This window comes from Calypte anna, chromosome 4 (genome assembly GCF_003957555.1).
Source record: "Calypte anna isolate BGI_N300 chromosome 4, bCalAnn1_v1.p, whole genome shotgun sequence".
Classification (NCBI taxonomy): Eukaryota; Metazoa; Chordata; class Aves; order Apodiformes; family Trochilidae; genus Calypte; species Calypte anna.
This window is the reverse complement of record NC_044247.1, coordinates 16,001,654-16,109,821: the sequence shown is the minus strand read 5'-3', so window position 1 is coordinate 16,109,821 and position 108,168 is coordinate 16,001,654. Positions and strand designations below refer to the sequence as shown.

Genomic DNA, 108,168 nt, shown 5'->3' with positions numbered 1-108,168 from the left:
AGTCAGAGGGAAGCTGTTCTGGTGAGGGAAAAGGCAGAAAATGGATTTCATTGGGTTCAGTCTGTCAATGGATTTCATTGGGTTCTGTAAATGAGTTACAAGACTTTCTCAGTTATCCAATAGATTTAGACACCAATGTGTCAAAGTGTCTTGGGAAACAAAGAGATGATACGAACTCCAAGCCCTGAGATGGCTGGAAGATTGAATTCAAGAGCCAGTCGCTGATCTGGGTGTCTCTTTATGGTGTGCTGACAGGAATGGATGGTCTGGCAGGATATTGGGATGGTCACAGCTGAGGCGGGCTGTTAGGTTTGTCCCATGCCAGCAGGGCTCAGACCGGGGGTCCCGAGGTGCCCCTCCAATGGTCGTCACCACCCCAGGAGGGAGGGTCACCCCTCAGCCTCCCTGCACCCAGCACCAGGACAGGCCCTGAGGGGTGCAGGGGAGTGTGGGTGTCTGGGGTGGGAATTTGTGTGTGTGAGTACATGGGAAGGTGTGGATGTCAGGGGGGGTCCTGGGGTGTCTGAGTGTGAGGGTGACTGAGTGGGAGTCTGACTGTGTGAGTGTGAGTGTGTGTGAGAGGCGGCTGTATCCCTGTGAGTGTGTGAGGGGTGGTTGTGTATCCCGATGTGTTTGTGTGTCTCTGAAGGGCGGCTGTATCCCTGTGAGTGTGTGAGGGGTGGCTGTATCTCTCTGTGTGTGAGGGGTGGCTGTACCCCAGTGTGTGTGCCTGTATCTGTGAGAGGTGTCTGTGCCTGTGAGGGGTGTCTGTATCCCTGTGTGCGTCTGAGAGACGGCTGCCTCCCTGTCTGTGCGTCTGTGTATCTGTGAGGGCTGGTTGTATCCCTGTGTGTGTATGTGTGTGTGTGTGAGGGGCGGGTGTACCCATGCGTGCGAGGGGTGGTGGGTGCCCATGAGGGAGTGTGAGGGGCGCTGCGTGTTCCAGGGCGCGACGCTTCTCTTCGGCTCGGGCCCGGCTGCCTCCGAGGGGCGGTCGGAGGCGGCGGGGGCGGCAGGGAGCACCACCCAGACCCAGCTTTTTTGGAGGCTGGTCGCAGCCCTGCCCGGCGCCTGCCCGCTGCCGGGGCGATGCTGCTCCCTCCCTGCCTTCCTTGCCGGCGGCCCCGCGGCTCCCCGCCGCCGGCCGCGGCGTAGCCCGCCCGCCTCGGGCGCACCGGCTGGGCAGCGCGGGCGGAGCGGCAATGGGGGCTCCTGCCTGCCGCGGCGCTCGGCGCGGAGCGGATTACAAATGAGCGGCTCGGCCCGGCATCCCGGGCCCCCCGGCACCCCGGCATGTAGAGCCTGACGGAGCGGCACGGAGGTGAGCCACCCCCCGGGGCCGAAAGGAGGACGGGGCAGGCGGGCGGGCGGGCGCGCACCTTGCGCGGGGAGCAGTCCCTCTGGGCCGTGAGGCGAGGCGGGCGGGAAGACGGGGTTCAGATACCCCCCTGCCCCCGGTCCCTTCTTGGCGCTGCTCGAACTTGGAGCCGAGGCTGTTAAATGCCCCGCGTCTTAGGGCACCGCACACCAGGCGTCTGTGACCGGGACCGGTCCTTTCCATTACCCCCCTCAGGCACCAGCACCCGCTCGCCCCGGCTGGGAGGGTTTTTCCCGCCGAAGTTGGCGGCTGCGGTGCCTCAGGGCCGGGGCTGCGCTTCCTTCCCCTCCGGAGTTAGCGGCACCGCCGGGACCGGCAGCCTGAGGGGACGGTGCTGGGTTTGAGCTGTCCTTGTGCTAAAAGACAGCAGATACGGCGCGGAGTGCATCGGCCACCTGCGTCCTCACACGTACGGTTAAACACAGATGGGAATTGTTAATAATTAGGGCATCTTTTGACCTGGTTGTGAGTCGTCTCGCTGACCTGTGAGCCCTCAAAATGGGAAAGGTAACAGCGGTACCTGAGGGGTTTGTGTTGGGCTGCGATGCTCGCAGAAGAAATGCCTCGTTTTATCTTTCCCTCAGCCCACTGGTTATGGGGCATCTTGCAGTTTATAGCTTCTCAAATAATGCAAGCTAAAAAAAAAAAAAAAAAAATCAGTGCTGATCTTCAAGACTCTGTGTAAGTTCATTTGTTTACTATGGAGCCATGAGTTCAGTGGTCTCTTTGGTATAAAATCGTTCTGCTTGTGTGATATTTTTGGTGGCATTGACAACAGATTTGTTAGTCATGATTATGAATATGGTAATGCAAAAAAAGTCTCCCATGCTCTGGGTAACATGGTGGAACACTCACATATGAAGTCTCACATTCTCGCTGCTGCTGCAAAGGGAGCAAAGGTGCTTTGAACTTCCAGTCCATTTGATCACTTCCACTTAACTTTTCCACTGTATTAGGAAAAAAAAATACTTTTGTCTTCTGCTGGTCAAATGCAAACCCTAAGTTTTGTGCCAGGTGCACCTCCTTGCAAGCAGGATTATGTAATCCGGCACCCTGTGCAGAATCCAAGATGAGGGGAAAGGAAGGATTTTTTTGGAAAGAGGATGGTCAAGGGGGGTACAGTGCCTGTGTGTGTCTGTGTCTGTCTGTGCCCGTGTGAGAGGAATTGAGGAGGATTATTTATTTCTCTTCTGTGGACATCCTGCCTGACCCTGGGCAAGTCTCAGTCTTTTTCAGTGTTGCTTGTCTTCTCTGTAGAATATGGCTTATCCTGTGTTACTGCTTCTCAAGGCTGTGTCAAGCTGATCAGAAGCCCTTGAAAACACTTTTCAGCCAGAGAGGTACTGTGTAAATGCAAATTAGCATATTGCTGTTTTAAAAATGCTTTTCAGAAGTTAAAGCGGTATCTTTAGGCAGTCCACTGAAACTGCAGCCAAATGTCTTTTCACGTATCTCCAAAGCAAACTATAGGAACTATTTTCTTGAATAATACTTCACTCTAAAGAGATCTAGTGTCATTTCTCACAAAAAAAGAAAAAAAAATGTATCACATTTGGGTGTTATCAGGCATGCCATTCCTTGTTCTGTACATGAATATTTATCCCCAGTTTCTCCGCATGCAACTTGGCAGTAATTATCAGCTGAAGAAACACTTCAGCCATAGACCCGTTTAAGATGTAAGTGGTAGATGAAGCCATGAAGAGCTTATCCTGACCGTAACATCCTGGATGTCCACCATGATCCTGCTGGTCTGTGTGGTGTGGCTTTGCTGTTTGTTCCACCTGGTTGTACTTTTATTCTGAGACACAGCAATGATCAAGACGCTATCAGATAGGAGCAAGACTTCCCAGGCAAGAGCTATGTCTCAGATGCTGCTGCAGGGCACATTTCTAGTCTTCAAAGTATAGAAAAAGGTCCAGGAGATGGCTTTTTTGTTTGTTTGTTGTTTTTTTTTTAACCTGTGAAGAGAAATTAGATGGGCAAGGACTTGAGTTTGAGAATGATTTCTGATCAGCTTTAAATTATCTTGCAAGTACATGGAACATAACAGAATTCCTTATTTTATTACTGGGATGCCAGGAGAATTCTTTATGCTTTGATGTGCATTGCTGTCATTCTAGCATACTGAAAGCTCATTGGGTTTGTAATAGATTTTTTAAAAGGTATTGTTATTTTTCTTGACCACCTTCTACTTTGCTAGAACCTCTGAATAGCTACTAATCAGAATTTCATTTAGGTGATGCAAGATACAAAATTCTTTGCTTAGCTTGTCTTTTGTGAAGATTTATTGCCAGACAACCTTAAAGAATTCTTCGAATGTCAGTTCTGAAGTCTTCTTATCTTGTGGGTTTAATAGGCAAGGTACTGTCAGCTGACTTCTCAGTCTTCCTAATAATGCAATTAAGTTGTTTTTTGAGAGAGAGAGTTCTTGAAAACATACCTCAGAGGGGAAAATTTCACAAAAGCTATGTACAAATAATTTTTTTCCACAACAGATGGAGGAGCTTGATAATCACCACTCACAGGTGGCTAAAATTAGTTTGAAAGAAATAAAGATTTTTTTTTTCCCTACAAGTACAGTAGTATAATTTGTAAGCAATGAGCCAAATCCTACTGATTGTTACACTGGTGTAAATATAGAGTAATTATTTTGCCTGGAGTTTCTCTTTCTTCATGAAGTGAAGTAGAACACAGGGGATTATGATGCTGTTGAATTTTGACATGTTCATAGCAAAGGACAGTATTTTTTCAAAGCTAGTGACAGGTTATGGCCCAGAATTTAGCCCTCTGTTCTCATCTCCACCACGGCACAATATTCACTCCCTGAGACTCCAATTCAAAATTTGCTGTAATATGATTGTGGGTAGAGGGTTGCTGGATGACTCAGATGAATGTATCTCAGAGTAAACAAACATGTAAATCATTTCTGGCTGGAGAGAGAGAATGGAAAACACGAGAGAGCAGAGAAAAGCCAACCTCAAGGATGAGATGTTTGTAATGACATGATCAGCAAGAACCTGAAGTTCAGCAGGATTCAACCATCAAAAACTCCTGTCTTTTATTTTTAGTAATCAGAGGAAGTGAAGTGTCTAAATGCTGTAATACAAGCAGGCAGAGTTTTCCAGTTGCTTGGGCTGACACAAAAATGAGCAGGCTCGTGTCAAAAGCTTCACACTCAAGTGGCCCATGATGAGGGCTGGGAACCAGGTGTACTGCCTGTCTCAGAGAGGCAGGGTGCTGCTAAGTGACTGGTTGGTGGCCTCTGCAGTGTCCACCTGGGAGTAAATACAAGCTGGCCAGTGATGCCTGAAAGTTTCTGAACCTAAAATCCAGGATATCGGAGTCGTGTTGGTATAAGTAACTGCAGAAGGATCCAGGCTGAGCTTCTGGTTCAGTTAAGAAGTATCAGAGCAAGTCAGTGGCTCTGAAACAACTGTAGGTTTTTTCTTAGGTAGGTGAGTCTCTAGCACAAAATCAGAGCAAGGCAAAGGCTGTTGTCATTTGTTTTTCCTGCCAAGGGAGAGGACCAGTAAGCACAAATCATTGCAGCAGAGCATCTTGCCAGTCAGATCCTCCTTTGAGTGCCCAGGCCCAGTGCACTTAAAAGGCATAGAAAGATGGAGCTGCCTCTGTGTGTGGGAGACTGCAGACACTGGAAAGCTGGGGCAGAATTTTTATCTCTTTCAGCTGTCTGAGCTCTTATGCTTCAGTGTGTTTTCAGGGTAAGTTAGGTTAAGTTCCCTCTTGGGGAAGCAAGAAATGTGCTGGCATCCAGGGTTGAAATGAGGAGAGCTGGGGCTGCTGCAGTGATCTGTTTCCCAGAGCTCTAACTCCCTGCTGGCTAACCTGCCTCCTGTTTGGGCCACTTACACCATCAGAGTAAAGAGAGGATGCTGTGTTGTTGTGTGGAGTTGATGAATATAAAACCCGTGCTTTTCCTGAGCTTTCCTGCCTTGGAAAGCCATGGGAGGTCCTTAGGGTGAAATGTGGGTGTAGGTATGGCATCCTTGTGGTGTTTTCTGTGAGATGATGGCTGTGAAAGGAAGGATATAGAGGGAAAAACTTTGTTTCTCTTTGAGTAGCAGGTAGACCTCAGTCCTCATTTCTCCATTTTTTGTTTCCTTTGGAGTATTTCAGGTTTTGTGTAGTGTTGGTCGCAGTGGCTGTGACAGGAGACTTGACTTAGGCAGCAGGACAGCCTTTGCTAGAGGGAATTACAGGTGTTTCTGTTAGATTGTTAGACACACACTGTTATTTGTTCCAAGCTCAGTCTCTTCATTCAGGCCAGGAAGCTGTTTTGTCCTCATTACCTTCTCTCAAGCCTCCCTCCCTCTTCACGTGCAGTGAACATGTTCCAGTGAAAACTGAAGCAGTTTCCTGGCCCCTCTCACGTGTCCTGCATCCCTTTTGCATCCCCAGACAGGAATCTGGATCAGTGTTTGGGAAAGACTGACTTAAGCACCTGAATAGAGTTAGATATGTTTCCTGTCATGTCTGCTAATTAAGTTGTAATGCTGATTACCACAGGATGCTGTAGAGGGCAAAAGCATAAAGGGGGTGAAGAAGATAAGGTGAGTTCACAACGAACAGAGAGGGGATGGGAGACACAATGGTCTGGGCGCAGCCTCTGGGTCTCTCTGCACTGTGAATTGCTGCATGCAGGGAGAGTGCAGGAGGGGACAGTCACTGCAGATGCAGTGGGCACAGACTGCTGCCCACTTCCAGAGATAACATCCTGGGACAGAAGGACTGTGGGTCTAATCTGTTCCTCTGTTCTACCAGCACCAACACACAGAGCTTGCTAAAACAGCAGTGCACCTTCTTTTTCTCAGCAAAATAAAGAGGGAAGAACAGTACTTATGGAATAGTGTTAATTGGGCATTTTGGTTCCAGAATGGTGACCAGAATAGAGATTTCATCTTGCTCACACAGGCATTAATGGATTAACATATAAAGCTGCAATAATTTCATTGTGTTAAACCTTACTGGCAAATCACTGTGAGAGGATGAAGCCATTTGGGGCTCAGGGCTGTGGCTGGGACAAGAAGATGAAATAATTCCACTCTTTCATTCAGTCTTTGTATCCTGTTGGTTCTGGTTTGTGCTGTTATATGAAATGGAGGTGCTGACCTCTCACTTAGCCTGAAGCTGCAGTTAATGGAAATATCTGTATTATGTGGATTGGGGTATCTGAAAGTTGCCAGGTGGAAAGGCCTCCAGGTTCCTAAAATTGCCCTAATGCCCTAAAATTGTTTTTAATGGGAAAAAGAGGAATAGAGATTCCCAGGATGGCAGAACCTGACCTCTGACTCTTCACCCAAGGTTGTTAGATGCAGGGACATGGTCACTGGATAAATGGACAGGGGGCTGTGAGACAGGTCCCTAAGGTACAGCTAGTGAGGCTGTTTCACAGGGAATCACCTGCTGCAGGAGAGGAGAGGTTACACTGGTGGAGGAAGCAAAGCTTAATCTAGGAAAGAGGAAGCAGGCAGGAGAGCACAGAAAATGTTGGAACAAAAGATGTGATGTCCCTGCAGTGTATATAAGGCTACAGTGAAAATCCTTCACCTAGATCTGGCTGTATAACACCATCAGGGGATTCTCATTTGGGAAGAGCAGACCGAGACTCCAAAGAATCCTGAAAGTTTGCTTCTCCAACAATATAGTTTTTCTTCAGCAAGAGAGAAAACCAACCTCCCTCTTGGCAAAGTCCATGAGGACCAGATCTGGAGCTGCCCCTGCCCAAGGACTCCACAGGAGCTGCTGGAAGGAACAGGGCTGCCCTGCCAGAGCCCTCTTCTCCAGCAGCTCCTGGTTTCCCCAGAGAGAGCAGCTCCCATAGGCTGACCCCCATTGCCAGCTGAATAGATACAACATGGCCACATCTCTGTGCCTGACACTGAGTGCCAGAGATGCCAGGGGAACAAGCCAAGCCCAGACCAGGAGGATCAGAAAAGGCTTTCTCAGACTCGAGGTCTAAAAGAAGTGTCTACCTTAAAATGCACATCTGTGTTTAAGCCCAGAGCTCTGTGTTTATGGAGTGTTAGGGCAAACCTTCTGACATTTGTCTGGGGGTTTCTATTGATCTTGAAACCACGCCAAGTTCCAAGTGATACCTTTCCAGCTCTCCTTACTCCTTCACCACACACAGAGACTGCTGAGCACACATGCAGGCTGCTCAGGTGACACCAGGAGCTGGTGATGAGGAGCAGTGTCTTAACAGTCCTGCAAGCATCCACACAAAATGGCTTCACTGCCACTTTATATCCTGCAGTTTTCCCTGCACCCTGTCTGTAACCTAATCAAACAGGCTGAGCAGCTGGTGAGTGGGAGCCCTGCCTGTCAAAGACATGGGTATGAATATCAGCAGTCAGCAAGCCATCACATTAGCTATTGGCACGAAATGTAATCAGGGAGGGTAGACACCCCTCCCAAAAATAAATCCATTGCTGGCCACAGAACCCCTGGTTGACTGAAATAGTTTGGGATAAGAAAGAAGTTGAAGAGTCACTTGGCTGAAAGTAATATATGCAGAATGCTGCAATGGATGAAAGGAAGTGGTGCTTCTTCATACAAGGGGTTTTGACTGATCTCCAGTCAAAAATAGTTCATCTGCACTGGCCATACATCTGTGGTCTGGATCAGGTAGCACAAATACTACCAGATCTTTTTGGCTTGTCTTCTGATTTTGCCAAAGAGTTGAATGTCCTCATGAACAAGACGAGATGGAAAATAGGGGGGTTCTTCCTATAAAAATCTTACAGATTCCCAGAATGTCACTCCAGCCTACAACAGTTGCCAAGCCCCAAAAGTCTGTAAATCATTTATGCAAAATGGAGCATCTAGAGAAGCCAAGAGCCTGGTTCTTAAATCACTCATCAGAGGGCAGGGGAAAGAAAAGGAAAAGAAAGACTGGATTCAGGCCACCAGCACAAGGGTGAGGCTGACCCGAAGTCTTTTTGGTCTTTCATAAGATCAGATTTGTCACAGCTGTTAGCTCTGTTTGGTCCCTGCTCAGAGACATTTCCAGTCCAAGGCTAAGCTGAATTCTCAGAGTTCCCAATTCTTGCCTGGCTGAAGAGAAATTTGGGCTCTAATCAACCTGTCCTCAACCTGGGACTGGCTGGGGGCTGAGTTGCCGCTAAAATCTGGAAACGCTCTCTGGACGTATAAGGTGAGACCAGGAGCAACAGTGGGAAATGGAAGAATTCCCACCAACTTTACTGAGCTTTGGGCTTGAAGAGCAATGTTTTATTGCAGTTGTTTTCACTGTCCTCTGAACAGCTTATTTGTATTCTTTTTTAAGCCCCGAGACCTGATGGCACCAAAATTTAGGGTGAAGGATTTGGGGTGTAATGAAGGAGCAGGGTCTGCCACGACCTTCCTCTGCATGTCTGCATTAATTTTTCTCTCTTACAAGAATGAACTGAAAAACAAAACTCCCTGCCTGTGGCATTGCCCCATGCAGAGCAGGACAGCTGGGGGCTGGTGTGTGTGTGTGTTCACTTTTTTAGGATCAGAGCCTTTCTTTTTTTCCTCGAGCTGCATGCAGAGCTTCCCCTCAGCCACCGGAGGTGTGGATGTGGAGCAGGTGTCCTGCCTTCACCAGCATGGCAGGTGACTTGGGAAGGTGACTTCTTCAGCAGCATCTTTCTCTCTCGCAGAATGGGGGTTTGCTCAGCCCAGGAGTTTGGGTTTGTGTGTAGCAGTCTGTGTGTGTGTGCTGACTCTGCATGGAGCTACGTACAGCCGGCTCAAAGCCGAGTGCCTTGTTTTGCACTGAGGTGAAGGCAGCTGAGGAGTAGCTGCAAACAGACTGCATATCACAGACATGTGATTCCTTCAGTCCTGCTACATAGCTCCCTTCATGGCAGTGCTCTTTTAGAGTCCTCTGATCTGGTTATTCTGCTTGGCTGAAGTCCCTTGGCCACCAAGCCAAGCACTGGAGCTGCAGTGCTGGGAGAGGATCCTATGCCTGAGGTTTCCTACATTTGAACCAGGATAAGACCACAAGCACCTGTGAAATCTCCACTGCTGTCAGATTATTCACAGCAACTACATTATTAGATTTTAGTTTTGTTTATGGACATTTCAGAACCTTACCTACAAATAGCTCTGGTATTCCTGGATGGCTAAACACATTTTTCCTGACAATGGTTTGTAAACTGGTTTCTCTTTCTTGATGCCTGTAGGAAAATTTGGGCAGACACTGATGCTAGAGCCTGGGAGCCTGCTCTGTTCAGTTGCCAAATGTTCAAACACTGTCCAGCTGGGTGCTTTTGCACACATTGCAGCGTGGAGTTTCCTCCCATCTCAAGTGATAACCACCACGGGTGGGCACGTCCTGGGGTGTGCAGCACTGTGCAGTCACAAAGCACTGATGTCCAGTCTGTAGTGTGGTCCTGTGCTTAAATGTTGAGGTGTTACAAAGAGAATGCAGAGTTCAAAAGAAATCAAATGAGGCTTTTAGTTCTTGTTCATTTCTGGAAAATCTGCAGAGTATGTTAAATGGCATTAATACTGTGCCCATATTGCAGTTGCTGTTTAAATTGGCTTTATATGGGTTAAGCCTCTTAGCGTGGAGTTAGGATAGATTAGCAGCACCATCATCCATTTTACAGGGAAGGAAAGAGAAACACAGCAGCATGCTCATGATCATGCAGGATGGGAGCAGTCAAAGCCAGGTCTTTTCCTTCCTTGATGCCATGCCACACAAAGCTGTCACTGAGTTCAGCTGCTTGATTCAGAAGCAGAAGAGCAGTGTGCTTGTAGTAATGCAGTTACAAGAGGGATACCAACATATTGTGTAGGTCTTGTGATGGATGGATTCCTGTTTTAATCATCTTGCATAGCTCCAACATACACAATATGCCTTTGTGAGTACTAAATGGGGAATGAAGTCATAAAGAATTGAGACTTTGGGCAGGGGGGCATAAGTGATTATGAAGCATTCTTAGATGGAGGAGCTTGTAGAGAAGCTTCTGTAGAAGTTTTCAGAAGTGGGCAGGTTGAAGCTGTGTTCCTGTCTTGCATGCCTGGTGGGGAATAGATCAAACTGTGGGGCAGTCTTTTTTTTTTTTTTTTCTCCATTTTTTTTCCCAAAAGAGGGGTAAATTACTCAATTTTAATCTGAAAATACAAGAAGTTGAAGGATATGGGCAGGTCTTCTCTTCAGAGGAAGTATTTTATAGAGAAGATCATTTATAAATATCATGGATAACTGATGCTATTCAAAAGTACTGGCTTGTTTCCAAATGAACCAATGCATAAGTAGACCTACTCTTTTCTCATTTAAATGCATTCTTTTTTTGTCTTGGTTTGGATCCAGAGGCCTGATCTACTGTTTTTTATCCAACACTCCTGTTGAATCCATGTGGATCAGTTACCATTATTGAGAGCATCAGGTTGGTCCTAAAGAGAACCTCTCACACCTGAAAAATGAACCTTGGAAAGAGCCTCTTCAGACTGCTGAATTTTCTAGTCTAGATGGACCACTTCTGTGCATTGGGGGTGCTGGAGACACAGAGGGGTGTTTGAAAATGAAAAAATCATTTAATTTGACAGTCTGTTTTCATAGATGTTTGGAGAACAACTCCAATTAACAGGAGTGCCCGAGTCCATGGGAACTGATGAAAACTACAAAATAATGGACTGTTCATGGTGGAAACCCAGTTCTCTGTTCCCATTAGACCAGCCTAGTCTGTGTTAGTAGCACTGCTGGCAGGGGCTTTCGTTCTGGGCAGCTGAGGAGACCTTATGGGGCAGGAAAGCATGGATTTAACCCTTAGGAAATACTGGAAACCAACTGCATGGAACTGTTCCAAGAAAGAATCTTATTTGTGTGTGTTACAGCCCAGGAACATACCCTGACCATGACTTGAACATCATCCTCTCTCCTGCATGTCAGTATAATCTTGCTGAGCACCCTCCAATGTTTCCTATAAGCAAGACACTGAAATTCCTGCATACAGATACATGGTCCTGCAAATCTGTGCTTTATTTGGCCCTAAGGCTCCCTTGCCACACACATCCAAACCCAGCAAAGCAGCAGTGATGCATGGTTAGAGAACCTGCACCTCCTAAACTGGTGCTTCTTCTCTTCTCTTTTTTTGGGGGTGCTGAGCAGGGAAGACAGAGCCCAAAAGTGAGTGTGACAATAGCCTGACTCCAACCTTAGGAGGATTTGGGGCTGCAGACTGAAGAAGTTCAGTAACAGCATGAGATAGACCACATCAGTGGTACATGAAAGGAGAAGCAAAACCTGGAGATACTTTGATGTGCTACCAAAGCTTTGCAGTACCTTCCCTGCTGAGTTAGAGGGGAGTTTTCATGTGGGGAGTCCAGAAAATGGCATCAGCCCCAGGTAAGGAAGCAGGAAGGAGTCCTGAAGAGTGGCTACTCTTTTCAGCTTTACCTTTGCAAGTAGGAATTGTGTCACTGAAGTCATCAAGAAAGGTGAATCTGCATGAGCAAAATGAAATTCAGAGTGGGTAAGATGCATTGGGCTGGAGTAATGAAAAGGAAGAGCACAGTAAATTGATAACTAACACTGGAAAGGAGAATAGGAAGGAAGTTGAAGGAGTGCTCGAAGTATTTTCTTGCACTAAGATGACATATAAATATAGAGAGATTTAATTAGGAGAAGGTTACTTGAAATCTCAAAGCCAGCTATCAGCTTCTCACTTTCTCACAATATTTTGTTAGAGCCTACTATAAAAAAAGGCATTTAATTAAAACAGATTTATTCATCCAATCACGCAGGCGTTACAGTGAGACTCTCTTTCTGGAACGTGGGTCTTTTTTGTTCAGCTGAAGGGAAATGAATAGTAGGATGGAAAAGGTATCTCCCCTTATATAGCAGGCAGTACTCATCCCCTGTACCTTAGCATTGGGTTGTCCTCTGTCTTTGCCCCGAGCCTGGCAGGCTGCTAACACACCATGAGCTTTTGTCCAGCATTTTATGTGTGTGAAAGGAGGATTTTCCCAGAGATGTTTTCACTTGCAATGCTGTAGTTGCTTCCATTGCTTACTGAGCCTCCATTGTGTGCCCTAAGGATTTGCAGTCCTATGCTAATGCAATACAGAAAGTAGAGTCACCTTGACTTCACATTTATCAGCTTATGCAAGTGCTAACCTTTTACTGCACTGCAACAGAAATGTCATTCCCATGCAGCCTGGAGATGACAAACAAAACAGCTTCATTGTCAATAAGGGGTTTGGGAGGCTGGCTGGCTCCCTGGCTGGTGCAGTGGCTTTGGGAGGGCAGCTCTTGTCAAACACCATGCAGAACAGAGTGAGCAGTCTTGGTTGTCTTGTGTTTTTCTTTGTTTGTTTTTGGTTTTGTTTTGTTTTTGATCCAGGGAGGGCTGCTGTGTGTTTGCTTATTTGTTTCTTGGAGTGGTCTCACCTTTTTCAGGCTTTAAAGAGGGCATACTTGAGATGTGCTGAATGTTCCATGTGGCATTATCTGGAGTGGTATAAGCAGCTCAAACTGGGGGATCCGTGGCAGGAGTGCAGCATCCCTAGAGCTATCACTGCCCCATGTTTTCTTTTATAAAATGTTGGAAGTCCCCAGAATGAAACTGGGGAAGCATATTTGCCTTTGACTTTTTCAACCTGAAATGTCAGCCAAGTAACATTTCTGGAACCAGGGTAGCCAGGCAGGAGGCAACAGTCACCCTAGAGCAGCGTGGAGCATCCTGCTGAGGATTTACAAGGAGACTCAGTAGCTTGCCTGAAACATATGGGAGTTGTTGGAGGATTCCAGTCTCTTTCACCCAGACCTTTGACTCCTTCAGCTCCCCTTGAAGGCAGTGCATGGAGTCTTGGCTAAGTCAGCAGAGGTTTGGGGTTGGTGTTAGTATGAGCATGATGTGTTGGGCAGGTTTGTTGCCTTCAGAAGGTTTCTCACTGAGGGGGACACCTGACATAGCACATGCAGAGTGAGCTTTGAGTGCTGCTGTCATTAAAAGTACTACAAAAAACCTCAAAACCCAAATAAAGGGAAACCAGGCAATAATCCTCATGGGGAAAAAAAGAAACTCTTTCAAGGCCCAGATATACCCTTAGCAAAATATTTTGATTTTGCCAAGGAAAGAAAGTCATCCATGACTGGGCAAGGATGGACTGTTCTGTGACATCCTAGGAATAAAAGAAAATCCAAAGTACTAGGAAAAAGAAAGACTTGAGGCTGAAAAGCACCTGCAACTTGGAATCCCTCCAGTTTGCAAATGCTGAGTAAATGCCACTTGGAGCCTCAAGGCCTGGCTGTGGGGAAAGGTGCAGGGACTCTGGTGCCTTCCTTCCCACTGCAAGAGCTGATGGGCTGGAGGCAAGTAGGCATCATGGGGATAAAGAGAACACCAGTGACAGGGCCAGCACAGGGTGGGGTGCACAAGAGTGAGCTGGGGGTGATTGGGTCAGCAGCAAGCATTACCTTTAATTATTTTAAGGTAGAGCATGGAGCAAAAGCTGTAGTCACCATAATAATATGGGCAGAGCCCTGGGCTTCCAGCTCTCCTCTCCCTCATCATGCATCCTCCCCATGGAAATACAGAGGCAACTAGTAGGAAAAAAAACCCCATACCAACAACCAAACAATCTGTGTGTTCAAGTAACTACTTTCTAACACACAGAGAAGTGCTTGGATTCATCCAGAGGGGACACTTACTGAGCTGGCATGAAATGAATTAATTGTAGAAGATAGTGTGATTGTCTTTTAGGAGACATTCCTGAGTGCATAGGATTGAGCAGAGACATTTAAGAGATGTATCAACTCTCACTCCAGCTGAAAACACCCCTCTTGCAGCATGAGAGGCTGACAAAGGAGGAGGTGAGTCTCTTCCACAAGGAACTGTAGGGCTGAGTGGCAGCAGCAGCATCCCTTGCTCTTTGAGGGGAGAAGAGTAGTACTTGTGCTCAGGTGGACAAAGCCAAATAGGTAAATAATTAAATTTGCCACTACCTAACATCAAGGAACCCTTTGTGGGAATGGCTGTTGCCCTACAGTTTTCCATGCCTGTGTGTTAGCTGTGTGAAAGCTGGAGAGCTGTATGTGGCTGCTTGGCTCAGGTTCTGCAGGCTGCTGTTCAGGGTGGAGATGCTGCACAGAACTGTGTTTGTGGTTGACAGGAGTGCTTTCTGGTAGTAAGTTCTGCACTGCTGTGTTTTGATCAGAAATCAGTAAGGTTGGACTTGAACTGTAGCTCTGAAAATAGCTCTGGAAGGAAGGAGCCAGACCTGCTGGGCCAAAGGTATGCAAAGAAGAAAGCAAATAGCAAGCAACTGGGTTGGTGCAGTTTTGACAAAATGGAATTGTCTTCACTGACAGCAAAATCAAGCCCAAAAAGAGACTGCAAGGGCTCCTCAGAGTGCTGGAGGGCATGGGGAGGTCTGTGCTGAATCTGCCTTCCCACCTGAGAGCTGTGTCTTGCAAAGGTTTCTGATGGGGAGAGGATGAAAATCTCAGAGAAGCAGGGACTGAAGAAGTTGAGGAAAGGCAGTGAAGCCACAAATACAATCAGATTAACCCAAAAGATACTTCTGGTCCATTGTGGCACTCCAGAACACAAGCACTAGGAAATGTAAGCTCAAGAATTTGGCCTTAGTTCATCAGTGTAAGTAATACATTGTTTTATGTATTTATCATGCATCTACTAGCTGAAGCCAGCTACTAAATACAAAAGCTTCATCATAGTAACAGAAACGAACCTGAAAAATGAGAAGGTCTTGAGAAGATTGTGGACCTGAATGTTTTGGTAAAGCCAAACTAAGTCCTATATGTAATTAAGTCATTAGGAACACAGGGTTATCCCAGAGAGTCAAAGAATTAATTTTAGCTGTATGGCAACAAACCCCCAAGCAAAATCAGGCTCAGGATTGTAATCTAGGACATATCCCATCTGGGGATAGCTCAGAATTTGAGGAAAATCCCCATTTTCCATCGCAGTGATGCATGGAACAGATCATGTCTCCCATCAATACTCTTTTTGCAGTCATTTTTTTTGCTGTTCTGTTATGAAAACTTGATTGTGGGTAATAAAATTTAATGGCCAGTGTTCCAAGAATGCTAACAGCTAATTAGATGAACAAAAAAACATGTAAATTGTAATTTTTACTAACCATAGAGCTTGAAATTATAGAACTGTCTGTGGTCGTTTGGCCATGCCTGTTGAAAGTGTGAGTGAAAAAAATCCCCAGGTCTTCATTTAATCTCTTTATACAATCTGGATTTTGCCTTTTGGGTCTGTTTTTCAATCAGACACTTTATCTGCTTTATGTGGCTGGGAGGAACAGCACTGACAGGATCTTGCAAATGAGAGCTGTGCAGAGAGAGAAAGTTATCAAAGCTGGGAAGAAGGCAAAAAATAAATCCCAGGAACAGAAGATATTCCTGTTGCAGCTACCAAGACCTGGGCCTCTGGGTGTCCTTACCTGTAGCCACCTGTGATGCCACATGCATTAAATCCAAATGAGAGAAGCAATGAGAAGTGTGGATATAACAAAGCTCCCCTGAAGCCTTCCACACGTAGTTGAGTGGCTGAGGTGTGAGATGGAGTGGAGCGAGGTTCTTCTTCTTCTCTTCTTGGTCAAGAGTTGGTAGTGTCTCTTGATTTTCTTTCCTTAGAAAATGGGGGTGCAGGGACCCCGTAACCAGACAGATTTGCAGGAGGAGGGTTCTTAGGCCCAGGGCCTTAAAGAAAAAGGAAAGAAACTTGAAAGTAGTGCAGGTCTGGTAACAGAGATGCTGTTTGCATTTCTTTCTATAGCCACAGTTGTGACTGTGCTTAAATAAGGTTGTCTAGTGTGTAACATGTTTTTGCAGCTGATTTTAAGCTCTGCATGGCAGTAGTAGAGGTGTCTCAGAGTTGAGAAGCTCTAGCAGGCCTTGGCTGTGAGTAAGGAAATGCATTTCTCCTCTGCCAAAAGTGGTGTTAAAGCTGTGTCTGTTTTAGCTGGTGGAGTCAAACGCATCTTCTCCTGCTCCATGTGAACAGGAGTGTGTGATATCTGGCTGGAGTGATTTAACAGAATTACAAAACTGTCTTCATGAAGAATACCCAGTGATGGTTCTGCACTGTATTGACTGATAACACTCTTTTATGAATAGCAGAGCAAACAATCCTTAAAAGTGTGTGTGGGAGTCAGTGTACAAAATGCCCTGACCTGCCTGGTACCAGAGCAGAGCACAAAGACATCCCTTGCTGCATGGACCATGCTGAGTCTTTTTTTTCCAGGCAGAAAAGGGCTTACAGAGGAGGTGGTACCATGCCCTGCAGAGAAGGTTTGGCATGCCTCAAATCAAGCAGTCTTGGTATTGCCATGTCCATGGGCTCCAAAGCCCCATTTCTCCCTGCTGTGCCCCATACCTTAGATCTACAAACTTTGGCTTAATGAGATTTTTAAACTTAGATAATCTGGGACACTTTTGGTCTGGTTTGAACATCAATGAAGTTCACTTGGTGAGTCACACTCTATTTCACACCCTAGAGGCTAGATTTTTTTCTTTTCCCCCCAGAAGAAGACATTCTCATGCAATTATTGAACTCCCAAAGCTCAGGGCTGAAAATAAACCCCAGCAAATGTGTCTAGACTCCCAAGGAAGTGACAAGCATGGCATGACTGTCATCTAGAGTAGTCTAGCCATGCAGGCTGTAAACAGTTATGGAGAGCACACAGCCCTGGGGAAAAGTGCTCTCCTGGAGTGAAACAGCTCCTCAGTACCCAGCTGAGAGGGATGCTGCTCACAGGGCCTTCTCAAGACCTGCTCAGCCCTGGCTGCTGGTGGGGTTTATCAGCCTCAGTCTTAGTGCTAAACCAGTTCCTTTCCCTCACTTTACAGATAGTGCATCACTGCTCCATTGGCAGAGATCAGTATCTTGTAAGCCATCTGTAGTGTAAGAAACAATGCTGTCTTGTCAGGGAGATGGTGAGAATGATATCCTACATGTTGTGTATCTGTGATTTAGCAGCTCTGCACAGACATCCAGGAAAATCAGGCACAGAAAAAGCACAGCGAAAGGTACATCAGGATGCACATATAGGAAGAAATCCCAAGAAGGCAATAACAAAGACATCCTGCAGGTAGATGTTGTTCAGTTAAATTAAGCAATTCCTCACCCTTCTCTTTTGCAGCCATCAGTGCTCACTATTCCTTTCATGTGCAATAAATCACAATTTTTGATGTATGTCTGCCATGATCTGACCTGTATGTTTTGTAGAAGCTACTGCCTTGGAGGGACCACACACTGTCTCATGCCTCATTCCTTTGCCTGACAGAGATGTCTGAGAGATGCCCAAAGGACAGGAGGGGGACAGGGGTCTGTGGCACCCCAGTAACTCCTGGCAGATTTCCAGACACCAGGGCTAGCTGGAAGCTAAGAGAGGCAAAGAGCCCTTCCAGAGCCTTGGGGGGGAGAGATCAACATCAAGAGAGGAAGAGAAAACTAGGAGAGACAGCCGTGGTAATTAACACTTCAGGGGTGAGTTTTATTAACCCACAAGATCATCCCCTCAGCAGAGATCAGACAGGGGAAAGTGAGAAGATGTATCAGAAGAGACTTGAAAGGAACGAGGAGGGAGGAAGGGAGGACAAGGACATCAACTTGGGAGGGAAAAAAATAATGCCCTGGACAGTGAAGACAGACCCAGGGGCAAGGTATTTCTTAACTGTTTTCTTTTGAAAGTTTGCAAAACATTAATATTTGAAATAGTTTATTCTTCATTAGCATAATTAAGAATACACACGTCTAAACTCCCTGCAAACAGAATTAACAAATTAGCAGGTGCAGGAGTTGGGAAGCGAGAGGTTTGGGAAAACAGAGCTTGCAAATGTCGGCATTAAGTAGAGCAGTGAAATCGTGCCAAGCCCTATTTATGGATTTGTGCATTTCCTTTGCAGAGGCCACTCCTGCAGGCAGGGGGATACAGCTCAATTTAAACACGAGCCCCCTGCAGTTAGGCTGCTGCTGAGCCTAAAACTGAGAGCATACCAAATAAATCTCTTTTGAAGAAAAACTGAGGAGCCTCACCTCAGCTGTCTCTTGAAAGCTGAGATATCTTGAATGAACACTTAGCTGAACAGGGAAGCAAACTGCAAAATTAAACCCAAGAGAAAATTTTAGAACAGTATCTTGAAGAAATAAAAAAAAAAAAAAAAAAGAATGATTAAGTTAGACTGTAGAAAGAACTTGTGAAGGAAGAAGAAAAAGCATCCTATGCCCATGGGAGAAATTCCCCTTAGACCACTGACTGATTTCCGAGACAGCATCCTGCAAATTTTTTCAGTGTGGGACAGAGTAGCCCTGTAGAATATTTAAAATAAGTTGTTTCCCTAGTAAAGAAGGACATTTTTTTATCATCAGCCTTTCAAGGGATAGAACTGCTGCCCCCCCATCAAGGCATGGACTCCAGGAGAAGGGAAGTTAGTGAGACTGGAAAGGGGTGCCAGAGGCTTTTGCTTGCTGTCCTTTAAAAAGTACTTTTATATCTGTGGCAGCTGAAAAGCCATATAAGAGATGGGTCTTATTATTGCTGGTAGCCAAAGGGCACAATCTAAGTATGAAAAGATTAAAAAAATAACATGGTTATTCCTAAAAATCTCTGACCCAAATCTCTGACTTTATAAGAACAATCTAGTAGTTGAATAGGCAAGTTTTATACTGGAGAGATTATTCAGGAGCCCTACTGGGGCATTAACAGAAGCAGATCTATGTATCCTATGCATTTCTTTACTTGCCAGCAGTAGAACAGTGTTAGTCCTTTTCCATTCTGCTTTATGTCTGTGCAGCATTTTTTGGTATCAGAGTCGCATGCTCAGTACTGTTGAGAACATTTTTCCATTTTAAATAAATATGGTTTTATCTCCTCCAACCTTTCTGTAGGTTTTCAAAAACTGTCCAGCTTGCAGTTCTAGGATCTTTCCTGAGCTATCTTAATGAAGTAGGATTTGGCTTTACTTCTTAATTTTATCTGCAGATTACTCTGCTTATTATCATTGTCAGGGGATGCTCCCTCCCATTTTCTTTCTATGATGATTTCTCTTTTTATTTTTTTTTTTTTTCCTTTTTTTTTTTTTTCCTTTTTTTTTTTTTTTCCTGTATGCCATTTCTGCCTCCCCATAAAATAATCTGCTTTACTGCACAGCTGAGGCAGTCATTTTGTCAGGAGACTTTCTCAAGAGAAGTGGCAGTGAAGGATGGTAGGACCAGGCCTGTCTGGTGCAAAATCACGACTGAGATAAATTGTGAGTGCACAACCATTGCAATCTGTAATGCTTCACCTCCATCATTTTAAAACGGTGCATTCATCAAGAACTTTTGCTTGTACAAATCTGTCTTTTTCTCAGCCACCATCCAGGTGACTCAGGCTGCAGGATTTGGTGGTGAGATGTGCCTCAACCACCTGAGCTGCATTCAAACCCATCACCTGCTCAAAGTTCTTCAAATATTTTCATTTTTCAGAATTTCCTTCCCCTCTCTGGAAGCCACTCAGAAATTCTTCTTTCTCCTGTGAAGGTTTTAGAAACAACAGATGCCTGAGAGCTTCTTCCCTTTCCACAGAGGATGGGCACACAATCAGCACTGCCAGGCACTGGCCCTCCCCTGGGAGCAGGGCCGGGGTTCCCGAGCTCTCTTTTTGGTCTTCTCAGTTGACTGCGAAATGCAAATGATGTGCTCAGTGCCCTCGGGGCACAGATTTCTCGTGTTCCTGTCCCCAGTGCTCTGTAGCTGCAGGGAATTTGGCTCCTGATCACTCCGTTTTTGCCACAGTTTGGAAACACCCAGGGAAACAATATTCATAGCTCTTGCACTTTTTCGTCTCCTAAGTGCTGCAGTGAGCTGTTGTTTAAAGCAGCCATTCTTTGTGATTGGGAAACATTTACGTGAAGAACGTGATTTTTTTTTTTTTTTCTTCTCATCCTTCCAAGAGCCTCCAGGCTGGTTTGAGTGACAAAATTAAGAACAAAACCAAAATGGAGCCAGATCTGGAGTGAGTACTCTACAGTAACTCTGGAGACTGTCAGGGTAGGGGGCTGCAGGTGATGGCTCTTGGGGCCTGACTCCAGTTTTAGATAGAACAGTTCCAGCTGAGCTTGTTTAGAAATGGTAACTGATAACCACTAATAAATCCACTCAATACTGGGCCAAGAAACAGAGCCTCAACAGCTGTCACTGTTACTTGCTTATAGCTTGCTGCAATTGCCCTTTCCTCATCCCAACAACTGTGCCACAATCTTGGGATTTTCCTTTTCTGTCTGGGTGGGTTATTTGCAGTTTCAGCCAGGCTGAGGCAGGTCCAACCCTCCCTCCTGCCATCAGCTCTCCTTCAGACAGTCTTCACAGATTATCTTGTTGATTGAAGAAATGATTACAACGCTTGTTTTGCAGAGTGAGAACAGGGGAAAAAAAAAAAAAGCAACAAACCTCTCCTCACTGGCAACAGCAGCCAGAGAGGACAAGCAGCAGGCACAGAACCAGTGGACAAGGAGCAGGGAGCTGATAATGATGCCATGGCAAGTTAGTGCTGCATTAGCAGATAAGGCAACAGGGCAGCTTGCTTGACAGTGTTTCTCAGTTTGGTTGACATCTCTTTTTTATTATTATTTGGTGGAAAATGAATAGATAGCCCATCTCAAAAGAGTAGGGGACAGAGCAGTGATGTCAGGCAGATAGAAGCAGCTTTTCTGTGCTGTCTGCATTTGCAAAGATACATACTATGAATATATTACAGGGCTTTTTTTTTTTTTTTAAGCTCCTCACAATGGTTTTTGTTTATTCACACCTGCAGGATGGGTGTGTGAAGAGAAGTAGAATTGCAAACTGTAAATACTTCATAGTAAGAGTAGCTAAAAGTATATGCTGCAGCCCTTCCATCACAGGAAGTAATATGAGGCATTTCAGTAGCTCAGACTGATTTTTGTGGAGGTAATACTGAAATATTTCAGGGATAGGTCAATACTTCCCCCCATTTGCCTCCCACATTGGAGCTTTGCCATGGGCTCTATACCAGAGGATCTTTCTGTCATCCTTTGTGTTGACTTGCTGGAAGCTGTGTGTTGCTTTCAGGACAGATGAAACCAAATCTGGGCTACCTAGACCCTGGGAAAACCACACTGACAGAGCTGGAGACCCAGAAGGATGTTGCCTGTGAACCCAGGAGTAGATGTCCTGTTTATTTTTGTCCAGAGCACCTGAAGTCAAACATCCCAGCAAATTTCCTGGCATACAAACACTGTGCATGTGTGCACAGAGCAAATTCACTCAGATAAATTCAGGCAAGCTTGGTATTTGTTTTAGCTGTCATCTCCCTAGAAAAGTTCTGTTTGGTGTTTGAATTCACTTGCAGAGGCTGAGCAGCCTCATCCCAGGTTGCTCACAGGCTGTAATGGGTTCTGAGTTAAGCCCCTAGGTCTAGGATTGAACAGATTCACATGAAACACTGCAACAAAGCTATAATGAAGGTTATAACACAAACCAGGGGCTGATTTTTACCCCTAAATGATGTCAGTACCTCCTGGTCAGGCAAGAGGCCTCAAAAGTCATGTGTGGTGGAGGGGCAGGTAGCAGAACTATGCTGGGCTGAGCCAGACAAGGACAAATCTTTTCCCATCATGGCAGAGCAGGTTCATCCAGAGGAGTGTTTTCCCATGCACAGTTAAAACTCAGAGCATTAACACACCTGGATGAATTAAGCAGCCTTCCCACAAAATGTAGTGAATCTGTATCTATTGAAATGTTCTTACACTTTTTGTTTTAAAATACAGCTAAAATAGAAATTTAAGAAGGTTCCCATTGAGGAAGAACAAGTCACAGATGTACAAAATTTAAATCTCTGGACAACACCTTTTTGAAATACCTTTCTGCTGAAGAGGACATCAAGTTCAGTAGGTGAAGAAGGAGTACAGAGTATCACTAGGAGCAAAACAGAGAATAACAACTTCTCAGGGTTGCTACAGGTGATCATTGCTAGCAGTGAATCAGCAAGTACAGAATAAAATCCATAGCTGGCTTGCAGAAGAGAACAAGGAGCATCAAATGTTTCATCCTTTTTAAATGGTTAGGCTTATGATGTTCTTTTCTATGGTCAGGTCAGTCCAGATGTGAGGAGGGCTTGTGAGCTGACAAATGTGTCAGTTTTGTTTCCAACTACAGCAGTTAGAGACAGCAAAAATCTTTTCCCTGCAAATTTTCCTTACTCGGGACTGCAGACGAGTGTGGTTATAATGGAACTTTGCACCTCTCCAAAATGACATCTTCCTTTTCCATCCTTAATGCCAGCCTTGGCTACCAGCTGGCTTGGATTCTGCAGAGACATGGTGAGGTGGAGCTTTGCATCCAGAGACCCCCCTGAGAAACCCATGGGATGTATCAGGCCAGTAGAGCTCAGCCTGACACCAGGCCAGTTTCATGGTGTTCTTCTCTCCTGGTTCTCTGCTGCAGTCAGCACTACAGCATGGGAGAGCCTTTCAGCTCCTCACCAAGACAACATGATTCATGTCTGCTGCATGCTGGCTTCCAGGCACTCCCCATGTCTTGAAGCATATGTGCTAGAGTCCTGGAGTGCCATGCTATGTAATGACACTTTCTGAATTCCTCTGAAATCCATCCATAGCTGTGCTTCTCGACTTGGAAGGCAAGTCAAACCAAGTGCTTCGCACATCGAGTGGAAAGTGGTGAATTTTGCAATGCTCCTGGCTTCCTGGGCAGGTTGGTGCTACAGAGTCATCCTGGCTCTCAGTAAGACTGTGTCCTGCAGAGAGAGCTTATTCATCTAGCAGAGAATTCAGCTGTGCCAGGATTCCCATCCTCCAGCGTTAGGCGGTCTCGTACATGTCCTGAGCTGACATGACTGAGACTACAGCCTGACTGAGAAGTGAGTTGGAATCCTAAGTTCTAGTTAGGACCACTGATTGCTCAGAGGAATAAGCTCTTTCTGAGGCCCAACAGCAAACTACGTGTATGATATTTTTTGTAATAATACCTTACTATATACACACACATACATATACACACACAGCCATATGCAGTTGGTCATGACTCATCAATTGATCTTGCAGCAGAAGAGAATTATACCCAAGAGATGGCCTTTCCAAATCAAACATATATATCTTAGATAATTGTCAGCCTCTCCAGGAAGTTAAGAATTGCAGCTGGGACTTGAGTCAAATTATGACATTTTGAGTTACTGGCAAAATTTTTCTTTTGCCTTCTGTAGATTTATAATCTGAAGTTTGAGGTTGTCTTTCTGTAGATGTATAATCTAAAGTTTGATGCTGTCATCTTTTACAAACACTTCTCAGATGAGGTTACATGCAGTACCCCAGTGACTGTGTATTCTTAATTACTCCTGAAGTGATGATGAGTGATAAATGTTCTAAGAATTTTTCTCTGCATCTTCTCAGGACGGATCCTCCAATGTGAATCACAAATGACTGCAGCCTTGCATTTTTATCACCCACTCTTATTAGTGCTCTCCTTTTTTACTCATCATGGGCAGCAAAACCAGATTACTCATCTTCAATTTTATTAGCTGTCGGTTTCTCATTCTCATGTTGTACTGCAAGCCTGCAAGTTTTGGAAAGCACTTATTCCAGGGGAATGATTTACCTTATACAATTTATGAGCTGAATGTAAACTTCCTGAAGCCATGGGACCTTTACAGAAGGGAATTTACACAGCCATATATACAGAAGGTCATTGCAATTTTATCATTTTAAAATCCTTCTGAGGTTGTACATTTATTCAGCAGTGGCTGTTTTTGCATTTAAAAGCATCAGGAAAAAATTCTGCTTCTTCAGAGCAAAAAGGTGGAGACTGATGCAGAGACATCCTAAGAAGTGGTGAGACTTAGGGTTGCAATCTGATCTCCGTGAAAAAAGCAATTTTCTGGAGCAAGAGAGGCTCTTTGCAGAAGAGCAGGAATTGCAGAATCTTGCAAAGTCAGTTTTATTTCCTCAAACTGTGGGAGGTATAAGCTCAGTCAGGCATTGTTAGTAAATAAGATCTAGAGCACTTAAAAGAAGGATCCAATCACAAATTCAGTTGGTCCATGAACTACATGTAATATTATTTACCTAAGTGGCCCTTCTGGACTATTTAATAACTTGGGTTTATAACCTTTTTAAAAAAGATCAATATTACTGAGCACACAGCTTCTGAGCATGATGAAAAGACTCAGCCTTTTTTTGCAGTTATGGGCCACTGTTCCCAGACCTGAAATCCAGATTAGAAATACAACATGAGGAAAACACCGTTCCTGAAATACTAAGAATTAAAAAAAAAAAAAAAAAAAGCCTTGGAGAGAAGGTTGGAAGGAAGCAGTGAAGCAGTCAAGCGTTGTGCAAGAGATCAGTTCTGTTATTGGGGTGATACAACTGGAAAACACAGGTTTCCAGCACACAAACCCTTCTGCAGACTGGAGAGAGCAGTGGCAGTGATGTCTGAAGCCACACACATGGTTTTGCCAATGCCTCAGAATGATTCTCCAGTGGCAGAGAACACCCATCTGCCCTCTCTGCAGCTTGGCAGATGGGGTGGTTTTGTTGTCTACTCCAAGGTGTCACACTGAGTCCCATCAAGTGGGAAAGAAATGTCCCTCTTGCCTGCTGGGCTGGGGTGCAGGATCTGCTGTTTGGTTTGCTCCTCAGGTGCTTGTTTCAGCTGGGAGCACTGAGCTCTGACAGCCAAATTCAGTGTCCCTACCAATCTCAGCTGCTTCCATGACACAGGATGCTCAGCAGCAGTGCTGCTTTCCCACCTCTTCATCAGCATTGTGAGAAGCTGAATGATGATAAAAGCAAATCAAAGCCAGGAAGAGATGGTTTTATAACGGGCCAAGTGACAGCAGGGATGTAAACTGGCACTGGTTCACACCCTTTCAGTTCCATTCCTCTCTCTTTGTTCTGGTCATTGTGATTCCCCTGAGACAGTGGCACGAGGAGTGTGTTGTGTGTGTGAAGTTGGAAGTGAGGGATGGGGTTCAAATGCTTGCAGATCCTAAAAACATTTGTAGTGAAAACTAATGAAATGTTTAGGAGCAGAAGGTAGTGCTGCTGGGTGACCTTTGCCTGTCTCTCCATTAACCACCTCTCTAACCAGGGGATGCCATTCAGTGCTGCTTTTCTTTCTCCTGGCCATCTCCTCACTGCCTTGCACATCACTCTAACCTATGTGCAGTTTTCGTGATGCTTTGTCTCCAAGATGACACATAAGAAAAGAGAGTTAGTTTTCCTTTCCTAGGGCCCAGTCCAGCAGCAGGAGATCCCAGCTAACCCAGATGTGGCTGTTGTAATGCCATTTCACTCTCCAGAATGAAGAAAAGTGACCTTGTTGATGCAGGGGATATAGATAGGCCTGAACTAAGTGTTGGAAGATGCAGAGAAATTTTTTTTGCAGGGTTGGAAAAAACATTTTGTGTTATTAGACAAAGTAATGTGGCTGGAAACCTTCCTTCCCCAAACCAGACAAGCTGTTCCTGCCAGTTATGGCTGCTTTTCAGGGGGTAAGGCTCTCATTTCTGTGCCAGGCAACACAGAAGTGCTGTCAGGCTGAAATGGCTTGAAGTTTTGGTCTAATAGTTCAGGGAGAAGGGTGACCCACCTGGAGAGAGTTGTCAGAGTTCAAATTGTGTGGTAAGTTCTCTTCCCCTGGTGTCATATTTTTATGTCATTCTTTGGGTTTTTCTACACCTGTTTGTGCTTTAGGTATCACCAGTGTGTTACCCAGTCACCCGATATTGTCAGATGTGTTTGCAATCTGGCATTGGCTGGAAAAAAATTCCTTGCCCTAAATATTAACCCAAATAGGAGAAAATGCCTCTCTGGGAAGAGAATTCATATAGAAATTGTGTGTTTTCAGGCACAGATTCCAAAATTTTACAGTGACTGGTTTTGTTTCCTCTGCCTTTCAAGTGCTTCAGTTGCCTACCCCTTTTCTTACCTGGATGTTCATCAATATTTTTGTCATGTTTTCACTGTTAAGTGTGTGATGATGTGCAGATGGATAGGATGAGAAGAATTCAGGGCAAATAATTCATTTTGTGAGTCTATCTTGTTTGCTTTTTTGTTGCAGCTTCTTATGTGCTTGAAGTATTAACAAAATGCTTTCTGGAAGATGAGGTCTCACTGTGAAGTTAAGATCTCTGAAGCTTTCTTTTCTTCCCACAAAACTGTTGGAAAGGAAAGGGATCCAATTCTGGCATGATGCTTCATAAGGTGACATTTGTTATAACTCATTGCAAATGTTACTCACCATCTACAAAACATTCAATTAAACTAAAGAGCAATGAAAAATATCCAGTCCCACTTTAGCAGCTGCAGTTGTCACCAGAATCCCTCAGGTCTTTTAGAGCTAATAGATTTCCCCCTGGAGACCTCCAAATGGGCACCCAAGGACAAAATTTCCCTTCCCATTTGGGCTTCTCTTTACTTTCCCAAAGATCTCTTTGGTCCTTCCTTGTTACCAGACCTGGTCTGCATCCTTCTGTGTCTTGTCAATATTTCAGGAATTGGCTGGACCCCTCAGGGGTGACATTTTTGGAAAATAATATTTGAAAAGAATATGAATGTTTGGAAAATGACCTGTGATCCTTAGTCCTTTTGAAATTCACAGCAGTTGGTTATACATGTAGTTAATTGAGACGTGAACTCCTAAATCACACGAAGTTGTTCCTGAGTTCTAAAAGCTTTAGGGGAGTAATGTTTCTTTAGAAAATGAGCCAATAAATTTACAAAGGTTTCTTAATCAGATCCTAGGCCCTTCTGCCTCCAACACCTTTGTGTGTGTCTCCAGGTTTGAAGCATATGAGCTGTAACCTGGGAAATGTAACAAACAAAAACTTTTATTTCTAGGAAACCAGGATACTAAGAGAGGGGGTTTTTTGTTTTTGTTTTTTTCTCCTAAGAGATGCCAAAACTCATTGTTACAGATCTCTGGCTCCTCAGGAAATTCACAGATGTAGCTTTGCTGTATGCTCCAACCACCCACTGTTCTGCAGTGTCACCTGGGCTGGAGCTCAGATCCACCCACACCAGCAGTACCGGGCCCAGTACCCTGGAGCTGGAGGCAAAATGTGGATGGGCTCTGCCCAACACTTCAGCACCTGAACCACAAGATCCTCTGTCTTATTATTTTTGTATAAAGCCTCCTCTTTCCCCTGGATAGGGCACTAAATTGGAACAAAACTCTGGGTAATTTGCTGCAGGAAAACACTGAGCCTTGGGCAAGGAAATGGAGTAAGTCATCCAATTAGAGCTGCTGGTGTCTCCTGGTCCTGATCTGCTGTGGTTTATGGATGCCAAACAGAGGTAGATAGCCATAGCTCCTTTTTTCCTTACAGTGAATACCTGTCCAGCTGATTTTCCTATGGCTTCAGTCACTTGCAGTGACTGAAGGAGCAGTCATTCATCCAGTTTGCTGCACTTATTCCAGGGCAGGATTCACTTCTCATTTTCCTCGGCCACAAACAGCAGCACTGCCTCTGGACAGCAAGGGTGGTGGCTTAAGACAGGCATCAGCCTGTCTTAAGGTCCTATGTGTAAGTGAGGAGAGTGAGAAAATACTTAAAAACATGAAAGCTCTAAAAATAAAAGCATGACCCAGTCAAAGAGTAAACGTTAGAGAAAAATGAAAACTTGTTCTATGAGATGGAAGCAGAGAAGCATCAGCAAAAATAATCACAATAAATCTTACTACTGCAAACAGGAGGGTGTAAACCAGCAGTTCCCATCACTGAAAGGTCAGAGATGCTGAGGACCTGGCTCAGTGGGTAAAAAGGAAGGGAATGAAAAAAAAAAACCCATCAAGTGGGAAATAACAGCAAAGATGAGAAATCCACCTATTTACACATGCGATAGATTATCCACATCATGCTTCTGACCAGATAAAAGAAATCAATGGCATAAGTGTTTAAAACACTTAAAAATCTATCAAGAGGGTGTCATTCTCTGTACCTCTGCTGAGCAGCAGTGTAACCTTTATTTTTTCAGACAGCCTTTTAATGTGGGGTTGCTCAGGAGGCTGTGTTACAGTCACTGTGCTGAGAATCAAACATCTTAAAAAGCGACCGAAAGCTTTTCCCTGCGGCAGTTTGTCCCCCGGGAGGGACAGATAGGGACTGCTTGTCTGTTTTGTCACTGAGGTGTGCTTCTTCTTCTTCCTCCTCCTCCCCAGGTTGCCTGGTCACTATGAACAATGGCCCAGCTATACTACAAAAAGGTCAACTTCTCCCCGTACAGAGATCGGATCCCACTGCAGATCGTGCGGGCGGAGGCAGAGCTCTCAGCAGAGGAGAAGGCATACCTGAGTGCTGTGGAGAAGGGGGACTATGCCACTGTCAAACATGCCTTGCAAGAGGCAGAGATCTACTACAACATCAACATTAACTGTATGGATCCTCTTGGTCGCAGTGCCCTTTTAATAGCCATAGAGAATGAAAACCTGGAGATCATGGAGCTGCTCCTGAGCCACAGCGTGTACGTGGGGGATGCTCTGCTCTACGCAATACGGAAAGAGGTGGTGGGAGCTGTGGAGCTGCTGCTGAATTACAGGAAGCCAAGTGGTGAAAAACAGGTGAGTTGAGTGTTCCAGTTCAGTTTCAAGCTGTTGTCCTGTGTTAGGGACTGCAGAAAGATGTGCTGTGCAGGAGCCATAGTGTAGCTGTGCAAAGTCCTCAGTGTGGATCATTTAAAGCGATGGAGTCAATGTGGGCAGTCCTGTTTGGATCCTAACTTACCACTCTGAGCAAGCACTGCAGTACTCAGTGTTTTCCATTTCACTCAGTCTTCTTTTCAGTCCTACAGTGCTTGTGGACATAGCAATTCATAGGTTGGTTTATGGATGTAAAGGATTTTGGGGCTGTCTGAATTGCATTACAGTCTGTAAATCCAAACTAGTGTCATGCTCTTGTGCTGATATGAAGTGGAATAGCTTTTCATAAGGAAATCCTGAAAATACACAAGTTTATAAATGACTGTAAGCAAGCATACAGTCTGCTAGATTCAGTACTTAGCCAGAGTGCAGATGTATCATCTTGATCTCCATCTCCAGAGAGCTCTGGTTCAGAAATGCTGAGGCAGGGCATAACATTACAGCATGAGCTAAGCTGCTGTATATCTGACAGTGAACACCTACAACTTGTAGGAAGGATCCTTTGTTACAAAGCCATCAGAGGGTTACATACAAATCTTTGTGAAAGTCTGAATCCTGTCACTGCAACTGACATGCATCACACTGTCCCTAACTTTTTTTTTTCTTGCTTCTTTTCATTTGCAAATACTACTGCCAATAACTAGAGCAGTGTATAGACATTACTGACCACTCAGGTGTTTTGCATGTTCACTGCTTAGAAAAGAACATAGAAAACTTGGATGATCCTTATCCATCAGGCCTCATTTTGAAGTCTACTTGAACACTTCCTCTACGTTGAAAGAAGAAAATTCTTTCTACCAGTCATTCATCCTAGAAAATATTTTCAATGGATAGACCCCCTTAATACACAGATTTTCACTAGTAATTTTATGTAGCCAAAGCAAAAAATATGGATGGACTTTGACAACGTTCATAGCATATATCATCCATAATGGGTGGTTTTAGCACTGAAGAGATGAATCTGTTCTGTCAGACATAAAAATGGAATTGATAACATTAGGTTTTAGTCTGACAAAATGTAAGAAGCAAAATACAGACCATTCCTGGAGAATGAGCTGGTTTTTTCTTGGTGTTTGGGAAAGTCTGAACATCCTTTAGGCCAACAGGACAGAAAGTAGAATAGAAGAGAACTTTTTTTCAGTAGCATGAGGAACTACCAGTAATTATTGCAGATTAATGACAAGTTTCTCCTGAAATGTCATGGAAAGCACGTGATGGGAGTCATGTGGATTTCTGCAAGATCTCTTGAATACCAAAACTTGTTCACTCAAATTCACAGCCTTGCAGACTTAACTGGACAGAGTTCCCTGAAAAAAAGGTCAGTTTATTGCCACTGAATTTCAGGTCCAACATCTCTAGCTCAGTGATATTTGGTAGTGGATCTGTTTCATTTTTCATTGTCTCTGTGCCAGCGTGCAGCTCTCCTTCTGTAGCCAGGTTTGTATCTGCTGTGAAGTTTACAACTTGAAGGAGGACATGTGTGTGGGAGAAGAGATGCAGTGCCAATTTCAGCTTTATTTACAAGGTTTGTTACAAGAGCAGATTTCACCAGCATGTTTTAGACTAGTACTGACTTGATGCAAAATCCTATGTACAAACCATGATTAACTTCTCTGGCTGTGGTTCAGGTTATTCTGTAGGCTGCAGGAAGTATTTCTCAGCAAGAGGGCTGTGGGACTGGACTTCATCTCAGCAGTTTAGCTGCTTGTTCATGCAGCAATGATTATTAACATTTATTTCATGTATGGTGATATAATATCAATTGGAAAGAAGTGCTTATTTAAGCAAATTTGGTTAGATTCTGAACCAAGTTCCTGATGCTAATTCCACACCAGAACTGATACACTCTTTCTCAGGAAGTCCTTTGGGAATCCCATACCTAATTGCTTTCACAAAAAGCACTTGATAAATCTGATTAGCACAGCTTTGTCCTGATCAGCTGCTTCCATGTTCTAAGACATAGAGAACACCTGCTTTTTTGGTAGAGCCATAACAAAAATTCACACTTCATAGAACAGTTTCTGTCTGGCTGAGAAATTTGTAAGGCAGTGTTGCAGCACTTACAGGTGAGCTTTAGGATAATGTATTCATTAAATGTGCACAAGGTTCAGTTTGCCTGAACAAACCTGAGTGAAAGCAGCTTCCTCTTTGTCTGTGCTGTGCCCTGACCAGAAGTCCAGCAGCAGCATCTTCTCTCTCAATACACCACCTTCATCCATCTGAGCCTGGGCACTGTGAAAACCTCCTGGTTCTCATTTTCCTGCTGCCTGCCTCTGATTTGACTCTGTACCAAAGTCTTGTTTCTCTGGCTGCCAGGCATGAAGAGCTGTTCCTATTTGTGTCTGTTCACGTCAGCTCAGTTAATTGTTGTCTTTGCATCTCAGAAGCAGCTGCCTAGCATCACTCAGGATGAGCCATTTGCTGAGCATGTCTCTGCTCCTTCCCACAACCTTATCATCCAGCCACAGCCCTGACTGAAAATGTTAGAGGTTGCTTTATGCCAGAATCTTTTGGGATCCCAATGACTGGATCAAGTTAGCAAAAGATAACCCCAAAACAAAGTGGAAACCTGACCTGCACAGCAGCTTCTGTCCCTTGTGAAAGAGTCTCTAAAAGGTGATGTGTCCTGGGTGCTCCACACTTGAGAGGAAGAGCTCTGCTTTTCCCATCCATAGTGACCTTTCCAGAGAGCAGAAGTAAATAAACTTTCAAACAGAAGTGACCTTTGGTGTGTTCCTTATGTAAGGAGGCTCGGGGTCTCGTTCATGATGTAAGGGACAGGGAGGCACAGATGAAGGGAGCAGGCAGCAGAGATGTTTGTGTCCTGTTATTAAGTGAGCACAGGCAGTCATTATTCTGCAAACCTTTGCCAGACTGCTGCTAAAGTGCCATTTACTGAAAATACCCTGACAATGGCAGGGGTAAATCATAGGCAGTAACTATAACAACACTGCAGCCCTGAGCATAAGGGGGGGGGGTCTCAGGAGAGGAAGAAATTGCTCTGTTTACATGTGAAGCACATGAGAGCCAGGAGCATGAACCACTTCTCTCTAAAGGCTGCTACAAAGCACATGATAGATGAGTGTGCAGAACAGTGATGTGTTCAAGTTGATCTGGTTCCTTTTAGGTTTATCTCCAAACAAGGCTTGTGGGCTTTTTTAAGAACTTAAAATTTCCCCTGCAATCTATTCTTCCCGGTCTTGACATCTTCCAACCATGCTTTTGTGCACTGCTCTGGGAGTCTCTTGCTAAAAAGCTGAGGTTCTCAGAAAGCTTCACCAGTCACAGCCAGGGTAGCTCTGTCAGTGTGTGAAGTGTTGTCCGGAATGGGATGGGAGATGCCTTGGTGCAGAGGAAGTGGAGCCCCAGGCTGGGACACTGCAGTGTAGGTGGGAGCTTTGCTGACCTCAGCGGGATGTGCTCTGGACTTGGCACAGTACTAAGAGCTGAATTATCAGGGAAATAAAGGAAAATTTAATTACCTACTCAAAATAGATTTAAGTAACAAAAGAGCTTTCCTCGTTCTGTAGTTTTTCCAAGTTCACTTGTTATTTTCAAATGTTACATAATTTACTCCAACTAATCCTCCAAGCTTTTTTTAAAAAACATAATTCACTTGGGCTGGTCACTTTATATTGCTGATTGCTCACTTTGATCACAGGACAGTTTGTTTTTTTCCCTCAATAGATGACAGACATTTGAGAAGCAAGAATATTTGTTTGCAAATATTAAGAGGAAGGGACAAAACTAACATTGATGGCATCTGGATGGTATGCAGGCATTGCCTTTCCTGCAGAGATTTTTAGTCAGGAAAGAAAAAGTGGGCATGATCTGATGCTCTGATAGTGATTGTTTGCTTTTCAGGACAGTGAAGAGGCTGATACTGTACTGCATAGTGTCAGGAGAGAAGGCTACACGTGTGGCAGACTGCTTGGCATGGCAGTCCATGCTCAGGGCTGCCACATGATGCCTGTCATGTTATTTAAGTAAGACAACAAACCAGTGAATAATCATCAAAGAGGAGGGCTAGGTTAGAATTAGTAACAAGCAGCACTCCCAGATGCTTATTGCCTTTAGGTTTATTGAGTCAGGAGGCTCATCTCTGCTGGGGTTAAACTGCAAAATCATCTGTGCACAGGACGGGTCCAATACACACAATGACAGAACAACATTTTGTTCTGTTCTGTGGGTACACACCAAGACCAGAGATCTGGCTGGGGTCCTACAGGATTGCACTTAACAGGGAACTTGCCATTATTTATTTTTTTGATCCATTACTACCCCAGGAGCAAGGTTTTGTATATAAGAAGCCCGTTGAACAAAATCTCTTACTGGATAAGGTTTCCTGCGTACCAAACTATTCAGTCTTTAAGCATATTTTTTCCTACAAGTCATAGCAGATTTATTTTCTTTTACTGTACAAACATCAGTCCAGTGGGTTATGTTTTCAGCCAGGCTGGAGCCTGCTCCTCAGCTGCATTAGTGGAAAGCAGGACATGTATATTTGACAGCTCACATTTTCCTACATATTCACTTCACTTTCTATTTATCATTAGTAACAGTTGTGCCTTCCTGAAGTGGTTTCTGCAGCACAGCAGACACAGTTTGTGCTGACTGCTGAGCCTTCATCCTGTTCTTTAAGAAGCTGTAGTCAGTCAGCTGAACTCCTCCACCTTCACAGTGTACCCAGAAGCACCTTTACAGGGAGCTGTTTTCTTCACAGCAATCAAGAGCTGACATCAAATGTTTACAAAGGGATGGTACCAGCATCTCTCTGGTATCTGCCAAAATTAGTGATTTGCTTATGGCAGATGGCTCCAAATTAATCTGATTCACAGATGGGACTACAAATGCAATTCCTCAATAGTGAGAATAAAAAGAGAAGGGATCTCTGTATTTATGGCTGTGATTGTTTTTTTAAATGGTCCAAAGGCCTTCATGAGAACTGATGAGGTACCTGTCCATATATCTTCCAAAAGGAGCTTTAAAAGCTTTATAGAAAGAAACCCTGGAAGGATGTGCTTGTGAAGAGGAAACTAGAGAGAAAAAAGGGAAGTTTTCAGTCTTAGTTGCTAATCCTCAGGCACTGCTGCTGAAAGGTTGCTGCACTCAATAGCATTAACAAATATAAAATTTCACCTCAAAAATCCTCTTTCAGATGAGCTGAGTGAGAATCTGCTTTAGTCTTTATGTAAATATTATAGATGAGCTTTTAACTTTATTTTACGAACTTTTATGGATGAGTCTTTTGTGAGCCAGAAATTATTTGTTGCATTAAACCATTTATTCTTGCCCAAATCCAGTAACTTTCTTGATACAATGAGGTTTAGCTTCCTTTTTCCTCCTCACACTTTGTTCTGTATGCAGTCTGGTACAAAGTTGAGCTCTTACCACCAAACAGCCCTTGATTTCTGCACACTTGCTGGTACTTATTAGATGTTCAAGCTCATTGCTAGCATTTCCAGCCCTGTGCTCTCACTGCCAGGACTTTTTGGGGAAGTCAGATGTCTCAGGACATACAAGCCAGATTCTGCAGGCAATTAGAGGGGAGTCTTAGAAGCAGCTGATGGACCTCAAGCCCTGGCTGCAGTGGTTCCTGTGGATCTGTCTCAGCTGTAGGTAAAGCCCACAGAGGTACCTTGCAGCAGGTCCAGAGGAACTGGGGTTTGTAGCTGTGAGAATTGTTATTCTGTCTCCTTCAGCAAAAGGTTTATTTTTCCTCTGGAGCTGAAGGAGAGATTTGTAGACTTGCCAGCTGAAATGCTAAGCCTTGCAGCAAGCACTACCTCCTCACTTACAAGTTAAGGATTGGTGTGGAGAGATCACTCACAATGCAGGCTGTCCAAACTCTTGCTGATGTGGTGATTGTAGGTGTTATCTTTTTTCTGGAATATCAGGGATGAGGTGGTGCCAGCAAACTTCACACAGAGGTGTGAAGTACAACAGAGTGATCAAAGCAAGCTCAAAGAGCAAGGCTCTGCACAGCCCTTCTGCAGTGTTAACCATGGCATAGCAGCAGTATTGGTGTTCTTCCTGGAGTTAAACAAGTTCAGCTGACTCAGGAAGGTGCTGCTGAAACCAGGGCATCTGGAACAAGGACAGGCATGACCTGTTCTTACTGAGTTCTTGCTATTGAGCACTGTGACAGAGAGGGTAACAGGCTGGTGGGTCTGACAGTACAGGTGCTGTGTCCTTTGGTAGGAGTCAAAGCATTCATTTCCATGTTGGAATGAGAGGTTCAAAGTGACAAGGGAAGGCTGAACCTGGTTAGATACACTCAGAGCAAGAGCAGGCTCTGAAGAAGAGAAGCAGCTGAGAAAACCTGGTCACAAGTTCTCAGGATGAGAATATTTGAAAGGCACAACAAGGAAGAAAGAGTGTGTCTGAAAACAGAAAACTGCTCCAAAGGCTCTGCTAGCATCCAAGCTTTTCATTATTTTTATTGATGCAGTAATAATTCACAGCTATAGTTAACATGCCTTTGACACTGGTGGCTGCCTTCAAAATGAATTCCATCTAATTAAACTAAACAACAGAGAAATCAAAGACCACTTCAGTTAATGATTGCATTTAACCAGGAGCTTCTCCCCCAACCCCTTTCCCCAAATAAGCTGAAATCTATGAAAAGGAGGCATGAGGCAAAACCTGGGTGATATCTCATAGACCTAATGAGTAGGATCAGGGTGAGGGCTGCTCTGCCAGCTACCAGACGTCTGACAGAGGCAAATAAGTCCCTGGCTCCTTCTCCTTGGGCCAACAGAAATTCTGTTCTTAGTTCCGAGGAGAGGTGGTGGGGCTCAGGCCAAGAATTGCATCACAGCATGCACAAACATGTCATGCTTGTAATTTAACATATAAATAGGTGGAGAAGTCAGGAACGTGCTGTTCCATGAAGTGCTTCCCCAGGAATGATCATCATTCATTTGTGGGAGGGATCTGAGCTCTTGCCTGTGTTCAGTGCATTTTCAGGCTGGAGTGATGGGCACATGGGATCCAGCTGGGTGGACTGCCAGTAACCAAATTTTGTAAGGGGGGGATGTGAAATCCTGTTTGTGTTCCTTTTGGTGACTCTATGGTGTCTCTTAAGGTGTTAAGTTTCAAAAAAAAAAAGCATAATTGATTTCATTACCTACCCATCCCCATGAATGGGCACAACAGCTGCAATGCATTTTCCGAGGGAAATTTCTTTGTGTGGGGAGATTGAACATAACAAATCAGACTCCTCTGAAACAAAGCTTTGGGATACATTAAAAAGTGTAGGAGTCCCCTAATCCTTTTCTGGGCTGCTGAAAAAAAACCACAACCCAAAGCCTGTCGTTGGGTTTGCAAAGTAGAATGGCAGCTTCCCAGCTTTGTCCCTGTGGTGGGCAGTCTGGTGGTGAAAACAGGGCAGGGAGGTGGATCCAAAAGGCACTGCCCAAGATCAAGGTGCTCCCTGCTCCCCTCTGCATTGTTACAGGAAGAAAAGGCTGTAATCCAAGGTCTGTGCTCTGACATTGCCTTGGGAAAACTCTTTGGGAAGCTGCCCAAGCCTGGGAGAAGCTCAGGATCACTCACATGCATCATTGGTACTTAACTCATGGGAGTGCAGAGGGCTTGTGTGCCCCACTTAGACACTCTTCAGGCAGACAGATGATGAGTTAGAGACAGCCTCTGAAGCATGAGGAGCAGATCATTAGAGAGATGTTTTGAGCTATTCAGGATTAGAAATAAAGGAAGTCACTGGCTAAGTGATAATAAAAGAAAGATGACAGCCACACTCATTTTACTCATGTGAGACGCTGCCACCTGTCTATATTGTCAGTTCTTCACTACTGCAAACTCTGGGGCCTTAACCAAGCAGACACTGAGGCTTCTGAAATGTGTTAAGAACGATGCCAAAAGCACAACTTAGTAGTCAAAAAGGGGAGAAACCACAGCCTCCTGCTTTGTGAGCACCAAGATAGGTTTTGTGCAACATCTCCCAGCACTGGGCTGGCACCAGCTGCAGTCATGCTCCTCTCTGTGATGGTGTCTGAGCATCCAATCTGATTATTTTCTTTTTTGTTTGTTTTGAAGGAATGTGATTGAATAGGAACACAACTCCACCTCTCCCAAGCAAAAAGCCCTCCCTCTTCAGACCCTGTTAGCAATGTATTGCCTCACCTAAACTTAATGAAGCATCTCTCACCCGCACGCAGTCATAAATTACAGGAAATGGGGACATTTTGTGTACAAAGATGACATAAAAGGCTATAGATAGCATGATTATTAGCCTATATTAGCACATCTTGTCCTTGTTGCCACTAAGAATAGAAAATACAGATACCAGATAAACTGAATCAAAAAGATGGACAGCTCTTCCCTCCCAGAATAAATCCTGGAAGTCATTAGAAAAACAATAGCCATAATTTAAAAAAGATTACCTTGAAGACAGAGCCTGAAATTTCCAGCTAACCACAAGCTTTATTTCAACAGGACTGGGGGCTGGGGAAAGCTTCTCCATAAAATGAAAAAGTATCTAAGGTTCAGTGATAGTTAAGGAATTTATAGGAACGGATTAAGCTCTTTAACAAGAGCACATTTCCAAACTTAAAAGCAACACTAATAATTGGTAGGGCTTAGTCTTTATTTTTACCCAATGAGCAGCTCCTATCACAGATTAACTCTGAAAATGGTAGTGAGGGTGGAAAAATGTCCCAACAGCATTTTAGGTTTGCAGAGGGGGAAAACCCCCAACTTCAGGCATACATAAACTCATCTGCCTGTCCACACTGGAGGAGACAATTGTGTCACTGGTGTCAGCAACACAGGACTGACACCTGAGCTGGTATCAGAAGGTCTCAGGGTACAGATCCAGCAAGCAGCCAGGGGATGTGCATTTTGGCAAGGCTTTGGTAGATCCATAGCGTGCTGTGAGCCAGGTTCTGATGTCATTTGTGCCACTCTTGCAGCTTTCTTAATATCTAATCTGTAACAAGCCCAAATTTTTGTGTGACTGGACAAGTCTGATCAGTCAGTTTAGCCCCAGGCTGTGTAAGCATGTGATAAAACCATGATGTGATAAACCCAAGATGACCACTTGATAGCTGGTCATATCAGAGAGGTGATGTGACAGGACATGCCAGTTGTGACTGCAGGGAGCTTCCCAACCATTCTGACAGATGAGAAGTCATAACCAGGAGAGGGTGCAATTGCTTATGGTACAACACTGGTCTGACATCTCCAGACACCACCAGGCACTCTCACCCCTCTTCCTGCTGCATTCATAGGTCTTAGCTAAAGCAAGGCACAGGAATTCAGGGCAAAGCAGACCTCTAGAGTGCACTTCATTTAAATACAGGCAGTTCAAAAACAAGCTAAAACAGCATCCCCCTGTGACCTGGAGAACAAACTCCACAGTGACTGCTCTCTTGCTTCATTTCATCATCAAATGTCTCATCTTATTTCCTCCACCCACATCAGAAAGGGAGCCAGGCTGAGAGGAGAGGGTGCTCTGTCTGCAATAAGCTGCCATAGGCCATTTAAATGCGTATCTGCAAACCCCTTTCCTTCTGAAGGCTTCGCTCCCAATTCTTTTTTTAATCTCCAACAAAAGAAGTTATTATGTAGCAGCAGCCACAAATGGTGACATCTTTTGACAGTCTTTCTGGCTGTGCTGCATTTCCTCAACACATGGCTGAGCACAACAAGCTCTGATGCAGTTCTGCCACTGTCAAACACAGCAGGCTTCAGGTTAGCTCTGAAAACTAATCCCTTGGGTCTACCTCTATTTTTAAATACAGATAAGAAGCCAAAATAAAACTTGGTGGAATCTAGAGCAGATACATCTATTTTGTCTTTGTTTATTGGTTACAGAGAAAAAGGCTTGGTTATAGAGGTATCAAATCTAATTTTCTACATTATTTCAGTAGTAATGCATTATATCATGCAATTTTTTTCTTCAAAGATACCTATTTCAGTGCTAACACATGCCATCTGGTAACCTTGCATCAGCATTTGGCTTTCTAAAAGGCACTAAAAGGTACTAATTTTCACTGTTTTGCAGTATCAATCTGATGGGCAGAGACATTATTTGCCTTTACAGGCATGTAAGTCCCTAAGCAGATTTTAGACCAGAAGGAGCCTTTCCTTCAGCTGGATGCTCTGGGACAGCTGCATTGAAATCTCTGGGATACTTCAGTAACAGCAGAGCTTGCCCAAAGGTACATCAATAACCAGGTGTGCTTATACCAGAGTTACCAGTTTGTTCATAACCTGTACAAAAGCCCTTAAAGCACAATTTTTCCTTCTCCATTTCTGTTGTTCATTCAGTTTCATTAACCAAATTACATCTTTCATTCAATGAACTGCTCAGAGAATAACCAACCTCCCTATTAATATCTCTACTGTCATCACACTCATACAAGATGTCTCAAGGAATCTCTGATTAAGATACTCAGTTACTGAAATCCCTTGAAAAGAATTTTTAAATTTATAGAAGCATGGAACAATTTTTTCTAGCAAAAGCAAACAAGTGCCCACTTGAGAGAGATTGTTTATGGGGTTAGGCAAGGAGCAGGATTCAATTGGTCAAGCCAGTCACAATATGGAATTTTTTTCAAGACCCTTGCACTGGTAAGGTGGCTGATGTGCAGAGTAGCAACACTGACTGTCCCTCATGCACTATTTATAGAGCTGCAGCAAAAAGTACCACAGGACTGTGACTCTGAACAAAAATCAGTCACTACTAAAGCAGCTCCTGACCACCAAGCCTCACACTAAATTATTGTAGGACAAAATCATCTTTGTAAAGTGACAGAAATGGGCTATGCCCTTTGCCACACAGCAAAAAAACCTAGAACTAGGAAATCTTTGCTCAGTGAGTTGCCCAGGCTTCCATTTCTGCAAGTGTCACATCTGAGATTTTCCAGTGAAGTTGCAGGAGTTTGTTTTGTTGAGTAAAACGTTGTTTTGGCAAATCAAAACTCTTTTCTAACATAGAGTTGTATCAAAAGGTTATACAAGCTGAAAATACTGCACGTTAATATATTAATATGGTTATACTTGCAATTTATTACACTGATCCAGGTGAGGTGCTGGTTTATGGAAGAGAGATAGCTTGGCAATGGGGCAGTTCCACCTGTAACTGGTAAAAATATGTTATTTTCAAGAAAAAGTGGTGGCATTCTCAGTGCCAGACAGGAGGCGTATGCAGACTGCCTCTGGCCCTAGAAGGTTACAGTAAGAGGTTAGCAAAATTAAGCAGGTAAAGGATTTTGTATTTAGACTTTTCTTCACTTTCTTGAGTGTCTCTTTTCAGTTCAGGACTGAAGCCCTGCAGGGTGATCTGGGGAGACTGCAGCTGTGAGACCCAGGAGAGACCTGAACATGAAAGGAGACTTAATGTCTGGTAGGGTTCCCAGACCATAAGCAGGAGAACTGTCAGTACAGAGGAGCAGAAGAATATAAGAGTGAGACAGAAACAGAAAACCACCCCCAAATAGTCATTAGAGCCAAACTCCTTTCTGCAGAGCTGCACTTGACTGGCAGGTTCCTTTGCTGCAGAACAGCTCCTTTCACCTACTTGTCCTTTTTTCTCTGCATAAAGATACTGTAGAAACACCATAGCTTGCTTGGAAATCTTGCAGTGCTTAAACCTGGATATTATCTTCCATGGTCCAAAAAGGCAAAAGATGCATTAGTGTTGGTTTTTCAGTTTGGTTGAGGAGCATGGTTTGGGGCTGAATCTCCTTAACGCCCCTGTCTGCTGCACTTCAGTCCCCATTGCTGCGCAGCCTTGGAGCACTTGAGCAGGGGTTGATTTTATGCATTACTAAACCAGAGCATGAGCTCCAGGGGCTCTGATAAACCAGACTAGATGAAGTCTAATGTAAAACTCCTGGGAGACCTGCAAGAAAACCACTGGGTCTTCCGTGCCAGGTTTTTTTTGCTCTGTAGCCCTGCTCTCCTTCAGGTGCACTAGTTAGTAACATAAGCAGAGATTCCTGCTCTTTCTATCCAGAGCTTCTTCCCAGCAGTGCACTATTTACTGAAAAACTTGTTTTGCCATTCAGAGCAGAGCTTAGCTGCACTAAGGAGTGTTCTTTTTTGTGAGCTAATCCTCCAGTTCCTTCTTCTTTAAAAAAAAAAAATCAAGCTTTTTTCTGCCCCCTGCCTCCTTTTTAAATAGCAGAGATTTTTCATTCACTGCAGTATCATTCGAGAAGCAGCAGCACAGTGCTAAGAAGCCTCCCTCTGTAAGGACTGGGTCTAGAAAGATGGTAACAAGCATTCAGTCACTTCTTGTTAATGGTAGCCTTAATTTCTTAAGTTAATTTCTTGCCAAGATGAAATACAAGCAAGGCACGTGCTCCTATGCAAGTGGTGACAATAAGGTTCTGAAGGACTCGGCTTAACAGCTTGTGTCAGGTGATGAGGTTAATGGAAAAGAATTTGTTATTCAGGTCACTTAATGAAAATAACTTTGGAAGAGCTTAGCAGAGCCCTTGGGGTGGAATAATTTATTCCTCTTCTGCTTCCATCACTGTAAATTAACCCAAGATATAGAAGAAGCTGATCTAAAACAGAAACTCAACCTGTCAAAGCGATGCAGGAGGAACATCAGCAATTACAGCGCGTTGTTGTCATCTCTGCTGCCCCTCCAGTGCTCCTCTGTAGAGCACAGCCTTCACAGCAAAGGCTTGCTGTGCACAGCCCCATCTCTAAAACAAGGCTGTTTACCAAGATGTAGGTTATCACAACACTGTACAAGGAGACAACAAAAATACTCATCACAACACAGAATCTTGAGGCAACGCAGGGTCCTCGGGTCGGTCAGGCAGAGCAGAGAGAAGCCACAGCAGCCACCATTTGCATGCTTCCTGCTCTCTGTTTTGCTGGTTTGTTTTGCTGCTCAGCTATAACCAGAAATAAGCTTTAGCTCCTGTGATGTGAGGCCTTATGCTGATCCCCAGGGAGCCTCTGTCTTTGCAGCACCATTTCTCTCTTTCCTTAGCCCTTAATGAAAGCTCTGCCCAAGAAAACAGTGTCAACATACCACCTGCCTGAGTCCTAGCAAAGTAATGCTCCATTTCTGGAGCTTGTGATACAAGCCAGAGTAAGGGATACCCTCACTTTGATCCCAAACCTTGAGACAACCATTTTGACAATCCCAGATCTAGATCCTAGATCCAGATTAGAAACCCTCTGGAGCAGACAAGATGAGCCCTGTCCCCACCTGTAACATTACTACCTTGTCTGCAAGTGTTCATTTCATATTCTGAGCAACATGAATGCCTCATCTGTGTAAAGCTGAAAATCCTTTTCACACCCCAGGTACAATAACTTCCATACAGAAAAACAAGATTAAACTTGACAGCAATTGGAGTGATAGAGGGGGAAAGCGTTCTTCCTTTGAGGCAGAGACTCTGAATACAGCAGTGACTGACTGAAAAAGGAGGAGAAGAAAGATCAATGCAGTTTCTGAAGCAGCAGGGCTTAAAAAGAAAAAAAAGCCTCTAAGAAAGAAAAAAGAAAAACAAGCACCTTTCTCCTGACATTTAACAAACTACCTCGACAAGCTAAGCAAAGGAAAAGAAAGTCAATGATCTTACAAAGAGAGCTGAGTTTGGCTGTTTGTTAATAGATACCTTAAAATACATTCACCCAACCTTGCTAAGAGGCACCAAGCCCTCCATGACCCTCTGCAGATCCTCAGGACCATTCCCTCTGCTTCCCAAGAGCTGTATTTATAGGCTCCCTCCCAGCTGCCTCTGTAGGGCCTATCCTTGTTGGCAAACCCTGGTTCCACCTCTGGGGGTGCAGGCTGGAGGGGTTTAACTCCCTGTGTGCCACATGCAGGGTATCAGGCTTGTATAATTCCCCAAAATCCCTCCAGCCAGCCAGTGAGCCCTGCTCCAGTATTGACCCTCCATCTCCAGGTGGTGCCAACCTTTGGGAGAGTGTTGTGTGTTGAGCAAGCTGCAGGTGGGTCCTGTAGAGGTTTATTCATCAACTATAACCCAGGAATTGAGCTCTTGAGGTCTGTTAAGGCATTTAACTCCCAAGGAACTCAGCTCCAGTGCTTGGAGGGGTCTCACAACCACCCTCAGGTCTGTCCTGCAGAAGGATTTCTATCTAACCCATTACCTCACACTACTTTATCACTGCTTTACTTTGGGCTTTTTGCAGACTGAGTAATGTTTCCTGTCATTAGGACCCGGTGCCAATAGTTTTCTCCGAAACACCCCTGACATTTGCAAGGGGAAGCAGGCCCACTGTTCACCAAAACCAGCAATCACCCCTGGAGCAGCAGGATGGCAGCTGCCAGGGCAGGAGTGGTGGGCACAGAGAGTGCAGTGTGCCTGAGTCATGATTAACACACAACAAAGAGAGCTGCCCGCCCTGCAGATGGAAACACACTGTGTGCTTGGGATGTAAGAGCATTTTGGTCTAATTTTGCACTCTGCATATAGTAATAAGACACACCAGGGTGTGCATTAAGCTCATCTTTTGAGAAGTGCAACAGTAGCCGAATAATGCACACCCTGGAGTGTCTTATTTGTAGTGGACGATGGCTCATTAATTTTACATTTAATTTTTTTTGAAAGCCATTAAAAAAAAAAAAGCAAAAAACAAACCAGAAAACAAATCTATTCTGAGGGCAGTTATGTAATGTATCCTTCCACTCAAAAGTATTTTCAAATAAAAACAAGCTTTACTCAACTGCTGACCAGCGTTTGGTTTGGTTTGGTTTGGTTTGGTTTGTGTAGGGTGTACTATAAGCAGGTTCTTGACCTGCTAATGCAGATCTACAATTCACGTAATGATAGTTATGGAATTTATCCAGTGCTCACTCTTCTCTAGACTTTCTTTTCTTTTTCTGTACTCACACGGCCCTTCTTGTGGCCTTTTTTTCCTACAAAAGTTTGCCTTTTGCTGTATGAACCAATACCCACTTTAGAATAAAGCGTTCAGTTGGGGATGTGACTGACTTTTACACCAGACTGATGACAGAATGGTCAGAGGCAAGTGGCTCCAGAGGCAAAGAGGGATAATTTGGGGGGAAATGGTTTTGCTAGAAGAGCAATTTGTGTGCAGGGATGGATACAGCAGGATTTAAAGAACAGAGGGTGTGATAAAAACTCCGTTTTGTTATGCCATCACTTCAAAAGCAGGAAGGAGGGACATGTGAATTCTGCTGTTCCACATGAAATATGACCATGGTTTGTCCCTTCATGTAGGTTCCAACGTTGATGATGGACACCCAGTTTTCAGAATTCACTCCAGACATCACCCCGATAATGCTGGCGGCTCATACCAACAACTATGAAATCATCAAACTGCTTGTCCAAAGACGGGTTACAATTCCACGCCCACACCAGATCAGGTGCAACTGTGTGGAATGTGTCTCCAGTTCAGAGGTGGACAGCCTGAGGCATTCCAGGTCAAGGCTGAACATCTACAAAGCCTTAGCCAGCCCTTCCTTGATTGCCTTATCAAGTGAGGACCCCATCTTGACGGCTTTCCGGCTGGGCTGGGAGCTGAAGGAGCTCAGCAAAGTGGAAAATGAGTTCAAGGCAGAGTATGAAGAGCTCTCACAGCAGTGCAAACGTTTTGCTAAGGACCTTCTGGACCAAGCACGGAGTTCCCGGGAACTGGAGATCATTCTCAATCACAGAGATGATCAAAGTGAAGAACTGGATCCCCAGAAATGTCATGATTTGGCAAAGCTAAAGGTAGCAATAAAGTATCACCAGAAAGAGGTAAGAGTCATCTGAATGGGAAGGTGTGTGAAGGCTTTGTGTGGGGGGTAAAATGATTAATTTCTGTTGTCTCTGGTTTTGTTCAGGGTTGGAATGAGTGGAGAAGCATGTGCAGATGGGTTGGTCACCAAGCAGGAGGTTCAGTGCCCTTTGGTGGCAATGTGAATCTGATGATATTTGAGGGCAACAGGACTGGGATTTGCTGCACTGGGTTGTGGCTTCTAAAGCACCAATACTTCCAGTTTCAAAGATGCTTGAACCACATTGCATTGCAACTCATTCCCCTGCATAAAACAGAGCTCAGAGATCTCCAGGCTTGTTAGCTCTGAAAGCTTTTCCCATCAGCTGCTTTAGCACAGGAATAGAAAGCTAGAAGGTGTTGCTTGGCTCAGGAAGGTCTTGACTGCAGGAAATAATATAATACACAATTTACTTTCTCCAGCCATCAAACACCCATTCAACACTAACTCATCAGGGTCAGAGAAACAGCAGCAGCAAAAGAAAGCAGGAGGGATCAATAGCACTCTCCCTGTCCCAGGGCTCCACATTATCACAGTCTGGTTAGATGAAAATGCTCATGTGATGCTAGCAAAGTATATCATGTCATGTGAGTATTTCTTCACACCTGAGACACCTCAGGTCATTTCTTGCTCCTTGATTCATCCATGCTTTAGGAAAAGAGAAGCAGTTTGCAGAATATCACAGTCCTGCCCATAGTATCCAAAAGGAAGGACTCACTTCAGGTGAAGGGCACAGAGCCTTTGAGAAGCCCTGCAAATCCAGAGATTTATAAGTTGATTCAGTAAAGGCCATGAACCCAAGGAGAATGCTGACAACAGTTTCATTAGTTGGCTCTGGATTTTCTTTCTCTTTCCAAACCTGGACAGAATTTAGTACATTACATATACTGTTGGCCAATCATGTTCTGGGTTATCTGAAGGAGGAATTTAGCTTGCTTGAGGAACTGAATTGCAATGTCTCTTATATTTTTCTGTGTCTAGAGGGTGACAGGAGTGGTGGAGTAGCCACATTACTCTGTTCCCTGTCTGCACCATATTTGATGCTTTGTTTTTTCCACTGACCCAGATGAGGACAACCTAAAAGGACACATTCCACCTCCCTTAATGGCTGCTGACAGTGTCATCTGAGATACAGGAGTCCAGAACTGAAAGGTGCAGATTTTCCTTTCTGCCCCGTGGTCTGTTCCACCTCTGGGGTATCAGCCCCATGATGCAATAAGCTGGAGCCTCAAACTTCTGGGATCAGGCACATGGCCCCTTACTGCTCTTGCTGGGCTACTCCACTGCCTTCATGCCAGGTTGTGGTTTTTATATGGCAGAGTTAGGTAACACCCAAAGTGAACTTTAGGGACATGAACAAGTAGTGAAGAATTAATCTGGAGAAGAGTACATCAGGTCAAATATTCTTGAATCTAAGAAACTCTCCTTCTGTGGGTTTTTTTACTGGCCTGATCACCACAGGCTCAGCACCCACATCCCCCCCTCAGGATGCTGCTGGCACTGCTGACTTCAGTGGCTGGGCAGAGCTCAGATGGTGCAATCCAGCATCAACCCATGGCTGCCCTTAGCTTGAGTTCACATCCAGAGACTGCAAAGCTGAAGGAGTTAATTTGAAATATAGTGCTAACAGTCCTGAAGCTCTTCTATTTTAAAGTAACAATTTTTTAATCTTTGCTTGCTTGCTTGCCAGTTTTTCTCTCTCTCTTTTTTTTTTTTTTGAGGCATATTTGACTGAATTCCAAGCATATGAACCAGTTCCATGTTTTGTGACATACTCATGACAGCTCCAGCATATAAATGATAGCAAATATCCTCCCTGCTGCCAGCTAAAGTCAGTGCTGTTTCCAGGTAGAATATGGGTGGGCAGGGATGGAATGAATGAGCTTGGGGAAACAGCTCTACTGAACCCCCTCATCCTACCTGGTTCTGCACAGATACCTGATGCCTCCTGAAGGACAGTGTTTATGTGCAACAAAATGCTGCGGGGATTTTCTTATCCAGGTAACTAGGCCAAAACATGACACCAAGCAAGATTCAAATGTCACTGCCAGCTTCTGAAAACAAACAAAAAAAAGAGTAGGAATGTTTGTCAGGGAGACACTGAGAAATGGCTTTTAATCATTAATGAACATCAGACTTGAGAAAATTTTTGTGGGGACAGGAAGGAAAAGAGGAATACATTTGGTTTCATGAAAGTTCTGCAGAGAGAAAGAGCAGGCTTTTTAAAAGTAGATCATCTTGTTCTGCAGAAGCTTTTTATGTCTTAACATTAAATGGGTTGGATGGAGAAGCTTTTTACATCTTCATGTTGATAAAGTTACAAGTCAAATCTCTAGTAGCCTAAGATGAAAATCCAAAGTGGATCTTAGTTATTTTCTGTAAATTGTTACCACAGTTATTAATTTTTTATATTCAGCATAAAGAGTCACAGAATCATAGAATTTTCAGGGTTGGAAGGTACCTTTATTTATTTCCAACCCCCCTGCCATGTTCAGGGTCACCTCCCACCAGCTCAGGTTGCTCAGAGCCCCATCCAGCCTGGACTTCAAAACTTCCAGGGATGGGGCTTCCACCACCCCTCTGGGCAGCCTGTGCCAGGGTCTCACCACCCTCATGGGCAACAACTTCTTCCTAACATCCAATCTAAATCTCCCCCCCTCCACTTTGAATCCATTCCCCCACTCCTAGAATGTGTAAGCCAAAATTTTAGACTAAACTGCTAGATAAACTTCCTGCATTTATGTTTTCTTTTGTAATGAAATAAACCTCAAATTTTTCACCCCCAAATGTAAAAAGATTCCATTCAGGTTAACCCTGCAGGTAAATTCAAGGTTCTTTCTAGAGAAATTAAGAGGGAATTGGTAAAGAGAGCATTGCTTTAGGGTGTCAGGGTGGCCCTTCTTGTGGGGAGTAGATCTCAAAGTTACTTTTTCTTTGTACCAGCATAAGTGATCTAGAAATTCAAGAATCCTCTTCACCAGACACATAATTGGGTGTTTTTTTCTCCAAGACATTTCTGATGAACCCACCATCCCTTTTTTTTACCCTTCCTCATTGTACTCCCATAATGAGGAGCAGGTTCTGGTTTGTCCCTGCTACAGAGAAGTAACAGCCTCAGATTTCTAGTGCAGGTCAATGATCTTCAGTGTGGAACAAACAGGACTGGAAGGAATCTTGATGGGAAAAGCTAGACAGCTGTGGGCAGTTCTTGCTCCAAAAGCTTGTTAAAGCTGGTTAGGCTGCTAAATACACAAGTAAGTAGTACAGAGAATAATCTGGTTAACTGCCTGAATCCTGTTGGAGATAGACACTCATCTTCCTGAGACATTCTGAAATGCCACTGCTGAATGAGCTGCATTGGCACCTATCTGCTGGAGAAAAATCTCATCTTGCATGTCCAGTTTTATCAAAAAATTGGCAACCATCCCTGCCACAGACACCAACCCCTGTTCTCTGCACTGAGCCCAGTAAATATACTCATGGTATACACAGCTTCATCTTTTGAGCTGTCCTGAGAGTCTCAGCCTTCACCCTTTCAACTGGAGGAGGGCTGGATGAGCAAGGGGAAACACCTCAGTCCTACCTCCCAGCCTCATCACAAAGGCTCCACCTCACCCTGTGTCCCCAGGTAAATCCCCTCCCAGTGTATTTCTGCCTCAGGTGGTTTTGTCTTTACAAGGGTAGAAAAATCTCCCTTTTTTTTTTTTTTTTTTTTTTTTTAAGCTTGTTTTGGTTTTTTGTTCCAACAAAAAAGCCTGGGGGCACAAGTTTTGATTTCTCCCAAACATTACACATGTAAAGCATGTTACAAACTGACAAATGTCTTGCTCATGAGGGGGAAAACCTTTTTCCTTTGGAGGCGGGCCAAGACTATGGAAAAGAAATTTCTTGCTTTTCAAGTTTGTTTTTAATAAGCCCGTATATCCTAGAAGGTAAATTACTGTTTATGCAGAAGGAAAAAAAATTCAATTATACAGGAAAGATTCAAATGTTCCCTAAGGTAGCTTTGTACTATATTTTACAGTAGCAAATGTTAAAACCATACTGTGCAATGTTCACAAACTCCCTCTCCATCTCATCTGAAGTGCAGAACAGTTGTGTCCTCAGTTTACAAAAGGGCCCTGGTGATTTCTTCAGTGGATGGGAAGGATTTAACAGTTGTGATTGCAGTTTGCATGGCAGTCACAAAAAAATACTGGGAAACAATGAGGGCAGCTCCAGTACACTGCAAAATATGTGAGTTTGATCCAGCACAGACTTACCAGCTTTCTCCAAGTCCACTTTCAGAGGAATTATTTTTGTAGGATCACAAGAATTCATGGTCTAAGGGACAAGCAGGCTTTTCAGAAATGCTCTGCAGTACATGGCATTTGTCTCCATATTATTACTTTTCAAGTTCTTCATGACTAATTCTGGAAGGAGAAAGGTGCTGAAAACTTTCTACAAAAAGGCAGAGCTCAGCTGTTGAGAATCAGTTTTCCCCTGTGCTCTTCTGGCACCAGGTTAGCTCTGAATTTGTTAATTTGCTTGCATTTGGGGGCTGACCTGCTGGAGAGCAGTGTAGGTGAAAGAGACCTGGGGGTCCTGGTAGACGAGAGGATGACCATGAGCCAGCAATGTGCCCTTGTGGCCAAGAAGGCCAATGGCATCCTGGGGTGCATTAGAAAGGGGGTGGTTAGTAGGTCAAGAGAGGTTCTCCTCCCCCTCTATTCTGCATTGGTGAGGCCACACCTGGAGTATTGTGTCCAGTTCTGGGCCCCTCAGTTCAAGAAGGACAGGGAAGTTCTTGAAAGAGTCCAGCGCAGAGCTACTAAGATGATGAAGGGAGTGGAACATCTCCCTTATGAGGAAAGGCTGAGGGAGCTGGGTCTCTTTAGTTTGGAGAAAAGGAGACTGAGGGGTGACCTCATCAATGTGTTCAAATATGTAAGGGGTGAGTGTCAGGGAGATGGAGTTAGGCTCTTCTCAGTGGTGACCAGTGATAGGACAAGGGGTAATGGGTGTAAATTGGAGCACAGGAGGTTCAAGTTGAATATTCAAGGGAATTTTTTTCCTGTAAGGGTGACAGAGCCCTGGAACAGGCTGCCCAGGGGGGTCGTGGAGTCTCCTTCACTGGAGACATTCAAAACCCGCCTGGACACGTTCCTATGCGAAGTGCTCTAGGTGGCCCTGCTCTGGCAGGGGGGGTTGGACTAGATGATCTTTCGAGGTCCCTTCCAACCCCTAGGATTCTGTGATTCTATGATTCTATGTCTATGAAAAGATTGGGGAAAGTATTCTGTTAGGATCTTGTAAAGCACAGCTGGGAGCACAGTGCATCATCACTGTAGCAGAGGTGTGTGCAGCTACAACGTTTGTGTCCTGTAAGGTTTTTTTGACATTGCCAAACTCCTGTAAAGCAGCTGTAGTGAATCAGGTCTGAAAGGGCAGATTCTTCCTTGTGTCCAACATTCTGCTAAGCCACAAGAATAGCAAATACTCATTCAGCCTCCACCTGCTTCCCTGCCCTCCATCACAGGCCACTCACATCTTCAGAATGAAGGGAAGCATCCCAGGGATGGGTTTTCTGCTTTTTCCTGGGACTGGTGGTGGCAGGTGGCTGTGCAGGTTTAGACTGTAAGTCTGTATGAAGCACAGAGAGTGCAAGCCACTCAGAAAATAATGTAATTTATCTGTGACTTTATTGCTTAACACTTCCACTGAATTAGATCAAGTGAATGCATGAAATTCCCTCTCAGAAGCCTTAGCCTTAGTTTCTTATCACTGTATTCTGAATTAATTATGGGAAAGAGGTAGAACTGTTTGCTTTTCTAATTTAAAAGCAGTGCTCTGTGCTGTTTTCTCTTTATCATGAAGCTTCAGAAGTTTTAGGTCTTTTTTTTCTGAGACATTTACATATATATCTCCTGAGTTACAGTACTGGAGAGGATAAACAATCATTCCTCCCATGCCAGGTATTTTTTAGCTGCATCTTGACCCTCATCAACTGTGTGGCTGCAGTTAGAAGGACAGGGAGTGGGCATAAACCTGGCAAATTTCTAAGGGCACATCAGTTAGTGTATAAAGAGGGCTTTAAAAAATACCAGAGATTTATGAAAAATGAAGAGTGAGGTTTGTGAAAATCAGAGTTCATCTACTGTACCTTGTTTACCTGTTTTGGAAGCTGTTCAGGTACCTTGGTGCGTAGCCACAGATCCTTCTTTGCTTGCCCACAGTCCTAAAGTCTTCTCCTGTGGTTTTGTCTGTTTTCTTGCCACACTACCTGGAGGTGTAATGGTACAGGGCTGAATATTTTTATTGTGCTGTTTAAAGGCACCATAAAAAGTCAGCTTTTTGGTGAGCCTGCACAGTTCAGAAGATTAATAAACAGGCTTTTACTCTCAAGTTTCTAGAGTAAAATCATACCATGTCATGAAAAAATAGAAGTAGAAGGTTTTTTTTCTTTCTATTGACTTGGAACGTCTGTATCCTGTATGGTATTAGATGGTGAGGATTATGTGGTTACCCTATTTCTGTGCTCCACCACAAACCTGAATGTAAATTTAGGGAATTTCTAAAGGGCCCAAATGTCACCTTTTCTTTCCCAGCAGCATTAATTCACTCAGTACTGGATGCAGCAGAGTTACCATGGGATGTGTGAGCAGTGGTTGGTGCTTTCCTCTCAGACTGCAGCCCAGCAGGCAGATGACCACATTACAAACCCTTCCCTGCAAGCAGCACTTGTGCTCAGCATCTCAGCAGCAAGACCTTGGGGTGACAGCTGGGGACACTTGTCTGCACTTGCACCCTTAAAAGAATCCTTCCTGCTGCTGGTTGTGGGGCAGATCTTGGAGCCCCTGCTCTGTGAGTTTGTGCAGTTGCCAGATGTGTTTCTTCAGTTTTGGACATGACATGGAAATTTAACCCCTAAAGTTGCCAGGATGTTACAAAAATTAGAATAAGTGGTCTTTAAGTGTGACTTATCTCCAAACTTGGAAAAACAAGAAGAAAGAGCCAGAGAACTGATGCTTCATCAGTTTGACAAAGTGGACTGGAATGTTTATTTGTGGAAACAGGATTATTTGGTATATTATTCACGTAGCACCAAAATGTTTTAACTTGATGAAGGTTAGCCACATATTGCTGCTGTCACAGAAAGAACTGCAGAAGACTTATCTTTTGACAGCAAAATAATCACTGACTAATCTGGCCATGCACAAATTTGAAACAACAACCTAAGACCAGTGTGTCAGTCAAGGACAAGGACTCTGGGTTAGTGTCATGTGCAGCAGGCAGTAAATGCCTGGATCATTCTTCAAGGCATTTTCAGTGCCTCATGAGTCCAACTTAAATGATCTCAGGCACAAAGACAGGAAATATGTTGAAATCTGATGGGATTGCTGCTTATGTAAGAATATTCAAGAATGATTTATTGAGTTTGTCAGGTCCCTTAACTTCATGTATGCCATCAGTCTTCTTTCCAGCAAGAGAAGAGGCTTGGGAAGCCAGAGTGGAAGTACAGGACATGACTGATGGCTTTCTGCAAATAACAGAAACTGGAAAGAAGTGATCCCCTTTATACTGGATAAGCCAAGTGTTCAGTGTTACCACATCTGGTGGTCTAGAGTGCCTTTCAGAATCAGCTTCATGCCAGCAGAGAAGAGTAGATCCATGCTTCACTTTGAGTCTTACCCTGAAATAACAATCTCTGTGGAAAAAATAGTGCTGTGGATTATCCCTGTTGGATACAGAAGTGGTCGTTGTTTTATTCATCTGATTTCTGTAAATTTCAGCTTCGTGTTTGTTGCTTTGTAAGCAATGTTAGGAAAATCTCTAGAGGACAGAACTGAGATTCTAATCCCTTCACACCTCTTATGTGTACATCAGATCCAGCACCATCCAGATGAGCCATTCATGTGTCCATGGTTGAGAACACAGTTATCTCATAGGAAAAAAGGAAAGTGAGATGGATAGCTTAATAACAACCACTGCCAAACTGGGATCCTGTGCAGAGTGGCATTTAAAAGCTCTGACTGCAGGTTTTGTGTTCTTATTCTTTATCTACAACCCCCAGCTGGCTAAGCAAACATCCTTCAGCAAAGAGCATGTCCACCCCTCCATGCCATGCTGGTACAAGAAGCAGAGGTAGAGCTTCCAAAGAATGTGACCAGTGGTTATGGTATGCTGGTCTGTTCTTTCCTGGATGTTGGAGTCAATCTACTCATTCAGGAGAAGGTAAGGTAGAAAGAAAAACCAAAATTAAATAGTTCCAGCATAGATATTTCTCAGGTCGAAAAGGAAGCAAATGTAAAGTATTTTTAGAACCTTTTGTCACCACTAATAGGGTAAAGCAGGTATGTATTTTAAAATACTTTTGAATGACTTTTAAAATTCTTATGTTTGCTTGAATTATCACTTGTTTAATGTAAATGTTAGCAATTCACTGGGGAGAATAAACCCAGTCTTTTACTTAAAAGTCAATACCTTCTCCACTTCACCTAAAGCCTGTGAGAGCTTCAACTATTCCATTCCAAGATCTGTAACTCTTCAGGTGCTGCCCACAAGAGGCCTTTGGAAACTCTGCAGGGTTTGTCTTGCAACACTTTTTATCCTGAGTGTTTGTTCAGTGCTTCTGTAGGATGTGTCTGATACCCTTCTCCAGCTCTTGGTTGGTGTGGTGTGAATTAACTGAGCATCTCTCTTGGGTCAGTGGTTCCTGTTCAGCACTCACTGGTACCACCACACTCTACCTTTGGAAACCCAGCCAGGCCTACTTAAGCTTTGCAGCAGAACTGTATCCTGAAGTGTTAGCTGAAATACTTCCTCCAGGAATTGATTCCCCAGCTGTCCTCTGCTCTCTGCTAAAATAAATGCTGAAAAGTTTTGCTTAGGGCTGGACTCCTGCTCAGGGTGTGACCCAGAAGAACCACATTCTGGTGGGGTGTTTGCCAGCAGAGCTTGGCCTCCAGAAGCACCTTCCAGCAGCTTGCCCTTCCTCAGCTGTAGAGTGTGTGTCTGCACTTAAATCTTACTGACCCAGGCCATGGACACAAACCTAGAGCTAAACACAGGATGGATTTAATTTCAAGCTTAAATATTTTGTTAATTCCTTCTTCCATGGGGAGGTACTGAGGATTTGAAAGCCTCTGCTTTTATTCTAGAATATGTAGGGCCTCTTTTATTTTAATATTTGAACTAATCCAACATACATTTGTGAAAACTGTGATTTTTACTGGAACTGCTGCAGGCTGTAAGAGTCTTTCCTTTTGCCAGCATTCACATCACTGATGAACTTCCAGTTGCTGCTGCTTAAGCTGAATTCATGCCTGCTACCATCAAGACATGATGGAAAGGAGACCTTTAGTTAAGATTCATGTGTCATCATCCTTTAAAATACTTTAAGAGCAGTTGAGACAAAATTTGGTATCATTTGAGGCCATGTGTTCATCTGTGCAGGTTCTGGAATTTGGTTTATTTACCAGCAGAGAGACCAATTTGGGTACCACCTGCTTTTCTTGAAGGACTCTTCCAGCACTGCTAGGAATCTTCTCAGTGGCAGAAAGAGCTGCCATATGGATCTGCATCAGTGCAGCAGGCATGTGAGTAGCAGGTGTGGTTTGGGTAGGATATTCATCCTAGATTTTCCTGAGAAGACAAAACGTGTGATTTGTTGGAAGTGGTTGATGAGGAAGGTAGCATTGTAGTCCCTTTTCCCAGAGTTACACAGTCTCCCCTCCAACTTCTTTGTTTCAGTTCTTCCTTTTTTTCCCCTCCTGTTGCAGAAAGTAGTAATTAACAGGATGAACAACCATTAGGTGTTTACCCTCTGCAGCTCACACTTCAGCAGCAGAATGTAAATAACTTTGCAGCCACTAGCAGGGTTGAACTTTAAAAAGAAATGCGTGACAAAAGAGGATTTTCTTACTGCCCACTGGAATTCTGCTTTAAGAACAAGCAAACTGATACCACAACCACCTTGCCTTTCTTCCTCAGAAGCTCCCGTCCTTGGCTGGCAGTGAAGACACAGTGCACTCTTTCTTGCCCTGGAAGTATGGTCTGTGTGCTGCTTAGTTTTTCTGGAGTATCTGCAGGATTTGGGAATCCAGGAAGAAAATGGAATTTAAAAGTACCACTGCAAGGTGGGACAGGGCTTTCTAGTGGCATTGAGAGAAAGATTCAGAGGAAATCCACCTTCTCAGAGCTAGCAAAGATACATCCTTGCACTGCTCCATCAGACACTGCAGTTGCCTGATTGTCACACAGACTGCAAAATCTAGCAAGGTTTCTGTGAAAATCTGCTTTTACAAAGCTAAAATAGCTTTAATTGTAGAGGGCAGCAGCATATGCTAACACCCTGCAACACAGTAACCTTGCAGATACTCAGCTGCTGAGTGATCCAGTGCTGGGGCTGAGCTCTAACCTATGGAAATGAGTGTCAGGCAGGGGAACGAAAGTTAATTTCATGGCTCCCATGGCACATTTGGCTCTCAGTGGTAACCTCACTGGGAGCTGATGTAGCTGACTGATAAAACTCAGTCCTGCTTATTAACACAGGGCTCTGCAGTTATAAATTAGTGCTTATTCATCTATGAAGAGCATTCACCATCCGCAGCGAGAGGACAGAAAAGAACTCCAACAAATTCCAAACAGAAGAGCCTGTTGGCAGCCTTCATGATAATCAGAATAAATGCAGAAGAGTTCCTGTGCTCAGCCCCTGTGATGTCTATCGGGGAGCTATTTCACTTGCCAGCCCATCTGTGTCTGATCCTGAATTACTTCTGACCATGGGAGATAAGGGATTTCCCCGTAGATAAAGGGAGAGGGCTGGGGCATCATTTCTGTGTTTGATATTTGTATTAATGGCACAGCAAGCAGAATGCATTTAATTCCCAAGCTGTAGAATTTAGGTGACATAAAAATATCAGTAAAGATTAAATATTAGGAAAAGATACTTCATTCAGCAGCTGCTTTTTTTTTTTTTTCCCCCCTGAAAAATTTTCCCCTTGGTAGAGCATCAGATGACAATGAGTGTGATAAACATTGAAAATTAAATTCTCTAATAGCACAATCCAGCTGCAAGCCAAATGTTACACAAAAATTCTGGCAAGACTGAAAGAAGAAAAAGAGAACATAAAAGACTTTGTACTGCAGTAGTTTCCCCCCCCATCAGAGTGCTTCCCAACTAGGACTGAAGTTGCTGAGCTCACTTCTTGGGAAGGCAAAGATATTTATCCCTGTTTTCTGAAGCCAGGAGAATGAGCAGCTTGTCCACAGTGGTGATGTCCTCACGAGGAGGTACTCATCTCCTACTCATTAAGTGAACTCCATCTTCACCTAGGGACAGGTTCTGCTCAACAGGCAATGGAAAAGGAGCTTCTTGCTCTTCAGATTTCCTCCTCCAGGAATACATCTCCAGGCTTTGTCCAGAGGTAGGGACAACCATGGGAGAAGTGATGCCAGCACAGCACTGCCACAGGCTTTGTAGCATTGAATGTTTAGATCATGTGTTGGCCAAACTGAGTCCAAATGCCACCTTTAGGAAGCATTTCTTGTCACTGGGCTGTCAGAACCTTCTCCATCATGTCTCTGGGATGATGGGTCCATTTGTAATGGAGATTGGAGGCTATGATAGTGCAGCAATCCTTGGAAAAAAAAAAATCTCAATACTGTGCTTGTTCTGTATTGGAGAAACACAGTGTTTGCAAGTCATATGCTCATCTTCTTACACAAATAGAGAGCTTCTGGTACAGTACATCTGTCTCTGATTCTGGACCATCTACAAAACTGGGACAATATGCAGTTTATTAAATAATCATGATCTCTCCTTTTCACTGTGCAGAAACTTTTAACTGATACCAAGTCCTGTCACATACAGTATGTTTGTGTGAAATGATCAAAGACTCAGGATATGCACATGCTCTGTTTCTATCCATGGCAAATGAAAGGCTTTGCAAAAAGATAAAAAAACACATTTGGGACTCTACTTATGTGGAAATTGAGCTTCTATTCAGGAAACACCTTGGCATAAGTAGTATTGGGGAAGTCAGCTTGCTTTGCCTGATCTCAGTTCTGTTTGCACAGTAGAAATAAAATTGTTCCCTTAACTTCATGAAGAAATTTGGAATTATGGAAGATAACAAAAGTTCCATGATATTATTACCATTCCAGGCAACTTCACACCTAGGAGGGCTAAAGCTGAGCTTTTTCTTGGTTTGCTATTTGATGTGCATTGATTTAGCAGTATGAATCCTAGACAATCTCTATGAGTTGAGCATTCAGTGATGCAGTCTGGTCAATGAATTCAATGGTTTAGTTGAGGTAACAACACCCAGAAACAAAAATGAGGCTGACATTCACAGGACTCCTTAGGGAAATAGCTCATTGCTGTATTTTTTCAAAATAACCCACACTTACTGAAAAGCAATTGGTACTTTGGGCAGAACAGTGAGGGCTTGGTTGAATTCTCTGTCATAATTCAGAATTCCACTGTTCCTGCACAATGGAAATTTTGTGAAGTGCTTAGCTTTACCTTTAGTAAAGACAGCACTTGATGGTTTGTGACATTAAGGAGACTTTCTTTGTGCTTAGATTTCCCTTAGGCCATATTCAGTGAGGCTGGGATGGGCTTGATTGGAAAATTTAATGGCTTTTTCCATTTGCATTCCCTTTTGCCAAGCTGGTCTTTAAAGCTGCTCTTTCATGATGTGTGAATTTATCTTCATTTGAAGAACTAACATCAGATACAACACAGAAAGCAGATTTTAGAAATGAGCTATTAGGCAGAGAAGAGGCACTTTTAAGATGCTTGCAAGTTGCACAGCAACCAGAGGAACATACAGTCATTTGATTTCTCAAATGACTCTGACTTGGACTCAAGGGAAAAACAGTTTCATTCTCCCCCTAGAGCTTTCTATCATATGTGATAAAGAGAAAATGTGCTTATATATTTTCACCCTCAAAAAAAAAAAGCAAAAAGCTGTACCTTGTCTCAAGGAAACAGCAGCATCTATTACCATGTGAATTGCCACAGAACACATCCAGTCACAAGCCCCTGTTTGTGATCTTAAATGAGAAACTACAGCAGGGTAACTTTCTGTTCCTGCCAGCTTTTAGCCATGAGATGCTGACCCTTCTGAAATCAGAGATTAAAATCCAACCAACCAACCAACAATCGATGCTCGATGGGGTGGTTTTTTTTCTGTTTCTGTAGAATTGTTTGTTAGGGTTTTTTTTTCATCCCTGTCCCCAAGCCTGGAGTTTTACAATAACATTTTTTGATAGTTACAGGCAGCAGGTCTTTGGTTTTTCTGGAGATCAGCACTCTATCAACTGTCATCCAGTTTCTGCTGCATCCATGTGCAGGTTGATTCCAAATCAAAAATGCTTTCAATTTTCTGATGCCCTCTGGAGCACTGTGTCACTCATATGTTAGATGCAGCAGTTGTGTTTATTACATTAGTAAAACAAACATTCAGCTTCATAAATTGCAGATATTCCTTTTGGAGATCTTATTTTCAATACTAATTTTTCTTAGTTCATGGATTTGAACTTCCCAGTCTAAAAATGGTCTGATTCTACTACAGACAGCCTGATAGAGCATATAAAATACATTCAAAAAAATCTAAAAATACCTGCAGAAATAAATGACTTTAGCAACTGTTTTTTCCTTTTGCTGGAGCTTAGGGCAGTCATTTTGAGCATGACAGGGGTAGTGCTCTGTTTGTGTAGAGCACTCTGAGTTGAAATTCCAAAGGCTGTTAGGTATTAGAACAGTCTGAACTAGCTGCAACCTGAGCATGTGTGGCAGGGAGTCACTGAGGTGCAATAAATCTCCACCATAACACTGGGTTTTTTTTACGGAGTGAAAGTCAAACTTTCAAGTGTCACTTTTGGTGCTGTGATCAAACATTTCTTTTTGCCTCTGCCTAATCTCTTACGTTTTCTAGCTGCTCTCTTCCTTGATCATCAGGCAGGTTTACAAATGTGCTGTCCTGCTTCCCAGCAGATGTCACCTGGCTGAACTTCACACCACTGCACACTGTCTCATGCCCAGCCCAACCCACACACACACACACACAGTGCCCTCCTTGCACAACACCACATGCAGCACCCCACACCCTCCTGGAGATCTTCTCTCTGTCACACACACACAGTCTCAGAGCTTTAAACCTTTTCCCTCCTGTCTCATCTTTTAGTCACTTCTGAAAGATGCTCAGAGTGGTTTTTTTGAGGCAGTCAAAACCTGAAACGTTCCGTAAAGAAACGTGCTGAAAGAGAAACACAGGGGCAGGGAAAAAGCTTGTAGTAATTTTTGTTGTATCACTTTTGCTTGAGGCTTCATGTGTGCTGAGTGACTGATCTACATATGGATGCTTCAACTAGAAAACAACTCATAGAGTAAATCTTAAATCACATGTAGAAAAGTAAGAGCAAAATCTCCCTCCTTTCTTCCTTCTGTGTCCAAAACATGCTTCTCATGGTTTTAAGCCCCAAACTTAATATGAGGGTCTGTGTGAGCTCTAACATGTGAAGAGGGGTGCACATGAAGTCAGTAATAATCTCTTTTTTTTTTTTATCTCCTCAGTTTGTTGCTCAGCCCAACTGCCAGCAGCTACTAGCAACTCTTTGGTACGATGGCTTTCCAGGATGGAGGCGGAAACACTGGGTAGTCAAACTCTTGACCTGTGTCACCATTGGACTGCTATTTCCTGTGCTCTCCGTGGCATACCTGATTGCACCCAAGAGCAGGCTGGGACTGTTCATTAAAAAGCCATTTATAAAATTTATTTGCCACACTGGCTCTTACCTAACCTTCCTCTTCATGCTCCTGCTGGCGTCGCAGCACATCGTCAGGACTGACCTTCACATGCAGGGACCACCTCCCACCATCGTGGAGTGGATGATCCTGCCCTGGGTTCTAGGTAAATCAGAAACACACACACACACACACAAAAACCAACCCACAGTCACCCATGGCAACTGTGTGGAGACTCATTCCTGATCTCAGCATCCTCAGTGTGTAAAGAGATTTGGCAGCTTCAGTAACTGCTTGAAACAGCTGCGCTCCTTCTGGAACAACAGATCCTGTTGGCCCAGGGCTCTTCTGCTCTTCCTCTTGCCATCTGACATGCCTTCAGACATGACCCTGAGTAAACCACAGCAGGCACTGCTCTCTCCTGGCCTCCCTCATGCTCTGTGCAAGGAAGGGGGTTAGGAATGAGCTCCTGGGGCATGCCAGGAACAAAGTGTCACTTCTCATGCTGGCTTTGTTCTGCCAGCTGGTACGTGGCACAGAGCTCGTCTCTGATCTGCTCCCACAGTCAGTGTGTGGCTACCAACCTGCTGACTCCTGGCCTCCCAGATGAAGCCTAATGGGAAGGCAGAAAAGGGAGGAAAAACCTCACTCTGCTGTGTGGCTCTGGGGTGGTAAACACCAAGCAAACCAACATCGAGCACTTCAAAACAAGCAGGAGAAGGAGGGGTTGTTTGGTATCAGAAAGTTAAGTGTGAGGCTCTTATTTTGCTCAGAGAAGAAAAGGAGGTGTCCATGTTCTCCAGGGCAGAATGTGCAGGTAGTGAGATGGGATGGGAGAAAGCAGAGTGAGACCCTGAGGGAGAAGAGCAGAGGAGCACAGTTGGATATAATTTTTTATGAGAGTGTATTTACTCTTTCAAACTGAGCTCCAAGACAACAGTGAGTGAAAAACCTGTGGCCTCCACTAGAAGCATGATCTGTCCTCTAATGAAGCTGCCATCTCCCTTGCTGTGCCATTAACATGGAGCACCTGCTAGGAGGCCTGTTCCTGGACAATGGTTTCCACACCTCCTGTAGCCTTTCTCCATACAGCCCAGGCCAGTGCAGTGCAAAACCCCAGAGGTCAGGTAACAGGGAACTGTGACTGTCTAGCAGGTGTCAGCAGCCTGGAAAACTATGCTGGTGCTTTCTGAGGACACCTCTCACAGACCTCAATCTCTGGAGCTTTCCTTACAGCTCCTCAAGGCTTTTCACAGGTCCATTTCTGTTTTCCTGTGCCTGCTGGCTCGCCTCTCCTCCTCAGTTTTGTGGTAGCTGTGGCTCAGACTGGTTCTGTGCTGAGCAAACCCAGCTGTTCCCCGTGCCAAACCTAAAACTGAGGATGGAAAAGGAGGAAAGAAAAATCAGAGCTACAGATGTTCACAAATCACTTTCCATCATGACCCAGGGCACTTTGCTCCTTGCAAACTTAAAAATGGCAACTCAAGCTTTGTTATCTTATTAAACTGATTTATGGCCCTGAAATATTCACGTTGGTAAGAACTTCAGAATCAGCTGAGGATGTTAAATGTCTTTTCTGAGCTTAGGTGATCTCTTCACTTTATCCTTAACTTCATGGTTAAAATCGAAGGAACTGGTAAGCAAAATTGATTTCAGCAAAATTGATGTCAGCAAAATTGATTTGCAGATGAAAGAAGGGTAATCTATAAACAAACCCTTTTCAGAATCACCTTGTACAGCTGTCTGCTCCTGTTTTTTAATTCCTTTGTTTTAGATTTATAGATATATTGTGAAACTGTTAAATAGAGAAATCAGAAGTCTCACCAGATTAAAAGTTATTATTTAAGAAATATTTTCCACTATAAGAGGAGAGAGAGAGCAGGCACTCACAGCATTGATGTAACTATAGTAACCAGCAATGATAACTCACCATAAATACAGTGTATGAGTTCCTCAACAGGCTGCTTGCCATGGATTTATCTCATTTTACATTTCTGTGCACATGCAAAGATTTGGAGGCAGCTGTAATAAAATTACCTCCTTGGCCTTGACATTATGTTTGCCAGACCACTGACCTGCTGGCAGGCAGCTGAAGAGCTAAAATTAATATTTGGGTGTTTGCAGGAGTTCATTTTGGCATTATCTGCTCTTCAGATCCAACCTTCAGGTCATAAAACTTGAGATGCAAGAAGCATTTCAGTGACCACTGAAATGTGGTGAGGGGTGGGGAGCAATGTGGGTACCTACATTGGTAATGCACCTGGAGGTGTATTTTGTGGTGGGTTTTTTTTTTTCCTTTTCACACATTTCAGGTTTTCTTTCAAGGATAATGTTGTAAACTAGGTAATTCAAAATATCTGGGGGCTCTAAAGACAGGCTTAGAAGCATCTGGGTAATGAAGGAGCCTGGCTGCCATTTGCTTTTTAATGAGACTCAGAAAGCTCTCAAAAATACTTAAGCATTTCTACAATGAAGGGCATACAAGTTACTTAAAATCAGAATTGTATACCAGATGAGTTTAGCAGTCTGGTAATGAACTTCAGAAGCTGCCCCTCACCCTTCCTGCTGCAAGGGGTTAAAGTGAAGGTTAGCAAGTGGCACAAATTACCAGAAGGCATTTCAGAATGGAGATGATGGGCTCTGGCCATCTCAGGAACAAATATTTGCCTGACAAAGCCCACAGCCACATCTGACATTAGGTGAGTCACTGCTGAGGGATGGGATGCCAGGCTGCAGTGCTCTTTGTCATGCTGAGTCCTGCCTTTTTGTCACAGATAATCCCTGTGGGGACAGTGGCTGAGCACCAGGAATGAGTTCACTTCTTCCTTCTTTGGTGTGACATTTCCTGGTCAGGGAGGAAATGTCCTGGTGTGCAGAAGCTGGTTCTACTGTTGCATGTTCTGCAGAGGAAGTCAAGAAAAATCAGTACTGGCCACCTGAGCAAGGAGTAAGTTAGAGTTTCTGTGAGAGCAGACAATCTGTTAGAAACTATACCAAATGCAGTTGCTTAACTAGGGTATTCCTGGACAACAGAATTCATACAGGACAGTTTACTCCTAATAATTAACAAATGTTTCAAGCCATCTCCTTGTGCCTGTATCTGGAGCCCTGGACAGGAAACCCAGGTCTCTTTCTTATCTCTTTAGACTACATTCCCCACAGAGTTGTAAAACATCTCATTATCAGCAGTATCATACTTTGTAGAAGACACGAGGGATGAGACATTTTTTCCAAGCTGTAAATTTAGAATTGCCTCTCATTACATCACTCTATCCAGTGCTTTTAATGGCAAATAATACTTCATCATGACACTGAACTCTCCTTCTTTCTACAGGTTTTATCTGGGGAGAAATCAAGGAAATGTGGGATGGTGGATTCAATGAGTACGTACATGACTGGTGGAATCTGATGGACTTTGCAATGAACTCCCTCTATCTTGCAACCATCTCCCTTAAAATTGTTGCCTACGTCAAGGTACAGTAACTTGGGAGAGAGAATTTGTAACTTGCTTGTGAGAACTGTAGCACACAATGTAGAAACTGTCAAAATCAAAATTACAATCAAAGAGAGCAGCTGCTTTTCAAGCAGTCCAGTTTTAAAAACTCACCTGGAAAGGTTATTAATTTGTTTGGAGAATTATTGTCCTCCTCATCCTGACTCCTTGAGTAAGACTGAAGAAAATTGCTTGAGCATTGGGTAGAAGTTTCCCCACTTTCTGTCTGCTTTGTAGCTCTCAGTTGCCAAATTCCATACTGACACTGGACCTCTCATCAAAGTTAGACATAGTGAAAACATGATTTTTAAATAAAATAGTAAATTAAAAGCAAGAATAGGGTTCCCTGAATACAGCCAGGATTTATAATATGTAGTCTTACAGATCTGTAGATACTAATCAGAAATTTGAAAAGTCTCCTAAAAAAACCCAAGCCTGCTGGTAGGGACTCTTCCATCTGCTGTCAGCTTATCCTCTTCAATAAACAGTTTTAAACTACAGGTGAGGAGATGACAAAGGAGCTTTAACATCATGGAGATTGTTGACTGTCATGTTCCATTTCTGGTGAGAATGCATGGCAGAGCTTGTCCTCAAAAGCTCCTTCCAGGTTCAGAAGCAGCTGATGCTTCCCAACTTAGTGTGTGCTCATGTTTTGAAGCCAGGGGATGGCCTGAAGCACTTTCCTTCTGTCTCTTTTTCAAAGACAAAGAGACAAACAGCCTTCTGCAAACCTCCTTATGCAGTGGCTCACTTTGACTGCAGCTGGGGCTGTGTGTTTGGCTCGATGCTTTTCTTGGTATGAGCCAGCAGTAACCTCTACATTTCATGTAATTACAGAGGTGTAGATGAAGTAACTGGGGTCTGCTCCTTGGCCACTTGGGTGCTTGCTCCTTTTGCAGTGCTGCTGGGTTGGTTTTGCCCTGGCAGAAGGGCACTGCTTCTTTTAGCCCAGATCTCAGCTCCCAAGACAAGCACTTCCCCAGCCTTGTTCATCCTTGCACATATGCAGGCAAAGAGGAAAAGATAAAATTTCACAATTGACTCAAAAATGACAAAGCTCTTACAAAAATCCCTTTAGCAAGCAGTCCTGCTACGGGGCTGCTGGAAAATCCAGAAAGCTGCAGAGTGCTGAGTTGGTTTTTCAAAGGGAAAAGATTTAAGAGAGTTGCTGCTCCCCAAAGAGGCAGCTCTGTAACAGCATCAAAGCAAGAACAGATTACATCTTTTTTTCTAAGATTCAGAACCAGTGAGGAAATTACTGACTTGAAAGGTCGGTCTTTAAACCATAAGCAATACAAAAAAAAACCATGCTGGAAATTGCAAGATTCATGAACATATCTTTAAATGTTAACAATCTTGTTCTTTCTCACATGCCATCTCCTAGAAGAGCTCTGCATCCACAGATTTAGACAGTCACATACTGAGGTTTAAACTCACAGCCAAACCATGTGTATGAAGGAAGTGCAGCTTTGTTCATACACTCTGTAAAAGCTACAGACACTTCCAGGCTCAAAACACAAAGACCTCCATGGAAGTCTTACAGGAACAGATCTGTTTCTGTTTCAAACCTACTTGGATTAAACCTGGCTGATCTAAGGCCTGCTTCAGACAATTCTGAGAGGTGCATCAAATCTTATCTAGGAGTAGCTGTGAAGCAGCACCCTCAGAGTTCAGCTTCTGATCTGTGTCACTTTGAGGCTCAGAGTGCTCTGAAATGTGAGGATTGATGACGTTGATAATGACTTCAAAACCTTTTGCAACATGACTTGGAAAGGTTTTCATTATTTATAGAATAGCCCAAGCTGGAAGAGGCTGGTTGGTGTATAAGCCAGTATACCATATTCTGACACTTCTTAGAACTTCAAAGGATTACATGGACATTTAACTTTCTGCCAAGTATCAGAAAAATAAATTGCAATCTGACACTAATGTTTTCCATCTTTGTTTTTATGTGGAGATTTTTTTTTTCTTGGACTGGTTCCAAGACCTGGCCCTCACATTGCCCAATACCAGTGAAATCTTGAGGCCAATTATAGGGTAAAAATACTTTTGAAACAGTTTTCATTTGTTGCACTGAATTATCACATAATGAGGAAGGGTAGTGTGACTGCCTTATTTCTGCTATTCTGTACACTTCTCTGCTATGTTTCACCTCCATCTTCTGGTCTCTAACCCGAGGAACTTCCCAGACACCCAGATTCATTAGATACCTCTGAAATCCTCTGTTTCTGTGATGCTACAGACTCTGCTTTCCAAGAGTCTTTCCAAGAAAGACTTTCCAAGCAACAATATATCATCAGTTCATAAAGGGCCCAAACATGACCCTTTCAAGTAGCTTTATAAATAGATGTGAGATGAAGAAGACCTTTTCACATATCTTCACATGCAGCCTATGCTGAACCCTAGCAGAGAGCCCCTGGGCTGCTGTGTCCAGCCAGCAGGTGGAAGAGAATTGCCAAGAACTGAGCAAAGCTGCTCTGTGGGCTGGGGAGGCTTCCTGCTCACAGCCATCCACCCCCACTGCTGGATGCTGGCAAGGAGTTCACATGTCTGCCTGTCTGTAAACATTTTAAGATCCATCTTCAAATCAAGTGAACGGGCACAGGCCATGATGTTCATGTAATAAATAAACAGTTTGGAAATGTCAGAAGCAATCAGAGGTCATGCTGAAATGCCTTTGTATCGTGTCTCAGCTCCTTCATCCAGAGAAATAGTTTGAAATATCAACTTGCTTTTAGCTGTGTCCTTGAAAAAATTGTGAGCTTGTGTATTGGACCTTCAGATTTCAAGGAAAGTCCCTGAGAACTCATCCATCAGCATGATATTGATACCATTTCTTGTTAAGAGCTACAGAAATTATTTTAAGAGTCCCAAGCAGGCTGGCTATGCTATTAGTCATATTATTGTAAGTACATTTTTTGCTTTTTATACATGTTAAATGAGCAGAGACAAATGTGAAGAGGACAATTATTCTTTGATGTTAAATGTCTTCGACTCCATTCTGTTGTGCCAGTGTAGTTAAGCCAGAGCAGTTACATTTATACAACCATCTCTTTTGTGTTACCTACTTACATCTGGCTGCACTTTGCTCAGACAGTGCTTTTGCTTCTCCAGTTACATTATGAACCAAGTTAATGTTATAATTGATGCACTCAAATGTTGTAATTGATGCACTCAAATGTATCCAGGGTTTCACTTGTGATTATGACCTCTGCTTTAGCAACACTCCTAAAATTGCCATGACAAATTAACTAATAAGAAAATTAATATGAAGGAAGCATCTTGGTTCTGGGCTGTTAGCACTCTTTTTTTTTTTTAAATTACTAGGGAGGGAAAGCATCCACCTCTTAAACTCAGTAGTTCATTGCTTTCCTTCTTCCCTCCCTTCCTCTCCCTCACATCCTGCCTGGGATGTGCAGTGCTTTAACATCCAGTCAGTCATATTTAGGAGGAAAAGGAAGAAAAGGTAATTGGAAACTTCTGATCTGAACCAGCTAAAGGGCAGCCTGAACCCCTTTAAATATTGAAAGAGAAGGAGACTGTGTATGAACCCATGGACCTGACAAACCTGCAAACAGTGAACTCAATATTCAAAAGACCTGTTTTCTAAATTTAGGCTCAGAACAGCCAAGGTACCAGAAGCCTCTAAAGAGTAGCTGGTCCCACAGCTATCCACATCAGGGGATGATAATCTAGTCGGGAGAGTTCGTAAGAGGCACCATTACACCAAGGGCTCTTCACTGCTCAAGTCAGCTTCAATCCTGAATCCTAACGTTAGTCTGACAGTACCTGAGGCTTTAAGAGTTCAACAATATTTTTGTGTCCCCAGTACCTGCTTAACATTTACCTGTGAAGCATTAATATGAGCAGGAGTGATCTTCTTACAGGGTTATTCACTTTTATACCTTTGTTGTTTCTTTCAGTACAATGGTTCTCGTCCAAGGGAGGAGTGGGAGATGTGGCACCCGACTCTCATTGCAGAAGCTCTCTTTGCAATATCCAACATTTTAAGTTCCCTGCGTCTCATATCCCTGTTTACAGCAAATTCACACCTGGGACCCTTGCAGATTTCTCTGGGACGCATGCTGCTAGACATCCTTAAATTCCTTTTTATCTACTGTCTGGTGCTTCTGGCCTTTGCCAATGGACTGAACCAGCTTTATTTTTATTATGAGACCAGTGCCTCGGAGGAACCCAACAACTGCAAGGGGATCCGATGTGAGAAACAGAACAATGCCTTCTCCACGTAAGCTTTCCTTTCCTTTCTGTTCCTAAGGTTGCCTTCCACTGTCCCCTCTCCTGCCTGCTTTTGCCTCTTACCTGTCACTGCACTGGAAGTGTCTTTATTTATTGCAAACACCAGGTGAGCTGGGTGACTCTGCAGGGAAGGTGTGAGTTAACTGGGGCAGACATTCTGCTGAACCTTGGTGTCAAAAAGACTCTTACTCAGGTCTGGAAGTGGGAGACAGTCATTTAGTTATGGACCAAAGAAAGAGTCTCCCTACATCATCCTGCAGCTTAAATGTTATTATGGCCATGGACAATTTTAGGATGTTTGAGAAAGCAAGTGCCCTTTTGCTATAAGAATTGCTTTGTCTGATTCCAGAGGAAAGGAAGGGAAGAAAAAAAAAGTAGAAAACAAGAGGTAAACCTATGAAAAAAAGCTATTAATAAATAATGTGATACAGCAACAACAACAGTCTCACCTAGGCCGTTTTTATACATCCACAGGCTCCTCTGATTTCCTTGCAGTGGGCTGAGACTAAAATCCCAGCAAAATCCTTTTTTCTGGAAATGCTGGTACTTTTTACTGAGATGTTGGCGTGGAAGTTGCTGTGGTGACAGCTGGCAGGGCTGAAAGAGATAGCACATGCTGAAAAATAACATGAATTGTCTTTCTGATGTATTTGTTTTAATTGCTAATAGTGGAAATAATTATAATAATCAGGCCCCACCCAATTGTTCTTGCTGCTTGCACAGTACTTAAAACACAATGGAAAGAGAAATAAATAAAGCACGGCCTAGAAAAAGGCTTACACCCTGCAAACAAGCAAAACAAAACTGTTGTCCACCACGTTATGCTAAATTAAATAAAACTTCTCATAATGCCCCTATAATTCTCCAAGCTGAAGGCTTGAGGTTAAGAAAGGATTTGTGGCATACTTGCACCTGAATCAAAAGCAGATGATGGCTGAGGCCTCTCTTCCTCAAGTTGGAAGAGGAAAAGCTCCAACATGGTCCTGTGGGTTCCCTCCTTGTAAGAAGTGGGGGATTTTCATGGGATGGGGTCCAGCCTCACAAGGGAATTAAATAACAAGTAGTATTCCTTGATCTATGTCCACATGGATACAGCAGCCAGGACAAGCAGAGTGTTTGCTAAGTGGCAACTTCCAACTCACCAGTGGTGAAAGCCACCAAGTCCAAGGGTAGGGTCTAACCTCTTCCTGGAGCTCTGGGGAGCAGATGTATTCAGCCCTTCTGTCTGCCTTGGACCTGTCTCCATTGCAAACCAGTGGTTTTACAGATCTTGCTGTCAGCAGGTTAGTGCAGAAAACAACAGCAGGATTTGAATTAACAAAAAGAGCCTTGGGTCAGCAAGGAAAAAAAATAAAAAGGCTGTAAGAAGGTGTAATAGCTTGGGAACTAGAAATGACACAGGAGCACTTAACAGAAAGTGTGCAGATCAGCTTAAATACAGACCACAGTTTCTCCCACCCTAACGTTCAGCTGAAACCCCCTGCCAAGGAGAAGGCTCACAGGAAGGAAATTGAGGGGGCTCAGCCTTTGTGGCAAAGATTTGTTTAAAACAAAATCACAGTGGGAGGGGATCCATTAGGACTGAGGTCTCCTGGCAGGGGACAGAATGCTCTGCAGTTACTTTTTGTTTGAGACTTGCTTAAGAAATTTATTTAACGTGTTCTTCAAAGTTTAAATAGTCATTATTAACTCCCCCAGAGCAAGCTGACATTTGGCCCTTGAGCTGATGCACAGCATGGGTGACTGGAAAAGAACGAGCTACCTGCGAAACAGAAAATTATATTGTTGGGCTGGGGAGGGCAAGCATGGCTGGAGCAAATTCAAGGCAGAGCTGGTGTTACCTCCAGTTTGCTCATAGTTCATCCCTAATGAAAGAATAAATCTAAAAAGCTTTCAATCAGCACCCTTTGATTCCCACCAGCATTTCCAGGCAATCACACAATAAGATCTAATTTTGTAAAGGAAGGAAAAGCAGGAGGCCACTCGTGTTTGTACAGCTTGTTTAAAATGTGACACCTATTTACTGGTGCATTATTTCCTATGACTCCCAGAGGACAGGCTTAATATTTTCTTGGTGGGGAAATTTTCTGCATTGCAAACACAGATCATGGAAAAGTAATATTCCTTTGTGATAGCAGTGAGGTGAAGTCATGAATAATGTAAGGCTTTATGCTTTGGCCTCCCCATCCCTTAGAAAGCTGAGTGTCTGCTGCTTAGGCAGAAGATTTGAAAAGATGTTTATTGCTGTGATTCTGGCAACTGAAGGAGGCAGAAGAAAGAGAGGAAGAGGAGGAAGGGCTGGAGGAATTCACTCCTTGCTGTGGCATTCTCACCAGAGGGTCACACTCATCCCTGAGCCATTCCTCCAGGGACTGCAAGAAGTCTGGGGAGGATCCTGTGGCAGAGTGGTGGTGTTTTAAGATTTCTCCTGTTTGTTTAAGATGTAAAAATATACTGGGCAGGAGGGAAAGTTTCACAATCATGATTTCCAAATTGTTTTTTTAAAGCTGCTTCTCTGAACTAGAGTGAGCCCCACCTGAAACACTCCCTGTGAAGAGAGACCACTCACTGTGGTTCTGGCCTGTCCATAAACACTTAGTATATTCCTGGTTAATCCTGGGAATGCAGAGCAATGCACTGATCACTTCTAACACTGATTTCAGTTTCATGACAGTTCCCTGAGCCTCAATCAGTATATTGACTGCTAAAAGTTAAAAATGAGTTAAAAGATAGCTGGCACTTCACCATTTTAGTAGAGAGATGCTCAGCATTCTTTGGTTAATCTTTATTTGGCCACTTCACTTATTCAATAAACCTAACAAACAGCCTAACTTTGGGGAGGAAAGATTTTGCTTTAAAGCATTTTAGCCAGTGGAAAGCATTAAGTATGTCCACAGAAGATAAAGAAGCTAAATCCCCATATAAAGCACAGGTGCCTGTGGAACAGATTCCTGGAGAAGACAGAACAGATTCTTGGTATGTCAAGTGAAGTATCTGAACTATTTGTGTTGATTTTTCTACTAGGAGCATTTGAAAATCTCTACTGACCTGATGCCAAAATGGAAACTCTTAAACAGGCATATAAATGTCCTTTTTTTTCCTTGATGATATAAATGCCATCTTTTGGAAAGCCGAAAAAAAAAAAAAAAGATGCCCAAACAGAGCAATTATTTAGATTGCTGATTATGTATCTGACGTGGTTGTGAAAGGTCACTTGTCTCTGGCTGGAGCAAATAAAGACCTGGGATGATCTCATCAGCTGTAAAGCACAGTGAGGTCAGGTCGAGTTCATCTCTGGAAGGAAGACTTCAAAAGAAGAAAACCTCTGGAGCTGAATTAATGTGATGATTTTTTTTTTTTTTTTTCATCTGAGTCACTACTGATCAATTGTTGCAGCATGCTCTGGAGTGCACTGCACTGTGGTGGGTGGGAGCTGCTGCAGAAACAAGCTGGAGGCACCAGCTTTTTTGGCCATGGGCATTGGTAACAGAGGAGGCAGCATCCTGGCCTGGGTCACTTGCAGCCAAGCTCTCAGCCTCTGTTAGAGCAAAAGGTGCCTGGTGGTGTACTTGAGGTTGGGTTCCCTGAACATTCAGTCTGCAGACATGTTCATGGTGCAGGCAGGGATTGAACAGGGCTGTGGGACAAGTGGCAAATGCTGCTGATGTGACACAGCTGTCACAGGCATTGGCCAGTGGGTGGGAGTGCAGGCTGCCTCCTGGGGAGAATAAAGAGCTGCACTGAGCAGCTGCTCTGCAGTGTCCCAGGCTCCCACAGGTTCCCCCCCTGAGCCAGGCACTGGTTTTTCACTCCCCAGAGTCAGGTAGCCAAGTCAAAAATCTGTTTTTATTTGCAGACTTTTCGAGACCCTCCAGTCACTCTTCTGGTCTGTGTTTGGTCTGCTGAACCTCTACGTCACCAACGTGAAAGCCAGACATGAGTTCACAGAATTTGTTGGGGCCACGATGTTTGGGACCTACAATGTCATCTCCCTTGTCGTGCTGTTGAACATGCTCATAGCCATGATGAACAACTCCTACCAGCTCATTGCTGTAAGTTACCTCAGTCTTTTTCTCGTTTTGCTTTTCTTTTTCTCCCCGTGCCTCATCTGTTCAGCAAGGGTGTCTCTTCTGGGGTGCTGGAGACTGCTGCCCCCAGGTTTTGACAGCAGGTAGTTGGGATTTCTGCTCACTTGCCTGAATCATGCTTGTGGAGGAGGTTTTGCTCCGTTTTTAATGCTGCATAGCTGGAAAAGGCTTATCAGCTGTGAGCTGCCCTTGTCTTCTCCTGTAGAGGAACCTCACTGATCAGCTTGTCCTTAGCAGCAGAGAGGGTAAGGTAAGGGGAGGTTTCCCACTGCTTCTTCATGTTTGGTTTTAAGGTGGGGGGTGTGGTATTGTTGGTTGGTTTTTTCCCACTCTCCTACTACTGTTTTCTCATTTGAAACTGTGTGTGTCAGGAGCCCAGCCCTATAATTTCTTACTCTGCAGTCTTCCCACTGAAATGAGATCATTTCCACCTGTAAGACCAGGCAGGCTCCTGCCAGCTGACTCTGTAGCCCCATAATCTCCTATTCCTGATTAACCTCAGTGCAGGATGGATTTGAGCTGAGACAGCTCGGGGCTGCCAGTTGGCTGCAGAGCCACTTCCAAACTTCAGTTGCTCTTCATTTGTATGTTCCAAACTGGTCTCTCTGCTGTAATCTCATTCTGTGTACCTAAAAACCAATCTGCACATCGATGATTAAATTTGTCAACAGATTGAAAACTAAAGCAGCATGGCTCTGCATTTTAAGGCACTTTGGGTAAACTACACAGAAAGAGCAGGGAAGGAACCTGAACCTTGTGTGCATAGTGTTTAAGGTAAAGCAGTGGGCACTTAGTTTCCAGTTCTGATGATTAACATGAGAGGTTTAGAAGTAAGGAGTTAGGAAAGTCATTTGTGTCCTGAGCTGGTCACTCAGAGGTATGGACTTCCTTCTCTGCTTTGGGTGACTCTTGAATTTACTCTAGAAGATAAAAGAGAGGGGAACCAAGTAAAGTCCCAGTAGCAGCAGTCCTCAGTGCTATTCCCTCAGGTTTCTATTCCCAACCTCCTGGACAAATCACTAGGAAGTATATGGGTGAGCTTCTTCCCTGGCTAAAGCAGACATTTGAATTCTTAAATAGGTTGCAAAACTGCCCTTCATCATCTGCTGATTTAAGCAACTCCTTGTTATCTACTATAAACGTAGTCACCTACTCAAACTGACCCCAGACCCAGTCAAACCAGTGATACTTTTGGGCAGCTGATCTTTATCACGTTAAAAAGTATGAGAAAAACTGTACTGTGGACCTTCTAAATGAGCAGAAAAGCAGCTTATCTCAAAGGCATCACTGCTTTATCAGTCTGTCTCAGTGCTTTAAGTTCTTTCTCTTTGTACAGTGCTACTCCTCACATTCCAGGGATACTGGAATGAGGGGCAGAAAACAAAGGTAACTCTCCTTGGCCATTTTCTCCCATTCCCCTTCCTTTATTGTCATCAGATTGGCTTGTCACTGACACAAAGCCCAAACCTAAGATTGACATAAGAATAGCAGCTGTATTTGCTATTCACAGGGGTACAAACCACTCATCCTTCTTTTCCCTGAATAATTTGGGTGATGAGATGACACATTACATAAAATCCCACATGACTGAGACCCATCATGACAATGGACTGAAGTGAATGGTTCAGAGCAGACTGTTATAAAAAATGTTTTTTGTGTATGGGGCTGGTTGGAACAGTGAATTGCACCATCAGAAATGATTCTTGGGAGAGACCTGAGGGTAAAGGACAGAACTCACCAGATAACCTTGGTACACAATTCAGCATGCAGCCTGAGCCCCCTGCTCAGAAGAATGACAGTGAAGATGCTGTAGGACACTTTTTGTCACTCCAGCTGTCAGACTGCACTTGCTGAGAGCAGTGACATTCCTTGGGAAGGCAAGAGGCAGTTTCTCTTGCAGTTTCCTCTCGTGCAGTGCATGCAGTGTGGTTTCCAAAGCCAATATTTCTTCATTCTCTCAGGGATGAGTTTTCTTCATGTATTGTCAGGACAAACATCAATTAATCTCTCCCCCAAAGAACACAACTCATTAATAAACGTTGAGCTTTACAGCTGGGGGTCATTTTTAACCTCCTGTAATTAGGTCTACCCCTTTCTGCTTCACAGCAGACTGGTTGCTAGCCTGAGCATTCCTTCCTCTAGGTATGTGGCTAACATTGGATGCACTGGGAATGACAGCACCAGAGAGGGAGGAGGGGAAAGGACCAAGAAGACCTTGGAGCAGGGTGGAGATTTTCTTCTCAGTTACATCGGGAGGAAATCTTGTGCCATGTGCAGTACTCTGCAGAGAAATGAAATGAGCAAGTCATCAGGGCTGAGAGAGCAGCTCTGCCTGGTGATTTCCCTGCTGTGGAGTGATCAGGACATCTTAATTAATTCCACTTGTTAACAAGCCAGTGGCACTGCTGCAGTGCAGTCTTCCTCCCCTCTTTTCTTCCAGGGACAAATTGTTAATGTGTTTGTAGCAGTTATTTTCAGGTTAGCTTTTCTCCACTGCCTCCCTCATGTACACATTAATTTCTGCCACGAGGTTAGAGAAAGGAGGGTCTGAGCTACTCACTCTTTGCTCTAGGTTTTGTCTCCCTGTATGGGGGTGAGGGCTTTGTAGTTCATTAAGCACTGCAGGCACTCAGCATGAAACCACAGGCTACCTGTGGAAGACAGGGCAAGGCAAGCAGAGTAAAACCTCACACAGCTTTGAGTGATTCCTGACTCACAGAAGAAAGAATTTTTCTGCCATAATTTTGTTGTGGTTTTTTTACTAACGTATTTCAGACCTCAGTAAATACATTTTTCTAGGGGTTTCCTGAGGCAGTTTCAATATTGATTTTTTTTCATACAGCCGATTTTTCTTTTTTGCCAAACCACTGTCAAGAACTGGTTATGGGAGACTCTATTTCACTGCCAAAGCAAACAAAATGCAAAGTGCACCCCAGGATTTCCATATTCTTGGTGCAGCTTCAGTATGTGAAGTTCAGAATGTTCTATGCAATTGGATGTCAGGCATGGCCAGGTCTCTCATCTCCAAACCTTCCCAGACGTGACAGAAATACCATCACCTGATGAACAGGAATATGTTCATGATGACAAGAGGAAGGACAAGGTGAGAGTAGCCAGGTGGCTCCAGCATCCCTGAGAGGCAGAAAGCACCAGGGTGGGCAGTGAGGACCCTCTGGGTGCTGGGCTGTTTCTTCACAGCATTGCTGCTTGGCTGCAGCTAAAGTTCCACCATCCTTCTGCCAGTTTGTAATTATTTCAGAACAATGAGAAGCAGAAAGTGTTACTGGGGGTCCCTTTCTGCTGCCCTAGTCTGCAGGTACATTTTGCAAGGACTTAGCAATCCCTGCCAGTTTTTTGAAAGCATATTCCTTATGGACACATCTCTGATATTCTGAAAAGTCCTGCAGGAATTAGTCATTGGAACTGTACCAACAGTTCTGACTCTGCAGCCACAGGAGCAATGGGGAGCAAGACTGATGGCAGAGAGGTAACTAAGATCTTCTGCAGGAGGAAAGCTGTAGGGCTGTGAACTCAAAATTGGGAGTTCCATGTGAGTTAAAGCAACAAGTGCTGCACAACAGCACAGGGCATCCCCCCAACTTGTTAAGGAGAGCTCCAAGCACTTGAAGCTTTCAGATGTTTTAGGAATGTACGATACGTGATAGCTCAGGGTATGAGGAGAATCACCTCCAACTACTCTGCAGGAAAGCTGAAGGTGTGACAGCTTCAGGTGTGTAAAACACCACGTGCACATGATGCTGGAACAATGACTTCACTCTAGCAGTATGTATGAAGTTACAAAATTGGTTTGTGGTTTGGGTTTTGCATCCTCCCATTGGTTTGCATGTCTGTTACTTCGAGTCAGTTCATCTCAGGCAGCTGCTGCTGCAGCAGCCAGCTGTGGGCTTCACTTTTTAGGTGTATCTCTGCCAGTAGAGGGTACACCCAAGTGGAAATGCCAGTGTTCAGATTGGAGAAATCAGGGCAGTGGACACCAAAACAGGGGTGGAGTTGTAAATGATGGCATGAAACAGAGTGAATTGGCATGTACTGTGGAGGACAAGAATGAAAATTATAAGCATGCTGTGTAGCAAAACAAAAGCTTTACAGTAAACAAACAGTTGGTATGTGCAGCTAAAAATAAATGATCCCTCTCAGGAAATTCTGACTGTAAGTGTAAAGATGTTGCACGTGGGGTTTTCTCAATTTTTTGCAAAGTAGAGAGCTTAAAAATTAAAGCACAGAGAAACGTAAAGACATTTTGGCTCCCTATTACATTGTTTCTGAAATGACTTTGGATTTCCCCCAGCAAGCAGTCCCAAACTTTTCTTGATCAACAAAGAACAAGAGTTCCTCCAGTTCTCTGCACCAACTGAAGTCCAGCAGTAACTGCTACCCAGTGTCAACCACAACAGCAGCAGAAAATCTCTTCCCCACTGTGACCTATGACCCTTAGGACTGTCAAAGAAAAAACCTCTGCACCTCCTCTGCTTGCATAACCTGCACAGTTATTAAGGGAGAAGTTACTAAGGAAGAACTTTATGAATCAATCAACTTAGTTCAAGCAGGACAGTCCCTGCATATGGGACTGTAAGGACAGCTCCAAATCTAAGCAGTTGTTAAGCATCAGGAAGCATTCATCTCACAAGCCCCATTTCAGCACCATTAATTTGAATTTCTTGGAAGAAAATGAGATGTATTTGTTTTTTAACTCTATAATGCAGAGGAAATGAAATTATGCTCTTGCTGTACTTTTACTGCCAGTATGAGCTGGGATTAATATCTCTTGAAGCTTTTCAGGGTGTAGCAAAACAACTAGGTTCTAGGAAGGTGATTAACTGGCTCTTTGGTTTGCTGGCTGAATGAATTGTCAATGTTTGTGCCTCAGTTCTGTGTCCCTCAGGGGCTCCAGCTGACCCACAGACACATCCTGCAGTCAGCGCCCAGGGGCAGCCCCCGTGTTCTGGGTGCAGGTAAAACACTCCGGTCTTTTCTACAGCACAACTGTAATGATCCAAATCTCAATTACCACACTCCCCAAACTCATCTCTGTGTCCTCAGTAAGCATTCATTGAAATTGCAAATTCTCCTGAACTTGCTGGGTGCCTTTTGTGACATTTGTGCAGGCAGATTCTGTTACCTTTCCCCATGGAGTGTGAGAGGTGTGAGGAAACGCGGGACCCCTGCTCTCCAGCTCCCTCCTGGGTACCTGTAGCACAGCTTGAGGGGATTGGGATTGATTCCCAAGGCTGGGTGCTCTCTGTAGAGCTTGTGGCTGGCTGTGGGAGGCTCCCAGCAGGTTATTATTTGTCAGTGAAGGGAAACAGTCTGCAGCAGTGGTGTGCTGCAGTGCTGCCATGCAGCCAGAGGTCTGCGTGTGAAATTAGCCCTGGAGCCTCGTGCTAGACTGGCAGGAGGCTTAATTACTTTTTTTTAGCAAGCTGAAGTATTCATTTGAAGGTGTAGAACTGTTTGTCTTTTTGCTGGCTCTGGCCTAATTACATATAACCCATGGACTTGATTCAAGTTGTTAATATTCATCTGGTGTTTGCAGAGCCTCTAAATGGAAGCACTCGATGTGCTCTGACTTCATATTCTTCATCTTTCTTCTGGTGTTAGAACAGACAAAGCTAATTCTGCCTCCTAGAACACAGTCCTGCAAACCCCTGCTCATAGGAGCATCATCAGCAGGACCTGGAGGTGAATCCTTTCTGTTGTTTTTAATCTTTGAAAGCCCAGATACTTCTCAGACCCCAGGTACCACCATGGCCAAACCACTTCTCCTTCAGAGGAGAAGAAACATTGCGTTTAAGTAAAAAAACAGGACGAACTTGCTGTCTGTAGGTGACCCCTGGCTGCTTGAAGGTATTAAAGGGAATTTGCTGGCATTTCATGGGTGGGTTCTGCTTTTTTGGCACAGTTAACAGAGCAGCAGAGCCACAGCTGCCAGGTCAATAATTCTCTGCCCGTTACGTGCGAAGCAGCTCAGCGAGGTTTGCTCTTGGTACATGATAGAAGTTGAAGTATCCAGATGGAGCTACATAGGCTGCAGCCCCCTGCTTTATCCCATCTTTTATTTAGGCCTGACAACCTCAATTAGCATTATCTTGTGCCTCTGCATCAAGGGGACTTGTGTTAGAAAGGCAGAGGAAGAAAAGGGAAAGATAAAGGAAGAAGAACACTGAGGGAAGAACAGGGAAAACCTGAAAGGGATTTATCTGGGAAGAGCTTTCACCTGATACTGAGCAAAGGGAACATCTATATTAACAATCCTCCAGAACTGACTGGTTAGATGCCAGTGCTTCACAGATTGCCTTTTCATCAGGCTGCAGTCCAGCAGATAAGTTGATACTGATTAAATAGCTGAAAGAGGACACCTACAACTCCATCCAGCTCAACAGGGAGATGTCTAACAACCCCTGTTAGGTAAAATGGTGTGGCTCCTACTCTGTGTTTCTCTTCCCTGCCCTCGTCCCCTGCAGCTCAGAATCTGGGGAGAATCTGTTCAGAATCTGGGGAGGAAGAAGCAGGAGGAGCTTTCATCTCCTGAAGCCCTAAGCCCTGCTAGGTGCACAGCTGAAGGTTCACTGAGAGACTTGAGCAATCTCATCCATTTATAACGGTTCCCTTAAACCCTGAGGATGTTTAGCTAGGATTTTTTTCATTTTTGAGCAATTTTTCAGGTTTTTTTTGGCAGCTAACTTCTTGCACTGCATTTAAGTGACCCTGTAGGCAGGCTGACTTCAGAGGTGTCAGGGACCTACTTCTCCCACTGCTCCTATGACCTCTACAGACTCAGTAAAAGCCATAATCCAGCTCCCCTCCTTTGCTGAGGAAATGCAGCTTATGACCAGTCCTAAAAGAGCAAAATACCAAAGAATCTGAATATGGAGGTTTGGGAATGATCATTTCATTCTTTTGGTTACCTGAGGAAGGGAGGTAAGGGCTGTGTCTGTGTGGGTATAAAAAGGTTGCAAAGCTGAAGGAGTCAGAGTGAGGCTCAGAGTTTTGTCTAAGGGAAGTTCCAGCAACACGTGAAAAAAGCTCCCAGGGGCAGCCCAGTAATGAGTTTACTGAGTTGTTACCTGGTCAGCTGGAAGTGACCAGATCTGCTGGTAGCATACAAGGCAGTGCCAAAGACCATCAGAAGTGCTTTGTGATTATTCATAATCAGAGCTGAGATCTAAAATTTACCAATGGCCTTAAATAATATGAGATAACCTGTTAGAACTTTATATACCTTTGTTGCAGTTGACATCACTTTTCCCAGCAGAAATCACATTCTTATAATGGCATGGACTGGATCCTGGGATCTGAAATTCACACATAGATCCAAACTGGGATTCTTCTTGGGACAAATTTCTCCAGGGAAAAAAAAAAAAAAAAAAAAGAAAAACCATAAATAGAGAGTACAGAAGTACCTGATTCTCTTCCTTTCTATCAAGGTCCAACCAATCCAGCAATGACATTTCTGCTCCTTTTGTAGACTCAGGAAAAAAAAAACCAAAAAGAAACAAAGATAATATTCTGGAAGTAGTGCAGATAGAAATGAGGTGAATTTCTTTTATCTGCCATGGTACTGACAGTCATCAACACTTTGGGTTAGACATACCTCATACCTTCTCAGCCCACCATTTCTCTGTGAGCATGTGTGAATTACTTGGTTTTGACCTGGCTGGAGGCAGTTAATATGATCAGCACAGAGGCACCTTATCTCTCTGACTTTCAGCATGAAATGAGGCTCTCACCAGGCAGTGATAAAGGAGAGAGAATGGATGGCAGGAAGAACAAAGCCTTAGTGATATCTTCCTCATTGTTTCCTCCTGCTGAGGGTTCTTTAGTGAACTATTTGTCTGCATGACCTTCCTACTGCTCTGATTTATTTGACTATTAAAATGAAAATTGAACTTTGCTGGAATATGATTGAAGAACAAAAAAAAAAAAGGAAAAAAAAAAAAGTGTCATTGAAGTAATCTTAACTGCACTAAATCCAGCTAAATCCCCAGTTCTCCATTTTTTCTCAAATATATATTCCCTGGCCTTCTCATTAGCTCTCATTGTTGCCATCAAGTGTGCTGGTGGGAGACACAAGGTAACTGATATATCTACAACCCAAACACATGGTGGAGTGCAGTGCCTTGCCAGATATAATAAAATTTTTAATTATGAATGCATTCTGTGCACGGAAGATATAAATAGCAGAGATGCTAAAGCATGTAATTTCCAAGTACAAACAAACTGATTCCCTAGAGCTGGGAAAACCAGCCTGCTGGCAGGATGGAGGGGCTGTTCTGGGGAAGCAGTGGCTGAAGCAGCTGCTCTGCTGTCCCCCAGGAGGGAATGCCCCTGGCTCTGCTCTTGGCCTTGGGTACTCAGAAGCCAGGAGTGGTTTTCTTTCCCGTTGCAATCAGTCACCTTCCCCACTTCCCCAATTCCCAAGCCTCTTTGGCTATGGAGCCCTTTATCCATCTTGCTCTAACAGGCAGTCACCATGCTCTGGGTGTCTCTGACACTGAACTGGCCATACCCTTGATCTGGTTGAAGTGATGGACCTCAGACATTGCAAAATTAAGAAAGCTTTTCCTGACTTCCTCTATGACAGTGTGTTCTATGGGCTTTACTGTCACTTCATCCAGTTTTAAGCTTTTAATGCTTACAATTCCATGAAGGGCTTATCTGAAATGTCTGCTAGGTAAAAATCTAGACTTTGTGTTTTGGTTCTTTTCATTTGTGCTCAGTTTGATTTCCTCACCTAAGGGCCCTGCTGCCTTCTGCCTGTTCCCAGGTAAGGTTTTGCTCTTCTCTGAAATCAGGTCTGTACCTGTATCCTGGCCCAACAATTCACTTCTCTTGTATCCCAGTGCTGGTATTTATTTATGAGTGTTCCTCCAGAACCTGCCTCAGCTTCACAAACACCCTTTTCTCTGCTGGAGCCAGAAAACACCCAGCATCCCAGCTCTCTCTTTCCTCCCGTTTGCCTCAGTTGTGTGCCTGTGGATTGCTTTGCAGCTCTCTGGGCATCTTTTTCCCTCAGACCTGGGCTCTCCCTGGCTTTGTCCATCCTGGTTTGTGTCTGCCATGGGTTTGTTCTCTGCAGGGCATTGCCAAAGCCATGAGAGGTTGGTGTGGGAGCACTGCAGGTCCCCTGTGGCAGGGTCTGGTTGCTGGTCAGGGCTCTGCTTGCTCTGTTTGTCCCATGTGGGTTTGTGCTTGACAGTACTTCCAGCTCTTCTCTGGCTGCTCATTCCCCAGCTGCTCTGATTGCTTTTTCTCATGCTAGCTTGTCCTCCTTTTGTAGTTTTTCTTGTATTATTTCTGAGGTTGATCCTATTAAGATCTCATCCTTCTGTACATCACTCCAGGCTTTGAAAGAGAAGTCATTTGTTGTCAGCTGCAGCTGAATTACCTGTGCATTAATTGCCTTTGTAGGTCCCTGATTTTCTCATTGACTTGTTGAGGTTTTTTCCTTACTGTGACATATTTTCCTTTGAAAAACATTAAACATCACATTTACGTCAAACAGCCTGCATGGATTTTTGCTGCCTGCTTCTCTGAGCTTGTCATTAAAGCCCCAAGCTCTTGCTGATGTTATTACCAGTGTGTTCAACACACATTACAAAATTAACAGCTTTGAAACTGCACAGGAGTTGTCTGGGTCAGCTTCTGTACAGATTAAGTTTCTCCTGACCCTCTTTCTGCAATGTTTTCTGTTTAAGACACATCAGGGCATATTTTTTGTGCTAGCCTGCCTGAAAGCCATTGCTGAAAGATTTTCTGTGCTCTTTTCCTGCTCCGGGTTTAGCAAAGAGCAATAAAGAGGCACATGAGGTAGAAATATAGTAAAGAGATTTTAATAACTTCTCCCCCACTTTGCAGCACAGCAAAAAAGCACCACTGAAGATCCTGTGCCTCTCAGGCACTGAGCCTCCCTCACTCAGTAAGTTGCTATAAATAAGAGATGTCAGCCAGCACCTCTGAAAGGTGAACATTGCTTCTCCTCCTTCCTCCCTAAAGTACTGCACCTTGGGCACTTCCTAATCTTGTGGGGCTGCTGCTGGCACCTCCTGGGACAGCAGCAGAGAGCAGTCCTCCTACTCCTGATGCAGAAATCACACCAGCTTCTGCCAGCATTCCTGGCACAACTGGAAAACTTCCCATACCTCCTTCCCAGGCACTCAGCCCTGGCCAGGCAGCTTGGTCCTGGGGGGATTATCACAGCCATCTATATCTGCAGCTGACAGGGAGCAGCCTGATCTCCAGCTTAGCCCACTGACTTGTGTAATAAAACACAAGGAAGGCACAGACAGCCCTTTTTGAGCCAGGTAGGAAGACACTGAAGATCTTTATGCATTATTCTGTCCTCGTGGGTGGGGAGGATTTGCATCTCAGGGACACACAGCTTTGAGGAGGGGACCTACACCTCAGTGTAGCACAGAGGAGTTTGAGTAACTGATTATCTTGGACTGTTTTACAGCTTGCAGAGCTGAGTGCCTGGTGGTACCACCACCTCAGTGCTAGGTTTTAGCTGAGTTTGTGTACCATGGCTTTGCACCAGCCCAACCCAGAACTAACCTCACACCTACTCTCAGGACTTCCCATATGGCTCAGCCAGAAGATGGTGATGGAAATCTTTATAGAACACATTTCACACAATGTAAAAAACAGATTTCCTACACAGGTACAAAGATGGAGATTAATGTTTGATTTATCCTGGATAATTAGGGTAGCAGGTAATTATTTAAAATCTGGCACATCTGTGAATACATCACTGACTGAATTAGCAAATCCTCACAACTGCTACAGTGAGATGGCTTCAGCCATCCCACGGGGAAATCTTTCAGGGAGATTAATTCTCACTTCAAATGGCAGAGATTTGCAAGAGGATTATGTGGCCAGTGTGACACATTCACATTGTGATAGTAAGTTATACTCTCAAGCTGGTTTCTTTGAGTTCATATATTCTTTGAGCTTGAGGCCTCAGCCCTCTTCAGAAGTAGAGTGTTTTATAGCTGAAATGATGAGCAGTGCTTGAAAGAAAATGGTGACAGGAACAAGAGAAGCTCAAAGAGCAGACAGTGAAATCCAAATGTGGAGTTAAACTCCTAGAGCAGCAAGGTCACACTTGCAAAGCTCATAGATATGTTTTTTAGCTTATTATAAGTGTTACCAAAAAGATGTCATCTAAGAACATCAAATGAGTCAACACAAGTCAGTGAGGACCCTGTTCCACTGCACTGGCTCTGCCTGCAGCTCCTCACTGCTGGCTGGCCACAGGCTCCAACATGCCAGCTCCTGGGACACATCTCTAATCAGTGGCTAGTGCAGCTCCACTGCAGGTAGCCCCAAACCTTCTGGCAGGTCCAGGCTTGCCCATCACTCTGTGGCTTTGCAGGTGTAGTGGGGGCTGTGCCCAGGCTGAGCAAGGGAAGGGCCCTTGGGTTGGATTTCCAGTGTATTGGTGTTCAGGAGCTTGCTTTAAGGGGTCACCTATGTGAAATTTTGCAGCAGCTCTGATGCAAAGCAGCCCTCAAAAGTCACTTGCCCAGTGGCCTGCAGTCACTGGGGAGATGTGCCAAAAACCTGGAGCCCATCCAGTGGTCCATTGGCCATGCCCACAGCCAAAACAATGGCTGTAAATCCTGAGGGCCTCAGGTTTGGATTGGGTATGGAATGATGGCTGGTATTGCTGGTGCTCACACCACAGGGAAAGCTGTAGCTTTATGTGCAGCTCTCACAGCTTGCAGCCCTGAGGAGAGCTCTGACCAAGGAAATGGTGCTTTGCTGGAGCACAAAGGCACTCGCAGTAAAATTGAAATGTCTCTCTGCTATATATTGCCAACACAAAACTGCTGCCAGCAGCTCTCATCTGATTTGCTCAAGATCTTAAAACATCAGGGTGAATAATTGAGACGGGCTGACTTTGTAAACCCTGGTGGATTCACAGCAGCAGCAGAGAGAGAGACAGGAAAGATACTTTGAGCCTTGTACAGAGGGTCTGTCTTTTACCAGAGGTTATATTGCAGACTGAGAATGCACAGGAGGAACTACAGGTGGGGCTGAGGCCAGCAGCACCCACAGCACATTTAGACCAACAGGGATTTGTTCAGACCAACCACAAAACCTCCCTGATGAGCAGCCCCCAGTCAAAGCTGTGCACTCCCCTCAAGTGATGATTTTTTTTTTCTTTTTTTTTTTTTTTTTTTTTTTCTTTTTTGGTGGCAATTATTTCTACTGCTGCAAACTGCATTTTTTTGCTACCCAAAACTTCACTTCCACCAGCACCAGCTTCTAGTCTCTAGTACTTCATGGTGATGCTGCAGTTTCCCTGCTTCCTGATACTCTAAGAGGCAAAAAGGGCCATGGCAGGCTGCTTCTCCAGCTCTCCCTACATCTTGAATCCCTCCCTTCTGGTCAGCTGGCAGGGGACTGCAGTGTTCTGGGCTGACCCTGACCATCTGTAGAGACTGATGTGCTCCTGCTCTGCTGAGGCAGTGGTTTCAAATGGAGAGCTGCACGTAGCTTGACTACACCACTAAAATGGAGGCCAGCTGCACCTCCCTGACAAAAAGTGAGCATATTTCACCCATGTCAGAGCACTGGAGTGTAGCCAGAAAGCCAGTGTAGTAATTTTGGGGCATGATGTTCAGCCATATTTTATTAAATTCCCTGTCCTACACATCACTGCTTGTTTCTGAGAGCTGCAGCCCAGCATCCCTCACTCAGGAGGGCTGCTTGTTCCAACCTGGTTGAAATCCCAGGAGCTTAACATCTGGGCATTGTCCTTTTCTCCCACCCTGTGCTGTTATACAGCCTGGATCATCAGGGCTCTGGTTTAATCTCACGTCAGATGCCGTTAACATAAATGCTGAACAGCTAAAATGCCACAATCATCAGCTTAGCACTATGCTTTGGGACCATAACAAAACACAGATTTACCATTTAAACGCAGTGCACTGTTGTGAGCTGTGCTCAGCACTGCCTGGCTTGCAGGCTTCAAACCGTTTCCCCTTTCTTTTCTGTCTCCTGTCAGAATTTCTGCAGAACACACAAATCAGTGGCATTTCTTCAACTTTGAAACTAGCACGAAACAGCATGAAGCCCATTTTGAATAGCTGCAGAGCCTCTCTGAATCCAGGCTGTGGGTAGGTCTGTGCCTGGCCTCGTGGTGACAGGAAAATACAGTTTGTTACTGGGCAGAACAGCTTGTTTACTCTGTGGAGTAGATTGTGAGGAGCTTGATTTTAGGGAGCATCACTTTGCAGCCTGTGAGGTCGGTGTCTTTTCCAGGCTCCATGTTCCTTTCCTGGACCCTGTGTTTATCTGTGCAGCTGCAAAATGCTGCTGTTACCTCTCCACCTCTACTTTGTTGGGATGGGAAATGGCAGAGCACAGCAAGCTAGTGTGGTGATAATATAAATGAAAGAAAAACAACAAGCAAACAATAAAACATCTCCTGTTTTGTGTAGGGATAATGCAGAGGCGAGGTTTAAAATATGGCACTCATAAAATTGTCAGTTCTTTATCAGAGCTGAATTAATGGGTGCTATTAAAAAAACTACAAATAAAACCACTATGAAGGTTTTATTCCCAGGGAAGAATGTGAGAATTCATTGGATTTGGACATGAAAAAACAATGGCTTGTGAAAATAAAAGCGCTAGCAAAAAGCAAAATGAGAAATGTGTTTCTTGCAGCTTGTACTGGCACTAATAAGCACAGCCTCTAAAGGATGAAGCCAGGCTTTACCCAGTGAAATTCTTTTTGCTGAACACTGCTATCATCTCCTTTCTCAGTGCTTGGTGTTTTTACACTCCAGCTGCATTTCCCACTGATCTTTCCTAACTACACCCCAGCAAGGGAACCGGCAGCAGCGCTACCGCTTCGCCTGCAGCCCGAGGAATCCTTCCCTGCTCACAAGTCACCTCCTCACCTGCAGGCATTTGCTCCAGGAAAGCTCTTGCCTGAAGCTGCTGAGAATCTCTTTTCCTTCTCTCACAGGACCACGCGGATATCGAGTGGAAGTTTGCCCGGACGAAGCTCTGGATGAGTTATTTCGATGAAGGCGCCACTCTGCCCCCTCCTTTTAACATCGTCCCAAGCCCCAAGTCCTTCTGGTACCTCTGCAAGTGGATTCACAACCAGTTGTGTCCAGGCAACGACTCTGACAACGAACAGAAGAGGCACGAAAACCTCAAAACATTCACAGTAAGGAGCTGCCTGGTTTTTTAATGCGTTTTTGGAGGGCGTTGGTGCATGTTCAGGATCAGGAGGGCTCTGCTGATGCTGTAGGAGGTTGCTGGTCCCCAAGCTGCTAAGAGCCACCAGGAGCTCTGAAGAGAGGAGTGAGCAGGTAACAGATCTGTGCCTCTCTCTCTCTTTCCAGGAACGCCACGCTGACAACCTGATTCAGAATCAACATTACCAGGTAAGCTCTTGAGCACATCAAGTTTTTACTCAGTGTTTCTTCTTCCTGCTTATTTTCTAATACCTCAGTTTTTCCTGGCTTCTGGAATACATTTGATAAGGGTGGGCCCTCTAAAAGGATTTTGCTTATCGTAGATTAAAACATTTCCTCATTAGAGGCAGGATTGTTCACTGAATCACTCCTTGCCTTTCACCTCCACTGAAGCAGGGGAAAACTTGCCCTGCATCAGTCTGGCTGCTGAAGTCAGAGGGACCAAGCTGTCACACCATCCTGATTACAACTGTTTCTGCAGCATTTTTGCACACTCCTGAATTGTTCCTCTCCTTCTCTTTTTTGTCAGTACCACTAACTCAAAGAATGGTTGTGATTTTCTTTTGTTCTGGACAGCTCAGGAAGGAGAACTGATTCCTTTGTTGAATTTTGCTGGTTTTGTTTATTCTCAGCCTGCCTGTCATCAAGTGCTCATTAAAGTCAACCTACAAAAGGATGAAAGTGTATGAAAAACACCAGCTTCACTACTTGAATTCAGTGTGATGCCAGCATGCTGGAAAGAAAAAGAATTCTCCAGAATGTTAGGTGGTACATTACACTATACTGTCAAAAGCCATGAGTAATTTGTCAAGCTTAAGACATCTCCTGCTTTTTGAAGAGTATTTTTATCTGAAATTAGTATTTAAACATCCTTAGTCACCTTGACCACAGACACTTGCTACTTTCTGACTTCACAGCACAGCTTATGGGTACCAGCAGTGGGATGTCTTAAAAAATCTCCCAGTAGAACCTTGGTGTGGAGCCCACCTTCACTTTTAGTGTGACTTAGGCTTGTTCTCTCTATTTATGAAATGAGGGAAATGAAGGGAAGGTTTGGAGCAGCCTTTTCTGTAGACAGAGATCAACCTCTGTGTCTGCAGATAAACATACAAATGGAGAGTTGTGGATCCAGCAGGGATGTTCAGGATCACAGACCAAAATGGACCTCATCCTACCAAAAATCTGTACTATAATAAACAGCCCCCCAGTCCCAGAGGAGTAAGAGTCCTTGGAGGAGTCCCAGGGTGTGATTCAATCCCTCCAGCTCTGCCCACAGACCCTGCAGCAGCACTGGGGGGAGTTTCTGACCTCCCTGTGGGGAATACCCTGCAGGTGTGTGGTGTGATGGGAATGTGCATTGCCCCATGGGCAATAACCTGTTCCTCAGGTTATTTGTTGTCAGCACACCCTCCTTGCCTTTCAGATGCTTAATAAACACCTTCACATGGCAAGCTCAGCCATCCAGCATATACACACGAGATTGGCAATCTTGAAAACTTGCAGCAGCTGAGATTAAATGGCTTGGGGACATTTAACAACAAGAATTCTTTTTTTCTCAATGACTTTTACCTCTGCAAAACACCTGCTGGCTGTAGCTAACAGGATGCACTCAGGATGGAAGGAATACAGCCCTTTCCAAAGGTTTGCTCTACATCTAATGGTAAATCACTTACTGTTCCTCTTTGGCCAGCAGAGTCAGGAGAGCCACTCTTGGTAAGAACTCAGGGAAATACAGTAAGAACAGTTCAGTCTGAGCCAGCAGCTGAATCACTCCTCTTTCCTATTCCAGGAAGTGATAAGAAATCTGGTTAAAAGATACGTCGCAGCAATGATAAGAACTTCCAAAACCAATGAGGGTTTAACTGAGGAAAATTTCAAGGTAATCTATTGTTCCTTAATACTACTTTATTACATTAATTCAAGTAGCCACTTGCAGAGTTTGAACTAACTTGGTAAGATTATTTATAGCCTGCTGTGGAAATAGGAGCTGGGAATATCCATGATGTGCAGGTGGGGTTTTTCTCAGCAGAGAACATTATTTTGAGTGTCTTATTATATGCTTACTTCTCAGATTTTAATACATTATAAATTATGTAGACAAAAGCTTTGGGAAATGGTAGGAATAAAGTATATGTATCAATGTCACATTCCTAATCCTAACCCAGACAGAGCAATAGGAGGAGTCTTGGTTAATGAATACAAAGGATACACTTGCCAACAGAATTAAAGTTGGACCATTTCAACTGTTTCCCCTCTTCTACAACTGTCTTTGACTTCTATTTTGAGAGGGAGGTGGGAGAGGGTGGACAGACAGGGTCCCACAGCCTTTGAAGACAAAGATCTCAGGTCTTCAGTTCTCAGGATTACTGGGGCTTTTTTTTTTTTGGTTTTTCACTGAACAGTGAAGATGTCTGTGGTATTCTTGGAAGTGTGATGTGGTGTCATCCATTTGCACTAACTCTGAATAGTTCTCCCAAGGAAACTCCCAAGGGATTGTTCTTTCCTGTCACAGATAAAGCTGCTCAATGTAACTGGTTTCTTCTCCTGCCCTAGGAATTAAAACAGGACATCTCAAGCTTTCGCTATGAAGTTCTTGACCTCTTGGGGAACAGGAAGCCCCAGAGAAGAAGTTACTCTACCAGCAGCACAGAGGTGTCCCAAAAGGATGAAACAAATGAGGATGGTGCTGGTGAAAAATCCAAAGCCAAGAGTGTGTCTTTCAATGTAGCCAACAAAAAAAAGGACTTCAATGTTTCTGCTCTAATTAAAACCATGTCTGGGATCAACATGGTGGAAGAGAAGCCAAAAAGCAACGGGATCAGCAAGCGCTCCTTCGTCCGGAACGGGAACAGAGTCCAGAGACTTTCCAGCTCCAAGAAGGAATCCTTCAAGAGACTGGGTCTGCTTTTCTCCAAGATGAATGGACACGTACCCGAACCAAATTCAGAACCCATGTACACTATTTCAGATGGAATTATTCAGCCACACTACATGTGGAAAGACATTAAATATTCTCAGATTGATAAAGAGAGAGAAGAGAATTGTTCCAGAAGTGAAATTAACCTCAATGAGGTCGGCTACAGTGGGAACACAAGACTTACAGGACAGAGCAAGGAATGCCCTGTGGTTTGTACCAGCTCCCTTCACTGTGCTTCCGGGATCTGTTCCTCTAATTCCAAACTCATAGACTCATCAGAGGATGTGTTTGATTCATGGGGAGAGGCTTGTGACTTGTTTATGAACCAGTGGAAAGATGGGCAGGAGGATCATGTTACCACTCGGCTATAAGTAAATCTATCTTAACACCCACTGGCAAACTTAGCCCATTATTTGTAATTGTTTGCTGTCTGATTCAGCATTACTATCTCCTTTCTGTCCCCAGGTGAAAAAAAAAAGGGTATAACTACTTATGTTAGTCTATTTTTCTGCCACCTACACCTTTTTTTAATTTCCTTTTATTTTTTTTTTTTACCCTCATAAACACTGAAGGTTTTACCATTTCTAAGGTCACTATAAGCCACAGGAATCCCTTTGGATGCAGTACCAGTCTTCAAACCCCACTGACTTCAGACATGCTGGTGGCCCAGTGAAGGATTTCTCCAGTGCCATCATCATCATCCTCATCCCACTGCTGCTGAGTTATCACTGCTGCCATCCAGCACCACCAGCTCTGCCTCCTGCTCCATTCCTCTCATCAACACAACCAGCTGGTGAGCAGCAGCTTCACAAGAGGCTGAGAATCATATTTAAAGTCTTTTTAGAATGAGTTTCAGGTTATAACTGGCTTTTGTTTTCTTTAAGCAATACAGCCTCTGATTCTTTTGGTTGTGTGTATTTTTTCAGGTTATTATATTAATATTGTAAGTTGTTACTGAATAAGAGACCCCTTTGATCATCCCAGCTAGAACACTCTATATGATTTGCTTATTTATCTTATTCCTGTATGAAATTCCCCCCTGTAGGGACCAGAATGACCTTCCAAGTTGGGCTGAGAGTTGAAGCCAGCAGCTGGCCCTGCTACCAACTTCTGTGTAGATGAACTGACCCAAAACCAGTGGTGGCTGCTTGAAACACAAACCACAGTGTGGTTCTCCTGTTCCTAACAGGCTGAACCCAGCCAAGCTCACCCCTCAAACTGAGTCTGGTTTTGGAAATTCCTCATTACTTCTACTGCTGCATTTGCTCTTTGCTGCCTCTCTGATGGATGTCAAGCTTGAGGAGGACAACCATCCTCCTGGTATATCTGACAAGAGCTAAGAGAGATCATTTTCATAGGCCTGGGAGCTGCATTTCTGAAAAGCAACTTAAGCAATAGCAGCTTGAACTGCATCTAGCAGCCTACAGAGTCTCTGCAGTTCCTTTTGTAAGGTGCAACAAAAAGCAGTGCAGCAGTAGATGTTATCTTTTATATCCCCAGCTCTGGTAGTGTCTGGACAAGACCTAGCAATGCCTGTGTTCTGAGGGGCATCAGGGAGGGGAGAAGAGAACCTCAGCAAGGGCAAAATGGTTGAATTTTTAACAGTGGTTGGCTTGTGGTTTGGTTTTTTTTTTTTTAAACAATGTGATACTTGAACTTTCTTCTGCAGTGTTGCTAAGAAACACAGATGATTGGCACTTACTTACCACCACTTCAGAGCTGTTATTAGCTGCTTCCTTGGAGGAAGCGAGTCCTGATGGAGCTTAGAGATGCCCTTCCTGGCAGACAGAGCATCGTTACTGTCCCTGCAGTCACACTTCAGGCTCAGCTCCCAGGAGAGGTTACAGGAGCTGGAGTATATTCCATGTGTAATGGAGTTCCATTCCATATATTCCATGTGTAAAAGCATAATGCTAGAAAATCTGCATCTCTCACTGGCACTGCTCAGGTTTTGCCAGCAAGGGGCAGGAGCAGCTCTCCTGGCAGGATGGAGGATGAGGAGAAGAGGGATTTCTCACTCAGCAGTGCCCCACAGAAGAGATGCTGAGACACCTGCAGCTGAATACTTTGCCTGAGTTTTAAACTTGCCTCCGTTCTCTTGGTAAGGAAAAGCACCTTGTTGGCTTTGCCCTCTCTAGAGCATTACCTGATGGGTGTGGTGGAGCACATCTACATCAGAGAGATCAATGTGCAGAGCTGCAGATGCCAACACACTGGACTGATGGGAAGTTTTCAATACCTCAAGGTGGAGACCAAGGCTCTAGGCCAGCTCTGGGGCCAAGAAAAATTAGTAAGTTGGAGCAGAGATCCCACAATTTTCTTGTAATGACACTGGCCTTGTCACCAGCATGCAGGACAAAGCCCAGAATATTTAAGCCTCTGGGTGTGTTGGTTAAGGCAGAATGAAAGCATTTTTGTATTAGCAGATTTCAGACCTTCATAGCAATGGCAGGGTTAGAGTTCTCTTTGAAAACTTCATCTCCTCTTCCTTTCTCACAGCAAAGTGATGTTAGCATGACACAGGACTTCCAAAATCTGAGGCAACAGCTCCCTGACCATTCCTGAAGAAATCCAGCACCTGTCTTTTAAGAGGCAAATCCATTGCTAGGTGAGAGCTGCAGACAGAACCAACTGAGCCAATCCTCAGAGCAGCTCACAACAAAAGCCCCCCAAGGTTAATAAACCAACCTGAGCATTCCTCTGGAAGGATGAACATGAGCAAGAAAGAGCTGCTGCAGGGGGATGAAGGAAAAGGTTTGAATCATTTGGTACCTCACCACACTGCAGTTTATGAACTCTACTTGACATGGGGCCAGCAGCTCTGAAAGATGTTTTCTGTGTCATGAGGAAGAATGAGAACAATTCAAGTGTGGTTATACCAGCTGAGTTTCAGGCTGGGACTAATGCAGGGTTCACATCCTTGGACAGTAGAAAGGCTTTGAAGTTTTCCTGGAGAGCGAAGCAGACTGCTGCTGGTGAGGGTTCTGCTGTGTCACTCAAATGCAGCACTGTATTAACAGGTAAAAAAATCAAACTCTGCAGTGCTGCCCCAAAACCATGCAAAAGTGACACCAAGCAGCACAAATCCCTTCTGTGCAAATTGTGGGAGTCAGGCTCCCCTGCTGCATCCTGAAAGGACAGGGGTAGGGACTGCCACCTTGGAATGGCACAGTGGGGAATGCAGCCTGCAAAAATCTCTTGATTTCTTGTTATGCTGAAGAACATGTGGCTGCTCAGCTGGGGCTCCCCTGGGGTTTGCTTTATGACTGGGATACTTCCCAGCTATGAGATAGTTTGAGCTGACTTTGGAATTTTAACCAAATTATTTGATTTGCCTGGGATTAATACACATGTCCAGGAGTTTGCAGAACTGTCAGATTGGTCCCCAAAAGGCAAAATTCCGTTTGACTGCATCTATGCATCCCCTTTGGTAGCAATAGACTTTATAGCAGCTGGTGAATTATTATTACTCTAAAACAGGAGTTTCACAGGAGGGAAATTAAAGCATCTTGTGAAAAATACATTTGATAAACCTGTTAAATTTTAATTTCACTTAATTATGCTCACACTATCTGGGATATCAGTAGCAATTTTCCATTTTCTGTTGCTCAAAAAGAAAACATGTTTCAGTGAAAGTTATGCTGTGTGTCAGAGAAAGGAGTAAACTACCCCTGTGCTATCTGCCCAGGCAACCAGGGCAGGAGCTGACAGGACACTTGGAGAAGTCAGAACGTTTCCTTCCTTGAAGTTAGAACTTTTCCCTGGCTTGGGTTCAAGATGCTCAGCTGTGCTCCAGCTGGGGCATGCCCAGCCTTATTCTGTGGGCTGCAGTAATAATCCTTATCCATGTGCAAAGTATTTGGAATTAGGGATAACAGATGTTGACCACTTGCCTTTCAGTTTCTTGCTCTTCAAGTTGCTTTATTTCTCACTTCCCATTCCTGGCATCATTTTCACCTGGCTTTTTAAAGCAGCACACCTGCAGCACCATCACTAATGAAGTAATTAGCAAATAACATCCAGGGTCCGGAATTTCAGACAGAGCTACGAGGTGTCTGTACTCAGGGCAGAGATTAAAGTTGTTGCAGAAACAAGAAGTTAACCAAGGTTCCTCTGCAGCTCATTTGGGGTGATGGCTTTTATGTATTCTTCACCAAGTGGTAGAGATGTAAATACTCCAGGATTTGCACCCGTGGTCCCTCTGGAGGAAGCATGCACAGGGGCTGGAGCACGGGAATAGGGAACAGGGCTGCTGAGGGCCAGTCCCAGCTCTGCCACTGGCTCACCAGTGACCTTGGGCAAGTCACTGCAACCTCTCTAATGCCTCAGTTTCCCCATCTGTAAAATAGGGATAATAATCCTTACCTACCTCGCAGGGGGGGTTAGTTAATTATTTATAAGCACTTTGAGATCTTCAAATTAAAGGCGCTATATACAGTAACCTAGGTAACAGCTGTAGCAGCAGTGTGGACTTTTATTTTCCTACAACTAATTCAGGTTAGGATTTAACTCTAGGTCTGTGAAGATGGTTTTCCCTATAGAAAACTAGCATGGTTTCCCACAAAGGGAATTTAGGGAACTTCTGCAGCAGACAGAGAGCAGGAGCAGCACACCCTGGAAGCCTAAACTCTTAACTCCCTTGCTTTTGTGATTTATGTCTCACTCTTAACACCACCTTACTGTATTTGTGTTTCATCCCTTTTCTGATGGTTCATGTAACGTAATTTTTAGCAGAAACAGCCACTGTAAATATTAAGAGTATTTAAATAAATATATTCAAGTATAACTACAAAACCTTACCTTCTGAAGAGGTTAAAATGGGTTGATGCAACAGACTCCTCAGCATGGGGAGGTCCCACTGACACACACAGGACAGGATAACTCGAGTAGGGCTGTAGGAAAACATCACCACATGGCATCACCTCCCTAGGATTCACTTTTCCCCCATCACAGGTGACAAGGTGACACAAGAGGGTTCGTGGGGACAAAGGGAGGCCCTGGTGGGAGCAAAATCACTCTGCTGCCTCTTTTGCCCCAGAGAGCCGGAGCAGGAAGCTCCCAGACCCATGCTGTGTCCTGACAAGTGATGGCTGCTGGAGGAACCTCTCTTGGACAGTGGGAGATGTCACCTGTGTCCCACCCTCACCTTCCAGCTTCTCTTTAGGTTTTTCTTCAGTGCTCACTCTGGATAAAAGTCTCCAGTTGGAGTGACAGATCTCTAAGATTTGACTTGCACAGTAAGGGCACGACAAACATTCCAAGTTCCCTTCCAGGAATGTGAGCAGTTCCAGGGAATCTACACTGAGAATCTGGACAGTCACTAATGGTGTAAGCAAGGGTCTGATCTGCTGCTGGGTTTTCTAACAGAAAACCACATGAGCACTTGCTGAGCTCACACCATCAACTCCCACTTCCCTTGGGACTCCTCACCTTTGCTTTGATACTTCTACCTTCTCTTTTGAAAGGCCAAAATCCCAAAGAAAGGCATATTGCAATTAGCCAGGGAGAGATGGGATTTTGGTTTCATTTCTGGCTGAGTTCTCCCTCAAGCTGTTAACTTGTCCTGCAGGATACTAAGTGTCCCACAGCCATGTCCATGAGAAAGCCTCAGGCTCATTCCCACAGAAATGGGATCACCTCCCACCTCCACTGCAATGCCACAGTCCAACAGAATTGCAAAAACCAATAAGCAAAAGTATCCAAACCACTAGGATCTGCCTACAATTAATAAAAGTTGTTCCTGAACTAACAACTCTTGAGCTGTTTTTGGGATGGATGCACTGTGAGGACCTCTTCCTCCCAAGAGGACACCACAGCCCCAGCTGGCTGCTGCCTGCCCCTGGAACCGTCAGTGACTCTCATTCATGTAATGGTAAAATTAATTGGAATCAGTGAGACTGCAGTGAATAATAAAATCAGCTCACTGGAAGAGCATCTAAAATAAACTGTTACCAAAATAATCTGCAGTTTTCAGTCAATGTGTAATTTGAAACCTAACAGCTATGAAGCCAGTCCCTTGGTTGGCTGGCTTGGTGCTTTGCAGGAGGCAGGGAGCACTCTGGGCCAGCCACATTAGCATATTTGCTAAGGGTTTGTAATTTAATTTGATTTAATTTTCACACGACTTCTTTTCCCCATTTCAGGCCATTAGGTTTTTGCAAACAAGTTTATTTATATAATATTCACATAATTGCCTCCACTCAGAACAACCACTGCTCTGCAGTACATATGTGACACCAAGAATGACTGGGTTTTTTTAAAAAGAAGACATGCTTTACCTAAAGAATATTCAGAAGGCAGAGGTGGTTGATCCTTAGCTTTCAAATGTTTGGTAGTATTTCATGCTTCAGGGAAACACTTTTACCTGCTGTGAAAACAAATTAAAAAAAAACAAAACTAAATGAAAAACCCAACCATAACAAAACCCTTCACCTAGCTCAAACCATCCCCAGCTTTTTAAAAGCCAAACTGATCTCAGTTTTTACACACAGCCCCTCCTTTACACACTGCCCACCAGTGCAGCCCATTCCTCCTGGCTGCACCCCCCCTCCTTCAGTGGGGCAGATTTGGGTTATTTCAAGGATTTTTTTTTTTGAGGATTATTTTTTTTCCCTTTCCTAGTTCATGCATTTCCATGTCAGCAGTAACTCCTAAGCCAGAAGAAAAAAGTGGGCTTAGGATATGTGTGAGCTACCAGAACACTGTGATACCTTTATCCAACAGAGTGAAAAGCCTTTGGAGTATAAATAGCTGGTTTTGAGCAAAGGGGCAGTTTTGGTTTAGCTATTTCTGGGGCAGAGTCCTATTTAAAAAGTACTGAATGTGTTTATAAAGTGTGTCTGGGACAAACAGGGCTTGGGATCTTCTGAGAAGGAAAGGATTGTAGCAGATGCTTCACTATTTTCTATATGGCAAGCCCTAGAGGCCAGGGACAACTCCGCAAGCAATTTGGTTTGGTTTATAGTAGTCAAGTTTTAATATCAAATTAAAATCTTCATTAAAAAAGCTCTCTCAGAAACAGCTTCACACCTGAGCACGATTTTTAAATGCCATTTGACTAGGGATAGAATAAAAAAAAAAAAAAAAAGTGAGGCTTTTCTCCCTTCCTCCTTCTTTATTTTAGTATTAGTCAAAACCTTAATGGCTTTTTTCCAGGGGCAAAGAGTTTTTAGATGTAAAAATTCTGCATATGGGAAGACAGAGTGGGGACCTCAGCATTTGCCAGTTATAGCCACCCCTTGAGAAAGGGAGGGAGAAAAGAGAAGAGCAAAAATCAAAAATAAATGCTTAGTTTTATGTACTTTTCTACTTGCATCTTTTCTGTCCATAGTGCAGAGTCCATGTCATTCCCTTGCAGAACATGTAAAAATTAAATTATGTACATAGTAAATAAAATTATTTATTTTATGTGTATTTTTAGCTTAATTGTAAACTGAAAAAAAAAAAAGCATTTAATTTTTTCCCAAAAATGTAAGCCTACTGAAATTCAAGGTGTTTCTACCTTTTCAGATGTAACATTTCCAGCAGCCTATTGATAATAAACATTTACGAACAGCAACAGATCTGACATTTTAGAGTTTTTAAAAATCATGTTCAGTACAGGCTCCCAAGGGCTGTCAGAGGAACACTCCAGGTGTACAAAAGACTGATATTTAAAGAAAAAAAAGGACATGGAACTTGCCTGCAATGAAATTGGCCACCCAGATGTAGAATCATAGAATCACTTAGTGTGTCCCAGTCCAGAAACAGGAACTGAACTGCAGGTGAAAATTATTTATTTTGGCTCCTCTTATCTGTGCAAGCAGTGCAGATCATGCATTTGCACAATCCCCACAAACATTTAAGCCTTTTTTTTTTGCTTTTGACTATGAAAAAATCTTTTTAAGGGATTGGTTTAGAAAGAGTCAGAAGCCACAGTTTTGTAACTTGGATTATAAAATGCAAATTACCAGGGTAGGGAATAGGAAAACAACATAAAAGAGAGGTTAGAGGAAGTTAAATGGTCCATCAGTTTTGTCATTAGAAGATACCTGACTTTCCCATAACCATTTTCCCTGACACAAAAAAGTGAAGCAGTCATCACAGCTACGGGAACCAAACAGCACTTTGGGGAGAACCCCAGAACATTCCCCTGCTCCAGGGAAGGCAAGATTTAGCACCTGGAATAAAAGTATTGCCATAAACTGAGCCCAACACATAAAAGAAAAAAAAACCCCAAACTTGTGAGGACTCAGGCACGCATTCCTGTAGATCACCACCTGGCAGGGATGACAAATGTGCAGGACCTGCCTGTGAATGAGCTCTCTGCCCCTGCTCATCCTGGCTGAACCATTTCATATTTGCCACAGCTCAGCTGACTGGAATCTGGTAAAAGCAGCAGAGATTTCATCATGTGAAGGAGTTTCTATTCACAGGCCTGCCCTGCAGAATTTAACCTCTGATCTTACTGAAAAGCTATTAAGTCCAAGGGGTTTATCTTCCTCCTGTATGTAAAAAAACACTTAGGTAGAAGTCTGGGTCTGGATTTCTATGTTGAGTATTTTCTACATATACTGCAGTCTTTGATGGGGTAATTTTTTTAAAAGAGAAAGGTATCTGGCAGCACTGCAAGCAGAACTGGAAGCTAAAACAAAAACAGTTGAGCTAGAAAAAATTCACTATAGGAATTGATGTGGTGTTCTTATGTGACCAAGGGGAAAAGAAGAGCACAGGAGGGACAGGCAGCCACAGTCCAGTAGGTTAATGCTGTGCAGGCAGCACCTGCATGGAATTCCTCTGCTGTATTTCCAATAATTACCTCAAATAATGGATGGATTTTACATTTCAAAAGACTCCAGTGAGAGATTCTGTGCCTCCAGATGTCAGGGGGAAGCAGGACCCTGGTTCTGTGTGGCTGCAGGACCAGCACTCACAGCCTGGCTGCAGCAGGGAGTGGGCTCTGGGAATCCTTTGGTGGAACCCCCAAGCACAATCAGCCAAAACCCCACACTTTTTCCTGGCCACTTTTACACTTTTTACTTTTACTCTGGCGGTGCTCAGAGCAGGAGCCCATGCTGGAGGAGCCCACTCCTAAAGGCAGAAAGTCTGGCAGCAGTTTAGAGGAGCCTGACCTGCTTGCTGGCCCAAAGCACCAGAACTGCAGCTGCTCACTGCTCCTTTCCTCCTGTGGTGTCAGAAGAACCTACAGAGGATTTTCTCTTTAAGGGCAAACAAAAAACCCCAAGAGCTTTAAGAAAATAGGATCAACACCAAAGTGCTGCATGTTAAGACAAAACTGTAAGGAGTGACTTATTCCAACTATATTTTTGCTTTGACATTTACTGGAAAGGGATACTGAAGGAAATATATGTTTCCCTGCCACCAGATTCTGCAGCCCTGCCACCATTTTTACCACCACTTAGCTATGTACAAAGCAAAAGCAAAAAAAAAGTTTTAAAGAACAGAGTGCCACCTTATCTACAACCCCACAGAAAGACTGCTATAAGGCAAGTCTAAGACAGGGAACTTGCTCCTTTTCTGTAGCAGAAGAAACTGTTTCAGGCACAACACCCTACCCCCAAACATCCCAACTATCAATTCAGAGCAACAAGCCAGGCTATCACTATACACTCGCTCAATCTAGTTACACAAATGATAAATTACAGTGTGGCAAACAAGTGAAAAGCTTTCTCCTACGGTATTTACAGCTACACAGACATCCCCAGGGGAAAGGCATTGGGGTTGTTTTCAGGCTGCACGGGAAGGCAGAAATGTGACTCTGCTTTTATGAAAAGAGACTTGAGAGAAAACAAGTGCTGCCCATGAGGGGAGGGAGAAAGAAGGAGAACATTGAGAAAAATGCAAAGCTTAAGCAGGTTTCACAGGTTCCAGGCTCCTTTCAGCCTCCCCTTCTCCAAAAGTCATTCACTGCTCAACTTTACTCCAAGAGGAAAAACAACCATCCAGATGTTGCATAGCAGGCACAAGAAGTGCTGCACATCCATACAGCTTCCCCCACCCCCTCCGCTCTCCTGCAGAGTTCTGAGCATCCCCTTTGGTCAGGACTTACTGGTAAAGCAGGGAAAGCAGTGGCATCCTCTCCCTCAACCTCATAGAAATTTATAGTTTCTTCTGGGGCTTGAGGCTCTTCTCCACTCCCTGTTACAAACCCAAACTGACATTCCTTATTCACACACTGCATCTGACGGCGGCTGCGGCTGTAGGAGCTTCAAAAACAAAACAGGAGGGGCCAAATCACCACTATCTCCAGCTTCACCTGGGCTGCCAGGCTCCCTTTGAACTCCCTTCTTTTGGGAGAGGCACAATAAATCCCCATTGTGTCATCTCCTGCCACCCACATCCCTCCAGCCTCCCCAACTCTCTAACTCTCCCCTCACTACTTTGCAGCAAGAATGAACAGAAAACACTGGGGAGCTGGGACAGCTTTTCAGGGCTTCCTACCCTGGCATCCCAAATCCACGGTTATGTCTTTGAGGAGGACTCTGAGGATGACAGGGCTCATGAGGTGCCAGGTTCCCATCACCTCACACTCCTGATAAATGCAGCTTCCCCCCAGCACTCCCTGCCAGAGAAGCCAGACCTTGCTGAGGCTGCTGCAGATGATGTAACCATCAGGTAACCATTAACTCCAACTGCTATCCAGAGCACTCCTGCTCCTCTCTGAGCATGGTGCATTAGGACAAGCTCCATCTTGGTTTAAAGGAGGTAACTGGGCTGAATAAACAAGTTTAAATCCCTAACCAACGTCTCACCTCATGAGGAAAATCAACTGTAGGGAGAAGGAAGTGGACCTTCTCAAAAGAATTTTATAGCAAAACACTTGTAAATTATGCTAAAGGTGAGAAGGGGGGAAAACCTCCAGTTTCCCATGGAAATTCAGGGACAACTGTCCCCTTCAAAACATGAAACTACTACTAACTCATTACTGCTAAAGTGAGTGACTGTTTCTGTTTGAAAAGCCTTTCAATATTTGCTTTAGATGGGCAAGGGGAGGAAGCCAAGAAAGAGAGAGGAGAAGATGTAACCAAAAACTTGGGCACCCAAGCCCCCAGCTGTGGGATGTGCACACTACCTGGCCTCCCTATGGAAAGGGAAGAGACTATGAGTGGCTGCACTGCTGCTTGTGGGGCAGCTGCTGGGGTGGCACTGGCTGGAGAGGAGGCAGCAGAATGGGAGGAGAAGCCTGGAGCTGGAGCAGCATAAACACCTGCTGAGGCTGAGAGTGCTGCAGAGTTCACCACCACCTGGAAAAAGAGTCAGAGTGTTCAGTACACTGTCTCTACAAAGCAGGAAAAGATTTAAGTGTCTCTGCTGGTTTTCTGGGCCTCCAGCACTGAGCCAGTACAACCCTCACTTGAGCCCTTGCTCATCACCCCAAGGCAGAGCTGTGCCACCACCCTGGCCTCGGGGCTGCAGCCCAAATTTGCACACACTTGCTGATTTTGCATGCACAGTGCAAGTTTCTGTCCAGGGTAGAGCCTGTGGAGACAGACAGTTCACAGGCACAGGCTCTTCAGTTTTCTTCCTGAATTTATCAACAAAAACACAGCTACAGCTTTCCACTGCACTTCCTTCTCCTGCTGAAAGCTTTTGCTATTTTCTCACAGAAGGCTGGAGGAGCCTTATCCCACATAAGACAACTGCATTTCTTCAGTCCAGGCTGCTGGATGCCAAACTGCCAGGAAACCAACCTGCCAGTGATAAATGACCACTCATTTTCAGGTGTTCAATGCTTTTATTTTGTGCTGTCAGTGCAAATTAAACACCATGACTAACACCATTTGTGCAACAGCTTTCACAAAACAAATCTTACAGAAGTCAAACAGTAATATACAACAGCTCAAAACAGTGTTCTTACACGTTCAAGAGTCATGAAACCTCTGCAAGGTGAAGACAGAACACAGGTTTTACAAATATGTGACCACAAGTGGCAAAGAAGTTTTGTTTTGCGAAATCTGAGAAAGCCAACCTAGTTCTAACATCTTCATCCTCCAATCACCTTGTGCCCAATTTTTATCTGCAGTTGTGCTAGCAGCCTAATTCAGTGCTTAAACAAGAATCAGGTGCTTAAGTGTTTGAGTGCAACCTCTCACAGCTGTACCTGATGCAACACTGCTTTAGTGACACAGTTTTTACACATCATTTATGTAGTCAAATTCAAGCTTTGTGTTCCCTGCACTGCAGTTGCTCTACACTCTTCTGTTTTCTTAAGTTACAGACTAAAACATCTTGTCAGGTCAACTATTACTAGCATAAACCAAAGGAGAAACATGGAATTTTAATGCAGTTTACCAAGTGACACAGCCCACTGTGTAACATTTACAAATCAATATTAACATAGAGTTGAAAAACAACAAACAAGAGAAACCAAAAGGCAGGAAGTGAGTTTCTAGCTCCCAAATTTACATTCCTTGAGGCACGTCATGAGGTGCAGGGTTAGGTGAGGCAATGTAGTTGACTTGGTGCAGTGGTCCAGAACTTACAGCATTAGCAATCTGTGGAGAATTTCCATAGGGAGGATTTCCTGGATGCCAGGCACTGACACAGCGATAGGCAGGGACTAAAGGATCAAAGGCAGGGAGGGGCTGCTGGCTGAAGGGCTCCAACACCACTGGGTAATAATACACAGGCCCATAGGACAGAGGTGGAGGTTCTGCATTGTGAAAGTTACCTTAAAAAAGACAGAACAAAATACAAACACTGTATTTTACCAGATCTGTGCCATTTTGATGCAGACTCTCACTGCCATGAACACAACGTTAATTTTGTGGACAAAAGGGAGAATCCCTTTAGGTGACAATTTTAACCCTATGCACATCCCTCCTAATGGAGGGCTCAAAAATCACTTTGGGTCCTAAGTTAGGCAACTTGCTCATCTTCCCATGGATCCCTGTTCAAGAGCTGCACAGCAGCATTCTACACTGCAGTGGCAGCTTTTTCAAAAGCTTCCAGATACAGAGCTGATTTATTCTCCCCTCCCTCATCTCTGACATGACACCTCGATGGAAAAGAACCACCCCAGCTGATCAGGCTGAAGCAGCATCAGAGCCTCTGAGCAACACTGCTCTAATGAAATGCTCCTTTCCAATGCTGACTGTTTGCCACTCTCCAGAGATTTTAATGAGCTTGGCATCTGACCTTTTTGGCATTTTTCCCTCATTTAATGCAATCCTCCTACTTGCTGCCAGGCCTGTCTACAAGCTTGTTACAGAGCTGCTGGGTGAAGCTTAAGTTTTGCTGTGAATGTTACATGCAGCAAGAGATGCAGCCAGCAGCAAAGGCTGCTCAGGAGATTAAAGTTCAGGATGCTGAGTCTAAAGGCAAGGTTTGCAACATCCTCCTTTTAAAAATTCCTGTGGAGTTGAATGCTCAGTGCTTGACAGAACTCAACTGCCTCCTTTAAGTACAGGCATGCTGTTTTGATATCAGGACTGCTTGCTGATCAGTAAGCAAAGAAACTCCTTAACAGTTTCAGAAAGCTCTCCCAGGCCTAGAAAGTACCACTAGTTCCTGTGTGGGGCTTTAGAAATCTCTTGATATGGCTACACCAGTGACTGACAGACCATGAGCAGTACCAAGAGGAACTTGGGGTAACTCTTTGTATATCTTTATGGCCTCCCAACCTCATGCTTCCTGAGGCACAGGCAAAATTGCAGGCAGCAGCTCCTAGGGAGCAGTCATGCTCTGAAAACCTATTTATTCTCTCAGTTCTCACTAACTGTGGATGTGGTCTTAGCTACCAACCATTTGCAGGTGCTTCCAAGGGAACCCGGGGGACTTCAGCTCGGCCAGCATCAGTGTAGAGCTGAGGCAGTGACTGATCCAGGAGAGGAGAGGGCTCAGCATATGCTGGATAAACTTCCACGGGTGAGGGTGGCAGCACTGGCTGTACATACACCATGGGAGGCCAATAGCTCTGGTGACAATACTTTCAGAAAAGAAAAAAAAAAAAAATAAAAATAAAAGGTCATGCATGCAACCAGACTCTCCGTTCCTCTGCCAAATCTCTACTAGAGATCCCTCTACTGTGGATCTCCTTCAGGGAGGAAGAAGTGCTTTTTTAATCTTCCTAGCCTCTTAGGATACTACATCATCAAAAAGCCCACACACAGCCTATCAGAGAAGATGCTGCAACAGCTGCAGCAACAACCACCTCAATTCCACATTACTGTAGTGCCAGAAATCTTTACAGAGCAAGACAATTCCTACCTATCAACTCTGTCACATACTAAGAGATTTTTTTTCCTATTTCTTTAGTTGAAGAAGGCAACATTACTTCTTTTACTTCCCCAAACTATGGCTCTGACACTGCTTATGACAACTGATGCACAGACAACTATTCAGGAGAGCAAGAGTTCCCAGAACAGAGAAATGGTGTAACCAGACTGTACAAGTCCTAGAAGACTTACACCACACATCTCTAAATGGTCTTTGATGTCTTGTCTAAGTACAGACATTTTCTTAAGAATCGCTCAGGTTCTTCCCCTTACCTTCACAGAAAGAACAGAATTTATCCACCATCTTCTGCAAAAACAAACAAAAACACCACCACCACCACAACCCGAAATAAAGCAACTAAACATACATAGCAGTGCACTGAGTGAGAAATTCACTTCCTATAATCTGCACCAAGGAAGCCTGGATGCATTAATAGTTCACTGAACCTGATGCACATTGAGCACACTTGGAAGTCTTAAATACATCAGTACATTTGTCAAAAAGAAAAAAAAAAAAAAAAAAAAAAAGATTAAAAAAAAAGCTCCAGCAGTTTTTACAGACAATTTATTATACTCATTTTGAAAGCACTTACTTGCAATCCCAGATTAAAATAATACCGCAAGACTTTTGTATCTGAAAGAAATGGCATCAAAGAGTATAAACAGAGAAGCAAAATAAATTTACACACATTAAGAGCATTTCAAGGAAATAATATCTTGAACATAATGTTAAATCTAGTTTATGTTTTTAAGTTAATCCAGCCAGATATTTGTGCAACAGTAAAGCATCTGTCTGACCAACTTATTCTCAAACTCCAGCAATCACAGCAGCTTTAATTTTGTTTCATTCATCTGGATTACTGACAAGTGTCAGTGCTGTTACAAGTCTCCACTGTCTAAGCAACTAGGATTTAAGCAATTCTGCCTTGCTACTAAGGCTGGGTTTTTAGAGGAAAAAAAAATTTTAAATAATGATTTGATGTTGAGCCCCTAAATTACACCGAGCACTAAAAGTACTCGGTCCCTCACTACAGAAGTGAGGAAAGGTTTGGAAGCAGGCAGAGAGGCAGGAGCAGCCTTCTCAGACACCAGTGACAATTCACACATGACACACACTCTGTGGATGCTCAGACTGGACTGGCACACAGGCAGCTCCAGAGATCCCAGCTTCTGGTCAGTGGTAAGAGTGGCTCTGCCACCACCGCCAGAGCTTCATAAAGCACTGACTGCAGAGCTGTGTCAATGGGGACAACATATTCAGCAATCCTAAAGCCTTCTGACTGAGGTTTGGGAGTCCCTCCAATTTTCGTTTTAAGCCAGAAAATGGAGGGGGAAGGAATGAGGAGTTTGTTCCTTCCCCTTCCTCACAATGGTACTCAGTTTCCTGCTTTCCTGTAAGGAGTCTTTCACTTCCAGCTTCCAAACACTGAATGATTTGCCCTGGGCAACCACACAGTACACTGAGAAGCAACCTAGATCTGTGGAGGAACTTTGAAACCACCCTACAAGAAAAAGAGAGGTTTGAACTTGGAAGTGGATTTCCAAGTGTCCAGAAACAGTGAAGAAGTTTTAAACCTTTAAAGCTGCCCACTGAAAGGAAAAAGATCCTGTGTTTTAATCCTGGAGTGCAGTTCTGGAACCATGCACGGGTTAAACTGTTCATTCCTCCCATCCAAAACCAGATTTGTTTTAAAGGCTCAGATAGAGCAAGTACCTAATGCACAGCCCAAGGTTTGTGTGTGTCTGAGCATGAACAGACTTTGCTTTAGTGCCGATGGGAACTGAACATCAAAGCAGAAAACTTCTCCAAAAGAACAAGCTGAGTTGAAGCACTCAGGGGCAACACCTCCAGAGTTACCACACCAGCTCTTCAACTCCCTCCAAGCCCAGGGCCTGGGCTCCACATCACTTCCCTGTCCATCCCATCCAGCACCTCTGTGTATTTCCCCAACCCTGCAGATAGGTACAGTCAGAAACACCAATCCCAGTGTTGAAACACCTGAGGATTTTGTTCCTCTGATGCTGTTGCCAATTCTCAACTCTTTTCCTGTTCAGTATATTTGATCCATGCAGCTATTTTAGGAAATGCACACAGATCCTTCCTTACATCTATCAGCTGTGAGCTTCCTCCTGGAAGTGCTGGTGATCCAGCTGTGACAGTGACCACAGGCAGTAAAATATGAAAAATATCCCAAAGGCCCCACAAATGCCAACTTTTCAGTATCTAGCTGAGACAACATCTACATTTGAAACAAATTATTTTTTTTTAATCTGATTTTTTTTTTCTACAATTGCTTATGCAAATCTATGCAAAAGAAGCACATGAGCTGAATCAAACAGCTGCTTCATAGCAGTGATAACAGCACAAAGAAAGAGCTGGGAGACTGAAGTGACAAACTGATCCTGGAAACACTGACACCTGCAGAGTGCTGGAACAGGAGCCAGTACAGTAGGAGACCACTTTTTATGTTCCTCTTTTAGACGTCTAGAAACCCATTCAATCTTCAGTACAGCTTGATTACCTTATAAAGCAACAGCTATGATAAAAAAGTTAACCGCCTTGACATGAAAATATAAAGACCATGTTGGCTACTGATAAAGATCTCTTCTTACTATGCAGCAGGACAAAAATTGTGATAATTTTTTATTGAGCTGATAGAAGGCTCTGATCAAACCTCAACACTGCTGCATTGTCTGGAGCACAGTAATATCCAGCAGCCTTTGAATCAACTTCAAACACAAAGGAGCAGGCCAGGGGATAACACCTGAGGTCACCATGTTAATAAATATCTTTCACATGCCCTGAGCTCTATTTAAAAAGATCCAAGAAACACTGAAAACTGCAACAAATGCAGAGGTACCACTAAGGCACATGGCAGGTTTTCCTCCCAAGTCTGGATCCTCTGTTGACAATTGACACTTCCAATCCATACCAGTCCTGTGGGTATCTCTAGCCAAGTGTAAAGAACTTTAGGTCAAGTGTATCCACATACTTTACCCTGCACAACTCCAAAGCTTCTGCCTTTACCTTAAGGGCTGTATAGATTACACTACAGCAGAGTGACAATAGAAATGCTGCATGCAATGCCTTATTCACTACAGACCTTAAAACCCTGAAAAAAATTCTAGAGCCTACACCAAGGAGGACACAGCCAATAATATGTGGGCTGACTCAGCTGAAGAGCTACAGGCAGGGTAGGAAGAGGTTATTAATCCACATCCACTCCAGATACTTGTCAGTACACTTAGCACTCAATTCTCTTAAGTGCTGGAAGCCTCAGTTAAGGGCATTCAACTATGCAGATTTTCTTTTTTAAAATATCAGTTATCAGAAAAAATACTACTCCACCAAGCATGATACAGGCCAAGCATTCTCTCCCTTAGTAGGAATTTCTTTCAGATACTGTCTACAGCTGCAGTAATCACATATTTGAGTCAGATATTAACTTGCTAATCCCAAAATGAGAATTAAATGATTCTTAGCATGAGCATCCATGATATTATCTCTCACTGCCTGTGAGTTGCAAAGAGCCATTGCTCCTCACTGCAGGCATCCTCTGAAGTTTGCACAGAGAACCCAAGTCAGAAGGGTGCTGAAGAGCAGCAGGAGTAAAAGCACAAAATGCTGGAGTTACCTCGAGGGAGATCACTGCCACTGGGATCACAAGAGTAAGGTGGAAGAATGGCACCAGCTTCTGCCCCCTCACTGGCTGGAGGAAGAGGAGCTGAATAAATTGGAAACGGCACTGAAGAAACTGCTACAATCAGAAGGAAACAAAAGTCAAGTCAAAATTGCAGTGGCACATCCAATGAGCAAGACATTAAGGTATACAATTAAGCAGGCACTGCCTTGTCACCTCAGTACCCCTAAATACAAGCTTTGGGGAAGTCCTCTTTAGTTATCACTTTAAAAGAAGTCCAGAAGAAGTTTTAAAAGCAGATGGGAAGGTTCCAATCTCTCTATCTGCAAGCTTCATATTCCAGTTAAGAATAAATGTCTTTTTCAACAATTTCTCAGGCCAGACATTCCTTACACAACTGCCTGTCCTAGAACAACAGGGAACAACCACTTCAAGTCATCAGAAAGCTGACAATAAGCCTAAATAAAATTAGGAGAAGGTTCAAGACACGTCAGGGCAGAAGAATCAAAAATATTTTGGACACACTGCTGCTGAATATTCATTAGGTAGCTTACACCTCTAACCCACCAGCAGGTTATTTGAAAAGGCATCAGCAAGCAGACAGCTCAGATAATTGCACTGACAAAATTTACACAGAGTGGAAAAAAACAAACCACAGAGAAAAATTGAGAGAAGGGATTAAAAATTGAAGATGGAAGGTTCTTTGACATGAAAAGGCCTCTTTATAAGAAGGGAAAAGTAATTTTTTTCATTTCACAAGAACAAAGCAGATACAGCATCCTGGGTGGTTAAGTGCACCCAGTGAATAACAAAACACAGATTTCATCTCCTTGCATTGTAAAAACTGAGCACAGGCACTAAGGGCCACAAAACATTTGCATGGATGCTGAGCCATCACAGCCAGTGGCTCTTCTGGAAGGAAGAGTAAAGCCTCAGGACCAATGGCTCAAGCAGGAAATCAGCTGTGGAAGGAAGAATGCAATTGCCATGAACTTCTGCCTTCTCAAAAGAATTTTCCATCAAAACACTTGGCAGCGATGGCTACAGGTGATGAGGGGGGAAGTAAACCACAGAGACAACCTCCAGCTCCCATGGAAATTCAGGGACAACTGTCCCCTTCAAAACATGAAAACAAGAAAGCAAGAAGGCAGCAGTGAAGTTACAACTACTACTGAGTCATTACTGCTGAAGTGACTGTTTCTATTTGAAAAGCCTTTCAGTATTTGCTTTAGATGGGCAAGGAGAGGAAGCCAAGAAAGAGAGAGGAGAAGATGTAACCAAAAACTTGGGCACCCAAGCCCCCAGCTGTGGGATGTGCACACTACCTGGCCTCCCTATGGAAAGGGAAGAGACTATGAGTGGCTGCACTGCTGCTTGTGGGGCAGCTGCTGGGGTGGCACTGGCTGGAGAGGAGGCAGCAGAATGGGAGGAGAAGCCTGGAGCTGGAGCAGCATAAACACCTGCTGAGGCTGAGAGTGCTGCAGAGTTCACCACCACCTGGAAAAAGAGTCAGAGTGTTCAGTACACTGTCTCTACCACTGCCTTTGACAGTGGCTGTGGAAATACCACACAGTGCAAAAATTCTCACCTCACATCACTGCATTTTGGAAGTCCAAGCTGTAAAGGCAGATAACTATCCCAGATCCCTAAAAGCTGTCTTGAAAATATTAGAGTTGCAGACACCTGCAAGGCATCTTCTGTTTTGCTTTTATTTATAGGGAATTGTATTCTTTGCTACAAAATGCTGTAAGAGGCAGGCAGAGGACCCCACAAATTGACACTCATCGTCATTCCCTCTCCACACAGCTACCCCAGTAA

General features: G+C 44.0%; 1 protein-coding gene across 1 annotated transcript; it reads left to right on the top strand.

Annotated features, from left to right (window-relative positions):
* Nucleotides 1-28,569: 28,569 nt before the first annotated feature.
* Nucleotides 28,570-88,864, top strand: TRPC5 (transient receptor potential cation channel subfamily C member 5). Its single transcript, XM_008493608.2, has 10 exons — nt 28,570-28,947; nt 44,229-44,750; nt 59,334-59,670; nt 62,839-62,978; nt 66,921-67,243; nt 71,111-71,306; nt 85,339-85,545; nt 85,724-85,765; nt 87,366-87,455; nt 88,130-88,864. The coding sequence occupies exons 1-10, from the start codon at nt 28,570-28,572 to the stop codon at nt 88,862-88,864; spliced, it is 2,970 nt and encodes a 989-aa protein (XP_008491830.2).
* Nucleotides 88,865-108,168: the final 19,304 nt, after the last annotated feature.

Bases quoted from the DNA above. Each gene is read 5' to 3' on its own strand.
- TRPC5 (XM_008493608.2), top strand. From the start codon at position 28,570: ATGGCCCAGCTATACTACAAAAAGGTCAACTTCTCCCCGTACAGAGAT. The intron at 59,671-62,838 runs GTAAATCAGAAA...TTCTTTCTACAG, and splicing joins GATCCTGCCCTGGGTTCTAG to GTTTTATCTGGGGAGAAATC. The intron at 85,766-87,365 runs GTAAGCTCTTGA...TTCCTATTCCAG, and splicing joins TTCAGAATCAACATTACCAG to GAAGTGATAAGAAATCTGGT.